The 144,179-nt window shown below is 40.4% G+C and overlaps 2 protein-coding genes and 1 long non-coding RNA gene across 8 annotated transcripts; 2 read left to right on the top strand and 1 right to left on the bottom strand.

Annotated features, from left to right (window-relative positions):
• The first annotated feature begins 25,188 nt into the window (after positions 1-25,188).
• On the top strand, positions 25,189-76,554 carry Gfpt2 (glutamine--fructose-6-phosphate transaminase 2). Of its 2 annotated transcripts, none has more exons than XM_078050125.1 (19): positions 25,189-25,334; positions 41,788-41,895; positions 44,302-44,400; positions 45,132-45,257; positions 50,416-50,474; positions 51,225-51,359; positions 53,900-53,961; positions 58,343-58,422; positions 58,896-59,013; positions 61,550-61,713; positions 63,218-63,313; positions 63,421-63,518; positions 63,826-63,946; positions 66,373-66,530; positions 66,826-66,940; positions 68,623-68,750; positions 71,309-71,476; positions 73,430-73,591; positions 75,219-76,554. In XM_078050125.1, exons 2-19 carry the CDS (start codon positions 41,802-41,804, stop codon positions 75,261-75,263), a joined length of 2,028 nt encoding a protein of 675 aa, XP_077906251.1. In that variant the 5' UTR covers positions 25,189-25,334; positions 41,788-41,801; the 3' UTR covers positions 75,264-76,554. The 2 variants fall into 2 exon arrangements, with proteins under 2 accessions (XP_077906251.1, XP_005339392.1); XM_005339335.5 differs by lacking the exon at positions 25,189-25,334 and adding an exon at positions 25,882-26,072.
• Positions 76,555-80,431: 3,877 nt separating this feature from the next.
• On the bottom strand, positions 80,432-84,555 carry LOC144377825 (uncharacterized). The gene is made up of 2 exons (XR_013439000.1): positions 82,234-84,555; positions 80,432-81,433 (listed from the first exon to the last, which is right to left on the bottom strand). It is a non-coding gene; the product is annotated as an uncharacterized LOC144377825 (long non-coding RNA).
• Mapk9 (mitogen-activated protein kinase 9) lies at positions 84,020-134,892 on the top strand. Of its 5 annotated transcripts, none has more exons than XM_021735979.3 (12): positions 84,021-84,756; positions 94,930-95,100; positions 104,943-105,072; positions 107,782-107,840; positions 110,985-111,123; positions 120,013-120,178; positions 121,231-121,302; positions 125,610-125,792; positions 127,239-127,363; positions 128,405-128,468; positions 130,363-130,434; positions 131,808-134,892. In XM_021735979.3, exons 2-12 carry the CDS (start codon positions 94,979-94,981, stop codon positions 131,948-131,950), a joined length of 1,275 nt encoding a protein of 424 aa, XP_021591654.1. In that variant the 5' UTR covers positions 84,021-84,756; positions 94,930-94,978; the 3' UTR covers positions 131,951-134,892. The 5 variants fall into 5 exon arrangements, with proteins under 5 accessions (XP_040129676.1, XP_021591654.1, XP_013220241.1 ...); XM_013364787.4 differs by lacking the exon at positions 121,231-121,302 and adding an exon at positions 121,657-121,728 and having other exon boundaries at positions 84,023-84,756; positions 131,803-134,892; XM_005339336.4 differs by lacking the exon at positions 121,231-121,302 and adding an exon at positions 121,657-121,728 and having other exon boundaries at positions 84,490-84,756.
• Positions 134,893-144,179: the final 9,287 nt, after the last annotated feature.

The following is a 144,179-nucleotide window of genomic DNA, read 5'->3' as shown; positions in this document are numbered from 1 at the left end:
TTTCCCAGTCTGCAGAACTATGAGACTGAGAAACCTTTAGTGTTTATACTGCTCAGTGTGCAGTGTTCTGTTATAGCAACAGAAAATGGCCTTTAAGAAAGGAATTCTTGGGCTGGGGATGTGGCTCAAGCGGTACCGCGCTCGCCTGGCATGCACGGGGCTCCGGGTTCAATCCTCAACACCACATAAAAATAAAATAAAGATGTTGTGTCCACCGAAAACTAAAAAATAAATATTAAAAAATTCTCTCTCTCAAAAAAAAAAAGAAAGAAAGAAAAAGAAAAGAAAAGAAAGGAATTCTTGCAGATGTAATTGATTTAAGGATCTTAAGATGAGAGCATCTTGGATTTTCCAAGTGGCCTCCAAAATCCAACAATATATGCCTGTAAGAGACACACAGAGGGGAGACACAGGGAGAAGCACGATGTAAAGACGGAAGCAAAGGGGCTGGGGATGTGGCTCAAGCGGTAGCGCGCTCGCCTGGCATGCATGCGCCCGGGTTCGATCCTCAGCACCACATACCAACAAAGATGTTGTGTCTGTCATAACCATAAATAAATAAATTAACAATAAAAAAATAAAAATAAAAATAAAAAATAAAAATAAAAAAAAAGATAGAGGCAAAGATGAAAGTTAAGCACCCAGAAGCTGAGGGCCACCTGGAGTCACCAGAAACTAGAAGAGGAAGGGAAGGCTTCTTCCCTGAGCTTTCAAAGGAATCATGGCCCTGCTGCACCTTGATTTCGGATTTCTGGCCTCCAGAACTACGTGAAAATAAATCTTTGTTGTTCTAAGCCACATATTTTGTTGTGATTTGTAAAGCAGCAACAGGAAAGTAATGCACCACTGCAAGAGGCTGGAGTGAAGGTGGGAGACCAGCCTGGGAGCCTCTCTAAGACAGCCACCCAGGGACTCCTGGGTCCATTAGAATTGCCCATATTCAGCATTTGCCACATTTCCTCAACACCTAGACTTTTATTTTTAAACAGTCTCTGTTTTCAGTTAAATAACCTTCTTTAAATATGCAATGTCGCATCACTAAGTTAAATATAAAACTAGATTCGTTTTCCATAAATAGAAGGCAACTGGGAAAATAAGTTCAATGAAAAAAAAAAAAACCCCTGTTATTACATTCTAGTGACATGTCCTGCTGCCTGCCAAGGTTTCAGGTCCGTGGCCTCCACTTTGTATCTAAAAATAAAGTAGGCCTACTGTCAGTGAGGTGTCAAAGGCGAATTGGCATCAGAAGGAGCTTCGGTCCCCATGTGATTCGGTGTCCCTTTATCCCCTACAATCAGCATTGTTCCCACTTTACACAGCCCACATCTGGACAAGGATGGCATTTACAGCTATGTCCCCAAGCTTTAGTTAGCCCAGACAGAGCAACTGCACGCAAAGCCAGCATGGAGTTGTGTTGGCACCCAGTGGGTAGGGAAGAGAGTTTTCTTTTTTTTTTTTATTGGTTGTTTACAACATTACAAAGCTCTTGACATATCATATTTCATACATTAGATTGAAGTGGGTTATGAACTCCCAATTTTACCCCAAATGCAGATTGCAGAATCACGTCGGTTACACATCCACAATTTTACATAATGCCCAATTAGCAATTGTTGTATTCTGCTACCTTTCCTATCCCCTACTATCCCTCCTCCCCTTCCCTCACATCCTCTCTCTCTACCCCATCTACTGTAATTCATTTCTCTCCTTGTTTATTTTTCCATTCCCCTCACAACCTCTTATATGTAATTTTGTATAGCAATGAGGGTCTCCCTTCATTTCCATGCAATTTCCCTTTTCTCTCCCTTTCCCTCCCATCTCATGTCTCTGTTTAATGTTAATCTTTTCTTCCTGCTCTTCCTCCCTGCTCTGTTCATAGTTGCTCTCATTATATCAAAGAAGATATTTGGTATTTGTTTTTTAGGGATTGGCTAGCTTCACTAAGCATAATCTGCTCTAGTGCCATCCATTTCCCTGCAAATTCCATGATTTTGTCATTTTTAAGTGCTGCATAATATTCCATGGTGTATAAATGCCACATTTTTTTTATCCATTCATCTATTGAAGGGCATCTGGGTTGGTTCCACAGTCTAGCTATTGTGAATTGTGCTGCTATGAACATCGATGTGGCAGTATCCCTGTAGCATGCTCTTTTAAGGTCTTCAGGGAATAGTCCGAGAAGGGCAATAGCGGGGTCAAATGGTGGTTCCATTCCCAGCTTTCCCAGGAATCTCCATACTGCTTTCCAAATTGGCTGCACCAATTTGCAGTCCCACCAGCAATGTACAAGTGTACCCTTTTCTCCACATCCTCGCCAGCACTTGTTGTTGTTTGACTTCATAATGGCTGCCAATCTTACTGGAGTGAGATGGTATCTTAGGGTGGTTTTGATTTGCATTTAAGAGAGTTTTCTTGATGGGATGGTGGAAGGGGCATGAACTTGCTGTCCTAGGGAGACTGGAAGAAAAAGACCATCTCTTAGGGCAAACATGAGGGAGAGGGCACACAGGAGCCAGGCTAGGTCCCAGGCCTGCCCACAGAAGGGACCTCTGTGATTGAATGGTTTAAATTGGTGTGAACATATCCCTTGGGCGATGGAGACTGTCCTGTGATGAGCCCAGGTTTTTTTGAGTGTTGAAAGGTAGAGTACAGTACACAAATATTTAGTTACAGATTGGTTTTTGCTAGGCATGATTTTAAGACTAAGTGCAGGTTTGATTCTGACTGAATTTTTCAACATAGAGTCATAAAAGTATAATCAGCCCTCTGTATCCAGAGTTTCTGCATCCACGGATTCAAGCAAACTTTGAGGAAAAATTTTTTTTAAAAAAATTGTGTCTGCTGAAACACATATAGACTTTTTTCCTTATCATTATTCCCTAAACAAAGAAACAACTATTTTCATAGCATTTTCATTGTATTAGATATTACAGGCAATCTGCAGGTGACTTATAGTATAGGGAAGATGGCAAATTATATGCAAATATAACACCATAGTACATAAGGAACTTGAGCATCCTTGAGTTTTGGTATTCATGGGTGTCCTGGAACCAATACCCCCAGATATGGAAAGATGTGCCTCAGAATCCATGCGGTCAGACTCCAGGGAACATGCAAAAATGACACAATGGCACTATTTAAATACTTTCTTGGTTTGGAAACAAGTTTCCTTAGAGCAAAACAGCATGAAGTTGTAGGAGACCCAAATTTCAAGTCAGGAACTCAAAACAACTTCAGTTTGCCTTGCAGAAACATTCTGCACACTGCCCCAGAAGCCAGGCCTTGTGAGTAAACCAAAAGGCCTTCCTGAGACAGGAGTGAGAAACTGGATCCCCTCCAAAAAGTCAACTGTGTTCCTCTGCCAAAGGTCACTGCATCCTTTCTGACAACCCCTCCACACAGCCCCCTCTTCCTCTGTTTCTGATGATGCTCACTGCTCCTGTCCCCTCAGACAGCAGGTGCTCAGAGCACCTTGATGTTATGAGCCCTTGAGCTCTGCTTTCTCTCTTAGGGCTTTCCTACATCTTGGTAGAACTTCTACCAAGATGTAGGCTTTCCCTACATCTTGGTAGAACTTCTCAATAAATTCACCTCCAAAGAAGGAAATCCTACCATTTGCAACTGTGGATGAAGCTACAGGACAGTGCACTAAGTGAAGTAAACCAGTCACAGAACAAATACTGCTTGATTCCACTTACCTAATATATCTAACTAGTCAGTCTCACAGAAGCAGAAAGGTGGCCAGGGACTTCAGGCAAGCAGGGAAAGGGGAATTCTTTCTGGGTGGGTTGTAAAATTTCTGTTATACAATAAACATATGGCTTATAGTTAACAGTATAGTGTGGTACATTTTAAAATATATTGGGAGAATAGCTCCCATGTTAAGTGTTCTTTCACTCAAACATACACACACAAATATAAGAAAATTTAAGAGATGAAGGATATGTTCAATACCTTGGCTTTGATGGTATCATAGGTATATGCATATGTCCAAACTTAACAAAATATATATATCGTGTGTGCGATTTTAGCATACCACTTATACCTCAATAAAGCTTTAAAACCCCTCATACAAAAATTACCCTCATTTTTTCATATTTGAATACACCCAGAAAATGGATTCTCAAAATGGTCTCTGAGATCTGGCTGTTCACATATTTGAGGAACACACAAATCTCAGCTTCTTGCCCAGAGGAAATGGGACATGGGACATCTAGCATGCAATGGTATTGTAATTATTCAAGGATGGCTGGTATTAGCTTGAGATAAGTAAGGCAGAGAGCAAGGCAATGGAGCATCAAGTGATGGAGATATCCAGTTACCATAGCAACCAAGACCCAGGGAACAGTGAAGGCCCTAGAACATTATTTTTCAAGATGGGTTCCCATCCACAGACCAGTGCCATCTCCTAAATTCTTGTTGCTGGTCAGACTTCAGAAACTGAGCATGTTCAATAATCTTTGTAGCTTTTTGGTACAGCTGCAATATCCAGATGCATCCATGAGTATGATCAATGTCCTCATCTTACGGTATGAACCTTTCAGACACTGCCAAATTCAAACAGTGAGTCTCACAATGGAGCCAACTTGCTTTGTCACATGCAGCAGTACTGTGGTATTACTCTGTGTGAGATTTTAAGGTTAGTTCTCACTGTAATGCAAAAGTGGTTAAAATATGGAAACCATTTCTTTGTTTGAAAGTTAATTTAGCTATAACTTATAGAATGGGCTGTTAGATCTGGCTACCAATGAATAACTAAAGATGAATCTTTTAAATGCATCACTTGATCTTGGGTATATATTATTATCCTGAGAGTAGCATGTGTCAATTCAACCTAGATTAGATAAGTTAACCAGCAAGAAACAAGTCCAAAAGAAACAAGAATAGAACAACTCCATTATAATCATCAGAATGGGAATACATAATCTGCGGATCTACAAGTTGGCTAATGGGAGCTTATGAAAATGTTGGTTGGGCAAGGAGTTTGGAGGCTTAAGATAGGTACCTGTGGTGATTTCTCCACCATAGATGCTATTGGTTTAGCAGATATCATCACATTTTATAACCCTTTCAAGTGATCCATCCATGTGACTTTCACTCTCATGACCTGGTCTCTAAATATTCAATCTTACTCTTTCCAAGTGCTGCCCAAACAATTAATCTGTTAGCCATTGTCCAAGAATCTGAGTATTTGTTCTAAGATTATTGTCTTAGTCCATTTCCTATTACTATAACAAAATACCTGAAAGTGGGAAATTTATAAAGAAAAGAGGTTTATTTAGGCTCATGGTTCTGAGATCCAAGAATATGGCACTGGCATCTGCTTGGCTTCTGGTGAGAGCCTCATGGTGGAAAGCAGGAGGGTTAGAGGAAAAGACAAGGGGGCAGATGCTTTATCATAACCGCTCTCTTGGAAACTAATCCATTCTTATGGGAATGAATCCTATGTCACTAGAAAGACCTTAATTTCTAGTGGGACCAAACTGAGGAACTAAACCCCCTCCACAATGATACAGTAGTCACAGTGTAGTTAACTACAGCCCATAAGCCAAATCTGTTCTGTCACCTGTTTTCATAAATAAGGTTTTATTGGGACATAGCCATATCCATCCATTTATGAATTGTCTATGGTTATAGCAGCCAGAATTGAGTTGCAATAAAGCTAATAAGGCTCATAACACTTAAGTAAAGGCTGGGGATATGGCCCAGTGGTAGAGTGTTTGCCTAGCAAGGCCCTGGGTTTGATCCCCAGCACCACAAAAATAAATAAATAAATACAAACAAATAAAATTTAAATTTTTACTATCTGGTCCCCTATGGAAAAAGTTGATCAAGTCTTGCTATAACTGTTGGAAATTATTGTGCTCCACTATGCAGACACAAAGTTTTATCTGAATTAAATGTACTTCGAGGGCAAAAGGTATGGGATGTTTTTCCACCTTTCAATCTCCCAGGATGCTGATCTATACAGACCATAGCAGAGTGTTCTCTTTGCCTTCCAGTTGAGATTAGCCAATGGGGAGAAGAAGGTTAGAGAGGGAGGGAGGAAGGGGAAGAGAGAGAGGAAGGAGATAAGAGCCTTCCTGTGGGGTCCGTAGTAGCCTACAACCAAAGGCTACAGCTTCTAACAGACAATATCCACATAGCACTTTCAGTCTCAGGGTTACAAAAACTGCTCCATTCCTTTGTCCCTTCCCATAGAGGAGCAGTAATTATTTCCTGCTGTTTTACAGTCCATTGTTTCCCTATAACTTATCTATACCTTCACAAAGGGTCCTTTTATGAAAATCTCCAACTACCCCATTTGAGAGTGTCATTTATATCCTACAGGACCCTGACTGATACAAAGAATAACTTCACTTTTTTTATAACTAAATTGAATTTAAATTTGAAGCTTCTTTTCACCAAGATTTGGTTCCATTTTAGTTGATTTCAGGTAATCACTGTTAATTCAGGATTTTACACACATATATCACACATACCTACTCCTGCCTTCCTGTGGGGTTTTATGTGAAGAAAGCAATACTAGGACTAACTTGTGGGGAATAATCCCAATTTACACCCTTTTCCTTGACATAGTTATAAGAAATGCAATACTTCATTCTCAAAGATTCCATGTTTAAAAAATAAATTATGTGATGACCCTGCATAGAAGGTGCTGGGTCAATCTGGGAGGGAACTAACCTGTTTTCTGCCAATACTTTCCAATTGCCATTAGCCACATTGCCACTTATCTAGTGAGTCCCTGAGTTTCAGTTCTCAAAATTTCCAGCATCTTTCTTGTCCACATTTTTTCCCCTTGGAAGCTCTACTTCCAAGGATTTTTCTTCTTCCATATTTAAAAAAAATGTTTTTAATTGTAGATGGACATAATACCTTTATTTATTTATATGTAATGTTAAGGATCTAATCCAGTGCCTCACACGTGCAAGGCAAGCACTCTACCACTGAGCTACAACCCCAGCCCCTCTTCTTCCATATTTTAATGAAGATTTTTTTAAGGCTATGAATTTTCTTCTGAATACCACTTCATATGCATCTGTTAGGTTTTAATGTATGTGTTCTTGTATAGTTTCCTATTATCCTCTTCTACTGTTGGGTTATTGGGTTTTTTTATTTTTCAGCAGGGGATGGGTGCTGGGAATTGAACTCAGAGACACTCAACCACTGAGCCACATCCCCAGCCCTATTTTGTATTTTATTTAGATACAGGGTCTCACTGAGTTGTTAAGTGCCTCACTGTTGCTGAGGCTGGCTTTGAACTAGAGATCCTCCTGACTCAGCCTCCAGAGCCACTGAGATTACGGGTGTGTGCCACCACACGGGGCTGGGTTATTGTTTTTTATTTCCAAGAAAATTTGTCAACTCATTAGAATCAGAAATATACTTTTAATAATTGAATAATAAATGTATTTTAGAATAAGAAATGTATTTTTCTTAATTTCTGCTTTTTGAAATGTTTAAATTTATCATACAATTTCATAAGTTCCTCTTACTTTTTTTCTACTTAATTCTCCCAACTAATTGAGCTAGAAAGTATCACTACTATTTCACAGATGAGAAAATTGAGGTTCAGAGATGACTAATGCAATAGAGAGTTTTAAACATCAATTTGACTGAATTAAGGAATGCCTAGAGAAGTGGTAAAGCATCATTTCTGGATGTGTCTGTCAGGGTATTTCTGGAGGAGACTGGCATGTAAATCAGTCAGCTGTGCAGGGATGATTGGCCTTAAATGTAAGCAGACACCATCCAATCCACTGGAGGCCCAAATAAAACAAAACAAAGCAAAAACCACAGAGGAAAAGCAATTTCCTCCTCCTACACCTCTCTCTCCTGGAGTTGGGACACTCTTGTCCTATTCAGGGACACCAAAAATTCAGGCTTTCCAATCTTTGAACTCCAAGGTTCATACCAGCAGCCCACAAGATTCTCAGGCTTTTGGTCATGGACTGAGTTACACCATTGTCGCGACCCCTCGCCGGCAAAGGAAACACGACGCAGGATTCTTCTTTCAGCAGTTTACTCAGGACCTTTGAATCATGATGAGAAAACAGGAACAAGCAAGGAAAGGGCGCCCAGCGGCCGGTCTGCCCTAGCTTAAGTACCCAGCCTCACCAATGAACTAGCACCACGTGGAGAAGTCCAATAGGTACAGCGCAGCGGAAGCAGGCCAGAGCCCAGCCCCACAGCCTTACAAGGAGTTGTTTACTTCTAACAACTCCAACTAAGTCATCAGAAGCAGGAGGCCAGCGCCATTTTCAGGGTGCGGTCACCGGCTCCCAACACACCATCAGCTTTATTGATACTGATATCTTTGAACTTAGACTGAACCAGCATTGAGGGTCGCTAACTTGCAGATGGTCTGTCATGGAACTTTTCAACCTCCATAATTGTGTGGGCCAATTCCCCTAATAAATCTCCTCTTCTATAGACAGATACAGATATAGGTATAGATATAGATATGTCTCTTATTTGTTCTATCCTTCTAAAGAAACCTTACTACAGCTGGCAATTAAGGGTCTTGGGGGCAGAGATTCATACCCTAACCCAGCAGACTCAAAGTGGTACTGCATGCTTGCCATGAGAACATTCCAGGCATAAAGACCACGTCTAGGAGTCCATCAGCAGAGGAAATGGAGCTCTCTAGAGGAAGTGCCTGCTGGACAGTTGCTTCATAGCCCTGACCTTTGCTTTGCTCCTTCTCAGCGTATGATAACAGAGGAATGAGGTTGTCCGGTCAGGGATGTGCAGACACCCTCTCAAGTCTGAGAAGTCACTTGATTGCCTCCATTGCAGCTCACCCCTCAGGTCCAGTGTCAGGCCACCTTCTACCTCTTGTCCCTCCCTCCAGTATAACAGAGTGAGCAGGTTGCCCATCAGGGAGCTGCTAAGGCCTTGCTCACTCAGCCTGGGTCCTAACAGAGGAAGCTGAAAACAGTGGAAGCTTTGGCAGAAGCCTACTGACCCAAGCCTGGGGCTTGATCCATAAGAAGGGGCCATCAACATTAGTGGGCAGGATGGTGGATCAGGCATATAGTCAGGACCCCTTTCAATAGGAGAAGCCAGGGCTGGAGTTGTGGCTCAGTGGTAGAGCTCTTGCCTAGCATATTTGAGGCATTGGGTTCAATTCTCTCCACCACATATAAATAAAATAAAGGTCCATTGACAACTTAAAAAAAAAAAAACCATAGGAGAAGACTTCTCTAAAGAAGTGACAAAAGCCATCTGAGTTAGGAGGAAGCTTTTCAGACTAAAGGAACAGCAAGGGCCAAAGTCTTGAAGAGTGATTTTATGAGCCATTCTCTCCGGTTGTCATTTGAGAATCGAGCTCACACACTAAAAGGTGTATTCCCTGCCTGTCCTCTGATCTTCTGGTTCACACACACACACACACACACACACACCACAAACAACATTAAAAAGAACATGCCAAGCCCCTCTGAAAATATGCAGACTAAGTGGTCCATGGGTAAGTTCAGTTGGGGAGGGATCATAGAGCTTGTTCCAAACCCAAAAGAGCCCCCACAGCTGAAGGCTCCTCCTGGTGCCTACACCAGCCATTGTTCACCTCAAGAATCCCCCATCTGCCAGATGACTCTGGACAAGGCATAAGCTTCTTAGGTCAGTCTCCCATCTGTCCAGTGGGTTGATTGACCCGGAAGGTCTTAGAGTCCCTGCAGCCCCATCAGGGTCTGACTCACAGGCGCTCCACAAACAAGCAACACGTGGCTTGTTTTCTTCCTCTGTCTTTGACAAGACGATCTCCAAAAAAATCCCTTTCAGCTGGGAGGGGTGACAGAAAGGCCATCTGGCTAACACACATCCTTGTGGCCAATAATCATTTATTTCCCAGCTGTGTTTTTAGAAGAAAATAATTAAGGCTCTAAATGCTGCCAACAGGGTGGCTCTGTGGCTGTCCTTGGCAGTAACCCCTGCAGCAGAGCCCCCACTGTGAAGCTCCCTTCCTCTGGCTCCGGCCCCACCTATCAATGTCTTCTGGGGCCAATTGAGTTTCCCTCACTCTGGGGAATCAGAAGCAGCTGTCCCCTCTTCATCGATGGCCCAACCCCTCCCCGAGCTGCAACTCTTGGACCCTCCTTGGATTTATCCCCATTCCACCTGCCTGCTTCCCTGCTGTCCTCAAAGGACCTAGCCTGTGCTCATGGTTTGCAGAACCCATTCTCATCTGTCCTCACAAGGGCCTGGGAGTTAGGCTTTCTCAGCCCCATTGCACAGATGATGAAACTGAGGCCTGCCCAGGGTCCAAGGCCAGCAAGACTGACCCCAGAACTCAGATCAAGTCTCTTGATGTGGATTCCTCAGCATTCTCCCTTCCTTCCTCCAACTCTCCATTCTTCAGATACAAGTTCCCTGTCTCAGATCTGTCTCCAACACAGTTCCCTCTCTCAGCTTCAGACTTATAAATCCAATGGCCTGCAGATACCTCTTCTGGTGGGTAGGACATCCATTAGCACCTCAGATTCAACAGGGCCCAAACAGACATTCCTAACCCCTCAACCTGCTGCCATCCTGTATTCTGAAGGCCAGCAAATGGCTTTCCTATTGGCACCCAGAGCCAGATATCGGGGGCAGGCTAGGCTTCTCTTCCCCTCCATACCCACTATCCCCAGTCACCTCTCCTTCCACCCCATACCTACACTGAAGCCTTTCACCCCACCTCCTATTGCCTTAGAGATCTTTCTAAAATGCAAGTCTAACCAGATCAATTCTGCTTTAAAGACTTCCACTGAGCTTCGAACAGTGAAGCAGATGGGGAGACCTGTTCAGCCTGCCCTGTCCCTGGGGCCCACAAACCCAGGTTTCTGTGTTCTAGTTCCTAGGCCAACTCAAGCTTCCAAATTCTGTGGGGATGGTTCCCCATATCTCTCTTTCACCTGCCCAGATGTCTCTCCCTCTCCCCAGAAAACTCCTCCCCATTTGTAATGATCAAAAATGCTTTTTAATCCCCTCAACGATGCCCTTGGTCTGGTAATAGCACCTTGGACTTTACTTAAGAGATATCCAGGCCCACCCACACAGCAGGTCTATAACCCAGACCTATCATGTCTTGTACAGTGATTAACTCAGGGATGCATGATTCCCTAGACCATCAGAGGAAATCCCAGGACTTCTGGAATGTTTGGGGGAAATGTTCCCTGATCACTGGGCTTGCTAAATCAGTAGCATATAAGCTTGGAGCTGCCAGGGTCCACCAGATAAAGAAAGCTGACCTGAAGCCAATAAGAAAAAAGACTGAGAGACTGAAAGAGAAGGAATTTTACCTGAATATTTTTCAGTTATGTGAACCAATAAATCCCTTTTTGATTTGCACTAGTTTGAGGCTTTTTTTCTTCCAGTGGCAAGCCATCAAGATAAGCTCAAATGACTCTACTTCTAGGCACAGTGGGTGGCATCTTCCACTGGCTCCTTATCGTAGTACTTTGCATGACAGTATTTACACGTGTCTTCCAGCTTGACCTTGAGCTGTCAAAGGCAAGGATGGAGGTTGATTCATCATTGTCCTTCAGCACAAGTCTGGGTGCACGTTCAGCTGAGGAAGTGCTTGAATGAATTTTTTTCCCTCTGGGTGGGAAAGGAAGCCACGTGAGAAGTTTCCTAAACAAACCCTTATCCTTGCCATTGGTGTTGCATACTGCCCCGTTGACTCCCCCCACCCAACCCCACACACACACCCTCAGTACTGTTTGAAAGGAAGAATGTGGAAGGAAGCTTCTGTCTGCCTCTACAGCCTCTCCCAGTCTGAGCCCACCTCAGACATTCAGACATTTAGTGACTGGTGAACACTGTGAATAAGACCAGCCTCTTCCCCCTTTCTCCTCTGGAGACCCTTTCACCTCTCATTCCAGGCCATTCTAGGTTGAATTTCAGTCCCTGGCTTCAGAATAGACCCATAACTGGGTAATGAGTTTACTCCTCACTCTTCACCCAGGTGGATTACTGTATAGATCCTCTCCACCTATAAGAGACACCTGCTTAAGCCCCAAGACCACTCAGAGGTAGTCTAAGAAGGAGATAGAAGGAAACAGTAGAGACAAAGGGAAGACATTGTTTGAGCCCCTAGATTTACTTAGAGTAATAGAAAAATTTTTTCTTTTTTTTTTTTTGCTTAAGCCATTTTGAGGTGAGTTCCTGTCCCAGGAGCTAAGCAGAAACCTGAGGTCAGTGCCTCATGAGACTCCAGGTTGAATTCAGAGTATGGGGGACAGGAGGAGCTTGGGGGCAAGGGTCCATCTTCATGAGCCTTTGAGATCTCCTGGTCACGCAGATTTGCTAGTTAACAAATTAGGAATAGTGTCACATCCCAAATTACCTTCAGACAGTCAGAGGTTGAAGGCAGCTGGTGTAAAGTCACATAATAGCCAGGAAGGATCTAGGGTCCCCAGAATGGGCAATCACTTTGTATTAGGATCAGTGGGAGCTAAGACAGTGTTAGTGTGTCCCTTTCAGGAAATCAGGGTCTCTGCTCTGAGTCTATCTGAGGCACTTGGATGTATCAGGCTAGAGAGCTGCGAAACTGGATGATGGCTTGTTGTCAATTATTTTTGTACACAAATGTCTGTAGACCTATGAGAAAGTCCAAAGCATTTTACTCCACAGACTGAAATCATGACCTGCGGTAATTTCGCACCTTTGGAGGATATAGAGTCCCTTGTTCTCCCTGCCTTGGCTTCTCCACCAAGGATAGACCAGTCAATCTGACTGGTGCCAAGAAGCCCATGGATCTTGATTAGCAGGTTGGGGTGGGCTGGGGAGGAGCAGGGATCATGGAGAACATCTGGTAGTGGGAGACGACACCTGGGCCCATTATACCTAACTGGGTGCTGTCACTTCACTAAGCCTGTAAGGGCTCCAGGACTCAGAGATCTAAATCTACTTGAATCTCTAGGTCTACCTGAGACTCTGCTCATGCCTCCCCAGCTCTTCAGAGGGCCTGAGTCTGAGGACTGCCACAGACCACTCAGCAGGCAAAACAGGAGGACCATGCTACTCCTCCCAAGCATAGGACCAGCCTTTTTGCTTCCAAGTGTACCATGGACAAGAAACCTTCCCTTTCGATTTCTTTTTCTGGGAGAGGAATAATGAAAATGTTACAAAGTGATTGGAGTGTTGGTTGCACAATTCTATTAACACATTGAATTAACGATTAAATTGCATACTTCATTTTCTAGCTTTGTTGTGTACATTTGTAGCATACCACATAATGTTTTGGTAGATGTATACATTGTGAAATGATTATCACAATCAATCTAATTAACATGTTCACTCACCTCCCATAGTTATTGGTGCATTTTTTTTTTGTAGTGAGAATATTTAAGATGTACTCTCTTGGCAAATTTCAAGCATGTGATATGGTATTATTAACTATAATCATCATGCAGTATGTTAGATTTCCAGAACTTATTCCTCCTATATAACTGAAACTTTGTGCCCTTTGACTACCATCTCCCCATTTGGTACACTTTAACTGAATGAATTGTATGATAAGTGAATGATATCTCAGTAAACCTACTAAAAAGAAAACAAAAGCACATTGTGGATGATGCAACACAATGACTCTAGTGGCCTGTTTTAGTCAGTTTTTTTTTTTTTTTTTCTGCTATGACCAAAAGAACTGACAGGAACCATTTTAGAAGAAAAAAATGTTATTTGGGGGCTCATGGTTTCAGAGGTCTTAGTCCATAGATGGCTAACTCTATTGCTCTGGGCGTAAGGTGAGGCAAAAAATTATGGCACAAGGGTATGGCAGAGGAAAACAGCTCAGAGAGAAAGAGAGCTTCCCTTACCAGGGACAAAATATAAATTCCAAAGGCATGCCCCTCCCCCAATGACTCACCTCCTCCAGCCACACCCTATCTGCTTACAGTTATCACCCAGTTAATCTCTAGGGTAATAACCCCTATCAGTGGATTAATGCACTGTTTAGGTTAAAACTGCAATGACTCAATCATTTTTTTTTTTATTTAATTTTTTTGACTCAATCATTTATTTCATCTCTGAACTTTCTTGCTTTGTCTTACACATGAACTTTGGAGGGACACCTTACATCTAAACTGTACTTAACAATATAGTCTGTGCAGTCATTCCAGTCTCAGGGCTGTATGACATTTCCCTGTGGGTAAGTTCCATTCTTCATGTAACCAATCCCCTACTGATGGACACTGACTATTTTCAATATTTGTTAAGTATAAATAGCATTAGGTGAACCTAGAATACTTGCTCAGTTGTTCCTTCACTCATTGGAATAATGTAGAATCAGAAGGTATACATCTAAAGTCTTTGATATACATGACCAAATTTCTCTTCAGAAAGTTGTATCCATTGAAAAAAAATTTTTCCATTTTCTTGGGCAATGTGGGAAAGGACCTGACATCTCTGTTTTATGGAAGAGGAGAGTGCCTACCTGAGGCTGCAGAGGGTACAAGGCTCCACCCTGACCAGTCCAACTCCAGGGTCAGCTCTCTCTGTGCCCTTGTACTGGCTTCCTTGCCTTGTACTGGCATTTTCATCCGTCCCTTGTCTTTAATCTGTTGGCTTCTGGCCCAGGGCATGCTGCTTTCCAGTAGGACATGGTGCCCACACAGTCTCAGTGCCTGCTCCTGAGCCAGGCAGGAAACAGGCATCATTGGGAGGCCAGTTATGTAGGCCTTGCAGGGTGGAAAAACACTTGTCACAATCAGACCATCCCAAGTGGGAAGAAAACAAATGACATAGGGGAAGTTGTAAAATGTTTTTTTATGAATAATATGCTTTAAAAGTCTCAGAGACATGCCTGCCATGTCTTGTATTCTGATCATATTCTTGTATTCTGCCATGTTTTGTATTCTGATTTGAGCCTGAAAAGTTTTCTGCAATTTCTATTTATTTATTTACTTACTTACTGATTTATTTATTGCAGTACTAGGGATCAAACCTAGGGCCTCATATAGAATAAGCAAGTGCTTTACCACTGAGCTACACTGCTAGCCTAGTCTTTGAGGACTAGGGTTACAGCTCAGTGGCAGAGTACTTGCCTAACATGCCCAAAGCCCTCCCTGGTTTTGATCTCTAGGAGTGCAAAAAAGAAAAAAGATAAAAAAGATATTTTTGAGATGATTAAGGAATATGAAGTAAATGTTAGATTATATTAACATATTTTTGTTAGTTCTGTTTGGTGTGATGCTGGTATTGTGGTCGCTAGAGTCTTTATTTTAAAGCAAATTATATCAGGATTTGTTCAAGCAAAACCAAACAAAACAAAAGTTGAAGGGATAGATGAAGTAAGATTGGTTAAATATTGGTGATTGGCTTTGGGGGATAAGAAGGAGGATGTTCTTCAGACTATTTTTGAGCATGTTTGAAATTTTTCATAATAAACCATTGATATGTATGTTCATGTGTACGTATGTGTGTGTGTATCTATCAGCTAATGAAAAAGATTTTCTAAAGATAATATTGTTAAGGAAAGGAAGTTGAAACATGCACACTCCCGTTTCAGTTTATGAGAAGGGGAAGATGGTTTTTGTAGACAGGTCAAGTTATTTCAGAATATAATCAAAATATTATCACGTCAGCAGAAGGTGGAAGCCCGGCTTTATTGTCATCTTTGTCTTGTCTACAAAGATGTTTTCCCTTCAAAAGCATCAAGCTATTTAGAAAAAAACAATTCTCCATCCCTAGCAGCAGGCCCCTTACTGGTGCAAAATGGACAGAATGAACATCCAAAGCAAGTGCTCATGCATTCTCTGGCAACTGGTTTCCCAGGACACTGTGAGCCATGAGATCCTCTCTGTCAGCATTTTGTGGGAGATTGAAGTTAACAGTCACCTCACAGGTTAAATAAGCAAGTGACTGTGCTTCCAGCAACCCATGAGAGACCTCAAGGGATTTCACAGAGATCTGTACTTGGAGGGCCACATCATGGGCCCTGCACAGGGTGGTGAACATCAAGGTGATGGATGCCTAAGTGACTGGATAGGCCACCTGGAAGACACCCCTCCCTCAACACTTCCAAGCCCAGAGAAGCAAAGGGCAAACAGTGTGATAATCCCTAGGATCAACAATCAACCTCACCAGCTAAACCAAGGCCCCCATTCAAGAAAGGAACAAAAAACTTGAGACATCCAGGCATGTATGTATGGTTACAGGCAGATTGGACTGAGGCACTCAGGTCTGCTTTCCTTTGTTTTATCCTTTCTTTCAGATTCTCTCCACTTGAGGTCAAAGAGAAACCCCACAAGCTTAAAAGCCTAATCTTATATTCTGACTCCTTAGCAACTTCATGGGAAAGACAGCCCCTCTTTTCTGGGGTCCAGCAAAACTTCTCCGAGATGGCACTTACTGCTTCCTCTTGACCTGATGTAGATTCTTTGTCCAACCCAGAGCATATCTCTGCATTCAAATGTGGTGCCCTGGCATCTAGGTCTGGGTCTTGTGTCCATCCCAGCAGCTAGTGGACCCAACCAAGCCCATGTGATCCAACAGCCTTTGAGCAGAAAAAGGGGTGATTCCACAGAGAAAATCCAGGGTGCTACCCCCAGAAGGGAGGGAACAGGTTTCGATGTTTCCTCTGTCTATTGGTCACTAGAAGGCACCATTGCCTCTATGCCTAGTAAACCCCAGGCCGTCCTACCTCATCAGTAAGGCTGGAAAGGTCTCACATCCAGTTGCCTCAATAAACATGGTAACAAATTGATAAAACAGGCAGGTTTAGCTCTAGTCATTCTCAGTGCCTAGTCCATGAACTTAGGCTGGATGACCCTTGTTCAGGATGCCCATCATTGTCTTGTCTTTGTGGCTTCCTAGAATCAACCCTTCTCTACTGTCTGATGGAGGAAACCAAAATGGTCCTAGTCCCAAGATTCACATCTATATCCCAGCCCCGGACTCTATGAATTACCGTCACATGATTCTGCTAGACTGAACAACTTGGAGGGGACAAAGGTATTGTTTAGATGTGATTTGTCCCCTAAGGATTTTTATACTGGAAGCCTGATTCCCAGTGTGGTGACATTAATAAGTGTTAGGATCTTAAATGGTAGGGACTAGTAGGTCATTGAGGGCACTGCCCTTGGAAGGGATTAAGGTAGTTCTCAAGAGAAGGTTGTTATTTAAAAAAGAGAGAGAGACTGAGAGACTGGCCTCTCCCCACCCCATGGCTTCCATATTGCAAGATGATCTCTTCCTCTTGCACACATTCTGGTCATTGTGATGGCATCCACCATGAAGGGACGAATCTGGAGGTGGTTATCAACAAAGGTAGTACAATGCTGCTCAGAGTTTCATTGTCAAAACTATAAGCTAAAGAAACCTCTATTCTTTACATGTCAATCAGCACCAGATACCTCTTTTTTTAATATTTATTTTTTAGTTGTAGTTGGACACAATAACTTTATTTCACTTATTTATTTTTATGTGGTGCTGAGGATCGAACCCAGGGTCTCTCACATGCAAGGTGAGCACTCTACCACTGAGCCACAACACCAACACCCGCCCCCCAAGATACTTTTTATAGCAATAGAAAACGAATAAATGCAGGCATTCACCTCCAAACTCAGAAACAAAAACTTCTTCCTCCATCCCCAGGAATCTGTAAGACATCAGCAATATATGGAATAGTTGATCCAGCCACTTCTGAGGCCAGGTAGGAAACCCAGATGAGTAAGACATCCAGTACCTAGTCTAAGAGTGAGGATAGGGTGACCATAGGGGCAGGCCCCTTTAAGACACAGCCACACTCACTACTAGACAACTATTTCCCAGGATTGCCAGTTCTTCTCAATGGTCATGAGAAACTAGGAGTCAGGAGACAGCTTGGGACTCTTCTTAATCTTGTTTTGCAGATAAAAATGCAAGGAAGTAAAAATGCATGATCAGGGTCTGTGCAAAAATCAAGTGACAGCTAGGGTGATCAATTATAATTGCTTGCTCAGGACTAGGGAGTTCCCTGGAACATGGGAATTTCAGTACTAAACCAGGACAGCCCTGGACAAAGTTAGACAGCTGGGCCCTCTCAGTTACACCCGAGACAGGGTGTAATTGAGAAACATTTCTTGAATAGAGTGTTCAAGGTTAAGGGGATACTCAGCATGACCTCTTCTAGATCCAAAGAGGCCAGATCTGGGGAGAGCAGCTGTGGGACAGGCCACTAGACAGATAGTAATGGTGATCAGGGAGGAGTGAGGGCTAGTGGCTAAGGCAGGCAGAGTTCTTTGGGCGAAACTCAGTCCCCACTTGGGGTAGGTAAATACTCTGATCTTACCCCCTTTTCTCTCCAGACCTCCTGCAGGGTGTTCTCACTAGCCAAAGTCAATCAAAAGCAAGAGTGTCTGAGATCTCCTTGTGAAGCCAGCTGTGGTGAGTGGGTAAAGAATGTTATCTGCAAGGGTACAGGGTAAACACTTAGCACAAAGGCAAAATCAAGGTCAAGAGATCCAAAAGCAGACCCTTTCAGAAAAATGCTAACTCATGAAGGCAGGGTCTACTTAACCACTAGTCCTCACTCCTCCCTGATCAGCATGGTGGCTTGAGTGAGTGACACAGATTCCTCTCGCCTACATCATAGCATCCTTCATAGAGGATGTGGTCTGGGAAGCCTTGAGTCTCTCATACTGAGGCCCCTGGACAGGGTCATTCTCATCTCCAGAGCACATATGCATCATTCTATTAAAAGCATACAGACCTGTTTTTTTGTTTGTTTGTTTTGTTTTGTTTTGTTTGATGATCACAGTACCCCTTGTGCAATTAGTCCATCCCATTTCTCTGGAATGCTTCTAGAGTATTCTGGAGGGCTCTGGAGGCCAGGCCTCCTGTGGACATTGCTGGTTTCCAGAGACTATTTCTCTAGGTTTCCCATTGAGTGAGTGAGCCCTTTATTTACTGCCAATAGCCTCTAGTCTATGCCAGCCTTATACAGCCAAGAAGCAGACTACGGAAGCCTTTTTCTATTAAATTCCTTGGCTATCCCAGGGCTGAGCATTTCCATTAAAGCAAAGGTCAGCAAACCAGGGCCCACCACACCAAATATTGCCCCATGGCCTTGTCTTTGATTGCCCAGACAACTAGTGGTTTTCATATTTTAAAGGGATTGTGAAAAAGAAATCAAACAACAATAATAAGCTACTTACCTAATGGATTCTCTTTCTTGTCTTGCTTTGCTGGGTCAAGCCCTGGGCCAAGCTCCTCACCATATCCCTCTCTGTCAGGGTTCCTTCCCCTCTGATTTTACCAGGGAAATGCCCTAAAAAGAGGCCATGATGGGGCAGGCCAGACCAGTGTGCACTGTTATTGCTTCCTTCCAGCACTTCAGAGCACCCTGTCATAGCCTTTTAGGAAATGCCTGTTTATACAATGGGCAGATCAATTAACATGAAATATCTACCTTTGAATTATTACAAAAGATGCTTTTGAGTTCTTTTCCCTGTCTCTGCTCATTGGCTAGAACCATCCCCCACACTTTTTGGGGGTACAAATAAGACCTTTAAATGGGGCACATGATCCCTGTCTCCACATTCCCCACTGCTCCCTGTTGTCTTCTTTCTACCCTTTGGCTTCCTTGTTTCAATCACCTGTTTGCACCCTGTGGGCATCTGGTCCTCACAAAGTATAGAGGTTCAGCAGTCAACGAATGCTTACTTCCTGTGCCTGACATGCTTCTTCCCACCCCTGGGCCTTTGCATATGTCTTTTCTGCCTGAAATGCTCTTCTGACCTCATTTGCTAGTTGGATTCTTTCACAACTTACAAAATTCAGTTAGATTTGGAACCCCACCGTGTGTGTGTGTGTGTGTGTGTGTGTGTGTGTGTGTGTGTGTTTGTGTAAGCCTGCAAGACTATGAGTTCCTCTAGGATGGAAACTGAGTTGGTTTCCTCTAGCACAGGACAGGGAAATGGGAGTATCAAGGACATTTCTCAGATATATGAACCACCATGCTTTACTTCGCCTAATGGTTCATGAATGTGAGGCTTCTCTCTGCTCCTGCAGAGTCCCAAATATGTAATTTTTATTGTCCCTGAGGAGATTCTTTAACTGAAATAATCTAGGAGCTTGTTGAGGAGTGAGCTTAGGTTGTGCCGTGTAGGAGTGGAAAGACCAATCAGCTGTCTTAATCCATAAGACAAAATAACACAGACTGGGTGGCTTATAAACAACAGAATTTCTGTTCTGGAGACTGTGAAGTTTATGATCAAGGCACTGGCAGATTCAGTGTCTGGCAAAGACCATTCTCTGTCTCACAGATGGCACCTTCTCACTGTGTCCTCACATGGTAGAAGGGCAAGACAACACTCTAGGGCCTCTTTTATGAGGGCACCAATCCCTTACAATCTTCCTTCATGACCTGATCACTTCACATATCACCACCCCACCTCTTATTCCTATAACCTTGGGGGTTAGGATTTCAATATATGAATTTTGGGAGAACCTAGGCATTCAGACCCTAGCACCAGCCCACTTGTCTTAGCTGGGAGCTGACAAGGTGTACCTGTCTCTGATCACCTCTACCTTAGCAGACTGTGGTGTACCTGTCTCTGATCATCTCTGATTCACAGATTTCTACTCATCCTACACAGTCACCTGTCCTCTTCCCACCAAGCAGAGTGAAGGCCCAGCTTTTCCAGGAAGCAATGGTACCAGAGGTGCATTGGGTACACTGGTGTTGCTGGGCTTTTCAGCAGGATTTGAAGTTCTTTCTAGATGGAGATCAAACTCCAGCCACAAAACAGTGTTACAGTATGACCAAATCATTTAAATAATGACTGTACATGCAGAGAATAACATTTGAAGGGGTGTACAAAGTTAACAGTGGCTAACTCTCTACTATTTCTGAAAATCAACACCTATTTCTCCTGTAAGAAAAAAGGTTCTAAAAATGTAGAATAGTCCCATTTTTTAAAAAATTAATCTTGTCATAAAAGGATGTATGGATTCAACTTTGTGGCAGATCTTCTAAGTTTCCCAGGAATAAAAAAGGTAAAACCAGCTGCTTTCTCCCAAGAGCTCTACAGAAGAGTCACCACTGTGCAGGCACAGACTGAGTTGAATGAGGCTGGGAAGCTTCTCTCTCGCCTCAGTGTTGGGGTGAGGATTGGGGGGGGGAGGAGCCATTTGTCGGCCAAAGTCTGAGCTACATGACCCTCCCTTTGCCTATTGCCCAGTGAAGCTTCTAATTAGCCCTAGGTGAATCTTCTCACACACCCCACCATTGTTCTTAGGAAGGATTCCTGACTCAGTTTCCCATCCAATTCTCCATTTCTGGCTGTCCTTAAACAAGGGCCCCAGACCAGTCCCTCAGAACACTCCCTAACTTTTTTTAGCCCTACTCATCTGGCCATCCATCTCATTTCAGCCCCACAGGTGGAGTGGAGGATTGAGGAAGCCTTCCTGCTCCACTCCCAGATCTGGCTTTAAGCCCTTCTGCACCTTGTTCCTTCCACTTTGAATCTAGCTGAGGGTCAGCCATCCTGAACCCACATATTCCACCCAAGTCTTCACACCTGAAACAACTCACTTGGAAAAGTCCAGGGGCAGATTCTGCCCTGGGCACCAAGAATCCTGCCCACTGCCACCCTGGGCACCACTCACAGGTCCTCCTAGAATCTTCCAAATATCCAGTGACCCAATGCAGGACTCCCAGCTGCAAGCCTCAGCACCTTGCATTCCCACCTCCCTGAACCCTCTATGGAAAGCCAAGGAGCCCTGTGCTCCATGGCCCTGGGCTGAAGGATCTCTGGGCAACACCAACAGTTACCTGGCATTTCTGCATGGGGATGGGTAGAGGGAGATCTGGAAGACAAAGTGACCATCCTTAGGTTGCCTTGTGGCCACATCCCAGACAGATGCAGGCAGAGCTGGGGCAGGTGGAGATAACAAGACCCCTGATGACAACATAAGAGTTGGCAAAAGTTCAGCCATGACCCCCAGCAAATGTTAGAGGTCAACCCTCACAATACCTTGGCCTCTGTAACTCTTCTCAGACCCTAGAGGAAATGTCAGAGGGACAATCAGCTTAATAGGGCCTATGCCTGGGGGGATAGCAGGCATATACCAAGTCCCCCAGCACAGCCATGAAACTTGGTTGGGCTGTTTGCTTTGGGAGCAGTAGGAAGAGAAGGAGGGTAGAACAGGTCTCTGTTTGGGAAAAGCCAAACCAATGAGCAAATCTCCCAACCATAAAGAGATTTGAAAGACTTGTGTAGTGAAAAGGGCAGGCTGATGGCTGCCAACCCGGGAGGTTGGCATGGGAAAGGTGCTCCTAAAAAAAAACTAAACCAACTATGGAGCTCTTTCTGGGTACTGCACATCTGGGATCCACTGGGGATATGCTCTGTGCCCTGCTCCAGCTAGACCCCTTGGAACTCTGGCTCCAGTTTTACAAACTCACCCTCCTCCAAGCACAGATATGGGGCCAGGCTGGGAGACGCATCTATGATCTGCGTCACACCCCTCCTCCAAAAAGAGACCTCTTCCTGGTGTTTTAGTCAGCTTTTTTTTTCCCCCCACTGTGGTGATCAAAAATACCTGAAAATACAATTAAAGGAGGAAAAGTTTATTTAGGGGCTCACAGTTTCAGAGATCTCAGTCCACAGATGGCTGACTCCATTCCTCAGAGTATGAAATGAGGCAGAACATCATGGCAGAAATGTGTGATAGAGGAAAGAAACCCCCTGGAGACCTGGCACCAGGTAGCAGAGAGAGAGTTCTCCTCTCTGTGATAAAATACAAACCCCAAAGGCACACCCACAATGACCCACTTCCTCCATTCACAGCTTACCTGCCTACAGTTACCACCCAGTTACTATCAGAGAAGTAATGCACTGATTAGGTTATAGCTCTCATAGCCCAATAATTTTACCTCTAAACTTTCTTGAATTTTTTCACACAGGAGCTTTTGGGTGACACTCAATATCTAAACCGTAACAACTGGGCTCCCTGATCCAGATCAGTCCCCTCTTCCTGGGAAGAGTGCTTAATCTCACTAAGGAGCCCTGAGCTGCCTCAGGACAGGTTTCTGATACAGATGAGGTCAGGAAAGAGAGCTGCCTCCAGCCAGCAGGATTTCACAGGCTAGGGCCATCCGCTGCCTGCCTAACTACTGCCTTGTACTTCAGGCACTAGTTCCAACAGATTGAAAGAATCAGATCTCTACCTGATTGCAAGTGACAGAAGTCACTTTCGAATGCCTTGAGCAAAGATTAGAATTTGTTGAGCCTGTCTTTGTCCATTGTGTGTGGCTATAACAGAATGCCACATACTGGATAATTTATTAGCAATAGAAGCTTATTTGTCTCACAGTTCTGCAGGCTTGGAAGTGCAAGATCAAAAGGCTGCATCTAGGGAGGGCCTTCTTACTGTGTCATAGTGGAAAGCATCAGGTAGCAAAAAGCATAAAATAACAAACTGGCAGCCTCAAGCTAATTTGTAATTAGCTTTAATTCATTTTTGAGGGTGGAGACCTCATGGCTAATCACTTCTCAAAGATCCTAACTATGTTTCTGTGTGTGTGTGTGTGTGTGTGTGTGTGTGTGTGTGTGTGTGTGGCTAAGAATAAAACCTAGGCCCTTACACATGCTAGGAAAGCGCTCTACCACTTAGCCATATATCTTGCCCAAGATCCCACCTCTAACACTGTTGGGAATGTTTTCCAACACATGCTTTTGGGGGAATGTGTTTAAACCATGAAATTCTTCCTCCTCCTCTCCTCTTCCTCCTCCTCCTCCTCCTCCTCCTCCTCCTCCTCCTCCTCCTCTTCTTCTTCTTCTTCTTCTTTTTCTTTTTAGTTGTTGGTAGATCTTTATTTTATTTATTTTATGCAGTGCTGAGAATCAAACCCAGTGCTTCACAAATGCTAGACAAGCACTTTATCATTGAGCTACAATCCTAGCCCTAAACCATGAAATTTTAATACTGAAAAGTCCCAGAGTATATTCTGGCTTCAGCCCTGACTGAATCCAGGGTCCCCCCAAATGTGTATCTTTCTCTATTCTACAGGATCTGCTCTGCTCTGGATTGCTCAGAAAGCTTTCCACCCCAAGGTGACAAGAAGACCCCTAACCTCATCAGGCTATCCTATCTCCAGCTGCATATCCAGAAGAGGATCAACTCATCTTTTCTGATGGTTTCTCCCATGTCTCTGAGCTTGGTGTCCAGAGATCAGCATAGGCCACATGCTGATCCCTGAACCAACACTTAGGCCAGGAGCATCTAGTGGTTTCTTATTCAGGCCCAGGCCCCACCCTCCCAAAGGATTGTTAGGGGGGCTGGTCCCCAAAGAAGAAGGGAGGTTAGGTGGGCAGCTGCTACAGATGCCTCCATAGGGGCCACAGCTGTCATTCATGCCACTTCTCACTATAAAGATGGGAATCCCCAAGAAGGATGGAGAACAGATCTTAACTCTGCTGGGACCCAGGGGTCCTGGTGCCTTCGTGCAAGCAAAGGGGCCTGATGACATCATCCTGTTTCCACCTCAGTTACAGACAGTGGAGGGCAATATGGTGTAGAGCATCCTGACCACCATATCTTAGTTCTGGCCCTCAGACATGGGACTTTTGCACATGCCTTTTTCCTCCCTTCTCTAGTCTGTTAACTTCCTTTGGTAACCTACCTTGACTCTCAACTGACCTGCACTAGCCTTAGCCCCAGTCCAGTCCCAGGCAGAGCCTGGCAACCCTCCCCAACCCTTGCCCAGCCCTCTCCCACCTGGAATTGTCCATCTGTGTGACAATTAGTGAAGGGTCTCCTTCTCTGTCATTTTGTAAGTGCTAAAAGGGCATAGGCTGGATCTGTTCCATTAGTCAAGTCCCTAGCACAAGGACAGGCATGAGGTGGGTGCTTGGGAATGAATGAATGAATGAACAAATGAACAAACAAACGGGAACCTGGCATGGTAATGGGAAAGGGATAAATGCTACGGTCATCAAATCAACTCTGCTATTTCCCACAAGCCATAAACACTTCATTCTTCCCTTTCTCCTTTTTTCCTAACACTTCTGCAGGAGGATCTGTTTAGAATTTCAGGATTTTTTTTCTAAGTTAAAAAAAAATGCACACACAGATGGCTTCAAAGTACGCAAATATTGAGCCAGTTCTCGTGACCTTCCTCAGGAGACTAGGGGCCTGGAGTTCATTGGGGAGGGAAGGGGAGGCCGGAACCAAGACTAGGGAACGCCAGCCCGGTGACTCACAGAAGGGTCATATTCAGGCTCCACGCCATTCTGGGACTGAGGAGGCCTATGACTCTCTGGCCGGCCAGCTGCAAGCAAGACAGCTCCTTTCTGGGTCGTCCACAGTTTTGCTTCCAACCTGAGGAATCCCTGCCTCCAAATTCTGGCGTCATGGTAAATCTCCGGTTAGGATTCTGCCACCGCTGTGGCCATCCAGTTTTAGTAAAGTCCTTTTCCATCTTCAAGTAGCACTGATTTTCTCCTCTTTCCCCTAAGGACAGTAATTCTTTCTTCTAGGGTGGGGGAGCAGATTTATGTGTCTATCGTGAGCCCCTTTTTTCATACTCAGAAAAAATGTCTGGCTCATACAAGGGTGTATATCAATAATAAGGGCCTAACGTAGGGGTTTTCTTGTGCACATTTTTTATGTCTGACCTTGTGCTGTGCCTTACACAGACTGTTGGTATCCTCACCACGACCTGGGAGGTAGGTTCTATTGTTGTCCCCATTTTACAGATGAGGAAACTGAGGCATGGAGTGATAATTTCCTTGCCCAAAGTCCCACGCCTAGGCAGTGGCTGACTTGAGGTCAGAACTCAGGCAGTTGGTGTACTCTAGCCCGACGCCTTTGCATTACATTCGGGACTTGCGCCTGGGAACCGCCCTTCACCCGCTTCTCAGACTCTGGGGGGCCCTGTCCCCGCAGTTGTCAAGACAACCAGGGACCAATGGGGAACTGGCAGGCGGGCAGAGGCCCCGCCCCGGCCCTACCCCTCTTAGAGGGCTAGCTGTTATAAGCGCCAGAGGCCCAGCGGCGCGAGCTTGAGCCCGCGGAGCGCAAAGCGCACGGAGTGCACGGAGTATCCGACCGCGCAGACAAGCAGATACCCAGAGGAGCAGTCACCATGTGCGGTGAGTGCAGCGTCCATTCCGCGGACCCCTCCTCCAAGGCTCCTCAGCGCTTCCGCCAGAGAGCCAAGAGCAGGGACCTGGTGAGGGGAGCCTATCTGCCCTAGTGCCAGACCGTGGGGCTTTCATTGATCAGGCCTGCCTCATCCCACCCCCGGACCCACAAGAGGTGTCCCAGGGAGGTGTTAGGGGGATGCCCATCCTCGGTCTCCGACACCGTGAGAGGACCCAGGCCTGACCCATCCTCAGAGGGGAGGAAATCCGTCCGGTCCTGGGCCTGGAGCCCCCTCAACACAGAGGTGTCCCCACCCCATGTCCAGCGAGGGCGCTTTTCTCCACTTCTCCAGAGTCGCCCACAAAGGCGGCCACGCGCAAGCTCGAGCATACTGGGAGCAGGGTGTCCAACTCGTGTCTTAGCCCACCGCGCCCACCGAGGCCAGGAAACCCCACTGCCCGCTCCCAGTAGGCTCACCCCGGGGCATCCAGAGCAGCTTGGTGAGCTGGGGAGGGGCCTGCGCGTCTTTCTCGCAACCCGAAATGAACCTCTTGCCCCTAGAAGGGTGGATTCCGTGTTGACGTTTCTTTGCTGAAAAGAGCTCTCGGCAAGGCGGGGGAATGGCAGTAAAGACCCGCGAGCCTGTGCCCTAAACTAGGAGGAGTTCAGGGCAGGCATCTGGGCAGGGCTCCGGCTCCGGTGTCCAGATTTCCGCGGAGTCCAGAGCTGTCCCGCTGGGCATCCGGGCAGTGGGGAGGGCGGCCATGGCCCTGGGCTCACATCTGTAATTCCTTACTCTCCTGGCTGGGCCGCCTCCGCTGGCTGGCCGGGAGAGACGGGAACTTCTGCTGGGACAAAAGGTCACTGTACTTTTTTCCCCTCCCCTCCTTGAGTAGGATTCAGTTACCCATTCCAGCCTCCTGTGGCTGGAGAACCTGGTGGAACTTTTGAAGCTATGAAAGGCGTCTCTCTGACTTTGCTGAAGGATGCAGGGTGGGGAGTGCCAGCGGTGAGCACTGGGCCAAGGTCTGTTCAGGCCTTGTATCCCAGGCCAGACGATGGGGGGGGGGGGGGACGGACAAACGACAGATCAAGGTGTAGGCAGCTGACTTTGAGAGAGAGCCTCACCTAGGTGGAGTAGGCATCAGTTTAGATTCCTGAAACTTCAGCCAAAATCTCAGCACTTCCATACATTATTTGCAATGTGTAGGGCTGCCCTGGAGCGTTTTGCAGGGTAGAGATGAGGCAAAGGTGGCAGTTTTGCCAGATCCCCAAGCTCTTCAGGTTCCCAGCCCTCAGAGTAGTATTCAAGATACTGACTCATTGGTGATCTAAGAGCCAGACTTCCATAGGAGACTCTGACACTAGATAGGCTTCCCTTTCCTCTTCAGATGTCCCTTTATCAACACACCCACCCACCCACTACCACCACTACCCTGCTTCCTACTTGTATCCCACTTTCTCCTATGTCTTTCTGTGCTTTGGGGGACTCTACCTCCTTCAAATCTAAAAAATCATAGTTTTTAATGCTTTCTTAGAGAGAGAGAGAGAGAGAGAGAGAGAGAAGTAGAGCAAGAGAAAGTCTCATCTTGGTGTTAATGTGTCTTAACATCTCTCTGACACTTGACAAACACCCTTTGACCAGAGGCAGCCATTCCATATTCACAGCAGGCAGCAACAACTGGCTGGAATTAAACATGTTGGTCTGTGTTTTTTCAAATTATAGTCCATGTATGTATGGCAAAGAATACTAGTTTTCCTTTCATGGTTTTCTTTTATAATGAATTCATTAAGTTTTTGAAAAACTAGTCAACTTTACAGGAAAATAGTATAGAAATTATTGTTCCATTGGCACAAGAATATCTTTCCATTGGCAAAGATTGTGAAAATGCTTCTGGAAAGAAACAAAAATCTCTTCCCTTTACATTGGGGGAAACTGAGGCCTGGAGAGGTCCGTGCACATCTGTGTCTGAAGAGGAATTGTTTTAGGTCCTTTCTCTTGGCTCTGCCTGTTACTGTCATTCAAAGCAGCCTCAGGTCTCAGATCTCCTGGACTGTTCCCTCAGGGATCAAGATCAAAGGCCCTTCCTTATCAATAATCTGATCATGTTCAGATTATGTCTTTGTTGCTTTACCCACAGAAGACCAGGACCCAAAAGTACTGATCCTCCACAAACTGGACAGATGGCACTGCAAGTTTAGCTGAAATGACACTAGATACTCATGCCTGTTTTGTTGACATGTGAGAGTTGCTAGCATTTTGCTAACTTTTTTTTTCTTTGCCAATAGGAAGGTTACTATATTTTCTGACCTCCCTTTTTTCCCTTCTCTCTTCATGAAGCCACTTGTAAATGACTGCTCATGGAGAGGGCCTGTATTTTCCAGGCCCTTGGGTTTTGAAGATCATGTTGGTGTGATTCCCCTTTCAAAGAAGGGGCAGATGAGTTGGAAGGATAGTCTGGAGGCCTGTCACTGACCAGGGACTATATAACCCTGCCGGTAAATGCTGCCAGAGTGGGAATCTCTGGCACAGGCTACAGTCTGATAGTCCAAGGCCAAACCAGCCAGCTAGAAATCTTTTAGTTCCATTAAACATTTTTTTTAAATAGTTACCAATTTACAAAATTGGGAGAGTTCATTTAAGTAGGTGTGTTTTTTTTTTAACTTCTCTTGTAAAAATCTAAGATGTGAAGATTTGAAGACAACCTGAGTCCTGAGTCCATATTTCAAAATAGTTCATAGGTGGACCCTTGAACTGGGCTCCAGCTTCCCAATTCTCCAACCCCCTCCCAGCTGCCTTAGTCACCCATGTGACCTGATGGTTCCTAGCAGTCTGAGTTTAGGATGCTGGCACAGAAGACACAAGAAACTGACTTTCCTAGAAGGAAAGGGAGGACCTGGGGCAGTGCTCCAAGGATCCAGGCTCAGGTATGATCTCTGCAGAGAGAAGAAGATAACAGGCATGGCAGGCTAGGGGCACAGAATCACTCGAGTCTCTGCCTTCATGGTCACATCACTTTCTCTTCTACATCAAATCTCCTACCTCCCTCTTAAAAGGACACTTTTTATTGCTTTTAGGGCACTCAGATTATCCAGGATAATCTCCCATCTTAAGATCCTAACTTCCTCTCATCTATAAAGACCTTCTCCCATATAAGGCAGCCTTTACAGATTCTAGAGATTATGGCCTGGTATTTTGAGGGACGCTATTTATCTTGCTATAGTTGGATTGTCCTTTTAGGTGTCTTCCCCCCACCCCCACCCCAAGACAGTCTGTTATTGCAAATCCCAGATGCTTGAGTCTTGGCCATGAGAACTTAGCCAAAAGTCCACCAGCATCCTCCTCCCATAAGTCCCACTGTTCCATCACTCTCAGACTGGACCCATAATGTTCAGAAGGTGAGTGTGGATATCAGTTAAATACCCTGTTCTTTACTGGCATGATGCCACATACCCCCATTGAACCAAACAGATTTAATAGTTTCTTTAAACATCAGTTATCACTTCATATAACTGTGGCATTCAATGCATCTTGCCATTTGTGGACATATTCTCTCTGTTTACCTCTTCCTTACAAGAAGTAGGCATAGTTTTTATTCCCCAGAATCAAGAGGGACCAGGGACACTCATACACACAATTCATTTGCCTATACAGCAGTCCTTGCACTCATAAAGGGGACTTACCTCTTGTCTCAGCTGGAGTAGGGATCATTTACTGTGATAACTTGGGAAATGGAAATCCAAGGAGATTAAATGACTCAGGGAAGAGATTACCTTTTTTTTTTCACCTACTTTTAACTCTTAAAAATCACATCATCAAATATGACACTCCTTTCCTCCTTGTAATGTTTCACTTCGTAGATGGCTTCCTCAAAAGGAAGTGTCCTCTTCATGAGCTTTGAAATTGCTGAGGACACAGACTCTGGGGTCAGGTTGCTAGGCTTTATTCCTCTCTAAGCCTCAGTAACCTCACTGGCAGAAGAGAGTAAAACAGAGACCTCTACCCAGCAATGTGCTGATAGATGTTGAACAATACCCTTTCTGGTTTGCTAGTTTCTGGAGTCCAAATACTTCCCACTCCAACCATGGCTAGTGTCAGGCCATCAATGTGAGGCCCTTAAATTGAAGTTGGGAAATGATAATCCACAGTGAGCTCTTGGAAACCAATGCTAGCAGCTCCAGCACATGGCAGCCCCCACCCATAGGACTGACATTGGCACTCTTGGATAAAGAATTTAGATTTAGCAGAGTCTGCACACAGCAGCAACTCCCTCACACTGGCTGTCTCCCCCTTCTCCCTACTCCTCTTCCTTCCTAACATTGTGTGCTTCCTCCATTGGTCAGTCAGATCTATCAGGGGTTTCCCAACTTCAGAGAAACCTCTGGAAATTTTGTGATATAACATTAGTAAACAGTGTTTTTGTATTTTTGGGAATTGAACCCAGGGATTCATGCATGCTTAGTCGGGTGCTCTACCAAGAGGCTACATCCTCTGCTTCATTTTGAGACAGGGTCTTGCTAAATTGTTCAGCCTGTCTTCAAACTTTCTATCCTCCTGCCCCAGCCTCCCGAGTAGCTGGGATTACAGTCACACACCATTTTGCCCAACAGTAAGCAGTGCTTCCAAATGAAGGGATTAGCTAGGTGCAGTGGCATACACCTATAACCCCAGTGGCTCAGGAGCCTGAGACAGGAGGATCACAACTTCAAAGCTAGCCTTAGCAATATAGCAAGGTCCTAAGCAACTCAGTGAGACCCTGACCCTAGATAAAATATTTTTTAAAAGACTTGGAATGTGGCTCAATTAAGCCACATTCTGGGTTAAGCTCCTCTGGGTTTAATTCGTGGTTCCAAAAAAAAAAAAGGGATTATTTTTGTGTTTAATAAAATTAATTTATAAAGAGAGATTAACTGGAGTTTCTAATCAATACGGGAGAATTCTGAAGATGAATTCAGCGCAGGAGCAACTGGGCAATTTAATCTGATCACTTGCTTCTTTTTTTAGTTTTCAAAGGAAATATTTCTCACTGGGGAAAAAAACAGTTTGGCTTCTTTTATAGCTGAATTTTGGCAATTTAAATAAAACTTCTATTTTTTTCTTAAAACTTATTTCTTTTAATAAAATTTAGAGTATAAGGCATTTCCTGATTTTTTTTTTCTTGGTGAAATCTTTAAATGACATGGACATCAGGAACTTTTCAAATAAAAATAGAAATGCCTTGTCTGTGTTCACTACAGGAAGCAGAGTCTACTGTTATCTGGTGAATTTATCTGGAGATAATTTTAACCCAGGGAGTCCCAAGGAGGCCTGGTGCTGGTTAAGATTAGAGGAGCCAAGTCCCCCTTCCTAGAGGAGTCAAGTCCCCCTGCTAACCCTGAGCCAGACATGGATGCTGATGTGGCCATTAGGCCCTTGTCCTTCTCTTTAAGAACTTTGACTGTGGGACCACGTTTCCACGAGACATTATACCTTTTCTCTCGTATCTTTAAGGAAGCAATAGGAATTATCATCCCCATCTCACTGATAAAGTGCCCTGTCCAGTCTGCAAGAACAAGGACTGGATAGTAAGAGAGGACACAGCCTCCTCTGTAGCCCTCACCCTTGGCTTCCCCCACACCTGTGTGCCTTGCACAAGAGAATAAACCAACAATAGCACTTTTCTCTTTCTCCAGAATCATATGAGCATTCCTTAAGACAGAAACCCATTTGGCCAACTTTTATTCAGGAGTAATACAGTTTGGGACTTAGACTAACATCTAATCTGCACTAGTTTCATGGTTTAAAAAGGTCATTCACTTCAATTCTGAGAAATAATGGATGATGGGAGAAAAGAGAGCTCAGTATGGGGAAGGTTCCAGCCTGGGTGGGTGGTGATATAGCTCCTATAGAACAAGTCCCTCCTTTGAGTGGGGTATAAGTTAGACCTCTGTCAATGTGGGATTGCTCACTCTCACCCACAGGGTGGTTACTGTTTTTTATTGGGAAACTCATGCACAAAGAGATGTTGATATTTTCCAAACAACATCAAATCGGGTTGTGAACCCCAACCTGTCCAATTGTGAAGTTGACTACCTTCCTTCATCATCCAGGCCCCAAACTACCCCTCCCCTTCACCCAAAACATTCAGAGGATTGTAGAGAATATTCCAGGAGTTTAGAGCTCCTAGTTCTACTTAACAGCTGGGAATCCAGGGAGGATCACTTCCATAAGTTGGTCATTGTCATTACCTATCTCTTGGGGACTGAGACCTGGACCTGAGAGGTCCTTGCCTGTCCAGCCCTCCATAAGACCTTTGAACTCAAGTTCCTGACTGATTTCTCAAGCCTTGTACAGACAGTGCTAGAAGCCCCAGACTTCCAAGGTGCGTTAGAACCACTGGGCCATGGTCCCCTTTCAAAAAGCATATCAGGAGACCCTCTGTATTTATCTCTGTGTCTCTCTTTCTGGAATCTTTCCTCATTCACTTTCCTCATTAGTTCTAAAAGTAGATCCTTGAAAAGCTATTTGAGACCTCTGGGTTCCAGGGCAGGAGTGTGGGCATAGAGTGTGGCTGAGCTGGGGTGGTTGGGCCAGTGCAGCCTCCCGCCTTTGCCAACCCCTCTCTCCCCAGCAGGCTTTTCTGCAAATCACCTTGGCTCTCTTACCTGTGGAGGAGTGCATGGCTCAAGGCTGTTTTTGCAGAGATTGCAGAGTGTTCTCTTTCTTCAAAAGGTCTCATGGACTCTGGATCTCAAGCTTTTCACTAAGCCTTCCATTTCCAGACCCTCCTCCCAGTCCAGCCCTTCTGAGTGCCCAGCTTCCACCATCTGGCTGCCTCTCCTACCACTCCTCCTGCCTTGGCATTTCACTTGATAAGACTGCTTCCAAATTCTTAGCCTGGTGCCTGTTCCCTACTGATTCTACAAGGAAATTTTCAAGTGTAAGAAGAGGCACCTTGTGGATATTTCCTCCTTGATTTCTTTGGAAAGACTGAGAGAATTAGAAAGGGAAGGACTCTCCCTCAAAGTGGTTTACTGCCCTGACCTCTTGGCTTATTTATAATCCAGTCATCTGTTGATGACACCTCTCTTAAGTTATGGGCAACCTTGGGGTAGAGTCCAGTCAGGGGCAAGAAGTGAAAGTAGAAAATCACAGATGTCTTAAAAAACAGGATGGACAAACAAAAAGGGGAGTTCAGAGGAGAAAACTGTTTTCATTTAGGGTGAGGGGGATAAAGAAGACATCTTGTGAGAATTGGCATGGAGGATCCAGGGGCAATTGCCACCTGCTCAGACACACCACAGAAATGGAACCTGTAGGTTGGGTACTGAAGAGGGGTGAGGGACTAAGAATGGGTCAGACTCAATGGAAGGAGAGGTGGATGCCAGGCTGAGGATAGCAGCTATGGGCCATGGCGGGAAGAGAAGGGGAAGGAGGAATGTAGTTGGAGCCTGGGTTGCTGTAGTTACTGAGGCCCTGCTGGGAAGGTGGCTGAACAGGAAAAGAAATGTGGAATGAGAGGCAGGAGTGTTCCAGGGTGGGCTGGAGTTGGCAGGGAGCAAAGGAAGGGCATGTCTATCCAGTAGCACCTGGCCTGGACCCAGCCAGGGGAGTTCTGAGCTCTTCCAGGTGGACATTTCCTGCAAGCCAGTGACCCTTTATTGGAGCTATTTTTCACCTCTTGGGATAAGATTCTGTGCTAATTTGGGGGTGGGAACGCAATGGTGATGAGCCCAGGGTTGCAATCAGGTAGACCAAGCTGTGAACTACTCAAGGGTTTGGCCTTGGAACCTCAGATTGTCCATTAATGTGAATCACAATCTCTCAGCACAGGATGTTGTGAGGATTCATCAGGATAAGATTTGGAAAAGACTGGCACACAGAAGTCTTTTTAAATGGTGGTGATGGTGGTTTATTCTCTACCTACTCAGCAGAATTCTGGAACCCTCTCTCAGGACCGGTTCTCATTCCAGTCCTAGGATCATCACTATGTGTGGAGGATAGGTGTAGAAATAATGCAGAGGGACATAAGCCTAATGTTTGAGGGTCTTGGGGTTAACCCTGAACACTGGCACTCAGGGACCTCAGCTCAGCCTACCCACCTCCCTAGGCTTTTTGTCCCATATAAGTTCCAGGAAACACATCTTCTCATGTATGACTGAGTGTGGCTGCATCTCAGCCCCAACTCCAAGGCCACTGACTTTGGTCATCCCTACCCATTAATTTATTCATGCATTCATTTATTCAACAACTATGTACTGAGCACTTAACCTATGCTAGGGCTAGATACTGGGGATGCAGTGGTGGATAAGACGGATGTGTTCCCACCATGAAGGTTGCAATACAGTGGAAAATCAAAAGGACAAGAAAGCAAGTGCTGTATAAGAAATAAAAAGGGAAGGGGGAAAAGGCATGCATTAGGTCTCAGGGATAACCTATCAGCTGAAATCTGCAGAATGAGCCAAAGCAACCTTTGTAAAGAGCCAACCCAACAGGAAGTCCCTTTCTACCGCTCAGCCCCTGGCCCCTCTGTCTGTAAGTTCCCTGACAACTTAAGAGGCCCCTGTACATCTGTGTCCTCTCTTGACCCACTCTGTCAAGACCATCAGCACTTTGTTGCACCCAGCACAATGACAAGGCCCTCATGGGCCAGAAAACTGTTTATGGAATGAAGTAAATCTTGCTCAAGCCACAGCTAAATCATGCATTTGACTTAACCATTGTTTGTCCAGGCAAAATTCCCAGGAAAAAATAATGACAAAATAGTACTACTTTCCCTTGTTTTTTCTTAATGATAATTTCTCGTGGGATGACCACACACTGCAGGCACACCTGCATTTACAACAACAGCACTTTAAAAATAGGAAGCTCCTTGCTCCATTTTATCTGAATGTCTGCTTGCTATGCAGCAGGCACTTTTCGAAGTGGTTTATAAAAACACTTTAAATTGTCGTATCAACATGGTGAGTAGATATGCTGCCGTCACCCATTTTACCAATAAGAAAATTGAATGACAGGGATTCAATGGCTTGCTCAAGGCCACACAGAAATCAAGGAACCCAGTTGGATTAGAGATCAGTAACTAGCTCTGGCCATGGTCTTCAGCCACCACCATCTCTGTGTCTTATTATAACTAGAGAATGGCAGGGAAAAGAAGGAGGCCAACCCAGGTGGCATGACCATGAATCTTTTTTTTTATGGATGGAAGGGTGTGTTCAGGTGGCCCTTTCTATCCTCTTTTGGCTGTTCACCTCCAGGTGAACAAGGCTGGGGAGCCACAGTGAAGTCCAGTTGGTTTGAGCCAGCTCAGAAGGTGGAGAGGCAGGAGGGCCTGGTCAGGACATTTGAGGCCCTGTGGCACTGCTCCCCGAGAAAGCCGAGCAAGGCAGAGTTTTGACCAGAAGTCAGGTGCCTCACCATCACTGTTCTTGTCTTTGCAAACTCTCAGCCCCCCTTACTGGGATGACTGTCCCCATCAGGAGATCAGGGTGAATCAGGGCTATATCTCATTCACACAATTCTTCTTGATGATCCTTGAACCTTAGCTGGGACATCCCTCTTATGATAGAATGGAATATTTTCTTATTTAGATCTTTTCTAACTATTTAGATAACAATCATGTACTTAACACTTATTCATATACTAGCACTGAGTTAAAAAGTATATTCTGGCATATGGCAAACCGTACAGAGAGGACACATGCAGTGGTAAAAGAAAGTTTCTGCCCCATATCCAGGGGCTTTTTCAAAGTTGAACACTGCCCCCTGGGTCTTGGGTCCCTTCCAGAGATGCAGTTATCTCTTGGTATCAGCAGGAAATTGGTTTAAGGACCACTGAAAATACCACAATTCACAGATGCACAAGTTTCTTATAAAATGGCACCATATTTGCATAGAACCTGTACACATCTTTCCATATACTTTGAATCATTTCTAGAGCCCTTATAAGACCTAATACCATGTAAATGCTATGTAAATTGTTACATTGTCTTGTTTAGAAATAATGACAAGGAAAAAAGTTTGTGCATGTTTAGTACAGATGCAAGTTTTCTTCCAAATATTTTTGATCCGTAGATGTAATCAACCTTGGATAGAAGATATTTGGGGTAAAAAAAAAATCCAGGAAATTCCAAAAAGCAAAATTTGGACTTTCAATGCACTGAGTACCATTTAGAGACCCTGAGAATGAAGTGGTGTGTAAGCATTGTATTAGGTATTATCAGTTATCTAGATAACTGAAAGATATTCTCTAGGTGACTGAAAGTATACAGGAGGAGACTGGAGATATAATTCAGTGACAGAACACTTGCCTAGCACATAGAAAGCCCTAGATTTGATTACCAGCACCACAATAAAATAAAATAAAATTTGACTGGGGATGCATGCACAAGACCCTGGGTGTCAATTCTCAGCACAGGTAAAAATGAAGAAAGGAAGGAAGGAGGGAAGGAGGGGAAGAGGAGGATATGTGTAGGTTACATTAATGAAAGAACTTCAACATCTTCAGATTTTGGTATCCTCAAGGAAACCTAGAATCAATCCCCTGTGGAAACCAAGGGAAGACTGTACTCTATGAAGCTTCTTGCCCAACCCTGCATAATTTTACTTATATTCTGCAAGTTGCTTTTTTCACTTCATAACTTGGAGATTTCTATTGCTTCCAATAGAGTGCACAGTTTTACCTCGTTCTCTGGGGGGAACTGCCTGCTGAAGTGTGCTCTGTGCATCTGCACTGGCCCTGAACAGGTTCCTGTTAAGTATCAGACTGACTCTAGTCTTTAGTGACCACAAACAACACTGCTGCTATTCTTTCACACACACGTGTGTGTCTCTGCAAATATGTCTGTTGAATACATTTCTAGAAGTGCAACAGCTTTGGTCAGCATGTGGGTACATTTTTAATTTTGAGAGATTGCCAAATTGCTTTCCAAAGAGGATACCCAAATTTAAATTCTCACTATTGTCTAACTTTTCTCATTGTAACTTTTATTTATGTATGGAAGGGATTCCAAAAGAGAATTGTTATTTTATTATCTTTTTTTGAATAATAAGAGCTGTTGATAATAAATATCATTATAAATGTTGTTTTAGTCACTTCAGTAGGAGTGCATAGAGAATCCAGCCAAGAAGATGAGCTGCACAAGGAAAGAGAAGGTGCTTAATTAATTAAAGAAATTACTGAATAGAGATTTCACATTGAAAATTAGGTTTATTCCTTCTTGCATGAAGACCTTAAAAATCACTCCTTGGCAGCCTCCCTCACTGTAGTCAATTTCCAAACTGTGCCCTAAGTGGCCACTGAGCCTCCTAGCTGTGTTTGAATAAAACTGGTTCCAGAAGACAAAGACCCTTTCATGGTCCCAGCCTACTAGGGACCTCTGGCACCCCCTGCACTCAGCTTGGAGGCCATTGTGGATCTGAGGTGCCAAATAGAATGTACATTCCAGATATGTGGTCAGAAGTGACATGTGGCTTATAAGAGGGGGATTGCAGAGGAAAAATGACAAGCTGAATCCAAGAGGCTTCATGTGAAAATAATCCAGATTTTAAATCTTTTCCTTTCTGGGCCTTTATGTCATCTGCAATGCACATCACTTCCTCTTAGTAAACTTAGGTATAACTCTGGAACATTCCCAGGATTGCTAGGAAAGTTTATTTTAAAAAGCCTCTAATGATAAAAAAAAAAAAAAAAAAAGACTCTAATAATGATCTACAGTAGTTTCCCCTTATCTGTGGGGGATGTGTTCTGAGACTCCCAGTAGATACCTGAAACTGTGGAGAGTACCAAACTCTATAATTTTAATGTCTTTTCCACTTCAAATAAGCAATTATACTGTATGGTTGCAGTTTGAGGTGTGACAGCAAAACTAGCATGAATTTCTTTTTCCTTCTTTGCAATTTCAGATTGTTACTATAGATCTTAGCAACCTCGGTGTATGATCTTTTTTCTTTTCTGATTCAGTCAAGAACTTCTACCTTTTCAGTTAAAGGAAGTACTTTATAGCTCCTCTCTGGCGTATCGAGTGGCCAGCAATACTCTCATACTTTGAGGCCATTAGTAAGTAAAATAAGAGTCACTTGAACACAAGCACTGCAGTACTGTAGCCGTCTGTCCAATAATGCAGATAGCCACTAAGTGACTAATGGGTGGGGAATATTTACAGTGTGGCCATACTGAACAAAGGGAAGGTTCACCTCCTGGGCAGGAGTGGTAAACCATCCTTAGAATGTCATACAATTTAAAACTTGTGAATTGTTCATTTCTGGAATTTTCCATTTAATATGTTCAGAATGAGGTCATTGAAACCTCAGAAATCAAAATTCCAAATAAGGAATTCCAAATACTGCATTGAATTGCTTCACCCTTCACCTAACTGTCTCCCATAGTTTTGTGCCCTTTTTTTGACTAGAATTTGACCATACCATCCAGGGAACTTTCTCATTGTTGCAGAAAAATGAATGTTGGGAAGAATTTCACCTAAATATACATTGTGGAAATAGTTGCACAACTTTGTGAATACATTAAAAACCGTTGCATTGTATGCTTTAAAGAGATAATATTGTAAGATAATATTACATATTTATAATATATAAGTATATTTATATCTCAAGAAAGCTGTCAAAATTTGAATGTTGGGGCTGGGGTTGTAGCTCAGTGGTACAGTGCTTGCCTAGTATGTGTGCAGCACTGGGTTCAATTCTCAGCACCATATATAAATAAATAAAATAAAGGTCCATCAACAATTTTTTAAAAATGAATGTTGATATTAAAAGATAACTGTCTTTTTTATAAAAATAAGGTGACAAAATTTATACAAGGGCTAGATGTCTTTTTGGTTTGAAGTATAAGGTAAAAAATGTGAGCTCCTGGCATCATAAATGGTCAACAGCAGCCCTGCAGTAGCAGGATCTTCTTTGGAGGGACATCTCAGCCCCACAGGGAGGGAGGAGGGGCCCAAATTGCACACACAGCCCTTACATTCAGCACCTCTCACCTGACCTGAGGTCAGCAGGGAAGATGAAAATAGCTCACCATCAAAATTGCCCTTGGCCACGTTAAAATTAAAAAAAAAATTCTGTAACTGCTTAGAAAGTACATTGTGCATTATTTTTATATCCAAACCTCACACCTTAATACGTGGGTGCAAATATATCTCATATACAATAATGTACAGTTTTTAAGAATGCTAAATATAATTTAAGTACTGTTAATTTTATGGCCTATTTTTTGACCAAGTATATGCAGATGAATTTTAGTAAGTTAAATGTTGGTATGAGGGGATCCAACCTTCAGATACACTATAAGGACTTGAATCTAATCTTAAAAGTTGGAGGTATTGTAGGTGATTTAGTATATACTTGTGATTGGTCCTGGGTAATCTGTAGGTAAAGAGTCTTCTGTTGAGGTTCATTGCTGGAAAAATTTTAATCCTGCCATCCCAGCAAAATGCAATGGGAACATAAACCTTCTTTAACCCTCATCAATTAATTCTAGAGGAAGCACTCTATAGTGTTAGGAGCATTTAAGTCCTAAAGTCAGTTCTCCTTGGTTCCACTCTCAACTCTAAATGAATGACAGCCTCTCCAGGCTTAAGTTGAGAAGAAAATAGTGGCAGGATCAGCATTGAAGACTGTCGAGAGTTTTGATTGACATTTCTGTGGAAACACTTGGCCTGGCACATAGTGAGATTAGCTTCTGCTGTGATCTTAATGTTGATGTTCCCCAAAATGAATATGTTGAAATTCTCACTCGTAAGGCAATGGAATGAGGAGGTGGAACCTTTGGGAAATGATTAGGTCATGGAGGCAAAACCCTCATAAATGGAATTAGTACCCTTATAAAAGACCCAAGAGAGGGCCCTTCATCCTTCCACCAAGGAGGTTAGAGTGAGAATACCATTATTCCTGAGAAAGCGATTCTTCACTAGACAGGGCATCTATTGGCACTCTGACTTTAGACTTTCCAGCCTTCAGAACTGTGCAGAATATACTTCCATTGTTCACAAATTACCTAGTCAATGGTATTTTATTATAATAGCTTGAATGGACTTGACAGTTACTATGAATATCCTTGAACACCAATAACTTCATGTTTCATATTATTGCTTTTTTCCCATTAATACAGACTTATGGTCATTCCATTCTACATATATTTATTGAACAAGAATTATGTGCCAAAACACAGAAAAATGTATGGACATGTCAGCCTGTGTGCTTGTCAAAGTCTATTTTGTGTTGTTATTACAAAATAGCACAGGCTACTAACTTTTTTGTAATAGTTTTTTTTTAATATCTTTATTTTATTTATTTGTTTTTTATGTGGTGCTGAGGATCAAACCCAGGGCCTTGCACATGCTAGGCAAGCACTCTACCGCTGATCCAAAATCCCAGCTCCCAGGCTGCTAACTTTATAAGTAAACAAATTTATTTGGTTCATGATTCTTGTAGCTGAAAGAGCCAAACAGCATAGCACCAGGGCCCAGGTGAGGGCTCCTATGTGTGCATAACAAGAGAAGCAGAAAGGGAAAAAGTTGCAAAAGAGACCAAACATGTGGAGTGGCCTGACTTTATCACAACCTGTTCTCATGAGAACTAATTCACCCCTACAAGACCCAACCACATTGCAGCGCCAACACCAGTCCATTCCCAGGGTGGAGCCCCCATGACCAAATTACCTTTCACTAGCTCCACCTCTTAAAGGTTCCACCCTCTCAACACCACCACACTGGAGACAAGTTTCCAGCACATGAACCTTTGGGGGGACAAACAACATCCAAACCATAGCAGCTCTTTTCAGGGAATACAGATGCCCATGACGCAAGACTTGCATCAGTATTGCCCAGAGATGGGAGCACTCATGTCAAGAGCCAGAAGAAGCCTCCTCTGGAAGGTGGGGTGGGAACTGAGCTCTGAATTGGGCAGTTTTTTTCCCAAGTGGGGACAAAGAGGTTGAAAGGACAGAGGGAATAATGGAATGGGACACTTACAGAGCAGGAGAGAAGCAGATGCAAATGAAGGGCGTAGTTGCAAATAGGGGAGTAGAAGAATGTGGAGAAGCAGATTATTACTTTCTATTTGGAAAAAAAATATTACTTTGAAATACAAATACAGAAAATAAAGTCAAGTAAAATCTTGGCTCACCAGCCTGGCTTGAAAATAAGGATTGTCCAGGGCATGAGGGGACATAAGATGGATTTTCTTGCAGTAATAAAAGTAGTGCTTATTTATAGTCCAATTCCAAGCCATACAGACAAGTGGAAAGTGGAAGCAAAGGCTCCAACTTCTGTCCCCACCTGCCACAGGTGGCTGCTGTGACTCTTTTATGATTCATCTCAGGCATTTTCTGTGAAAATCAAAGAACACGTGGAGTTGGGGGCTTTTAGATGTCCCAAGATGACTGGATTGCTTTGCTAACTTCTACAAATGCCACACAATGAAAGCTTTCTTGCAAGTACATCCAGAGAATAAATTCTCTGCAGTGGAATTGCATGGCCAAGGAGCATGGCACAGGATTCATGAGCATTTTTGTCATAAGAGGGAAGGATTAAGTACAACACCCTTCTAGAAGCAGGAGGGAAGCGCCATTCTTCAGTTATGCCAGGGAGAGCCACATTTTCCTCTGCAAGCAGTCTAAGAGCCTTCCTGAGATGCAATCTGTGTCTGCATTCCCAGGAGTACTTCTTTTAATGATGATAAGAGATTTATTTTTTTTTTTAATGTGACTTTTTTTTTCTCTTTGAACAGGAATCTTCGCCTACATGAACTACAGAGTCCCTCGGACAAGGAAGGAGATTTTCGAAACCCTCATCAAGGGCCTGCAGAGGCTTGAGTACAGAGGCTACGACTCGGCAGGTAGGGGCTGCAGGTCACCTCATGGTCTTGGGACACTTGAGCAGCTTCTTCTCTCACCCATTTCCTTTTTGGTGGGGCTTTATACAACCTGGGCATTTTTCTGATACTTCTACTTAATGTTTCTTTTCAATATAAAAATAACACTTGTTCATTAAAGAAACTTGAAAACTATAAAAGAGTAGAGAAAACTATCTTTTTTTTTTAATGGACCTTTATTTTATTTATTTATATGTGGTGCTGAGAATTGAACTCAGTGCTTCACACATGCTAGGCAGGTGCTCTATCACTGAGCTACAACCCTAGCCCTGAGAAAACTATCTTTAAAAACCTTAGAAAGGAAGAAACAAGGGTTAAAAATAAAAACAAAAACAAAAATATATATTATTGATGGTGCAATAATATATCACCTATGGTCAATGATACTATACTGTTTACTTAAAAAGTTTGCACTGGGCAGAGTGGCACATGCCAGTAATCTCAGTGTTTTGGGATACTGAGGCAGGAGGATTATAAGTTGAAAGCCACTCTCAGCAACTGTCTCAAAAAATAAAAAGGGTATGTGGGATTGGGGCTGAGGCTCAGCAGTAGTGCACTTACCTGGCATGTGAGAGGCACTGGGTTTGATTCTCAGCACCACATATAAATACATAAATAAAATAAAGGTCTATCAACAGCTAAAACAATATTTTTTTAAAAGTGTGGGGGCAATGGAGATATGGCCCAGTGGTTAAGCACCCCTGGATTCAATCCCTGGTATTAAAAAAAGTTTTTTGCTAGATCTTATATTAAGTGCTCTTAACACACATAACACAATAATAATTTTAGTAATAAGAATAAGAGGAAAGTTTTGGAGATGGGTAAGTTTATGGCATAAATTGTGGAGATCAATACTTACTTCCAAACTCATCAAGTTGTACACATTAAGTATATACAACTTTCCGAATGTCAACCATACCTCAATAAAGTATCTTCCATCAATATCTTGGTGCCCTTCATGTGGTCATTGTTGTATATTGATCTAGTCTGAACTGGGGAAGGGTCTCTACCCTTCCCCAGTTATACATAGGTGTTATACATAGATTTTGTTTGTTTTCCCTATCATATTTATACAATTTTGTAATCAATGTGTATATGGGTCTGGGTATATATATATATATATATATATATTTTTTTTTTTTTTTGGTATTGAGGATTGAACTCAGGGCCTCTCTTATGCTAAGCACATGTTCTATGATTGAGCTACATTCCCAGTTCCTATAATTTTATATTCTTCTTTTTTCATTTAGCATTTCCATTATTCTAAACTCTTCCTAAATATCTTTCTGATTATTGACAATCATCCCCTGAATGGCTATCTCAGGGTTTCCTCCTCTACCTGCCAAATAGATGAATATTTAGTCTTTCCCCATTGTTAATTAAGCAACCTGAAAAGTGGAGTAAAACCAGGTAATTTTATATCCCTATCAGTTCTTAAGAGAAAGCGAGTCAGATAAAAGGTCACAGGCACACTAATGTGTGAGTGAATGGAAAGTGCAGATAAAATATAATGCAAAGAGCACAAAGGATCAATGCCCTTGGATAAGCCCATTGCCATTAGTAGCAGGTGTGGTAGTGCCTGCTGGGCAGCCAAGACCAGGATCCAAGCATATATTTCTCTGCTTACTGGGAAGTATGGCCACAGTTGTGGCTCCTTCTTTCAAAATAGATTCCTGAAAACTATTTAGTTGTATTTTGGTAGGCAGTACTGGGGAACAAAAATGATAATAAACAGCACCTATGACCCTAATGCTGGAGAGTACAGTTGTCCTCCAGGAACCTCTGCAGACACCAGAATTCATAGATGATCAAGTTCCTCCTATAAAATAACATTGTATTTGCATATAACTTTCCCACATCCTCCTGCATACTTTAAATCATTTCTAGATTCCTTATAATACCTAATACAATGTAAATACTATGTAAATTTTTTTTTTCATGTTTAGGGCAGGAAAAAAGTCTGTAAGTATTCAGTGTAGATGTGATTTATTTATTCATTTCAAATATTTTCTGTCAATAGTGAGCTGGTCCCATGGATGCAGAAGCTTCAGATAGGGAGGTGCATCTTGATAAGGTGTGAGACAAAACTTAACTCTCCATCATAAAAAGTAATGTTTATGTGCACAGTTCTGTTAAGTTCTAGAACAGGCAAAACTAGTTTATTGTGGCAGAAACTGAATGGCCGTTGCCTCTTTGGGGGTGGGGAAAGTGAATGGAAATGACCTAAGGGATATTTCTGGGTAATAGAATTGTTCTGTAGCTTGTAGGTGTGTAGGTCACACTAGTATATGCACTTATCAAAGCTCATTGATTTTTGCATTTTACAATTTCAATAAAAATCAAAAATGTAAAAAAAAAATTTAATTACAGGTGTGGCCATTGATGGGAATAATCATGAAGTCAAAGAGAGACATATTCAGCTAGTCAAGAAAAAGGGAAAAGTCAAGGCTCTGGATGAAGAACTTTACAGTAAGTAGGAAATGTTCTGCATTAGAGTAATGGATGCGGCTTGGGTCACTTGAAAATACTGTATTCCAACAGAACTCTAGACTAAAAATATGAATTTATCTAAGCTTGGATAAATAGCAGGAAGGTTAAGTCCATGTTGCAATAATTCACATTTTGTAAGATCGTTAATTTGAGTCGGTGGCACATGGAGACTTTTAAAAAAAATTTTAATAGTTATGTATTTATTTTAATTTTTCTGGCCAATGATATTGCTTTTCTACTTATAGTAGTGATATATCATTTTCTTTTTTTTCCCTTCAGTACTGGGGATTAAACTGAGGACCTCACATTTACTAAGCAAGCACTCTATCACTGAACTACATTCCCAATCGTTTTTATTTTGAGACAAGTTCTCACTAAGTTGTTCACATTGGTTTCAACTTGGTGAGCCTGCTGCCTCAGCCTGCAAAGTAGCTGAGATTGCAGGTGTGCACCACCATGCCTGGCTATCATTTTCTTTTTAAAGGCAGTTTATTTTGGTTAAGAAATGAGTTAAGTTATTAAAGTACTAAATAATCTTCATCCTGGGTGGAACATGGGTCTGGCTGAAATTCCTGTGGTGGGGCATATGGGACTGATGGTGAGGATGGCTTGGACGATATGTCTTGGTGTGATGGCACCACCTCTGCTTAGCAGCCCTGTGTCAATGATTACTTTTTAAAGTGTATCAAATTGCTTTTCCTTTCATTTAGAACAAGACAGCATGGACTTAAAGATGGAGTTTGAGACACACTTTGGTATTGCCCACACACGCTGGGCCACCCACGGGGTCCCCAATGCTGTTAACAGCCACCCGCAGCGCTCAGACAAAGGCAATGGTATGTTAAGTGGCCTTGCTTCCTTTTTCTAATGGTTCTGCTTCACTCACCCTGAACTATATTTCAGGTATAATCCTTGCCAGAGTGGGTTCCATGCCTACCTTGAACTGAATTTTTCACCTGTCCTGTCTTCCCAATATAATCCAAATGTCTCCTCTCCTATAAGCAGGTAAACCTAGATCTTGGTCAGGAGGCTGACTCAACTTGGCCCCTGAGTAATACTAACCTCCCAGGTGCCCATTGGAAAATAGTGGCATTTTACTACAAGAGAAACTGGCTCTTTGGAACCCCACCCCAAGAGTGGAATATGGCAGTGTAATAGTGCATTTTCTAGTGCTGTAATAAAATATCCCAAGATAGATATTTTACAAAGAAAATGGTTCATTTAGCTCATAATTTTAGAAGCCCAAAGTTCATGTTCAGGTAGCCCAACCTATTTGACCTCTAGTGAGGACCACCTTGACTTCATCACAACATAGTGGAAAAGCAGAAAGGGAAATTGGCTGCATGTGGAAAGGGCCATGTGGGGTGGACTTGCCATGTAACAACCCAGTCTTTCCAGAGTCCCATGAGACCTATATCAATTTCTTCTGAGAACATGCCCTAATAACTTTCCACTAAGCCACACTTTTTTTTTTTTTTTTTTAGTACTGGAGATTGAGCCCAGAGGCACTCAACCACTGAGCCACATCCCCACATCCCTGGCCCTTTTCATTTTTTATTTTGAGACAGGGTGTCTCTAAGTTGCTGAGGGCCTTGCTAAGTTTCTGAGGCTGGCTTTGAATTTACCATCCTCCTGTCTCAGCCTTCTGAGTTGCTGGGATTACACACTGGCATGCACCACTGCGCCTGGCTAAGCCCCACCTCTTGAAGGTTCCCCCACCTCTGACACCACCACACTGAGGATCTATCATCTAGACCTGAACCTGTGAGAGACAGGGAAGGGTGGGGTTCCTCCCCCATCCAGCTAAACCCACCTCCCTTCTTTGTGGAGGGTGGTCCTAAGGGAAGGCAAATAACACTGCTGATCATGGTTATTATCTGAGGTGCCTCCTCCAACCTCTGAGCCCCAGCAGTGAGGTCTCAGCAGCCAAAAATTGAGATTCAGGGCTCTTAATATTTGGAGAAGCAGGGGCTTTAACTAGCAGCCTGAGAGCTCTTTTTCAGAAGTTCCTTTGATTTGGCTTTCTTCATGTTTTTAAAAATTGGGAGACATTGGGTAGAAAATTGTTGAGGTCCCTCAGAAAACCTGGATGATACGGGACACTTGGGCTCACAATACCTCAGAGTACTGCTGACTGGCAGTGGGTCAAGGTCACTGAACAGGGACATGAGAACCTTTAGTGGGTTTTGGGTTCTTCAGCTCTCCCAAGTGCCCCTCATGCCAGCCCCAGATTGTATGTCCCCCCAGGATGATTCTCTATGCTATGCTTCTCTTAAATCATATCCTAGCCTCCTATTATGGGGAATAAATTGGCAGGTTTGAAGCTCCCAGTGGCAGCTCTCAGGGGCTCTGTGATCAGCCTCCTGCAATATATGTAGAGGGGTATGAGATAGAGAGAAGGTTTAATCCCTAACTCCTTCCAGGCCTCCAATAACAGGCAAGAATCTAAAACATAATCTAGGCCTTCCAGAGGATGCTCACTTGGAGTTATTCAGATCAGAAGCTCTCTAAGATTTACACCTGAGCATGATGGGGGAGCATGTTCATCAGAGAAAATGAGTCAGCCAGGGGCCCCACCCTGAGCTATCCCCTGGTATAGTACAGGATCTTGCCAAGCCTTATATGAGAGTAAGGATCAAATACATCAGAACAGTTGTTGGAGGCTTCTTAGCAGGCGCTAAGTTACACACTTGACAAGCCTCACTTGTAAAGTCAGGCCAAGGAGAGAGCAAAAGCTTTCTGATCACTGTCCTTCACCCAGGGCAGATCAGAGGCACCCCAGGGCAGTGTGCAGCACAGATGGGAAGGGCAAATACCCCAACCCTCAACACAAGGTGCAGGATGCTGAATCTTCTCCCCAAAGCACTTTGAAAAGGTTTGCCAGCCTGATTTGAAAACAAAGGCTTTTTCTAGAAAATGGAAGGAGAGCAGAGCTTCTGGGGATATACCTGTGCCCTCATGTCTTCCCACAGTGAGGTTTTTTGGTGGGGATTTTCCCCTGGGTTCAGTTCATACCCTGAACAACAGGGCATCCCACAACCGGGACAGGCACCCTATACCCAGGATGAGGACAGCAAGCCTCATAATGCTATGGATCTGGCCAAACCCCAAGTTAGATACTGAAGCTGGTTCCTAGAGCAGCAGTGTGGACTGAGAAAACACTACCAAGACCAAAACACTATTAAGACCATGTGCCCTGGAATATTGCAATTTCAGTCGTGTCCTCCTGCCCACCCTAAGGTGATGAGGTGAACCTCATCAGAAAACCCCCACTTCAGTACACACAATGATTCTTATTGTGTCCCCAAAGCAGAGAAGCTTCAAGGAAACCCACCCACACCCAAACTTGGAAACTCCTGCTCTGACTCAGGATGAGTAATCGAAAAGAGAACAACAAGAGCAATATTTAAAGATTTAATAATGTGTAAAGTTTAATAATTTGTCAGTGGGATTCTTATACCCAGCCACTACAACTCATGAGGAAATTACCCAAATAAGTTTTTGAAGGGCTGGGTGCATAACTCAGTGGTAGAGTGCTTGCCTAGCATGCATGAAGCCCTGAGTTCAAACCCCAGTACTGCAAAAAATAAAATAAAAAAGTTTTTGGAAGAAAACATGGGCTTTAGAGTGCAAATAAGCTAAGATAATAGACTGAAATGAAAAAAAGTGACACTTATGAAAACAATGTAAAAAATACCACAATTTTTATAAAAATAAAAATAAAAAATAAACTAGAGAATGGGATATGGTCAGTTAATAGAGATCCAATATAGGGATAACTTGTGTTCACAAGAAAAGATCAGAGCAAGTTAAATTGTAAAAAACTACATCTGTGGCCATCACACCTGCTTAAACTGGTGTTTTCTTTTTTTCCTTTAATTTTAAAACTTATTTTAAAACTGATACATAAAAACATTAAAATTATACTTATGGGGTACCATGTGATATTTCGACACATATACACACTGTATAATGTTTGAATCATAGGCTTTTCTCATTTAAGTTCTCTCATTTTGTGTGTGTGACCTCACAAAAATAAGCAATAGTTTTTCTTTAAAAAGGGTAAGTTATGGTGAACCTAAAGAATAATTTAAAAAGTTTCAAAAGAGGAAATAAAAGAAATCTCTCCTGAGCAGAAGAAAAACTTGAATAGGAAATACAAAGAGTCCCTGAATAACAGTTAATACATGTAAGGGGCATCCAACACATCCCAGGGTAATTATTGGATTATAGGCAATAAAGTGACTATCATCTAGGACTTGTCCCCCAAAACTCTCAGGCTGGCCTTAGACTTTCCCTCCAAATTACTCATTCACTGGTTATTTATTAAAACAACACAATGGTGACTGAGGCAGACATGTCCCTAGCCCTCCCAGGGCTTTTCAGGTGGTCTCATCTGTACAGGGAGCTGCCCAAAGGCAGTAGGGTACGCAGGTGGTCTATATCCTATAATATGGTTGTCAGACTCTGTGGGTTAAAGGGTAGTTACTTGCTATGTTAGAAACATCTTCCCTCTGAGAAGGGCTTATCTATCTATATATATTTTTTGGAAGCCCCATAAACACAAAAGAGAAGCATTTATGGTCACAAACAAAGGAATGCCAGAAGCCATTAGATATGAGAAAATACAAAAAAATAAAATCTTCTCTTAGAGCTTTTAGAAGTAAAAAGTTTATTTCTGTTTTGTGTAAGAAAACTAAAATTTCTCTTTTTCCTGACAATATTTTGATGTTTTAAACTTGCTTGTAATTTCTACCTGTGTTTTGAATTCACCTATGCCTGGCTATCCCTTACCAGATAACAACCCTCTCTAAAACCTTACTGATGCCTCATAAATTCTGGCTCCCGATGACCAAATAACAATTTTCTCTAAATCTCAGTGGAAGCTCATAAATTCTAATGTCTGGAGCTGAATTTATTTTTTACCTTGAAATGTTAGCCATGTAGATCCTTAACCTGCTATTTGCCTTTGTATTATGATTGTCAAAATCTTGTTAGCTGTAAGTACCTTAGACACCCACCTCCATTGTAACTTTTTGTGCTGTAAAAACTTTTTCCTGAAGATCAGGGGGATGATCTCTAGCATGGAATCTTGTAAGAGACAGTCCTGGCCAGCTTTTGTGTACACAATACAATCTTGATTTAATTTGATTTTTAAAAAAAAAAAAAGAAAAAATGTGCAAACTTGTTTTGCATCTTATTTTTTGAGGTGGGAAAATATGCAGTGAATAATGTTAATGTGAAATGAAGTCTGGAAAAACAGTACACAGGAGACATCTAACCTGGCTCTATTTAGGACACATATGGCACAGTTCATATAGGACTGTGTTTCTTTTTAGATGATGTTTGAACACAATCTCATTTATGTACTCATATTTAGAACTCCAATAATTTGTAAAAATAATTAAAGGGCCAATCAAAAAAAAAAATAAAGAGAGGTAGAAGAAGGTGCAAACCTGCTAAAGAGATAAGCCTTTGACCACACAGGAATGTGGGGGAGCCCAGGGTGTTAGAACCTCCAGGTTTTTCTCCCTAAGAAATTTTAAAGCAAAAACTAAAAAAAAAATTTTTAAACTCAAATATTTTTGCAATACAATGTGAGTCAAACAAAGCACACCTGCCAACTGTTAGTTTGTGACCCCTTTGAGCCTAAATCCTGTTGGGAATGCCTGTAATCATTTCTGGGTAATGAAGGGTTAATCAGTGATGTCCCAAAGGATAATATTGTAGACCACAAGGAAGAGCTCTGTGCGTGCGTGTGGGCAGATTGGTGGATGCTTGCTACTGAAAGATAAATGTGCATTTCCTCAGGTTTGAATTGTAGTTATCATAGACATCAATTCTAATTACAATAAAAAGAAGTATACTTAACACAGATCTTTGTAGGAACACAGTTTGCAGAGAGTTTTTTAAGTCATCAAATCCCTTTCATTTGCATCTTACTTGAACTTCACTTCTTATTAACACTTCTGCCTTCATTAAACTTTCTTTCAGAATTTGTTGTCATCCATAATGGGATCATCACAAATTACAAAGATCTGAGAAAATTTCTGGTAAGATACATTCCCCATGTAACATCTTCCCCTCAGAAAATTTTGAACCAGTATGTTTTCCTCCAAAAACATAGTTAGGGGCTGAGAATGTAGCTGTTTGATCTCTAGAACCACCACAAAAATTAATTAATTAAATGCTGTAGATTTATTAAACATTGTGGCTGAGCTCTAAAACTTATATGGATTGTGTGAAACCCACTCTCAGCCACCTTACAACATTAAGTATGAACCTCAGCCTCAGCTGAGCCACCATGCCAAGAATCTTGTTTGGGGACATACCAGGGCTTTAGGGTTTATCTCAAGGACCACTGTCGATTCACAGAATCAAAAAAAAAAAAAAAAAAAAACAAGGTTAGGGGTTTTATTAAAATAGTTGTGCCATGTAACACATTGACTCATACACCAAATGGAATGCAGGGTGGGGAGTAAGACAGTGAGGATCCCCAGTGTGAAAAGGTTGTGGTGGTGGCTGGGATGTGGGTGGATTTGACTCAACATATTTTATCATTTCAACTGCCGTTATTTTGCAATGTCTAGATTAACAGCAAGGACAAGCTCCTAAGGAGGGATGATCTCAGGGAATACTAGGATGACTCAGAGGTGTTTGACTGTGCAATTCTGGCAAACGTTTTTTGTCTCTTTCCAGTTTTCCTTGTTCTCAAGTCAAATCATAAGGGGCTAGAGGGAGTTGTCCAGGCCAGTTGTGCAATGACCATTATCTATCACTCCATGTCCAACCTCCTATTCCAGGAAAGCAAAGGCTATGAGTTTGAGTCAGAAACAGATACCGAGACCATCGCCAAACTGATTAAGTATGTATTTGACAACAGAGAAACTGAGGACATCACATTTTCAACACTGGTTGAGAGAGTCATTCAACAGTTGGTGAGTTAATTTCATCTGTCAAAATTATACCTTCATTTTTGTAAGCACTTACTAGGCAAATTTGCACAAAGTACTCAGGATGAAGGATGGGTCATCTAGAGTGTCTGAACGTAAGAGGTTACATCCTTGTAGAATTGGGAATTCTATCATTTGGGTGGTAAACACCAAGTAGAAAGTGCCTGGCTTCATGTTAACACCTCTGAGTTGCTGACTGGTTTTAGAGTCCATGGCTATGTACAGTCTCAATCGCACATGTGATCCTGGCAGCTCCACGCTGTCATCTTTTCAGTTGAGTTTGTGCACTGTTAGTTACATACATGAGATGGATTTAACAATGGTGGAGACTTAGAATTGTAGTCTGGGCCTCCTGATTGGTAAAGCAATTTTTGGTCACAGGGGAGACATGCCCACATTTACTTATTAAATGGAGAAGGAAGGAAGGGAAGGAGAAAGGAAGAAATAGGGCCTACAGATGCAGATTTCTGATGTTTGATTATAGATGGGTGCAAACAAATGACTCAGGGACAGGAGAGGGTGGCAGTTGTGGGAGAAGATTGTGTTTTTATGATAGATATCAGAACACATCTACATCTACATGCTGAAGAGAATGGCCCAGGGGAGGGAGCAAGAGAAATCAGTGATGTCCCAAAGGACTATACTGAGAGAGCAAAGTCCCCCACAAAAAGATCAAACTCTGGGGGATTGGGCAAGGGGAAGTCCCTCCTTGGAGGATGAGGTAGAGTAGATGCAAGCCCGTGTGGGATGGTAGGAGGAGAAGAAGAAGAGGATCAGATATTCCAGAGCCCATCCTCCAAGGTGTCACTGCCATCTAATAGCTCCTCCAATGTAGTGGCAGCCTGGAGATAATGTGCAGGACATCCTGGATTGGAGGCTGTCCCAGGACCTACCCCCCAGATACCAAAATCCACACATGCCCAAGTCCCTTATAACCTATACACATCCTCCTATATATTTTAAATCATCTTTAGATGACATGTAATACCTAATACAATGTAATTACTGTGTAAATAGTTGTTATATTGTATAGTTTAGGAAATAATGACAAGACAAAAAAAAAAAGTCTGTGCATGTTCAGTACAGATGCAACCATCATAGGCCTAAGTATATAGTAATACACCTGATGACAAATTACCATTTTTTCAGCAGTTAGTTGGATCTGCAAATGCAAAATCCACAGAAATGGAGGATGTACAGCAACCAATTTGTTATTGTAGCACAGTATTCCTTCTTTTATATTTGTAATTTTAAATTTTAGAAATGCATTCCCCGTAATGGCACTATTAAACCTATAGCTTTTCTTTCCTGAAGTAACAAAAGGCTTTTTTTGGTTAAAAAAAAAAAAAGTGGATTTCTGTTTAGTACTTTACTGTTGACAAAAGCAGCAGGAAAATGTGAGGCCACTTTGGGTCTGCCTGAAACCCCTTCATTTTGGGCAGTTTTAAAGACCTTTGAGGCCTGGGGACATGGACCTTGGGTCCCCTGGAAAACTAGACAGAGCATGCTGGCTGCACAGGGCCATGGGTCTTCCCAGGGTTCCAAAGTTTGGGGGATTTCACATGGAAATTTGGATTTATAGCTGGTTATACATAACTGAGGTCTACCAGGGTCATGTTAAACTGCCCCAGGAAGGTCAGAATGCAGGGGAGAATTTTGCATCAGAAATTTAAGAAAGAGCTTTCAGAATAATGAGTTAGAAGAGCTAGATTCTAGTTCTGACTTTGCACAAACTCATTAAGTTGAAGTGCAGAGGGCAAATGACAGTCATAGCCTAGAAATAATACCAACAGTCATCTCTTGGATTCTCTAGAGCCCAGGCACTGTTCTAAGCACTTACAATGCATTAGTTTATACTCACAAAGGTATAAAAGATAGGACTACTCTTTTCTTGGTTCCAGATCACGAAAAATGAGGGGCACAATGGATGATGTCCTTGCCCAATTAAGAGATGGAGCTAAAATTTGAATTAATAAAAAACTATAAGATATGGGAACTATAATGCAAATAATGATTGTATAAATATGTACAATAAATTCTATAGTAATATGTAAAAAAATAAACAAATAAAATTTTAAAAAATTGAACCAGGCTCTAAATGCAGTCCTGGAATAGCCTCTTTAATATCACAGCTTCTCCCTCCATAGATCCCATCCTGAGGCTCTGTGCAGGGCACCCTGGCCCCGGTTCTTATTTCCTGTGGTTCTAACTACACCAGTCCCCGCAGCTTATCCCAAAGGGGCAGCCCTGATGGGGGTTCTTTATTGGCCTTGGCAGGAAGGTGTGGTTTATGTTACTCACATGAAATTCACAAGTTTCAGTCTTTGGTACTTCAGCCTAGTACTCTCCTTTTGACTTTTTCTCATGACCTTATCCTGCACAAGCTGTCTCTGCATTTAGCTTCCAAATGACCCCAGGTCTACATACTAAGAGGGACCAAGGGAGGACTTGCCTGGGGCAATGGGCTGCAACAGCTTGACTAGCAAGAGTGATTTGCCCTTCATCCTTTTTTGATGTGTTTTCAGGAAGGTGCATTTGCTTTGGTTTTCAAGAGTATCCACTACCCAGGAGAAGCTGTTGCTACAAGGTGAGGCAAAACGCATTGACATTTCCAATAACAAATAAATAAATTAGATAAAATTACTTAGCTTGAGGTATAATGGAGGGGTAGGGCCTCTGGAAAACTGGAAGGGCTTAATGGACAGCTAACTGTGTCTTAGCCTCAGCGTCTGCATCCCGCTATCTCTGTGGCATGTGGCACCAGGGCTCCAAAGGTTTTAGAAAGGGTAATCAGATAATTGGATTGTTAGATGGAATCTCCAGATTTTTAGAAGTTGACAACAAATTCAAATAAAAATAAAACTGTATGGAGGGGACAGAACCTGGTTTTATGGTACTTGAGGTCTATACATTTGGGGGACCCCATGTAAATAAAAGCATGCAAAATTATGAACATGAAACTAGGAATCACAGTAAACATTGATTTGTATCCAGTACTGAAAAGTCCTTGTAGGTCCAGAGTTTATGCCTCAACACCTTCATGGCAGGGCATCCCAGGAATCAGCCCAGAGGACCTGGTTCAGCCCACATGTACACATGAACCTCTTTTAAAGTCACCATTCCCCATAGTTCCCAGTGCTGCTTGGATTCAAAGAAGCAGATGATGTATATTTTTTTATTGGTTGTTCAAAACATTACAAAGCTCTTGACGTATCATATTTCATACATTAGATTCAAGTGGGTTATGATGTGTATTTTTTTTATATATATTCAGATAGATTGATCATCCATCCAACCATTCAGCTATATTTGTTGAGCACTTACTATGTGCTGGTTTGTGGGGACTTGGTGACTTTCAACCTGGTCTCTGCCCTTAAGGATTAGACAGTTGCGCAGGAAAAGAAAAACAGAAGGTAGTGATGCTCTGTTATTAGGATTAGAAGTACCTGTGCACCAGGGACCTGAGGTGAGCAGATGTCATCCTGGGGAAGGCAGGCAGCAGGAGCATCTTCCCCCTTCCCCAGCAGAGGCACCAGCATGGAAAAAGACAAGAGGCCCAGAGACAGTGTAGCACTTGAGTATCCCATTTTGGCCAGGATACTGGTAGGGTAGAGGGGGTCACTGAGACTTCCAGTTTCGATGTGTGCTTACTGACACCTGCTATGGGCCACACATGGAACATCAGGGAACAAGGTGACACAGACTCAACCCTTACATTTCAGTGGAGATCTAAGCTATGGACAGAGGACTTGACTTTAAAGGGCCTCAATGCCATACAGGCTGTGGACTTTGTTCTGATGTCATGGGGGAGTCATTGAGAGTGTACTTGTGTCCCTGAGAGACCATGGCAGAGAGGGTGAGGCTGTCATTCAAAGACTGTCCGAGTATCCAGGAAGAAAATGATAAGAATTTATCATCATTTTATTTTTTTCTAGGACCGGCACTTGTTTACCATTTGGAATACAATTCCTTCAAATCATAGAATCATAAAATACTAGTTGCTTCTTATTAAATTTAGAAGCCTCTATTTAAAATTTGATAATATCTGATATTACTATCTCAAATAAATGTAGAAGAAGGCAGTGTGAGGAAACAATAAAGTTTTATTTTTCTAAATTGCCTATGACTGATGGCTCTGTAACCTCCAGGACAATTTTTGGAAAATCCTGGGAGAATTCTATGTCTTGAAGTCTTGAGAAATCATAGAGCTCAATCTACAACAATAAGATTTTGGGGAGCCATTTGCCAAGAAAATTAGATAACCACATATTTTCTCACTGGCAATATTAGAAAGACAATCTAAGTTAGGTCCCCACTGGACCCAGAACTTTGGCTCTGATTTGCTTTAGACATAGTAAAAGATTGTCTGAAGTATTCAAGGTGCTCACAGTATCTTTTTTCCAAGCTGTGAACTCTGTGCCCCACCTTGAGAAGTTAGAAGAGAGGTCCAAACAGATCAATACTATCAGAAAATAAGATCTATTATTGCTGAAGAAATAGTAATATTAGATCAGGTTAACAGATCAGATGACATATGTGGACTGGATTCAGGCTAATGAACAAGTAGATCATTGATATACATTAGCAAGAATTGGTTGAGATAAAATTTTATAACATTATTGAATTAATATGTTTGAGACAGCTCTCAAATGGGCTTACTAAAACATTGTTTTCTTCTTCTTAATGTATTAGTTAACATGTAGGGGAAGAAAGGCACACATCCCTTAGTAACTATAGCCGTTCCCCCTTACCTGAGGTTTTGTTTTCTGAAGTTTGAATTACCTGTAAATACCCAATGTTCAAAATATCCAGTAGAGAATTCCAGATATAAATCAAATAAATTTTAAATTGTTATAATTGTTCTGTTTTATTATTAGTTGTTTTTAGTCTCTTACTGTGCCTAACTTACAAATTAAACGTTATCATAAGTATGTATGTATAGGGAAAATATTATATATATAAGATTCAAAACTATCTACAGTCTCAGGTATTCTCTTGGAGGTCTTAGAATGTACCCCCCATGGAAAAGGGGGATCACTAAATTGGAATTTTATCTGCCTGGGTTCTGACAGAATTAAAGGTCTAGAATGTGTGAGTTACAAATGTGTTCTGCTTATTTCTCTGTATATCCAATGTATATTTGATTTGCATGCTGCAATTTATAAGAATTGGGCAAAGAATTAGGTTTTGAAGGCAAGATGCCATTAAAATCATGGAATACCTTAAATGCATTCCCCAATACAAGTTCTGATCCAGAAAGAAATATTATAAAGTGCTTCACTGAAAATTCCTTTCTGAGTTATTCAGAGAGCCAGGTACTGGTGGCTTAGACAGGGTCCCTGGGAAAGGAGACCTGAGTTAGGGGACCTTCATCCTGGTCACCTATAGGAATTACCCCAAGATTCTACCTTGTGAAAATCACTGTCCTCCTTTATAATGAAGTACACTTTTTATAAGTTGATTATTCTAAACTTCATCTAGGAGGTATCACTCAGACAGAGCCAAAACCACCCTGAAAATTGCCTTAATAGCCCACAAAGTAAAGTAAAATCTTCCCTTGGTATCTACTGGGTCCCTAGAACCAATCCCCCTACAGATAAAAAAATTCTCAGGAAGTCAAGTTCCTTCTATTGTAAGGGACCAGCAAACGACGGAGGAAGAGACCACCAAGAGACCCACTCATGCAATAGCAAAAGGGGGTTTATTGCAGATCCAGCGCGCTGGGGCTCCGTGCTCACTCAAGAAGGGAGAGCGGCCCAGAGCCCCGAGCAGGGGTTAAGCTGTGCTTAAGTACACTTTTTGAGGAGGGCGGGGCTTTGCATACATCAGAGCAAATCATCATGAGGCACAGGAGAATCGAACAACAACTCTCAAACATGATTAGTACATTCATTGGCGGGAACATGTCGGGCGGGGGTGATAGGTCAGTCCTAAAGCGGGGTGTACATTCAAACTGATTGGTTTAGGCCCTGAGGTGCCTACGTGCTGAGCTGCACTGGGTCCAAGTTGTAAAGCAACTAGGGGGGATTCCTACACATATCTAATGGGCAGTCCTGGGAATTGTCTTAACAGCTACAGGAATTTCGGGCTTTGAGTGTAGCTTAGAAACTTAACAATACCTGGTCCTTTACATTTTAATTCTGGCTTTGCAGCTTAGAAACTTTACAATACCTGGTTCTTTACATTTTAACTTCAGTTTCTTTTACCCTTTCACTATGAAATGACATAGTATTTGTGTAGAATCTACCCACATCCTCCCATATACTTTAAATCATCTCTAGTTTACTTATAACATTGAGCATAATGTAAATACTCTGTAAATAGTGGTGATGATGTTTTGTTTGGGTGATAATGACCAAAAAAAAAGTCTGTATAGGTTCAAAACAAAGGCAGGTTTGTTTGTTTTTTCTGAATATTTTCAATCTGCAGTTGGATGAACCCATAGAAGGCAACTCTGTACACAAAAGTCACTACTTGGGTGTCCATGAAAGCCAGAGAACAATTGAGCTTGGAGAAAGGGAGAAGCAAACTGGAAGATCCTGGTCACCCAGGGTTCTACTCTAAGGGTTTGCAGCAAATGAAGCCTGCTTAGAGGACCAAAGTGCTCCTGCATGCCACAAGTGTTCACTCTGATATGACCTAACCCACCCAGGCCTAGCACATGTGGAGATGCAGTGAATTGGAGGAGTCCAGGTTCTGTGAGGATGGGGGTAGGATGTGTTACCAAGCTATTGGGCAAGTAGGTAATGCTGTGTTAGTAAGCTGGGACCCACTTGCTAACCTGTTCATCCCTGCTCCAAATCTTGAGAACGTGTTCTTGTGGTCAAGGCATCCATTCTAAGGGACCTAACACAATTTCTGCTCCAGAGAAAGGGTTAAATTTGGGAATCCTACTTCGGATGTAAAGAAGACATCTAGCCTGAGGTGTCCAGGGTGATGGGTAACTTGATGCTTTCTTCTCCCTACAGGAGAGGCAGCCCACTGATCATTGGAGTGCGGAGCAAATATAAACTCTCCACAGAACAGATCCCCATCTTATATAGGACATGTAAGTTTCCTGAAGAAGACTTGAACCATGTAGCTACTGAACAGTGTCTTGGGGCTCAGCAGCTATTCTAGTGGGGTCAGCTGTCTTCCAAAATCTAACTGGGACTGCTCTAGATCTAAAGGATTTTCATGCCATGGAGACTTAGCTCCATCTTTTTAAAAGCTTTTCATTGTGGATATTTTCAAACATATGCAGAAGTAGAGAGAACAGCATGCAGCTTGGTATAATGGCAACCATTTGATTTGAGAGTTTCTTTGTTTTTGTTTGCCTTACTCTCCCACTATAGCCCTTTAAATGCTCTTGAAATGGTACTGTGCTATTTGGGGAGCTTTTAAAGGATTTAGCTGATGCAGTCAAAGCTAAAAATTGCAAATTTCTCCCACACATATTCAAAAGGGAAATGGGCTCCTAGCCGACTGTTATGCAAATGACATGGTCTACTGGGATTTGCAATCCATTCCTTTATTTACTAGGCAATATTGAGAATGTGAAGAATATCTGTAAAACAAGGATGAAGAGACTGGACAGCTCCACCTGCCTTCATGCTGTGGGTGATAAAGCAGTGGAATTCTTTTTTGCTTCTGATGCAAGGTAACTAAACCTTTCTACCTTTCTTTCATGGAATTACATAACCAAGGACTGACTGTCTAAACACAACCTTTTTTTTTTTTTTGAGGTGCTGGGCATCAAACCCCGAGCTAGGCAAGCCCTCTACCACCAGCTATACCCCAGCTCTATCATTTCTTACTTACCCCCCATTTTATCTGTTTTCTCAGCAAGGGCCTAGACCAGGTCAGATCTCAGCCCCTGTGGCCTGGAGTCCTTATATAGTGAGCATACAGTGAGCAACTGGGGGACTGTCTTGGTTAGCACTAGTGGCCAAAGTGTGGAATCACTGATCATTATTTGCAGCCTGCATGGAATAACTGAACTAGTTCCTGACACTTTGAAAAACAAAGCTTGTAAACTTGGATTTCTAGCTTTTCTGGGAAAACTAGCAGATCTGAACTTGCTAGACTATGTTCCCTCAGCCCCTGTTGTTTGGGAATACTCCAAGCCTGCTTTCTTCAGCTGGGCCAAGTGTCTCTAGATCCCAACCCCACCTTTGCCTAAGGTCTGACCATTCTTAAAAGCCAGAGCCACAATTTAGTAGGTTTGTCCAATCAGGCCCTTTATACTTGTTCTCTTGATACTCTATTTTCCACTTTTTATACAGTGGTGCATATGGTTACTTTTGTGCAGTGTAACGGCTTTTGATCCTTCTTTTTTTTTTTTTTCAGATGCATTACTCTTAGAGTCATAGAATTTGATAGTTTTCCTCTTTTCATCAGAAATTTTTAGTGTTTGGGGTTTTGTTGTTGTTGTTTGATACTGGGGATTGAACCCAGGGGTGCTCAACCACTGAGCCATATCCCCAGCCTGTTTTATATTTTTATAAAGAGACAGGGTCTCCCTAAGTTGCTCCCTAAGTTGCTCCCTAAGTTGCTAAGTTGCTTGTGATCCTCCTGCCTCAGCTACTTGGGCTGCTAGGATTACAAGTGAGCACCAATGTGCCCGGCTAAGTGTTCAGTTTTTGCAGGTACATTTGTATATGTGGCCCTTGGAGAATGAGGGGTTTCCCTCTAGTGGTCCTTCAAATACCACCTTCATGGTTTTTAACCATATCTATGTACCATTTATGCTATTGATTACCCATGTTGTTTTTTTCATTTACTCACTTTTCTAACTTAAACTTATTTTTAAAAATGTTTTTTAGTTGTAGATAGACACAATACCTTTATTTTATTTATTTATTTTTATGTGGTGCTAAGGATCAAACCCAGTGTCTCACATGGGCTAGGCAAGCCCTCTATCACTGAGCTACAACCCCAGCCCTTTAAACTTATTTCTAAAAGAAGCTCTCTAGTGTCAAGGGAAAAATCATATCACTTTTCAAACAGATTAACTTATTATAAAACAGTGATCCCACATTTTATGGGTAAGTACATCTTGTAGGTTGCTTATAGATTCCCCCTCTTTATCTTGCTCTGCATATGTACACATGTATGTGTATTAAGAAACTGGGTCATTTATCAGATGAGTTTCCTACTATCAGGTTTTGTTGAATGCATCCCCCATGGCATTGTTTAACATGTTCCTTTGTCTACCATATTTCCTGAAAATTACAGTTTACAAGCTTCTAGAAGTTTGACCTTATTCAGGTATGATTTTTGGCAAGAAAAACCAAGGTGGTGGTGTGTCTTTCCATGAGGAAACATATAAATAAAAGCATAAAAATGCCTCATTGTTTCTCCTTTTGTGCTAGGATCAGTCAGGGATTCAAGCATTGACAGCTTTGTCCATCCATTATAAGACTTCTTGGCTTTTCACTTCTTGGTTGCAACACTCATGGGCTGTCCTCGATTAGAACTATATTAATAATTAGCTAATAATTAGGAGTTCACAAACTGATTATTCTATCATTCCTTCTTTGCCAGGTGTATTACTTCTATAAAGAGAAACATGTTTTCATAAGCTACAGGGTTATTTTAAAGTCATATTGTTTTAAAAAGCAGCAAATGCTTCCTTCTTTCCCTTTCCAATTCAGAATAGTATGTTATTTCCTGAGTGTTCTCCAATGTTGATATAGTTTGGATCCTGACTTGAAGAAGCCAAGTATAACAGGATATCCATGAGATTAATGGGGAGATTTGAACAAAGTTGATATTTGATGATATGAAGGAATAACTAATAATTTTAGATATGATATTGGTATTGTAGTAAGTTAAAATAGTTATTATCTTTTAGAGATATAAGCTAAAGTGTTTACAGAAGAAATGATAAAATGTTTCTATACACTATAATGGATTAGGGTTAGAGTTAGGTTAGGTTAGGTTAAGTTAGGTTAAGTCAGATCAAGCTTAGGGAGGGCTTCACGAGCTTCAAAATAATTCTGGGAGGAGGGGAGAGAGTGTGGAGAAGAGGGAGAAGATTCACCTGCATATTGAAGTGCCTAGTAATGGTGTCACTGTCACTCCTAAAACACCACTGATATGGACCCCACATTTAGGAAATAGTGAGTGACTGCTGCTTTGTGATTGTTAAGAGCAGGGTGCTAATTTTTATGCCTCTGTTTCCCTCACACTAGTGCCATCATAGAACACACCAACCGGGTCATCTTCCTCGAGGATGACGACATTGCCGCAGTGGCTGATGGGAAACTCTCCATTCATCGAGTCAAGCGCTCAGCTAGTGATGACCCATCTCGAGCCATCCAGACCCTGCAGATGGAATTACAGCAAATCATGAAAGGCAGGTATCCTCTGAGAGTCCGTGTGCAACAGCTTCAGGGAGCAGATGCCCTGTGAGGGAAGTGCCTAACATGGTCTGCCCTGCCCTGGGCAGGGGTCATAGCCCTCTTTGTCCACAGTAGCCACCAGGGCAGGAGGCCTGTGGCTGGCATAGCTGAGAAACTGTGGAAAGCCTGGCCTGGAATCTACAAATAGGGAGTTCTATCTATATCTAGAATCTGTTTGTGCCATCATCTGACTCCCCCATACATTCCTACACCCAGTCATCATTTTTTTCTCTGAGCAGGAGGTTCACAGTAATGAGAGCTATGGACCAATTCTCTATAACTAGAGCCTGCCTCACTGTATCTACTTTTGTCCCCCTCAATTTCTACTCCACAGAGCAGCCTAAATAAAGCTTTAAGAACATAAATCAGACCCTGTCATCCTGCCACTTAAAGCCCTTCTATTCTCAAAATCCAAACTTCCTTTTGCAGCCTATAAGCCTCACCACCACCGCCAAAACCTGGCTCTACCACACTCAATCCTTTGCCTTCTATGCCCTACCTACTCTGTCCCTGCTGTCTCACTGTTACTCAAGCAGGCCAACTTGCTTGCTACTTGGGGGTTGTTGCATTTACTTTTCTAATCGTAGGACTAATTCCTTTTGTTTTTTTGAGTTCCCCTCAACTGTCACCCCTCTGAGTATTCTTCTTTTATCTTTTATCTGCCATGATCCCTCTCTGGTTCCCTCATCTACGAGGCCCACATCTTCACTTGCTTTATTTTCATTCTGTGTAATATGCCAGGTATGCAGCAGACAGAGAGAACATTGCTACCAAGTCTTTGGATACCTCTAAAGCATCCAGTGAAGCTCCATAGGGGCTTAATCACCCTGTACCCAGATGGTCTCTTTAATAATCATCCAGATCCACTCAAATCAGAGCCCCAGAAATGCAAGTGAGGCTAGAAAAGGTTTTTATTTATTACAGAAGCTAGGGGTTATTAGCTAAGAGGAAAATTGCTGGGGCTGGGGATCCAACTCAGTGGTACAGTGCTTATCTAGCATGCTCAAGGCTCTGGGTTTGGTCCCCAGCACCACAAAAGGAAAATGAAAATAAAATTGCCTATTTCTTTGGAATTGCTTAATATGTAGTTCCCTATGGGTGGCTTTTTGGAAATAAAGCATTTTATCTTCTTCTGGCCTTGCTAAGGGGAATATGGTCCCAGAGAACAAGCCCTGCTGTTTGTTCCTTACATGCTTTCAACAAATGCCCCCTAACCTTAAGTTGAAGGATCTAATATGTAAGCTGGAGGTAGTCATCACACCTGCCTCACTTCCTTCTGACTTTTCACCATGAGCATCAGGCAGGATAATACATGAGGATGACCTTTGGAATCTGCATTGGGCTTTACAGTTGTCACTATCATTATTGCTAAATGACTTTTCTTCCTGGTTAAAAGTTAAGCCATAGAAATACAAACAGATTAACACTGACCCACCTCATTGATGTTTATTTAACTAGGTAATTTCAGTGCATTTATGCAGAAGGAGATCTTCGAACAGCCAGAATCAGTTTTCAATACCATGAGAGGTCGTGTGAATTTTGAGACCAACACAGGTACAGTAATCCCAGTACTGAGCGGGGAGCCTCTGTCTGTGCTCTGTACTAGTGAATGCAGTCTCTTTGTAAAGTCAATGTTTACACCCTGCCATTTGGTCCTGCAGTGCTGCTCGGTGGCTTGAAAGACCATTTGAAGGAGATTCGACGGTGTCGAAGGCTCATTGTAATTGGCTGTGGAACCAGCTATCATGCAGCTGTGGCTGTAAGTGCAATACTCTGAACCCTTGATAATGTGGGAGATTGACAGTAGCCGAGGTTGAGACACTGGTATGAAATTTTATCATACATTGGCTTTTCGAATTTAGCAAAATGCTTGCACTCATTCCCATCAGCCCACCAGAAGAATTGGCACCATGCCCTTTCTTCTGCAAGGTGGCCTGTGGGTGATTGAAATCCTCTCGACATGTGGACAGTGAGGCACTGTGTCATAAACTGCCCTAGAAGCCCAGCTGCCATATGTCCCTGTGGTGCCCATGACTGACTTTAGTCTTCATTCTTATTGGCTTCAGACACGACAAGTTTTGGAGGAACTGACTGAGCTCCCGGTGATGGTTGAACTTGCTAGTGATTTTCTGGACAGGAATACACCTGTGTTCAGGGATGATGTTTGCTTTTTCATAAGTCAATCAGGTAAGGGATTCAGGCAATGTGACCAAATTTATATTAATTCACCTCTAGGATCTCTTCTCTGCACTATACCATATGCCACCTTCCCTCCTTCAGTTAATCCTCTGTGCACCAACAATGTACCACACAATCTCTCATGCACCTGGGTTATTTAACCCTTAAAGAAAGTGGGATCAGTGGCACATGCCTATAATACCAGAAACTCGGGAGGCTGAGACAGGAGGATCACAAGCTCAAAGCCAGCCTCAGCAACTTAGGGAGGCCCTGTCTCAAAATAGAAAGGGCTGGGGTTAAGCACCCCTGAGTTAAAGCCCCAGTTTTAAAAAGAAAGGAAGAAAGAGAAGAAGAGAAAAAACTTAATCCTTAAAGGCATAAGCTACTGTAGCCATTGTATGGGGAGGGCAAGTGATGTGTAATGCCATGCAACCAGGATGTGACAAAGCTGCAATTGGGTTTAGAATCTAGATACACTGTTTTTTCCCATGCCCTATGGCTTCTTCCCACTTCTGCCATTCCAAGTCCAGCTTTTCAAGGACAACTCATCATGGTGCTCATAAATATTTGCTGTGTCTACTGTAGTGAAGAAAGAATACCTCTTTGAAAATTCTGATGGGTTGAATATAGTGTGGGCTCTACACCCAAGCTTGAACTTCCAGCTGTGTGCAGTACCCACACTGATCAGCAGGGGGAGGCATGGAGAGACACTGCTCTGGTTTAGTGCAAAGAGCAATCCCCTACTGAATAAACTCTGCCTGAGCACTAGGAAAGAACAATTTGTTCTACCTGGCCGGGGCAGTGGGTCAGGGAGGTGATACTTGGCCGAATGTTTGGAGTCCCCTTGAGCATTAGGAGGACTTTTGAAATGTTTTAGTTATGAAGAATTCCAAGTTTTTATAAAAGAGAAATTCATATAATGCACCATCTAACCTTGACAGTGATCCACAATCTAGGGTCACCCAAACCCACGTTAACCTCTACCCTCCCCTGGATTATTTTGAAGTCAATTCCAGACTTAATATCAGTTCCTCCCATAAATACTTCAGAATGTATGATTAAAATGATAAAAGAAAAAACAATCACAATGTCATTATCACAACTGAAAAACATTAGTTGCTAATATTCTAATATCTATAGAGACTTTTAATACTGCTTTCCAAGTCCAAATTTAGAATTTTAAATACTGTTTCCATTAAGTAAAACCAACACAAACACACTCACCTTCTGTCTGACCAGCTTGCTACCCAGGGGCTACCATGGTTGCCTTTAAGTTGACCATCTCATTAGAGAATAAAATATTTCATGAATTGGTGGGAGCCATTAATAAAAGAATGGAGATGGATTTCGTGTGAAATAATGCAGTATCAGTTCCTAAGTTCTACATATCAGTCAGTGTCTAGCCCATTAATGCAAAAAAAAAAACCCAAAACTATCATAACTAGTGAGTGAGACTGATGAAAATAGTGCTCCCTTCCCCATTCACCTACCATTAGTGCTGAGGAAAGGCCATGTTCCAGTGCCCTATATCTGGAAGTCTAAAGAGAAAAAAGGAGAGTAGAGCTGACCATGACAGCACATGGTAATGCCAACTGGCTCTTCAGAAAAGCTGGGATAAGCTCAGCCAAGAGCAGTGGCCATGTGGACAGAACAACTTCAGCCTCATGTGAACTTGAATGGTTTTAATGAGATGGTCTGGTTTATATTTAATTATTTGTTGTTGTTTTATTTTTTTTTACTGGGAATTAAACCCAGGGGTGCTTTACCACTAAACTATATCCCCAGTCCTTCTTATTTAATTAAATTTATTTATTTATTTTGAGATAAGATCCTGCTAAATTGGTGAGGCTGACCTGGAACTTTCCATCCTCCTGCCTCAACCTCCCATGTTCATTTAAGTCCACAATGCAAGATTACAAGCAAGAAGTGTTTCCTTTCAAACAAGGTCTATTTGAGAAACAATGTATTGGGGCATTCTTGCTTTTTAAATGTTGACTCTGTTAAACCTGAGAACTTTCTGACTAAGGCAACTTAGAATCCTTAGAAAGGGTACTGGGAGCCAGACCCACCTGTCACCTGTAGCTGCGTGGCCTTGTTAGGCATTGATTTCATCCTGCCTCTGAGCCCTTCATCCTCATGGAAAAAATTGGGATGGCAGCCCCTACTGGGTTGTCAAGAGAATTCAAAGAAACAGTGGATGAGAAAGCACTTGCCACATAAATAGTAACTAAGTCTTGTATCTAAGAATAAACAGGAAAAAATGTTGAGCATGTGTTTTCTTTCTTAAACTCTGGCTGCCTGAATGTTGGGTACCGATTTCCAAGTAAGAGGGGTGGGCAAATGAATAGAGAGGGCGGGGGAGGAAGGGGGAAGGGTTTAGGCTGGCAAAGAACTCACACTTGCAGACACACACTGAAAGGGCCCCTCTGTGGCAGGCGAGACTGCAGACACACTCCTGGCTCTGCGCTACTGTAAGGACCGCCGAGCCCTAACCGTGGGTGTCACCAACACTGTGGGCAGTTCCATCTCCCGTGAGACTGACTGCGGTGTCCACATCAATGCAGGGCCAGAGATTGGTGTGGCCAGCACCAAGGTAAATGGGGAGATCCTGGGCCAGGTGGATGGACTGAGGCCTAGAGGGTTTTCCAGTCCACTGTCCTCCTTCCCTTGCTAGGACACTGGGATGTGGTTTGTGCAATTGCCTCTGCTCAGCTGGCATGCCTCTCTTCTCCCCACCCCAGCCCCTTTGGTGATTTCCTTCCCTTTATTGACAGTCTCGTTTTATTTACTTATACCCCATTTTCTTGTCTTTGTCTATGTGGTCCTTTAGCTCTTCAAACATCTTTGTGACAATTGTTTGAAAGTCTTTGCCACTTCCTTCTTTGTAGGCTTACACCAGCCAGTTCATTTCTCTGGTGATGTTCGGTTTGATGATGTCTGAAGACCGAATCTCACTACAAAGCAGGAGGCAAGAGATCATCCGTGGCCTGAGATCTTTACCTGGTATGTTCTAGTACTCTACTTTGCCTTCCTTGACTCTCTTCTGTAAATGGTGCTGTTAATCATGCCCTCCTCCTAGAACTTTCTACCCACTGCTAAATCCTTCCAGCAGTTCCCAGTGGGCCACTTCTCACCAGGCCCTGGAACCCTGCACACAGGGCCCTCATTACCTCTGACCTCATTCCACTCCCTCCTCTTCCCTGGGCTGCTTCATCCACTGAGTAATAAGCTGCTTTGAGCACTGGGCAGACATTTATTTTAAAATGAACATAATTAGCCTGACACTTCAAGAAAAAAAAAATACAATAGTGCTTGTTGCCCCTAATAAACTTCAAGCTTGCAAACAGAGTTTAGAATTTTGGAAAACATATCTGCCTCCATGAGCTTGACCACTTTCCAGCATTTAAAGACTTTTCCATTGAGACAATGGTGATTTTAACAAGTTGATTTTCTAAAACATATTTTATTTAAAAAATTTCCATTTTAAGGAGACTTGCTTAATTTCGTAGCCAATGCATGATGCTACAAAATTGTGCAGAGATTAAAAGAGCAATTTAAAGTTTTTTGATAACATGAGCATGGTGGCCTATGCCTATAATCCCAGCAGCTCAGGAGACTGAAGCAGGAGGATCAAAGCCAGCCTCAGCAACTTAGCAAGGCCCTAAGCAACTAAGAGCCTATCTCTAAATAAAATATAAAAAAAGAACTAGGGATGTGGCTCATTCGGTAAGCACCCCTGAGTTTGAAGTGCTTGATAAACCAATTAATTTTAATGTAACTAAATAGAAACTTTATTTATATGATTTCAAATCTGCATTTGCAATTTCCATTTTAAGAAACAACCACTTTTCAGAGGGTAATATAGTATCTATCAAAGAAGAACATTCATAATTATTTGAAAAAATTATTTATTCCTCCCTTTTCCAATTATGAATCTCTGTAAGGCCAGATTATATTCCTGTATTTCAACCAAAATAAAGTCACAAATTGAATGTAGAAGCAGATCTGAGTCAACAGTCTTTTATTTAAAAATCAGACATTAAAAAAGATATGCAATAATTTTAAATAATGCCTCTCTTATTGTATTTTTTCCTGCAAAATACAGCAACATAATGGATTTATTGTTATTTTCAATGAACTAATAGATATTTTTAAATTTCTGTGCTATTTTCGAATCTGGTAAGAGCTATAACCCACAAAAACTAAGCCTCTTAAGTACTCAAAATAGTTTTAAAAAGTGTAAAGGATTCTTAGGACCCCCCAAATTGAGCACCTCTTGTCTAATTTATGTTGGCTTTTCCTTGAGTATACACAGCACACAGTGGGAAAGAGGGACGTTAATTTGGAGTGTTCTGTGTCTTGCCAACTGGTGATTTCTTATATATGAGCTTCAGATGCTGTACTATAAAATGAACTAGAAATTATAATTCCCTACCTACCTTACAGGTACTCAAAAAAGTGTTCGCTGAGATATAAATTATCATCTCAACAAATTTCTGGCTGATCAACTCAAGTTATTTCTCATAATCTGAGTTTAAAACCCTTCTAAACTAATACAAGAAAGCAAAATATCTTGGGCGATTGCAGTTCCAAAGCCCTATGTTATTCCCCATACTTTTCCTTATGAATATTATTTTGAAATTGAAATGACTGTCTCCTTCTATCCTGTGTATGCATGGCTTAAGAACTGATCAAGGAAGTGCTGTCTCTGGATGAGAAGATTCATGACCTGGCTCTGGAGCTGTACACACAGAGGTCACTCCTGGTGATGGGTCGGGGCTATAACTATGCCACTTGCCTGGAAGGAGCTTTGGTGAGTCCCCACCTCCATCCCCACCCCTTGCCAAGTCCCTATATCCAACAGACTACTGTGAATCCCGTTAGAGCAAAAAGAGATAGCCTTTGGAGTCCCAAGCAATCAATTGGAGGGAGAGCAGGAAAGGAGCTTGGGGAGAGAAGGTTTTGAAGCCCCACTGGTTGCCCCTTGAGTTTGCACTGAGCACAAGCTCTCAACCAAGTTGTCCTAGTTCTAGGGACACAGAGATGAACAAGATAGATGCTTGTCCCGATCTACAGGTGAGAAAGAGACAGTTTACTATTGGGGGAGCCCCTCCCAGTGTCTGACCCAAACCAGGCTCCATCTTGAAAAGCTTATTCACATCTCATGAGCAGCTTCTGAGAGATTGGCAATCACTGTCCACATGATTTCCAGGAGGAAACTAAGCCTCCAAAAGATTAAGTATTTTGCTAAAAAAAATTACATAGAGGAACTAAATGGAACTCAGGTCTATGTGGCCTTTGCCTGGGAAGATTTTAACAAACCAGAATTACAGCATGGGGTCTCTGCAGAGTTCTTTGTTATCCCTCAATCTTCCAAGAGAAACCTGAGATTCTGCAGGAATGAGCTTCAAAGACCCTGCATTTTTAAAATTGGTGACTAGCTTTTTTACCCCTGTGTGAATTATGATCCATGCCATGTATAAGACAGAGTTGATGGAGTAGAGGCAAGATGCCAGGACCAGATGGCTACCAAGATGAGGGCATAGAGCTATTCAGGGGCCTGAGTCTAGTGCTTGCCCTTTATCCACTATTCACTTGGTATTTATGGATCAGAATGTTCAAACAATATCAGTGGGATACAATATTTCAAGTAAAGTAGCATTGGAAACCAAGACAAGGATACCACCATTACTGTGCTGGGCTTCCCTCCTTTCTGATGGGAAGAAGTGACTGTTTCTTTCCCATCACCCCCCAATGGAGAGGCAGTACCATGCTGGTTGCAAGTGGTTCACAAGAAACATTCAGAGAGTACTGTCGGTGGTCTTAGATGGTAATGCAAACTTAATCTCAGTGAGCTCCAATTTCTACCACATCCATCTCATGGAGATTCTTCTATTTATTTTTTCTTACATTTAATGTTTCGTTATAAAGGATGTCACAAGGATATTGATGAACACCAGATGAAGAGAGAGTTGCATAGGGCAAGGAACACAGAGTTTCATGACCCCTGGGCACTCTACCCTCCAACAACCTCCAAGTGTTGAGCCATCCAAAAGCTCTCCAACACTGTCCTTTTGTGTTTTTATTGAGGCTTCATTACATAGGCATGATTGATCCAATTGTTGGCCTTTGATAATCAACTTGACCTTCAGCATCCCCTTCCCCACCCCAGAGATTGAGGCTGAAAGCTCCAACCCTCCAAACCTGCCTTGGTCTTTCTGGTGACCAGTCCCCATCCTGAGGCTTCCTAGGAGTGGCCAGGCATCAGGTAATCATTAGCATTTAAAGACATCTGTCACATTGAAGATTCCAAGGATTTTAGGAGTTTTTTGTCAGGTAAAGGGGACAAAGACCAAATATGTATTTCACAATATCATATTCAATTCCCAGTCTTTAAATTCAGATCAATTATAAGATTTTGACCCCTGCCAAAGGAAGCTAGGGGCTGGCACATAGCACTTCTCAGGGGGCATAGTGGAAGCAAGGCCTGGTGGGGTGCACTTTTAGCCTCCTGCCTGGCTTGGGGATAGGGCTCAGCTGTAGTGGCAAAGTGTGCTGGTGAAAGATGCATATTCAACTGTGTCTCCAAGTTTCTCTTTGGGGAAAGAAAGAAGTGTTTAGGCTACCGCTGGCACAAGTCAATGGCTCCTCTGTGGTCACTTGGAGGCTGGTGCTCCAGCTGTCTGCGACTTCCAGGGAGGAGCCTCACTCCTTACAGTGTTTCCATGACCCAAATAAATAGCTCTAGGGAAGTAGAGAGATGTTTTCTTTGCTGTCTCATCAGTGCAGTGACATGAATTTAATGATAGCTGAATAGAAATATATCTACCTGGACATAGGAAAAATTCAAATAAGAGCCCAAGGTACATGATTTTACTTAATAGGTCAGTTAAGGCAACCCTTTGGAAGTTGTTAAGGGTGTAAAATTGGGCAATGATGCATCAACTAATTGAATAAGGGCAAATCTAAGGAAGAATAAAATGCTGTCATTATAAATGATGACTGTGGGGAGGCCATGTGGCTGGCTAAGAAGGGGGCAGAAGACACGCTAGACTGATGCTGACTTTCAGTCAAAAGTGGGTGGCCGTGCATGGAGCTGAAGAAAGATGGAGCTCTGTAGTCTGGAGGCTGGCCTAAGGACACATAGGCTGTGAGCCGAGCTTTGTGCATGCCCAAGCAGCAGCCAGATCTCTCCTGGTCCTGGCTTGCCCTCGCTGTTGTTGACCAGTCCATGTATCCATCTGCCTTGCAACCCTCAGCTCTAACCTTCCAAAGTCATCCCTCTCCCAGTACCCCTTTTCCCCTCTGGTTGACATGCTCCAGTTTCCTATCTACCCAGTGTAACACTAATCCCAACTTGTGTTTCCACAGAAAATTAAAGAGATAACTTACATGCACTCAGAAGGCATCCTGGCTGGAGAGTTGAAGCACGGGCCCCTGGCACTGGTTGATAAACAGATGCCTGTCATTATGGTCATCATGAAGGATCCTTGCTTTGCCAAATGCCAGAATGCCCTGCAACAGGTCACAGCCCGCCAGGTGAGATCTCTCTGCAGGGCTGGGCCACCTCTCCTCTGTTCTCTTCCATACATGGCAACCTCTCTCACTGCCTACCAGCAGTAGCATCCATACCCCAGCATGACCGCATACTCACTTTTAGGCCCCCTAGTGTGTGGTGCACATATTTACAAAGGAACTGAAAGCCAGCCTGCAGCTCTCTAATACAACAGCTATTCAGTGAGGTCAGACTATCCCTAGCTACCCTGGATCCTAGGCCTGGAGACCAGAGGAAGTGCTTACAGTACATAGGAGCTTTTCCCCCAGGGTTGCTGAAGGGCAATTCTGGTAGGCAGAGTTAGGTGAAATTTCACAGAGTAAGGGCACATTCCTCCACAAGACTGCCTTCATTTCAGACACCAAACTTGGGGTTTATGGGCCATCTACAACTTGCTACAAATTTTGGAGTTCTCACAGTCCCCTCAGATTCAATAGTTCTCTAGAACAACTCATAGAATTAGAAAAGCCTTATACTTACTTTTAAAATCTTATTACAAAAGATATAAATTAGGACTTGCCCCAAAGAAGAGACCTACAGTGTAAGGGTTCCAAACATGAAGGTTCTGTATCCTCAGGTTAAGTCACCCTCCTGGTACATCAGTATTTACCACCAGGGAGCCCTTCTGGAATTCAAGAGTTTTTATTAAGCAGGCACGATGGATTTGATCATTGACTATGTGATTCAACTTGCTCTCCAGTCTGCCCTTCTGTCTTCTGGGCTTGAAGTCCCAATCCTCTAATCACATGTTGGTTTTTCTGGCATGGTCAGTTCTCATCCTGAAATGATCTGTGGGCCCATCATGAGTCATCTCATTAGATGGACTCAGGTACAGTCCAAGGCCCACTGTGAATAATGACATTTCTATAACTCAGAAAAGGTTTTTCATCTCCCTCCCTAGGAACCAGGGATAAAGGCCAGATTCTTTTTGTTTTTTAAATATATTTTTTAGATGTTGATAGACCTTTATTTTACTCATTTATTTGTATTCAGTGCCAAGAATCAAACCCAGTGCCTCACACATGCTAGGCAAGTGCTCTACCACTGAGCCACAACCCCAGCAGATTCTTTATTATACAATAGTTTTTCCTGAGGTAGGAGGACAGAACCCCCACAGATCCATTCTGTGAGGGCTCATGAAGTCACAGGGAGATGAAATCCAATAGGGTGCTCAAGCCAGCTGCTGCCACATTTATCTCAGCACAGTGATGTGCGGAGAGACAAACATCACATCATTTCCCTACTGCAAACCCTTTTGCAGCTTCCCTTCAAACTACGGTGACTCAAAAGCCTGCGTTTTCTGGACCCTTCCTCCTATCTCACTGGATTCCAGCCACTCCAGCCTTCTTTCTGTTTCCCACTCATGCCAGATTCATTCCTGCCTCTGAGCCTTTGCAGTGCCTATTCTCCATCTGGAATGCTCTTCCCACAGATCAGAGAGTTGCCCCTTTATCATGGAACTCTCAATCTGAATATCTCCTTTTTTGAGACAGCTTCAAAAACCTCATTAATGTCTCTGAATCACATTGCCCTGTTTTAATGCCCTTGTGGTATTTATCTAAAATTCGTCTTTAGTTTTTTAGTTTGCTTGTTTGTGATTTTGTTTTCCATCACTAGATTATGAGCCCATTAAAGTTAGGAGTAGGGCTGTCTGACCCTTTGCAAGGCATTCTAAAACCACTCAGTAATGGGGCGCTAAAGGACACAGCATGGTGGCAGTCACCTTGTCAAGAAAAGGGAAGAAACACACCAAGAAGTGTCACACGTTTTTTTGCTTAAGTGGATCGTGCACATCACCTTACGGGTGCATAATTCCAGCAAAAACAATAGACGAGTGTTATCACTGTAGTAATACTGATTCCTAAAAACTCGGCTGTGTGTGAAGTATTGCCTCTTTCAGAGACAGTCTGTTTTATGGTCCTATTTCTCTGCTTTAGGGTCGCCCAATTATACTGTGCTCCAAGGATGACACTGAAAGTTCCAAGTTTGCATATAAAACCATAGAGCTGCCCCACACTGTCGACTGCCTCCAGGGAATCCTGAGCGTTATTCCACTTCAGCTTCTTTCCTTCCACCTGGCTGTTCTCCGAGGATATGACGTAAGTCTAAAAATTGGACTTGACAAAGGAGGAATATAACTCCAGAGTTCCTTTTTAAAAATATATTTCTTATTTTTAATTGACATGTAATTGTACATATCTGCAGACTATAGTGTGGCATTGCACATTATACAATGTGTCATGCCAAAATTCAAAGTTCTTTAAATACTTATTTGGAGTTGTTATAAGAGAAATAATTCCTTTATGCTAACTTCCTTTTAAGATAGCTCATATCCCCTGAAAACAAGCTGAGAACTGCAAAAACAGAAAGATTGTCATTAAGCCATAACCCCATTACCAGAAGCAATATTAATTAGCAAATTTAATATTTTATTCCAGACATTCCTATGCATGTGAATTTTATAAAAATACTTTTCAATATTATATCAAGAATAAAATTTTGCTTCTTACTTTTTTTATTATATTACAAGCATTTGTCACATTTTTATAAACATGTCACAATATTTAATCATTGCATAATATTCCACCACAATTTTATAACATGATTTTTGTAACAATTAGTCAGTTTTCTATTATATAAACTGTTTCCAATTTTTTATCTTCATATATAGTACAGCAGTGAATGTTTTTGTACATCATCTTTGTCCCACATTTAGGATTTGTTCTTAGTCTAGCAAATGATTCAAAATTTTGAGTCTTCTAACACATGTCAACAAATTATTTTCCAGAAAAAAAAAAAAACAATTTATGATATCACTAGTAAGAACACATATTTCATTGTGCAAAGAAATAGATGTTTTATTACTATTTTATTTTGAGAAATTAATTTTTAAAATACGTAACATTACAAATAACAATGTAACAAACTCATGAACCTGTACATATCACTCAGGGTTGACATTTGCTAACATTTTGTCATATTTGTTTCTTTTCTGAACATATAAATAAAATAAAACGTTGCAAATAAAGTTTAAGCACACTTTATCAACCATTTCCAATTATATTTTCTTCCCAGCCTCCTCCCTAAAATAACAGGTCTTTAAAATGTGTGTGTATCTACAGCAGAAAAGTGCATTTTAAAAATTGTGTGTGTGTGTGTGTGTGGAGAGAGAGAGAGAGAGAGAGAGAGAGATACTGGGGATTGAACCCATGGCCTTGTGTATGCTAAACAAGCAAGCTACCACTGAACTACATCCTCAGTCCTGAAAAGTGAAATTTTAACAGTACACTTTGAGCTAGCTGTTTTTAAATGCATGAATCATATTCCTTTAATAACACTAACACAGCATGACATGTGTCATGTGCACAACAAATGTTTATTGAATGAACTAAACATTTAACACAGTTAATGAAGCTTCTAGAGTAAAGGATTTTCTTTTAAGATACAGGCGTCAGGGTAGCTCATGGTTGGAGGTGACCAGGAACACCTGTCACTGATAATAGTTGTTAAGATGTAGTGTACTGGGCTGGGGATGTGGCTCAAGCGGTAGCGCACTCGCCTGGCATGCATGCGGCCCGGGTTCAATCCTCAGCACCACATATATGTTGTGTCCGCCGAAAACTAAAAAATAAATATTAAAATTCTCTCTCTCTCTTTAAAAAAAAAAAGATGTAGTGTATTGATAAGATCTATGGGGTCCTGAGAAGTTTCTTTTTTTCCTTATAGGTTGACTTTCCAAGAAATCTGGCCAAGTCTGTCACCGTGGAATGAAAACAAGACCATAAGGAGACCATCACCACCTTTGGTCTGCTTCAAGACCCATCCCAACTACAGGGATGCCACGTGGGGAAAGAGGGCATTCTGCGTGTTCCCAGTAGAGCTGACAGCTTCAATGTGCCTTGTACCCAAGTGCTTTTGCTTATAGCAAATACTGTTTCTCTGTGTCCTGAAGTTGCCAAGGAGAAGGGGATCATTGTTTACACATGGGGATCAGAGCAGACTTTTCCACTACTGTGCAATAGAGATACAGCTCTCTTCAGAGTAACTGTGAACCTTTTTTTTTAAACCAACACTAGTTAGTTTTAAAAGACAAAATATTTATAATGATGATTGTATAGCTTTTAAGTTATTTTTCTAGTATTTGGCTTTCTATAGCCATGGTAATGCCCAGACGTGCATCTCAGCTACCCAGTGTGCTGTTTCTGGACTCACTCCTGGCGAGTGGCATTCATCTCAGATTTGAGCACAAAGCATTGACCCTCTGGACTCCTTTCTATTTTCTCTTCCTTTCTAGGCTGCTCCTGATTCCTGACCCCTGACATCAGTGAAGCCTTTCCAGCCATCTTCCTATAAATTCCTATAAATCCAATCGAAACATCAGTTTCCTTCAACATTTTCTTCCTGTCTGTGGCCCAAACCCTTTCTACTCTCTGACTTCCATTTAATGAGATCATGGTTCTTTTTAAAGCCCAGGCAGCATTTTGGTCCCTGCTCCCCTCCCATAGTAAAACAGCTTGAAATGCCCTGTGCAAGAGGATAGTTTTGAGTGGGCTGCCCTGCTCTCTATTTAAAAGCGTGCACAATCAAAGTACTATGCAATTTTAAGACAATAAAGATAGTACAGTTTGTTTGTTTTTTTGTCTTGTGTGTTTGAATTTGATTAGCTTCATTCTTTTTGTGTGCTTTGGAATTTGAGAACTCCTAAGGAGCTCAACAGTATAGATATGATTTGAGTATGTCCCTCAAAAGTTCACATATGACATTTAATCCTCACTTGGAGGTATTTGGAGGATGAAAACTTAATCCAACTATGATGTTTGGAGGGGTCTTTGGGAGCTGATTAAAATTAGGTAAAGTTATTGGAGTGGAGACTCCATGATTGAATTACTAGTGGCTTTATGAGAAAAGGGACAGAGAACAGTATGCACATTCTCCCTGTTTCTCTCCATGTGATCCCCTGTACCACCTCAGGCCTGTGCCAGCAAGAGGGCCATTGCCAGATGCTACCCTCAATCTAGCGCCTCCAAAATTGTGAACTAAATAAATCTCTTCTCTTTATAAACTTTTTCAGCCTCAAGTATTTTGTTATAGTAATGCAAAACAGACTAATACAATCAGTAACTGTGAGCATTGTCCACTCACCTATGACCTGTGTGCTTCTAGTACAAAAGTAAGGACTGTTTTACATGAGACAAGAAAACGCAGACTGGGGACTCTTGGCTAAGGGTCTGATAAATCTGGGTTGGGTTGGGTCACATAATATTGCTTAATAATCCAGCACCTAGAAGCAGCATGGAGGGGTGAAACTCTCAAATTTGTATTTTTCCCCCAATAAGCTTATTGTAGTCAAAGATCTTATTACAATCAGGTAGAAAGAAAGCCAGATAGAGTTCTGAAGGTTTATCAGGTTGGAATTTAGGGTCCTTCTCACACACAGCTTAATAAAATCTTCATGACAGCTAGTTGGTGGGTATAGCGCTTGTATCTCATTAAACCTTTGGTCTGGATTACCTCTTGGCTCTGTAACAACTTTACCATCCTGTACTATAGTCTCTGCTTTCTCTACATTTTTAGGTTAACAGTTAGAAGCACTCATGGGAAGTTTGGAAGATAGTAGAAGGGCAGAAATCATACAGATGGTCCCCAACGGATGATGATTCAACTTAGGATTTTTTTTTTTTTTTACTTTACAATGATGCAAAACCAATATGCATTCACTGAAACCATGTAGTATTCATGGGGCCATTCTTTTTTTTTTTCATTTCAGTACAGTATTCAAGAAATTACATGACATATTCAATTTATTATAAAATAAGCTTTATATTAGATGATTTTGTCCAACTCTGGACTAATGTGTGTTTGCATTCTGAGCATGTTTAAAGTAGATTCAAAAAGCTGTGATAGGTAGGTTAGGTTAGGTGTATTAAATGCATTTTCAATTTAATCATGTTTTCAACTTATGATGGGTTTCTAGACATAACCCTACATAAGTTGAGAAGCATCTGTATTCATATTTGTTCTGGCAGAGGCAGATAGAAATGTGGCTTCAGAAGACAGGGAGTTCTGATATGGCTCTTTGGTACTTCCCTAAACTCACCCACCTCAGGGCTCCTGGCAGTGATGGCCACAAACAGAGGTTTACTGAATCTCCTCCAAAACTCAAGAGCTATGGTGGTTTTCCTTAACCTGTCTTCCAGTACTCACAAATTAATGAGGTGGTAACTCCTGAAAAAAATAACTAGACTGGTTTTCTTCTTCCTGACCAAACTATGGTCAATACAACTCTTAAGATTAGGAACTTACTGCTAGGGACAGTGGCTTATGACTATAATCCCACAGACTCGGGAGACTGAGGCAGGAAGATCACAAGTTCAAGGCCAGCCTGGACAAATTAACAAGACCCTGTCTCAAAGTAAAAAAATATAAAGACTAGAGGTGTAGCTCAGTAATAAAGTGCCCCCTGGTTCAAGCCCAGTACAAAAAAAAAAAAAAAGAAAGAAAAAAAAAAAAGAAAGAAACAAAGATTAGGAATCCATTTATAAACTAGTCACAACATTTATATCCAATTAAGGCCTAAGACATAAAAAAGTATTTCATCTTTATCCCAAGAAGCAATGACCATCCTGACTTTTGTGCTAATTGCTCTCTTGATGTACCTTCTGGTTCCATCTGTGTATCTATCCTCATACAATGTACAGTTGACCCTCTGTACCCATAGGTTCCACGTCCTTGACAGTCAACCATAGATCAAAAATACTTGGAAAAAAATCCCCAGAAAGTTCCATATGTAAAACTTGAATTTGTTGCATACCAAATACTATGCTGAATTCATATAAAGTGATGTGTAGTCACTGTATCAGGTATCATAAGTAATCTAGAGATGACTTAAAATATATGGAAAGACATCTGTAGTTTATATGCAAATACTATACTATTTTCATAAAGGACTTTGAAATCCTTGAATTTTGATATCTGTGGGAGGGAGGGTTCTGGAAACAATCTCTTATGGATATTCTGGATAACTGTACTGCCTAGTTTTGAAAATGAGGACAAACATACACTGCCCTCGCTGGAAGGAGGCTCCAGGAGGAGGGGAGCTGATCAGTTTCCAAGTGGTGGTCTGATGTCCACATCTCTGGCAGTTGACAAAGCTCCTTCTGGGGAAGTCATGAGTAACATCATCAGAGGGTCTTCAGAGACACAGGGCTAATACAGCTGGGAATTTGGCAGGGTGAGGTGGGGACATGCAGCTGAAATATGGTCAGAGGGAGGAGCTGCTCTGTACTCTGCTTTTAACCTCACCATGGCCTACTTCCAGCTCTTGGTGCAAAGTGGAAAACTTTTGTGAATAATATGCATATCCTCAGCAGAGCAGGAGGGGAGAGATCCTCATCAGCACCTGGTCAAGATAAGCCAAGTACTGTTGAAAACCTGAGCCAAGCTCTCCTGGGCATTCTGTCCTCAAGTTAAAAGATGGCTCTGTGTACATGAGGCTCTTAGCAGTGACAGTCTGCCTCTTGGGTCTCATTGCTGCATTATGGTTCAATTGCCTTTCACATCTGTGCAGAGCTGTTATGTCAGCTTCACTTTTCCCCATCCTCCCAGGGATTCTTTCTCATCTTATGAGTTGGTTCCTGTTTCCTCTCTCTTCTTTCTTCTGAGTTTCCTTCTTTTGTTTTGGTGGAGCACATCATTCTTGAGAAAAGGCACTCAGGAGGTGCTACAGTTAGAATGTCTCCACCAAAACTCATGTTTAAATTTGATTCCCATTGTCAGTTACTTAGAGGGTAGAAACTCAATCAAACAATGGCATTTGGTGGTAGAGAGTGTTTGGGAGGTAATTAAGGCTGAATGAGGCTATGAAGGTGAGGCTATAATCTAATGAAATAGTGGTTTTATAAGGACAGGAAGAAAGACCTGAGCTAGGACACTCTGCCCCTCTCAGCACATGATGTCCTGTATAGCCTCAGGACTCTAGAGAGTCCATACCAGCAAGGACCTCACCAGATACAGCTGCCCAATCTTGAACTTTCAGGCTTTAGAACTGTGAGCCAAATAAAACCTCTTTTCCTTATAAATTCCCAGTATGTGGTTATTTAGTTATAACAACAGAACATGAGTTAGTCCATTCAGGTTGCTATGACAAAATGTAATATCACTAACTAGGTAACATAAATATTAAAAATTTATTTTTCACTGTTCTGGAGGATAGGAAGTCCAAGATCAAGGCACCTTCAGATTTGGTGTCTAGTGCGGGGGGGGGGGGGTTCATACATGGAAGTCTTCTCTTTGTGTTCTCATATGGCAGGAGGGATAAGGAAGCAATATGGTTTGTATGTGAAAATGTTGCCCCCAAAAACACCATGTTAGAAAATTCAGGAATGTTCAGAGGTAAAATGATATGAGAGCTGTAATCATTTGATGGATGAATAATTTGAATGGATTACTGGATGGAAATCCATGAAATCATGGGCAGGGTTGGGGGTTGGAGGAAATAAGTAACTGGGGATCATATATCTTATCTCTGGCTCCTTGTGTTCTCTCCCTGCTTGCTGGTTGTTGTAAGCAGAGCAGCTCTCCTCTGCCACACCCTTCTGCCATGGTGTTCTGCCTAGTCTAAGGCCAAGAACAATGAAGTTATCCAACCATGAACTGAACCTCTGAAACCATGGGTCCCAAATAAAATTTTTCTCCTCTAGGTTGTTCTTGCCAGATATTTTAGTAAGAGTGATGAAAAAAACTAACATGGGGATATCCCTGGGGCTTCTATTTAAGAGTACTAATCCAGTTCATGAGGGCTCCACCTTCATGACCTAATCATTCCCTAAAGACCCCACTTCTGATACCATCACACTGGAGGTTAGGATTTCGACATATGAATTTGGAAGTAAAGGAGACACAAACATTCACCCATAACAAGAGGTAAATTTTCTGAGCACTTACAGGTCTGGAACTAACTTTATTATTCATATTCAATTGAGGGTTTACCCAAGTGCAGAATTCTAGGTTAGAAAAAAATTTTGTGTTCAGAATTTTAAAGGTAATGCTCTACCATCTAGGTCTCACTGTTGCTATTGAGTCCAAAGTTTCTCTGATGTGACATGACACACCCTAGAACTTTCCCAGATTTCCAAGCAGTGCATCTTGGTATCAACAGGCCTATTATATACTCAGAACTTCTGATTTGCCCACCTCAAATCTGAGCAGACACCAAGCACAGTAGCACACGTCTGGAATCCCAGGGGCTCAGGAGGCTGAAACAGGAGGATCTTGAGTTCAATGCCAGCCTCAGCAAAAGCAAGGTGCTAAACAACTCAGTAAGACCCTGTCTCTAAATAAAATACAAAATAGGGCTGGGGCTGGGGCTCAGTGATCGAGTGCCCCTGAGTTCAATCCTACTTGGGAGGTTGAGGCAGGAGGATTGCAAATTTGAGGCCAGTCTGGGGTTCATTTTTCCATTGCTGTAAATAAATAAATAAAGAAGTAGAGACTATATGGAGAAGGAAATTTTGGGAAAAAAAATAAAACCTGTGCTGTTCAGGAAAAAAAAATCACATCCTTAAGACAAGATCTATTCATTTAAAAAGGATTCAATACACGAGTATGTCCTTGCTCTCTCAGCTGAGGTGGCCTAGAAGCAATGACATCCGAGTAGCAGCAAGCATACCCAAAGTTTGGATCTTGGTTTCTAATGCCACTCTCCCATAAAAGCCACCATGGATTCCTGGATAAATAGCATGGGACAGTGAATACGCAAGATAAGTCTTTGTAGGTGACATTCTTATTGTCTTCTTTTATTCCTGTGTTCTGAGATATTATAATGTGGTATCTTGGGTCTCTTCATTTGGTGTTGACTTCAGCCTGGTAACTCATGCCCATAGATTCTGGAAAATCTTCAATTATTTTGGTTTCTGTCTACTGTCTCTGTTTCTCTGGTCTTTCTGGAATGCATATTATTCAGAGATTAATATGGATTGGCCTCTATATTTCTAACCTTTTCTATTTGTCCATCTTGTTGTCTTTTTGCTCTACTGATTGTGAAATTTCAGCTGTGGCACTGAGGAGTGGCCAGAGCTGAGAGTCAGGACAAGGGAGGGAGAGACTGAAAGGAAGCCAAAGGACGCTAAGGATTTCGGAAGGAGAGAACAGGAGGTGACTTTCATCAGAGAAGGAACCTAGCCAAGGACCACAGAGCTGAAGATAAGTACAGGGAAAAAGGGGTAGAGACAGTCAGATAGCTGGGAAGCAGACTAGAAAGGGTTTTGCTCTAGGTAGGGAGGAAATTAATACAAATTAATTTGCAATGAGCTATCACTATATGCCCACTATGATGTCTATACTTAAGAATAGTGTCAAGTGTTGAAACACTGAGCAATAGGAACTCTCATGCGCTTTTGGTGAGAAAGCAAAATGGTGTATCTACTTTGCAAAAACATTTTGGCCCAAGGCAAAGAGCTCCACTCTGAAAATCTCAAGTCAGGAACTGAAGTTTCCTCTGGCTTCTTGCCCCCATGTCCCACCTTTCACTAAGACTTGAGAATCTCAACTTTCATTCTTTTTCCTTTATGTCAAGTTCATTTAAGTGCAATTTACATTATTAAAAGTCACCCTTTTGTAGGTGCATAATTCTGAGTTTTGACAAATATAGTCATATGACCACTACAATTACATAATATCCATCACCCCAAAATTTCAAGGTGGCCTGCTGTAGTCATTATACCAGGCAATAAAAGGGACTGACCTGCTGATAAATGTGCAACTTGTGCAAGTATCAAAAACATGATGCTAAGTGAAAGAAGCCAAGCATAAGACTACATCCTTCATGATTCCATTCATATGGCATTCTGGAAAAATAAAAATTGATCAATGTGTTGCCAGAAATCAAGTTGGGAAGAGGTTGTGTGTGTTCCAACCCATTAGGAAAAAGCATATCAGTGAGCTGACACCAGCCCTCGTGCCACAAGGCAACAGTGCCAGGACATCTCAAAGGCTCTTATCTCCTCAGTCCCCTCTCATTTCTCTCCAGCAAATCCAATGACTTTTGTTTCTTTGAACACAGCATACAGTCCTCCTTGCCTAAGCCACTGGCCCAGCACTTTCCTACTGGTTTTCCAGGCTCAGCTGGGGCTTCCTCCTCCTCAGGAGTACTCCCTCAGCTGCTTTTTCCCATCTGGCAGGCACGATCAGATGTCATTTGTGTACATGTATCCCATTTAGTTCACATCACACTTTTGGCAGAATATTCTCACTTATAAGCCTTGACCAGGATTCTTTGTGCTTTTCCAAGACATTGTCAACTCCTCTCTCTGCCATGTCACTTCAGGCTCTGCATTCATAAATGTTCATCATATTTCATAAACAGAAAAAAAGCAGCATCTCTGAAATAAAAGAATGCTTATAGAAAACCCAGCATGACATATGTCTAGGTATGAATGTATATATAGTGATTTGGGGTTATTTACCTTGCATAGGGTGTTATAAAATCAGCTTTGTCTGAGAACTGATGGCCCCTTCCTAATCTGAGTGGAATAATTCATGATGCTCCTTGGTGAAACCACAGCCAGGCTTTTTACTAGTTTCCCATAATGGTAATTGTTGGTAGTGTTTTCTCTTGTGCACCCAAGGTGGCAGGTAAGGCTGAAGTGAGAACAGGTATAGGCACCAGTCCACCATACACCTTTTTCAACACGGCCTACACTTAGGAGCTATAATAATTTTAAGCAGGGATGAGCCATACTCAATTTTAGAAAACTCCCTCTGGTGGCCAAGGTGGAGTGACTAAATGGGGAGATCCTGGCAGAGTCCCTTCCTCTACCCCACTCTTCCTCTGAGGCCTTGGTGCTTCCACCAGTCTGGCTCAGAAACCTGGGGTCAGGAGCTTGCAGCCCTCCCTAAATTCTGCGCCACTTTTCATATCCCCAGCTCCTTGACCTCCCCATCTGCCCTGGTTACTTGGTGGCGTCCTGTGCCCGCTACTCTACCTCCAGAGTTACCTTATCAAACACTGCTTCCTGGTCCTCCAGTCCCCAAAGCCCAACTCCCATAGTTTCTCCCCATTCATAATCTCTAAGCTTCCTTGCCTCACTTCTAACTTTACTATCCAAATTCAGATCTGTCAACACCTCAAACTTTGCGTGTTCCCCCAACCTTTTATACGAACCTGGGTCTGCTGGAACCCAATGTGAGGGCCAAGGGCTGCGGAAGCTGCCTCAAAAGCACTGTCAAAGGACCCCAGTCCCTAGCAGTTCCTCAGCACTGCTCAAACCCCTTCTCTACCTACAGAGGCCTGACTCCTGTCACCAAGAGTTCTCTCCCTTCCCCGTCACCGACTCATCAGGATCATGGTCATCTCTCCTCACTCCTCCCTCCCTGCAGTAGCCAGACTTCTGGCCGCACCCCTACAAACCGATTCGGTGTGGCAAGCGCAGCGTCCCCAGCCGCAGCCAGCAAGAGTCCAGAGACCCTACGCTCCTCCTCCCTCCTCCCTCGCCGCCTTTGCCTCCTCCTCCCGGGTCCATTACACCGCGGGTTCCTAGCAGCCGAGGCCCCAGCCTCCCTTCCCTTCGCTTTGGGCTGTTTCTGAAACTGGAGGGCCCGGGTCCTTTTCCAAGCCGCCTCGCCGCTAAGAGCCTGCACTTGCAGCCCCGAGGCCCTACTTCCCCCTCGGACCCCACAGCTGTAAGGTGCCCACCCTCGCCGGTCCGGCCTTCGCAGGCTCTGGGTCCCCTCGGTCCACCCACTCCGCGTCCCGCCACCTCCCCCCTTTTCGAGGGCGGGCTAGGCAGGCGGGCCAAGCCGTGCAGAGGTCTCCATCCCGCTGCGCTCACAGCGCCGACCCGAGCGCAGCAGCCAGTCGGACCGCTGGGCTGAGCCACCTAGGGGGCGCCGCTCCCACCCGACCAGCAACCAGGCCTGGGGGGGCGGCCTATACAGCTCCTGGCCCCTCCCTTATCTCCCACAGCGACCCGCCCCCTTTACACGATTGGTCGCGCCTGTCCGACACTCCACGTGCTGATTGGTGGGCCCGCGGGTCAGTCAGGCAGAGCGCCGCGGCCGCGGCGGCAGCAGCGGAGGAGAAGGGAGCCGGACCGGAAGGGTCGAAGCGCCCCGGCGCCCCTCACAGCCACTGCGGCGGCGACGGGGCGGAGCAGAGCGGGGCGGGGCGGCGGGCCGAGCCCCCGGGCAGCAGAGCCGGGAGCGGCTAGTGCGCTGCGCCGACAGTCTGCCGGCTTGCCCTCTCTCCTGGCGGCGGCGGGGAGGCGAGGTGAGCCAGGCGGGCGGTCTAGGCCTGGCGGGGGCTGCTTGGGCCGGGCCCCTCTGGGGAGGGGCGGCGGGAAAACCGCGCGGCCCGGGTCTGCGGGGTGGGCGCGAGGCTGCCGGGCAGGGGTGGGCAGGGGTCTGCCGGGCGCTGTCGGCCACAGCCGCCGCCCCTGTCCTCCGGGATGCCGCAGTCGCCCCCTCCCGTCCGGCTGTCAGCAGTCCGGGGCTTTGGGTCCGCTTTCCGGCCTGACCCCAGCAGACCTGCCCGAGGGGTTTCTGTGGGCACCAGCCCTCCGGGTTGTGGGGCACATAGCTGCGCACCCATGCCGGATGTTAGGAGCTCTGAGTCTGGTGCCTGCGACCTTGGCCAAGGGACTAACACTCGCTGTCCTCGGTTTTGCCCTCAGGAAAGTGGGGGCAATGTCTACTTTTGGGGGCACAGTTGTCGGTCTGTATGACTGTATGAAAGCGTCTGGGGCAGGAGTCGGTGCACATTTGTAGAAAACTGGGCAGAGTATTTTTGCCCCTTGGGGGTGTGAGTGTGGTAGGAACCCTCTCCCAGTCAGCCCAGAGGCCTCCCCCAATCCCACTTCCTGCACACCTCCAATGCCTTGTCATTGCACAGTTCCCAGCAAAGCCAAAGTGAGCCCTGACCACCTCCTCTACCACTTCCCCACACCCCCTCCCCACCACCAGAACACTGGTCTTCTACCTCACCCATCTCACCTGCCTTGGACATGCCAAATCCATTTACCTCAGGACCTTTGCACCTGCTGTTTCCCTTTTTTTGTAGTTGTCACTGGCATTTTTACACAGATGGCTCTTACTGCTCCTTCCTCTGGTCAGATGTCTCATTTTTGGTAAGGCCTGCCTTGGACCATTCTCTTTCTTCCCTTAGTCATTCTATTCCATTGTTTTATTTTATTTCATTTTGTTTCTGGCACTTAACTCTGGTTTGACACTTCTTTGTTTATTTGGCTGTTTATTTTCTGTAGCTTTATGAAAACAGGTAGTTGCCTGATTTATGCAGTGCTTAGGAAACACACAGTAAGTATTTAGTAGTATCAGTTCAATGAATGATGTAAGGAATGTCCCTGCCTGCCTGTTGTTTCTGCTTTATCTGTACATTTAGTGACTTCTATGTTGAAACTTGTAAGCAGATGGAAACTTGTTCTCATTTGTGAAATGTTTTAATATCCTTGACCCCTTTATTTGGTGGCTGTCAGAACAAGCTGTGATATAAATCTTACATTTTTGTAAGAGTTCAGCTCTGGTTTCTTTCTACACATTGGAGAGACATCTACTGAATTCTGCATTATCTAGGTCATGGTTTTTGCTAGGCCCTAGGGACACAAAGGAGATAGCAACAGGGTCCCTTCCCCCTGGAGGGCCCAGGAACCCAGAGAGAAGACTGTTTCCAGGACAGGGTATTATGCCTGCTGTAGAGGAGTTTCTGTGCCATGGAAATGTGGAGGAGGTGACAGGTGTTGCTGGTGGGCCTTTAATGGTGACCAGAATTTTTCTAGACAGGGAGAGGCACAGAAGTGTGAAAGGTTAAAACTAAGGAAGGACTTTAGTCCTCTGTGGAGAATCAGCCCTCAGGGACAAGTGTAAGATCATAGAGTAGTGGGGATCTTGGAGAACTAGCAATTTTCTTGTAGCAATTTTTTACAAGTCAGAACTCCAAATTTGTTTATGTACTTTTCTGGGTTTTAAATGTTGGCAATATCTAATTAAAAATTGTCATAAAAATTCTGTGAGCCAAGCTAAATGCAGACCTCATTCAACCTTAGTTGCAAGATTGTCAACCTTCAGGACAGATTGTGTGGGAGGGAGGAGCTGTGAAGATCTGGAAAAGTAGCCTAAGGCCAGGGGAACTAGGCCCTGTTTGCCCAGGTACCAGCTTAGGTACTCATTTGATTGTTACTGGAACCCTGTGAGTAGCGGCTGTGAAACTCATTTTTACAGATGAGGAAGTAGAGGCTCACAGCATTTTGCAGTCTGCTTCATAGCAAGTGGCTGGTAAGTGGAATTTGAACCCAGATCTTCCCCCAGTTCAACATTCTTTCCTGGGTCCTTAGTTCCTCTGAATATTTTTGTTTGGCTTTTAATTTGTTCTGGAAAAATAAAGTCCAGTCTATTTAAATGTTTTCCTCCTTTTAACCTTTTTTTCCTCTTCCAGAAGAATTCTGTGAGGTTAGAAATAATCCTTTTTTGGCATAGTCTCTGGAAAGCTTTGATTTTTCTCAGAGAATTTAAATCTGAGGTGGGCAGTACTTTATAATAATTTATTGATAGATTAAAATGTGTCTATTTGCTCCCCTAAATAAAGGTTTGAAAATACACTTGAATTTGTCTATTTAAAATAAAATTTTCCAAGTAAAATGTTATACAAAGTGATTAATATTGAGCTAATTGTTTTCATGATATACAAGATAAAACATTAATCTTGTTTCATTTCAAACCTTATTCACTTACATATTTATTCCACTCATTATTTTCAAGCAAATCCTAAATGTTGCCTAACTTCATCCGTGAATTTTTCAGTATATGTCTCCAAAAGATAAGGACCTTTTAAACTTGAACATGCAGTAATTCATTCATATAATCAAATAACCAGTTAGTATTCAAATTTTTTATTGAATCATGAATTTTATAGTTTAATCATTTGAAGGCAGATCCAGGTAAGATCCATATGCTGTGATTGGTTGATATGTCCTTACTTTTTTTTTTTTTAACATATAGATTTCCCCCTCTATTTTCTTTCTAGTTTCCCTTGGAGTTTACTTGTTGATGTACATGGGTTTTTCTGTAGCATTTCCACAGTTGGGGTTTTACTGACTACATCTCTGCAATGTAACTTAATGCTTTTCTCTATTTCCTGAAAATTATAGTTGGTTTAGTAAGATTCAGGGTGCACTTGTCAATGACACCATCTTGGGTGGCCTGCACTTTCCCATCTAGAAGCACCCCGAGATTCTGTGTTCATCTCTGTTTTGCAGATGACTACTGTCATTTGCCCCAGGTCACCCAGCTAAGTGGCTGACCCACTGGGAGCCTGACTCCAGACTCCAGATCCTAACCACTGCTCCACACTACCCTACCATATTTATTCTCCCAATTAGTTTCACCTTAATAAACATTGACTGGGCACCCACTATGTAATTAGTAGGAGATTGAGAAGTAAGTCAGACATATTTTCTAACATTAAAAAGCTCAGAGTAGAGCTGGAGGTAGATTTACAAGGTAAAATATTTTTAAATAAAGACAAGTTGTGATGGCAAAAATGGGGCAGGCCCAGCACAGTTTGAAAGGAAAGGCTGTAGAGGAAAGCTGAGGAAGAAGAAGATGCTCTAACTACATTTTGAAGGAGAAGAACAGAAGCAGAAGGGAAGTCATTTCAAGCAGATGAAGTTGCTGGGGCATAGGCCTGCAGGTGTGCAATAGGTGTGTATGCTTATCCTAGTTAGTTTGCCCAAAAGTGGATCAGAGTGCTTTCTATCTCCTACTAAGGTTTTGAATCTTACTCTCAAAAGTTACTATTAAAGAAATTCAAACAGGAAATGCTGTGATTACTGCGTATTTTCAAGAAATCAGCGCTCAGGGACAAGTTTAAGATCACTTGTCACTTTTATAAATTTCTTATTGTGCAATAATCGTAGACCCATAAGAAGTTGCAAAGACCCGAGTACCTGTCACCCAGTCTTCTCCAGTGATTGTATATTTACATAATAATAGTACATTATCAAGGAACAAGGAAATTGGCATTAGTACGGTTGTATGTACAGTTCGCTATTATTTTATCACATATGGAGATTTGTAGAACTACTACCACTACCACAATAAAGATACAGAACTATTTTATCATTGCAAAGATCTCTTTGTGCTACCCCTTATTACCTACCTTGCCCCCACCATATAAAACCCTGACAATCACTAATATTTTCTACATCTCTATAATTTTGTCATTTCAAGAATATATATGAAATTATATAGAATGTGACCTTTTGCAATTTTATTTAACTAAGTACCCTTGGGGAATTGGTTCTAGTTCTCTCCTATGGATACCAAAATCCATGGATGCTCAAGACCCTTATAAAATGGTATAGTATTTGCATATAACCTATGCAAACTCTCTCATATACTTTAAGTCATCTCTAAATGATTTATATTACCTAATACAATGTCAATACTGTATGAATAGTTGTTGTGTAATTTAGGGAATAATGACAAGAAGAAAATGTCAGTACTTTACATGCTCAGTATAGATGCAATTTTCCCCAGATGTCTTCTTTTTAAATTTAAAATTATTTTTAACTGATATATTAAACATAAAATTGTACATATTAGTAGGAGTACCATGTAATGTTTTGATACATTTATACATCATATAATATTGAAATCAGGTTAGACATTCTATCACTTCAAACATTTATCATTCTTTATAGTAAAAAATTTAAAAATCTTTTCAGCTTTTTGAAATGTGTAGCACATTATTGTTATCTATAGTCACCCTGCTATATATAACAATAGCACACCAGAACTTTTTCCCCCTTTTTAATTGTATCTTAGTACCCATGAATCATCTGAAATCCTTTCTAAATCGATGATTGGTTTAATTCTCAGATGTAGAGGTTATGGAGGGCCAACTGTATAATGTCTTTATGGTTCACCTGAATTATGTTAGTAGTTTGGTTCTTTTCCATGCTGAGGAGTATTCCGTGATACAGATACACAATCATTTAACCATTCACCAGTTGAAGGACATTTGGATTATTTCACTTTGAATCTGTTACAAATAGTACATGAGTATTTATGTACAGGTTCTCAGGTGGACAGATCTCTCTAAAATTTCTTGTGTGCAGTGGTTTGAAAATAGCCCAAATGGAGGCTTACATAGTGCTTCTGATATTTCTGGATTCAGAGAGTGATAAGAAGGCCTACCCCACAGCTGCCAGTGGAGGCTGAAGAGGAGGAGAATGAATGGGCCCAGGTGCCTGAAAGCAGGGCTGGCAGAAGCCTTCTGTATTCTTAGGACCGAAAAGTTTAGTGAAGTGATAACCAAATACTAGTTGTTATTCTACATCGTAGTATGTATTGTCACTTAAGAACTGATGTTCAGAGGATGGCTCTGCAAAGCTATAAGGTTATTGATTATCAAAGTGAGTTTGGGCTGGGAGTGTAGTTCAGTGGTACAGTACTTGGTTAGCACATGTGAATCCCTGAGTTTGATCCTTAGCACTAAGAAGAAAAAAGTTTATTTTACAAAGCTATTTTTTTCATAAGAATTAAAATAGGACACCAAAAAACAGTTTGATAATAAAAAATTCAGGAGGAAGTATTGAAACAAAAGAGGATGATTATGAGAATCTGTTAACCGTAGCAAGTCGGTTCATTTATATGGTGCATGTCTTGAGTGTTCTGAAGCTGTAGTGTGATTAAAAGGTTTGAGTGTGGATCACTGAGTCATCTTTATCATCTTATTTAAAATTTCTTCTTTAATCAGGTTTTTAAAATGTGAAATATGTGAATGATTCCAAAAATAAAAAAGACCAGAAAGGGAAATTTTCTCATTTCTTACAGTTTCTCTGTACTTGTTTACATCGTGTGTCTGTGTGTGTAGGTGTGTAGGTGTGTACGTGTACATAGATTGGTATTTGCTATGTATACTCTTCAATTCGCTTTATTTCTTTTCTATATCTTAGACATCTTTCCATATCAATACATATTAAGTCCTGCTTCTATTTAATAGCTTTAATAGCACTTTATGCTGTAATTTTAATAATTCAATCCTCTGTGTACATTAAGGTATTTGTAGTTTTTTTGCCTATCACAAGAAATGCTACAAACACCGTGCACATATATCTTTGAATACTCTGTTACACATATATTTGTTAGATACATTATAGAATTGTAGTTATGATACTTGTTTTCTCTCAAAAAAAAAAAACAAAGTATTTACCAATTTATAGCTCTCAATAGCATGTATTGAAAGTATCCACATTCTCATGTTCTGGTTGATACTTTGAACAGGTCAGGTCTTGCCTCCTCCATGAAGCTTTCTTTTATTTTTATCTCTATACCCTTGTTTACTCCTTTCCCTCCTGCTCTTTTTTTTTTTTTTTTTTGATGGGGGTGGTACTGGGGATAGAATCCAGGGTCTTGTACTTGATAGGCAAGTACCTTACTGCTGTACTATACCACTAGCCCCTTCTTCCCTACTATTGAGGAGCTCACAGCCTAGGGGAAGAAGCAGATCTACAAAAGTTGTTATAATCCAGGCTGGTGGGTGCTACCAAATACAGAAGTAGTATGGATGCAGGACTGTGTTGGACTGATGATAGTGGCCATAGCAACACAGCATGGGAACCCAGGTGAAGAACCAGGACCCACTAGTGTGGGAAGTAAGGTAGTGAATATAGATTTTGGTGTGATACTAATGTAGTTGCAGGAAGAATTCTTGTACTTCCCAACTTGTAAAACTTTTTCTGAGCCCCAGTTGATAACTTCAGTTTATTGAAGTACAATCTCAATAGTAGAGATTCATTAATAGCTAAATTGTGTGCCTTTCTCAGGTTGTCTTGAGTTTCTTTTTCTTGCTCTCATGAAGCCCAAAAGTGACAGAGAAAGGAGCTTTGACAATTTCTCTCTTACGTGACTTTTTTTTTTTTTTTTTTTTTGCTTATTAAGGGCACTTATTAAAAGTGAAGGGCACTTTAATTTTTGATTTATTTTAAATCTTGAGATGAAATCATATTAATAATTATAGATCCTAGTATGATTGGATATTCTCCACAAATTCAAAGAAACTAACCTAGTACAATATAGGTACTAGTAAGAATATGAGTAGCAAGTAACTATAGAAGAAAGTTCAAAAGTTGTTCAACAATGTTGAGATTGATTTGTCCCAGCCTCAGCATAAACAGGTGGTCCAGAATGGAAGGTGGCTCTGTGCTCAAGGTCATTCAGGAATACAACTCTTCCATCTTTTGTGTGTAACTTCCTTGTAGGCCTGTGACAGAAAAGATTGGAGAGTGAGCAGCTTTCTATAAAACAAAATAAAATAAAAGCCAAACAACAAAAAAACATGATCTGGAAGTTGCACACATCACTTCTGTTCACACTTCAAAGGCCAAAAGTTGTTCATCTGGCCATTCCTGGCTTCCAGGAAAGCTGCCAGCTGTTGTTTCTACTTGAGCAGCTCAGTAGGGACAGGATGGATTCTAGCGTATATCAGTGGCCTGTGCCCCAGTTGTGCTGCTTGTGCCTTAGAATTTCACACTTTCCCAAAATTGAACTCACCAGTTCTGCATGTCTTTTGTGCTTTACCTTCAGCTTTTCTTCTTCTTACCCTCATTTTTTCTCATCTCCAGGTCAGCAACGTAAACTTTCTCAAAATCATACATTTTCTCCTCATCCTATGTGCTGCTGTCCTGTCATTTTTATCTGGTTTTTCTCTCTGGTCCTACCTATTCTAATCCATCCCCTTCTCATCTTCCCATATAACCTATCTGAAAAACCAGGTTGATCATGTCTGGTGCTTTGACACACCCCTCAGGACCAAGCTTATATGACCTTTGTTGATCTGACCTCATTTTTTCTTTGTCATCATTTCCCCACTATACAGCAAACTAGATCTCAAATGACTTATCTCACTCTCTCTGTAGGTGCTACTTCTCCCTATACTCCAAAATCTTCCCTATCATTCTGGGTTTAGGACCCTTCTTGTATTAGGTCTCTTTCTGAGTGTACTTACAGCACATGCTTTATAAGTTCACTGAGGGCAGGCATTGTTATGGCATGGGATCTCATTTGCATGGGTAAATGTTTTGTGAATAACCAGTATCACTGGTGTATTTACAATATGACAAAGGAATGGCTGCCCCCAACAAAGCAGGTTGCAGTGGGTATCTGTTCTTTTGCTGAGTCTCTTTAATCCTTTGCACTTGTACCTTGCTAGCCAAGCTGAAAATTTTGCCATATTTAGACAATTTGAGTTCTGTGCCTCTACTGTCTACCCCTACCAAAACAGTCTAAGGTGGATTCTGCCTCCTCCACGAAACTTCCTTGTCTTCAGCAGCCCTGCCATTATGTAGGATCTCGTCTGCTTTTTGCCTTTGTTTACGTCTTTCTTATGGCCATTACCTCATAGTAACTTGTGTTAGAATATAGATAATGGACTTGATCCTCATACTTCTCCCATCAATAGTGAATTATATGCTACTTCAAGACTGGTTCAAAACTACTCATGGTGTATTTTCTATGATACTTACCACTTTATGTACAAAGACACCCCCTAAATATTGAGTTAAATTCTTCCAGCCTCTTGTTAATCTGTAGAAAAGGATATTCATTCAGATGTCAATAATATGAAACAGAATTATAGGGAATCATTAAATGTTGTAATGTGGGTCAGATCGGTGAAGGTTTGTTGAACACTCAGTGTCCCATTGGCAGGCCTTCCCTGACCTGTCCTTGGAGTATGAGATGCCATGGTGAGCAGATAGACCTATGCCTACCCTCTTGGAGCTTGAGGTACGGTGACCTTTTGGCCTGGGACTGTTCCTGAGTCCCCTCCACACAGAAGTGTGGCCTTGGCAGTTGTTCTAGATCATGAAGCTTTAGGTTGCTCCAGTATAAGTTGGAATGATGATCTTGCTAGAGGCAGGGGAGGGTCCATGTGAGCCAGCATGTTTGTCTAACATCTAGTGCAAATGGCCCTTGGAGGCCCATCTAGCCAGCTGTACTAGTGACTCTTAGCAGGAATGGCTGGTCAGAGTAATTGAGGCTGGGGTTGTGGCTCAGTGGTAGAGTGCTTGTCCAGCACATGCGAGGCCCTGGGTTTGATCCTCATAAAAATAAATGAATAAAGATATTGTGTCCAACTAAAAAAAATAAGTATTAAAAAAAAGAATAATGAGGAAAAACATGGGACAATGGTCAATTGGAAAAACTGTTGATTTCACTTCTCATCTTTGTTGAGGTTGTTATTAATCAATTTATTTCTATGTTTCATGGCAATCCTAGATATCATTGTATTGAAATACAAATCATCCCTCAAAAAACTGATTGAGTAGATGTTAAATGTTAAATGATAGAACAAAAGGCAGGGATTTGATGAAGCTGTAGGAAAAAAAAATCTGTTTTTAAGCAGTATGGGATGGTTATCTATATGATTTTTTTTAAAGAGAGAGAATTTTTTTAATATTTATTTTTTAGTTTTCAGTGGACACAACATCTTTATTTTATTTTTATGTGGTGCTGAGGATCGAACCCAGAGCCCTACGAGTGCCAGGCGAGCACACTACTGCTTGAGCCACATCCCCAGCCCGTCTATATGATTTTATTGTTGGCTTTTTAATTAAAAAGACAAATAACTTACTGACTTTTTAGTAAGTGTCATCAGACAAGAACTAGGAAACCAAGTAAATGTTTGCTTGTTTTCTGTATAAAATCAGCTAGATTCCTACAGAGTAGAAATCTCATCACTGCCTAAAGCACAAAAAAACTACTTTCTGAAGTTGCCAATTTATATTCATACATATGTGAATAAACTTTGTAGTGTTGATATTTTCTACTGTAGGGTAAGGCAGAGTTTGTAGGTACAGGGGTTGCAGGCCAGCATCATAAAACAGAGGCTCATCCATGATTACCCATGTTACTAGGCCTCCAACAACCCGTCATTTAACATGAATCTTGCTTTCTGGTTTATCACTTTGTCTTGGATCTGTAGTGGAAGACTGGGCCATTTGCTTTTCTTTAGGAATTCTAGAAGCTATCATTTTGAAATAATGCCCTCATTTGTGGTTGAGACTGCTAAGCATAAACTTGTCCCGCAAAAAGCAAACTGATGAGAAGCATTTAGTAGTGTAGTAGTTTTACCATTGCTGGTGATAATACATAAATCTTCTCAAAAGTGGTTATTTTTTAAAGCAAACCCTTAAGATTTTGTCTCATTGGGCCTCAAAATTCCTTTCATAATGATCTTGTTCCACTGAAATATCTATGCATTTATATCTGCATTTTTGTGTCTTACTTAGGTTTAAAACTTGGTCAACTCAGTTTATCAACTTAACAGCCACATTGTCTTATATCCAAGTATATTTGAAATACTATTAAGTGAGCTATGTAAGTATAATTCAGTAAGAATGCATATTCATTCTGTTTCTCTTTTAAGGAATTTGACAACAGTACCAGCTCTTCAGAATATTATATGACACTACATCATGAGTGACAGTAAATGTGATAGTCAGTTTTACAGTGTGCAAGTGGCAGACTCAACTTTCACTGTCCTAAAACGTTATCAGCAGTTGAAACCAATTGGCTCTGGAGCCCAAGGAATTGTTTGGTAAGTCTGATCTGTTTTAATAGTGTGGATTGAGTTTTTGCTCTAATAAAAAGTAAAAATAAATCATCAGAATTTAGAAACACTAAATGATAAAAGAAATACTCTGTTATAGGTTTATGAGCTAAATTGACTCAACCTCTTGCAGTAAGTTATTATTTAGTCAGGTTGTAGGAACAAACCCAAATTCTTAGAATGCTGCATTAATAGGTAGCAATTTTTCTTTTGCTTTGTTTGTTTATTTCTTTTTTTTCTTTTGGTTTTGTTTTGTTTTTCATTTTCCTTGTCATTATGATATCAGAGTAATAGGTATGACAGTGTAACAGAAATTTGGAGTTTTATTCATTTCTTCATCATGGCCACCTTTTCCCCCCCTCCCCCTTTTATTCCCAATCACTCCTATTCATTTCTAGGCGCCATCATTGCAGTGCCTTGCCATTCATTGGCAGGATGAGGCCAGTCAGTGTCATTATCACACCATGGATTAACCAGGAAGGGATGCTGTGTGAGGGGTTGGGCTGGCCGTCTCTTCCTTGGTGTCTCTCTTCAACTATGTGTCCAGCCCAGGACGTCAGAACCGTTAGTCTGACCCTGAACCTTAGTCTCTTGCATGGTAAGACAGTCAGCTGCTGCGACATCACTGGCCAGCTAAAGGTAAAGTTTTTCACGTGTTTTCTAGACTATAGTTATCAGCACCTCCCAAACATTTTATCCCTTATTTTTCTGGGCAAAACTTTTTACCCCCTCTTTCTGGTCAATAAAAACAAGATTATTTTTGTCTCTAAAAGAAACTGTATTGTTTATAGCTAGTAGGCAAAGGGTATTAAAGATAAAAGAATTTCTTTGGGTGTTAGAGGAGTTTATCTTTTCATGTAGAGATGCAGAGCTTAGAGAAACTTCCTTACCAATTTTTAACTGATCCTCTGTTAGAGAGTATGTGATCAGGGAAATCAGTTGTTCTTTTATGCCTAGGTGGATGAAGGCCCTTAGAGCTAAGAGGGTTGCAGTCCAGAATTTGAAAGAGAAACTAATGAGGGAGAGGGGTTTGGAGGGAATGCCCAATTTATATATAATATAGTGGTGATCTTGACTTCTTACTGACAATGTGCTTTATTGGTATGGGGTGAGTATCCTTTATCTGAAATTCTTGGGAGCAGAAGTATTTTGATTTCAGATTTTTTCCCAGATTTTGGAATATTTGGATAGACTTAACCAATTTAGCATCCCTAATTTTAAAAAAAATCTGAATCTGAAATACTCCAAATTCTAAAATTGTTTGAGCATCATTTGGAGCTTGTCACATTAGAGATGCTTAATCCATACCTAAATTCTTTGTGCCAGGAGAAGATTTAAAATCAGTGGGTTTTTCAAATTAGAAAAAAATTGATGTTAATAAAAAGTTATGAACAATAAAACATTCTTTTGATTTATAGTTATTTCTTATTGAGAATTAAATGGTAGTTTGACACAGTTAATTTGGCAATAGAGAGAGGAGGGAAGGAAGGATATAGAAGCAGGACATATCAAAGATCTTCAGGGAGTTCACTTTGTGACTTTTAGACAGACAGTTATTTTAAATATGGGCTTCATTTATCCCTATAGACTTGTCATTTACTTAGTTTTGAAAGTTTAGTAGTAATGTGAATAGTATATTTTATCTAATCACTGTGAGTGCTTCCATAACCCTCACTAAACAAATGGTATAGGACTAGGAAGACTCAGTGACTTCTTCCTGTCTAACAGGGTATTAGTGATAGGCCTGGGACCAAAACCCAGTTGTTGGTAATTTGGGACCTTGTTGCTTACAGCTAGATAAGAATTATTGTTAAATTTGAACCACTGATCTTAGCAATAATGAGTAAATACATATTTATTAAATACCTACATGAAAATTCTCAGATAATTATATTTATCTCTATAGGACAGCTATTACATTTAAAGACAGTTTTAATTTTATAGCTATAACTGATATTCAGTTTTATGGTATCTTCTCATGTTCTAATTTGGGAAAATAAAAACTTTAGAAGTGATTTTAGCTTTCTTTGTCCCCCTTTTCCCTTGTACCAATCTATAGACACCACATAAGAGAGGGGAAATAATCTGGTAATGGCATATTACTGTTTAAGCAAACAAACAACAAACTTGATTTTGCTCAAATAAGCTAATAAAACAATAGGTTCCATACCAGGAAATGAATTCTATCTTATTGCTTATTAAAATATTGTCAGTTTACTATTAATTGATGATCTGAAACTTTCTTTTGTCAGTAATGCCCTCCACCCAATGTTCACATCCTAATCCCTGGACCCTATCAATATATTACTTCATACAACAGAAGGAACTCTGCAGATTTGATTAAATTAATGATCTTGAAGTTGGAGGATTAGCCTCAGTTATTCTGGTAAACACAATATAATTAAAAGGGTCTTTACAAAAAGGAAACCAGAGGTCTTAGTCAAAGAAGGAGATGTGATAACAAAAGCAGAGTTTGTAATAGTGTAAAACCAGGAAGCAAAGAATATTGGAAGCCTCTAAAAGATAGAAAAAAAGTAAAGTTCTACTGATTCCTTTATTTTGGTCCCATAAGATCCATTTTGGACTTCTGACCTCCAGAACTATAAGACAATAAATGTCTATTGTTTTAAACCAATACTTGGTGGTAATTCATTACAATAGCAATAGGAAACTAATACAGAGGACTGTGCATTTGCAGTTTTGAAAAATAAATGTAACAGGAGTGTATAGTTTATAAAACTTGTTAGTCTTTATTAAATTAGAGCATTGTAAAGACATAGGGACAGGTATACACATAAAAAAGGACAGATTGTTGGCTTGCGTACAATTAAATGGGAGGATTGGAACAAGAATAAAATATTCTGATGCCTAAATTTGTTTTGTTTTGTTTTACAGTGCTGGGGAAAGAACTCAGGGCCTTGTGCGTGCTAGGCAAGCACTCTACCATTTATATATTCCCCTAGTCCTCAACCCCTAGTTTTGAATTGTTTTTAAAGTTTTTGTTGATTTGTTTCTATGTTTTATTCATTAGATGATGTTGGTAAAATTTATTAGGAAATACATTTTTAAATGTTTATCATTTTAAAATACTTATTTCAACTAAGTTATATAGTAATATTAATTGGAAGAGTGCAGAAAACAAACATACACCTTTTCTTTCTCCTTTTAAAATATTAAATTGTTCAACTAGAATAGGAAAAGTTTTTTATATTTTGAAAGTTCTATGAAGTATTTAGCCTTTTTTAAGTGTTTATTATTAGGTCTGGCAGTACAAAGGTCATTAACAGTTACAACCATAGTGTGAAATAATTGGTATATCTTTTACTCCCTTCTTCCTCCAATTTTGTATAATAATGAACATTGGCCTGCTCTTAAATTGTTTTATTTTTCTCTACTAGTGTGTATGTGTATATATGTATAGTCTGTGTACTTATAAACAAATATTCACAACAAAATTTCCATGATAAGAGAGACATTTGGTATGAGGCACAAAATAGCTATGACTTAGAAGGCATAGGTTCTAAATCCACTTCCGATCTTCACTGCTATAGTGCTCTGTGACCTTGGGTCTTAATATGTTCACCTTTCAAATGACAGTTTGGAATTTCTAGTTTAAGATGGTAAATGAAACACAAAAAAGGACAATGGCAATATGAGTGAATTAAGGTTTTAAAAAATTTCTCAAATATTTAAAGTTGTTGGAATCTTGATAAGACAAAACAGCAGAGGAAGTGAGAATAAATAAATTAGTCATTTGTAATAAGAAAGACAATCTTTAATAGATCCTAAGAGGCTGTGAATATAGAGATGACAAGTATAGAAAATGAAACAAGTGGCTAAAATTAGGGATATTAATAAAAAATATGTCTGTGAAATAGTTGTGCTCACAATATTCCCACCACTTTCCCCATGCTCAGCATTTGTCCCTAGAGAGCTTATAAATTAGTGAAGAATTATTAAATTGGGATCCAGAGAAAGACAGAAGCCCAGTGTGGGGAACCCAACATTTGAGGTTGTCTTTCCCTTGGGGACATTTAAATTCTAAAAGAGGCAGATGAAGTATTTGACTAGTGCTTTGGACTGTCTTATGGCTAAGAGATAGGGATTAGAGTTCAGGGCTTTCTAACAGAACCTAGCAAATTTCCTTTGCTTTGTATTGGGACCAAGAGTTACATCCTAAAAGTAAAGAAACCAGAGAGAGAGAGATAAGTCCATGGAGGCACATCTCATTTGCTGAACTTCTACAGAAGTGAACCTAAATTGTTAGTGTCCCCATATGCTTAGCAGAAGTAAATATAAATTCTTTCTGGAGGAAGATAGCATTGTGCTAGGTATCAATATTTCTAGGTAATAGTTTTTACAAAGCAAGATCTAGCACACAATAAAAAAATAACTAAACATACAAGGCAATAAGACAAGATCCAACAGAAACAGATTCACAAGAGGTATTGGTATTATTATAGTCACATTTTAAAGTAATTATGATGATATGAATGTTCAAGGTAATAAAAGGCAAGATTAAAATTTTAGGTATAGAAATGAGAACTTTTTAAAAAGAGAACTAAATGGAAATTCTAGAACTCAGAACTATAATAACTGAATTAAGAATTTAATGAGTAAATTTAACAACATATTAGATATAACTGAAGGAAGAATTAGTTACCTAGAAGATATATCAGCAAAAATTTTTTAGAATAAAGCCTGGAGAGACAAAAAAGAGTAGGAAAACTATAAAAGAGAGAATATATTAATTTTTTGTTACTGAATAATAAATTACCACAAGATTAATGACTTAAAACAGCCCACATTTATTATCTCATGGTTCTTTAGGTCAGAAATCTGAGCCAGCTTGCCTGTAGTCTTGGCTCAGCATCTTACTTGAAGGCTGAAACCAAGATGTTGCCTGGGCTGAGCTCTTACATAGAGACTCTAGGGAAAAGTCTTTTTCCAAGTTTATTTCAGTTGTGGAAAGACTCTAGTTCCTTACTACTCTAGGTCTGAGGTCCCCAATCCTCTGTTCTTTCAAACAGAGGTCATTCATTGCTCCTAGAGGCTGCCTATTTTCCTTCTCAATTGACCCCCACTTTATCTTCAAGGCAGCAATGGCATGACTAGTACTTCCTATGAAGCATATCTCTTACTTCCCTGCTTTCCACCAGCCAGTGTAAACTCTGTTTTTAAAGGGCTCTTTTAAGAAGCCTAGGCAATCAATGTAATGAGATCCCATCTTAAAAAAACAAGACAAAAAACAGAAGGAAAAAAAGAAAATGAAAGTTCGAAAAGGATACACCATTTAAAATAGGATAACATTTTTTCTTATTACATTTGTAGGTGAAAAATCATAAAAAAATGGGAACGACCTCTACCAAAAGCTAAAATATATTAGAAGAAATAAACAATGGTGGATATATCATGTTTATAAATTATATAATGAATAAATTAAGGTATCAGTTTTCAAACTTGTCTATAGACTGATTATAACCTACATCAAAATAGCCTTTTCTTAAAAAATGAAATTAATAAGATGATTCTAACAATTACATGTAAAATTAAAGTTTCAAGAATGATCAAAATACCCTTTAAGAAAAAGGGGGAAAGAATCTTACAGATACAAAGACTAACTAGGAAACTGTGGTGATTTGATGGTGTGATGTGGATACAAGGTGAAACAACAGAGCAGTGGAATACCATAAAGAACCTAGAAACAGAATAATACACAGATGGGCTTATGATTTATTATAGTAGTGGTCTTACCAAGCATTGGGGAAAGGATAGTCTTTTCAGTAAATGGGCATATTAATATTTACATGGAAAAAAGTGAAATTTAACCCCAACCTCACATTATATACAAAATTCAATCTCAGTTGAATTGCTCTGAATGTGAAAGAAAAAGTATTAAAGCTATTTAAATTTAATATAGGAGGAATTTTTTCATGATCTTTGGGGTAAAAGACATCTTTAAACAAGACATAAAAAGCATTCATCATAAAAGATTCATAAATTTATATTAAAATTAAAAATTTTAATTTATTAAAATTAAGAAACTAGAAAGATAAGCATAAGCATAAGAAGATACAGTCTGAGTAGGCATGGTGGCTCATGCCTGTAATCCCAGCGGCTCAGGAGGCTTAGGCAGGAGGATCACAAGTTCAAAGCCAGGCTCAGCAACGGGAAGGTTCTAAGCAACTCAGTAAGACCTTGTCTCAAAATAAAATACAAAATACGGCTGGGGATGTGGCTCAGTGGTCAAGTGCCTCTGAATTCAATCCCTGGTACCTGCCCCTCCAAAAAAGAAGATACAGTCTACCTTTCATATCCCTAGGTTCTGCAGATTGAAAATATTCTGAAAAAATATTCCATCTGTACTAAACATGTACAGACTTCTTACCCTGTTATTTTTCCCTAAACAAAACAGTATAACAACTATTTATACAGAATATACATTATATTAGGTATTATAATTAATATAGAGATAAAGTATATGGAAGAATGTACATAGGATATATGCAAATACCATATCATTTTATGTAAGGGACTTGAGTATCTGTGGAGGGTTCTAGGTCCAATCTTTCATGGATACTGAGGGATGAGTATAGACTGACCAAAGTCTCTTATTCTGAATATATAAAGAGCTCTAATCAATAAAATAATCAGAGACAATCAAATAAAAAATATATTGTTATAAAAGAGGAAATTCAAATAACTGAAAAACAGAAAAAATATGCTTAGTGTCATTATTCATCAGGGCAATGCAAATTAAAGTTGTATTCTCATTTATACAATGAATACCACTGTACAGTCAGCACAATGGTTAAGAAAGTAAAATATAGATAATACCAAGTATTGGTGAGAATATAGAACAGCTCACATACAGCTCCCACAGGTAAACTTTTTGTTTAGTGCAGGTGGACCTAGAAATTAATAGAATAACTTTGGGAATGTATACCAAAATAGAATATATTCATTCCCACTCTTAGCTATTAACTTATCAGAAATACATGCATAGGGAACCTGGACCTATATAAAGAATATTTATGACAATATTTATTACAGTTAATTGAAGGCTAAAAGCAACTAAAATATCTGTCAATGTTAGGTGATATAGTCATGAAATGAATATTATAACAATGACAGAATGAATTATAACTATACAGAATAATGGGTGAAACTCATAAATACAATGTTGAACAAAAGAAATCATATATAGATTTCAAAAAACCAAACAAAAATAAACTATGGGGCCTTAAGGAGGTGTGTTTAGCAAGTGAAAGCAAAGAAGTGATTACCATAAAAGCCAGAAGTAGTTCTTGTCTTTGGTGGACAGGAAGGATAACAGTTGGAAGGGTTGTGTGAGGAGAACTTTGAGCAGCTGATTGAACATGGCTCTTTATGATAAATCATCGATCTGAAGAACAAAACACAAAATTCAGGAATAAACATCAGATAGACTGCCTCCTTGCCAACAATACTCAAAGATGGAAATCAGTGGAGCAATGGCCTTCAAGTTCTGAGAGAAAATTGATTTTTAACTTAGAAGGAAAATTATCAATGCAAGAAGAGGGCAAAGTAAGGCTCTTTCTCTTCTACGTACTTTTTCTGGGGAAATTCCTTGAGGATGGACTCTAATAAGAAAGACAATGTCATAACTTGTAACATGAGAAACAAAACAGGCAGTGAACAGAAATCCCAGGTTAATAGCTATGTAGTAGGCTTTAAAAGAAGCTCCAAGATGCATGTATGTGAGTGGCAGCAAAGGTCATGTGATATTTAGAAAATGAAATGTGATCCCAGCTCTATAACTAGTAATATTTACATGTTCACATTCAGTGTATTGGTTTTCATTTAAACACATCCTAAGGAGGAAACACAGAATACTTAGCTATAAATATAAAATAAATATGTTAGTAAGCTTAACCATTTATGACTGAATTTTGGAAGAAAAAGGAGGATGGTTGAGAGTAAAAGAAAGGAGATAGGGGATGCAATAAAATTGTCTCATTTCACATACTTGGAAGTCCAGAAGTACCTTTGAAAACTGATGGAACAAGAAGTTTAGGCATATTATTTAAAGATATAAAGGCAACCAAAAAAAAAAAACAACCCTAAAATTAACATAAGATCAAAACTGGGAGGTGTTAGGAATTTCAAGTACATGGCTAAATCCTTAGTTTTTATAATAGGTAGCAAATAGTTACTTTCTAAAGTTGGTAAATGAATAAATAGTGATTAAAAATATTTTTTCTGAAGCTAAAAAGTGATCACAAGAACCCAAACCAGAAATACTTGAAAGTCATAGCTTCTGGAGTCAGAGCCAGGAATGAAGAAGCATGTGTCTACTCAGATGCTTAAAATAGGCCCATTTGGCTCATTTTGGACAAAATGTTTTTAACTGACAAAAAGTATATGTTTATCATGTAGAGCATGTAGTTTTGAAATGTGCATACATTATGGAATAGCTAAATTGAGCTAATTTACATATGTATTACTTCACATACTTCAATTTTTTGTAGTGAGAATGCTTTAAATCTATTCTCAGCAATTTTCAAGACTACACCATGTTATTAACTGTAGTCACCATGTTATACAGAAGAAGGCAAATTTAACTCATAACTCCTGTCTAACTGAAATTTTGGACAAAACTTTTAAAACCAAGATGTGTCTGTTTTCAAATTGTTGAATCTGATAAATATTTTGATATAAATGAACACAAATAGATTAATCTTTAATATTTTATGATTCATGTGATTGGCAAGTGATTCATGTGATTGGCAAGTGGGTATGTAGATTTATGTATGTGTATACACATACATGTACTATGAAATAAATTAAAGAAAAAGTAGTTAAGAATGACATTTCTAGTAATTCTTAACCAAATGCTATGGTGACAGCCTTCAACTTAAAAATAGATTGAATTAAATTAGAGTTGTTTGGCCAAAAAGCATCATTAAGAGAAAATAATAAATAAAACAATGTTATAGACTTAATAAAATAAATAAATAATTAGGAGCAATATTTTAAATGATGCTTAGGTTCTCTGATGTTCTTAAGCTATTTTTACCCTTAATGATTAATCAAAAGGTAATAACCGTAATAATGGTATTTAGTGCTAGAGTGAAACCTGAAAATATGCCATTAGGCTACTCAATTTTCATGTCTCTTTCCTGAAGGAAAATGAACACCAAATTTCATCATAGAACTTGAAATGCTAGAAACAGAGACTCTGGATTTTATTCTTACTATAATAGGAGGAAGTATTTCTAGCAAAATTTATATATAGCAATTGATTACATTAGAGATTTTGTATCTTGGGGATTTACCATGAACTGAGATTTTGGCTTCTATTTCTTTTTAAGATTCTTTTGTCTGTGAAAAATATCATCAGAATTTAGATTGATTAAATTCTCTTCATGAGCATAACCATTTCCTCTGCTTTGATGCTCCTTAATATATTTTACTTACTGATAAAAATAGTGAATATTTTCAATTTCTTTACCTGAAGATTTCATTTCTTCACCAGTCTTAGATGCTCTGCATTAAGTTACCTATAATAATCTCAACTAACATGATGAAAGTTTAATGTGCAAAGGATCACTGTATCCCATCCTAATTGCAGCTGAAATTTCCATGATTCCATGTAAGAGTTAGTTCATCCTGCCATCTTGACCAATTCACTTTTCTCTTCTGGTGTACAAGTCCCTTTACAGCAAACAAGTAGAAAGATGTTTCCACATTATTCATTTTAAAAGATAATTTATTGGATACATATATTTCCATTGTTATTTTTTCTAAAATCATCCTAATGGATTGTTTATTATATTTCCTAATTATAGTGCTGCTTTTGATACAGTTCTTGGGATAAATGTTGCAGTCAAGAAACTAAGTCGTCCTTTTCAAAATCAAACTCATGCAAAGAGAGCTTATCGTGAACTTGTCCTCCTAAAATGTGTCAATCATAAAAATGTAAGTTATGTATTTGTTTCCTCTGTGTGTATGCTTTGGTGTTGTCAGTGATATGATAATCTTTTGGAGATTCATTAAATTTAGACCTAGGATAAATGAGAAAAAAAGCCTATTAAAATGATTATATTTTATTGATAAAATTCTTAATCATCACTGGGAAGATTGAAGTTAGAAAGAGGATTCATCATCCATAGGAATTTAGGTCACTCAACTAAGGAATGCCAATTAATCCTGTGACACTTCTTTCTCTATAAACACTACTTCTGTCACTATAAAATAGTAACATATATTGACCTAATAAATTTAAAAACAGCTAAATATTTTTTGGAAAAAATTTTTTTGAAAGATGTACTTTTTACTTTGTATACAGAGATCTCTGTTTTAAATACATGTTTTTAGATGATGTGACATTCAGGATAGCTGTACTTGTCATCTCCACAGAAATCAAAACACTAAGTTTTGAGAAGAAATACTATATCTCTAGAAAAATGAGGTTTGGTCAAGTGTACTCTATGTCCTACTTATGTTTTCTGAGCATTTTTGATTTTTGATAACCTGGCCATGTGGTGAAATAATAAAATGGGAAATCTAAGAGATTTTAGAAATCAATTCATGAGGACCACCCCGCTGCCTTTTTGTTTTAAAGAGGGAAGAATAGTTAAGATTACACTAAACTTTATATGGTTCCCTTTGTTTTAACATTTATGCTAGATCTTTCTGGTGTAGGGACATTAAATACAAACCTAAAATGGATTCATTTTTTTGAATCAGTAGTTTAAGTTGGTCGTAATTTCTTAAATAGATGCTTTATTTTATTTGAAAAATTTTCTATGTTATATAATATATGGTTTTATTTATTTTTAAATTCAAACAATATATATATATATATACACACACATATATACATATATATATATACACACACATATATACATATATATACATATATATGAAAGCAAAAATTCCCGAGTTCCTCCATCAACAGATCACTAGCATTAACATTTTTTGATGAGCATTCTTTCACATATGTGTGCACATTTATATAAACAAGATTATATTATTCTTCATCCTGGTTTATAATGTCAGTAGATCCCATATACTTTAATGAACATAGATATAAGTCATTTTTAAAATTGGTTCCATAATACAGATGTACAATGATTTATTTAACAAATCACACATCATTGGATATTATTTCTAGTTTTTTGTGGTTATAAGTAATGCTACAATGAGCACTTATACATGAATCTTTGCACATTTATCCAGGTGAATTTCTTGGCCAAGATTGCTGACCAAAGAATATTCACACTTCTGGTTTTAATATATGCTGACAAACTGACATCAGGGGAGGCTGTCAGTTTTATACTTTCATTAAAATATCTAAGAATGTCTTCTGCTTCAGAATTCCCTAACATTACATATTGTTGGTTTTTTGTTTGTGGTTTTTCTTTTTTGCTAGTAGATAACAAATGCTATTTTTTTTTTTTTTTTTAGTACCAGAGATTGAACCCAGGGGTAGTTAACTATGAGCTACATCCCTAGTCCATTTGTGTATTTTATTTAGAGACAGGGTCTCACTGAGTTGCTAAGTGCTTCACTAATCTGCTGAGACTGGCTTTGAACTCAATCCTCCTGCCTCAGCTTCCTGAGTTGCTGAGATTACAGGCATATGCCACTGTACCCGGCTGACATATACTATCTTATTTTTGAAGTTGAATTCCTTTTTGTATGTTTATGAGTCAGTTTTTATTTAATTAAAAACTTGCTTTTCAGGGTCTTTGTCCATTTTCATTTTCATCTCTTTTTTGTGCATTTTTAGGATTTTGTATATTCAAACAATGAACTTCTTTTCACATTTATCATTATGCTTTTGCCATACTGATTTTTTAATCCATTTTTTTTGTTTTATTTTAATTTAACCAGATATACAAAGTTTGCTGCCATGCTTATAAAAGATTTTTTTGTACCAGGATTAAATAAATGTTTATTCATATTCTAATGTTTTATAATTTCTGGTTCTAGATTTAAAACTTTGTTCCATTTTGAGTTGATTTTGACATAAGGATATATAGATACAATTTTATTTTTTCTGTAATTAACTAGTCATCCAATCCTAGACAGTGAAAAGTTTATCTTTCCCTTGGTCATTTGAAATGACTGAGGAGGTATGTTTGGTGTGCAGAGAGCAATGAGACATTGTTTACAACTATGCAGGCCAAGGAAGAGGTCTGCAGTGCAGGCAACTCTTTAACCCTCTTTAAGTAAACACTTACTGCTATGAGGCATTTCATCTTTATCACACCAAAAACTATAAGCTAAGCCTTCATATTTCAAAACTTTTTAATTTTGTACATAGTATTTAAGTTTTCAGAGTTAATATATTACTTTAATTAGTGTTTTCCTACCCATAATTTTACCTCTTTTACTTTCAGAGCCAAAATGACATTCTTTGTTTAAATTCTGTAATAGTAGTTTAGGTTACTAGAGATATATAAAAGTGATTTGATTAAAAGTTTGTCTTATCTTCAATTGATGTTTAACTTTTTAAAAATGCCATGTAATAGAAAATTTTGGTAAAAACAATAATAATAATAATAATAAAATATTGAGTTCTCTGTGATTTTTTTCTAATTCTAATACATTTTAATGTACAACTTTTATAATCAAGAAGAGTCATCTGAGATACTGATATATAATTTTTCTTTTCAGATAATTAGTTTGTTAAATGTGTTTACACCACAAAAAACTTTAGAAGAATTTCAAGATGTGTAAGTATCATTTTTATTTGGTAACATACAATAAAAATCACTGAACATTTTAAAGTAACTGCTTTTTATGTTTAGAAAATGTAGGTGACCATGTAGTTTTGTTGATACCATAGATACTTTTGTCTGTGGTTGACAAATACTAGGAAAAATGGATCATAATATTTAGATATTTGTGCCCAGAATGTTGTCATCTCCATAGCAGGCAAAAGATAATGAAAAGAATTTCTGTAAGCACAAAGTGCCCATTAATACTGCTACCCTTGTAGTTGTACTGAACTATAAAATGTTTTCTTCAGGCCCTGATATCCAGAATTGCAGGGTTTGGGTATTTAGAACTGTTATTTGAAATGATATGTCATTAAATATCATGTGTTTCCAGACCTCTAAACAGAGCCATCTTACTAACAGTGAAATAGAATACTAATTTATATTTTGAGACATAATGCCCAACTTCATCCTAAATTTATTGATGTATTTGGTCAATTCAATTTGATTGCCCACCATATGTTATACATTTTCTTGGATTTGCTATACATTTATGATCAATACAAGCAAAAATTCCTTTTATTACTTATGAATTATATATGATAAACTCCCTCCTAGAGCCTTGCTGGGAAAGCTAGGAAAGACAGACAATAAATATAATATATCAGGAAAAAGTGTAGTTCATCAGAATGTGTTCAGTGCTTTGGACAAAAAGTAAGGCTGGGTCAGAGAATCAGAAATACTGGGGTCTGGGAATCAGGCTGCAATTTTAAATAGGGTGATATATTGGTCAAGGTTCTTTGGAGAGACAGAACCAATAGGAGATGTGAGAGGGAATTTATTAGGAAAAAATGGCTCACATGATTATGGTGGCCAAGAAGTCTCTTGACAGGTCATTTTCAAGCTGGAGATTCTGGATGCTGCTAGCATGGCTCAGTCCCAGTCAAAAGGCTGCAGATCAGGAAGCCAATGGTGTAACTTTTAGAATGAGGCCAAAGGCCTGAGTACTAAGGAGACTGCTAATGTACAAGTCCCAGAATTAAAAAAAAAAACAAAAAAAACAGGGAGCCTAGAGTTCTGATATCCAAGGCAGTAGAAAAGTCTCTCAGCTCTTGGAGAAAAGTCCAACTTACTTTCTGTGTTTGATCTCTTTGGGCCCTGAGCCAATTAGATGGTGCTTGCTCACACTGATGACAGATCTTCCCTACTTAGTACACTCAGTCTCAACATGCTATTCTCCTTCAGAAACATGCTCCTAAACACACCTTGAATAATGCTTTACCAGATTTCCTTAGTGTAGCCAAATTGACACCTAAAATGAACTATCACAGGGTAATTAAGGAAATACCTCAGTGAGTTGATGACATTTGAAGAAAGCCTTGAAGGAAGTGAGAGATTTGGTCCTATAGATATTTGGAGTAAGGTGCAATTGAGATAGAATAAACAGACAAAGTAAAGGAATAGCAGTGAGACCTCTCCCCATGGTTGTGAAGTCCTCCAAAAGGCCAGTGTAGCTAGAGTTGGGGCTGGGAGGAAAGTGGTTTCAGAGAAGTGGTATGCCTAGATACTGCAGTAAGAAGGTCCCTTCACTCTGAACCTGTAAGATTTCGAGCAGAGCAGAGAGCTCCCCTGGCTTTTGTTTTCAAAGAATAACTGTTTAGGGATAGAGAACCCTCTGTAAAGGGTAGGATCCCAGTTAGTAAGAGAAGTAATTATAGCTATTCATGTAACATATTATGGTGGGTAATAGGGTGAAGAGAGGAGACTGGAACCCAAAACTGTTTTGAAGGTAAAGTTGCAGTATTTGCCGTTAGGTAGGATGTGTGGTATGAGAGAGAGGATTTGAGAACCACACCTGGATGTTTGAGCACCTTCATGAGGAAGGAGCTCAGAACTGAGATGAGGAAAGTTATGAGACGAGCAGATTAAGGGTGGGGAGCAGGTGGAACCAGGTGTTCAGTTTTTGACATGGACATTCACTTATTGGACATCCAAGTGGAACTTTGAAGTACACAGGTAGATAAGTGAGCCTGGGATTCAGGAGAGAAGTATGTGTCAAAGTTTGGAATTTGGGAAACTGTAAATGGTACTTAAAGCTGTGAGTCTGGAATTCACCAGGGTAGTGTGTGTAGTTAGAGAAAAGGGCCAAAACTGATTTCTGGACACTCCAATAGGAAGCTGACCTTTCAGGGTATGAAAGGTCAGGACAATCAGCCAGGACCAGGCCATTGGATTTAGCAACATGAAGGTTATAGATGGTCTTGAGGACAGTTTCAGCAGAATGATAGAGGCACAAGTCTGATCAGAATGTCATTAAGAAAAAAAAAATAGATGAAGAATTATAGTTAGCAAGTATAACTACCTCTTTGGGGAGTTAAGCCTGAAGAGGGAGCCAAAAGATGGAGCAGTAGGTGGTGGGGAAAGTGGAATTTAAAGTTTTATTTTTGTTGTTGTGTGATCGCTTTAAAAAAATATGCTTTTTTTAAAAAAGTAAATTTAGATTCATAGCAAAATTGAGCAGAAGGTTCAGAGTCTCCATATATCCTCTCCCCCTTTACAGAGCCTCTCTATTATTAGCATCCCCCACCAGGATAGTTCATTTGTTAAAGATTGATGAACCTATAACAGCATGGTCTATATCTTGGTAAGAATAATCAAATAGAAAAAAGTAGAAGAATTTGTATGAGATTCTATTTGCTGTGATATAAAAATTGTTTTGTTTTTAACTTGAAATCAAGACATTGAGTAAGTTAGTTTTTTTATGTCCTTTGGAAACTTTTTACAAAGTTCTATTATACATTTGATTCTTTTTAAGATACCTTATATATATTTAGAGAAAATAAGTTATCTTTTTACATTAGACAATGAGATGATTAGATAAGTTATTGCTATTTCATAAAAATTCTGGTTTAATAAACAAAGAAATGTTAGATAATTTTCATGTATATAGCTGATGTTTTTTGTTGTTGTTTTTTTTAAAGAGAGAGAGAGAGAGAGAGAATGAATTTTTGGTATTTATTTTTCGGTGGACACAGCATCTTTGTTTGTATGTGGTACTGAGTACCGAACCTGGGCCGCACACATGCCAGGGGAGCGAGATACCGCTTGAGCCACATCCCCAGCCCCATAGCTGACGTTTTTTGTTTGTTTTTATCCCAGGTATTTGGTTATGGAACTAATGGATGCTAACTTATGTCAGGTTATTCATATGGAGTTGGATCATGAAAGAATGTCCTACCTTCTTTACCAGATGCTTTGTGGTATTAAACATCTACATTCAGCTGGTATAATTCACAGAGTAAGTAGTGATAACATGATAATTTTATTTTTAAAATAACCATCATTTGGTTGTCACAATCTTCTAAATTTAAAAAAAAAACTTAATTTTTTAAAGAAATTCAACAGTGTTAAAAATTCAGATATACTATAGTATATTTTGTTATATTTCAAAACATTGTTCAGATCAGAAAACATTTTTGGTACTCTGGCACAGGGATGAGGGAGCTATAGGGATATAGCTCCTGTAGCTCAGTCTGGTACTTCAGAGGAATCCATTTTTGTTGTTTTTTTGTTTTTTGTTTATTTTAACTTAGAGAAAAATTGCAAGAATATGACAAGAGAATTCCCAAATAACATATTCAAAATTTCTCTAAGTGTTAACATTTTTGCCATATTTGAAATATCCTTTTTTTGAGCAAGGAATTTAGGTTTGGGAAGAGGGAAAATTAGAGCCCAAATAGTATGATGGAGTTACCTGTACTGTCAGGAAATAATACTTAAAAACAAAAGAGATAAATGTAAATTCTCCAAGTTGGTTGTATACGATTTTATCATTTTGACTTGTACTGCTATATAAGTAGAACATCATGATAGAATTTTTTTAAGTACCTAAAATGTTGAGTGAAACTAGCAGCAGAGATAATACATTTTTATTGGAATTAGATAGTCTTAGCATCCCCTAAATCATTTTTAAAATTTTTTATTTGTTCTTTTTAGTTATACATGATAGTAGAATGTATTTTGACATATCATACATACATGGGATATAACTACCCATTCTTGTGCTTGTACATGATGTGGAGTTACACTGATCATGTGTTCATACATGAACACAGGAAAGTTACATCTGATTCATTCTACAGTCTTTCCCATTTCCATCTTCTCCTTTCCCCCATTCACCCTGTTCAGTCCAGTGAACCTCCACTCCCTGACTCTGCTGCCTGTTCTGTAATTAGCATCTGCATATCAGAGAGAAAATTTGGCCTTTGGTTTTTGGGGATTATCTTATTTCACTTAGTGTGATAGTCTCCAGTTCCATCAATTTACTTGCAAATGCCATAATTTTATTCTTCATTAAGACTGAGTGATATTCCTTTGTGTGTATATACCACATTTTCTTTATCCATTCATCTGTTGGAGGGCACCTAGGTTGGTTCCATAGCTTAGCTATTATGAATTGAGTTGCTGTAAACATTAATGTGTCTGCATCACTGCAGAAGGCTGATTTTAAGTCTTTTGGATATATGCTAAGGAGTGGGTCAAGTGATAGTTCCATTCCAAATTTTCTGGGAATCTCCGCACTGCTTTCCAGAGTAGATGCACCAATTTGCAGTCCCACCAGGAATGTATGAGTGTATCTTTTAGGTGACAGGGAAGGTTCGGTCTATCATGTCACTGAACAGAAGCTTCCCACAGTGGCACCCACCCAGAGTGGGCATAGACCTGGCACATCATTCTCCTAGAGGCTAGCACTCTGATAAGCATCTGGTTTGCCCACCAGAGTGCTATTGTTTAAAGTGTAGTCTTTGCTGCCACCAAGTGGTCAATTAAAATAATATAAGTGATTATGGCAAATTTACTTTAAAAACTGTAACACTAGACTCCTGGATTAAAAAATAAAGATTCCTAATGAACCATTCTATTTATACTCCTAAAATTTTCACAGGCCTTTTAATATAAAGTTACTTTGTATTAAAGTAACTTTAAGAGTTATTTTAATATAAGTAACTCTTACTATCTCATAAATACATTTATTTTCTGTTAAATTCATGCTTTAGAATAATTTCTTAGATTCTTAGGCCCTAGTAATTTTGGAAGGGGAAACAATTTGCCTTACTTTCTCCTCCCTTCTTTGGCCCAGTGGTAAGTGGGAAACAAATATCACCCAGTGAGAATTACAGCACATACTTGCCTTTATGAAATATCCTGTCTTACAGCCCAGGGTCCATTCTTACCAACCAGCAAGCAGGTCAGAAAGGACCCAAAGTGTATATGGATTGCCTGCCAGAGTGTTTAGAAACCTATGAAGACCTGAGAGAACGATTTCATGACCCACCTCTGCACCATCTTCACCCTTTAATAACTGGCTTCCTGTGTTCCTCCCCTTGGAAATGGGTTTTCAGTTATATTTACTTCCCTGTCAATATTTTGAACATGGACTTCATAGCACTGATCTTTTATTTGCATGAGGTGTTTGTTTTAAGGGGGAGTAGTATGTTCTTATTGCAGAACCCTGTTTTCTTCCCGGCCATCTAAATCTCTCAGTACCTCAGATGTTTCAGAACCTCAGGTCTTTCATCAGTTTCACCTTGTCAGCAAGCCTCTCTTGGAACCTCAGTTCCACCCCTATTTGTTTTGGCTGCCATCATATCTGATACAGAAGACTACCCTGAATTTCCCCCAACATTTTCCTGGGGAGTTCATTCACCTCCCTCCAGTGTGGATTTGCTGCTTCCTGACCCTCCTTATCACTCTCTCTGATTACTCTCTAATTGTGGATGGGATATATCTTCCAATAGCTTCCTAAAAAATGGTACATGGATGGAAAGCCTGTGAGGAGAAAAAGTGGAAGTCAGTCAGAAGAGCTCGGAAAGCAGTCAGAGGGCAGTACAGCAGTCAGAGGTCTCAAATGTCTGGAATTCTCTACTCTATCCTTTACACCCTAATAGTTTGGTTGGATGTAGAATTCTTGGTTATAAATCAGCTGCCTTCAGATTGGTGAATGCAGTATTCTTTCTTTCAGAATTCGTTTCATAGAATTCCAAGATGTTTGTATTATTTCTTTCAAAACGCCTTCTTCAGAGCTGGGAATATAGCTCAGTTGGTAGAGTGCTTGCCTCTCCTGCACAAGGCCCTGGGTTCAATCCCCAGCACCAGGGAAAAATAATAATAAAAGTTATTTTTTATTTATTTTTTAAATCAAAAAGTCAGGTTTATGAGAAATTAAAAAAAAAAAAACTCTTCACTCTGTTTTTTATTCTCTCTTCCTCCAAAGCATAATTTAGTTAGAATTTTAAAGTTCCTTTTTTCTAGCATTTTGTTCTTGTTGAAAGGAGTACTACCACATCTCTGAGGGTAAATTTTTTTATATATATTTTATTACTCTGTGCATTGTTTATCTCTTCCCTTTCTTTTTCAGTGTGGTTGGTCCCTCCCTGTAATGTGGAAGGTTTTCATCAAATAGCCACTCTTTGTGGCCTAATCACATTTAAGACTAAAACATTAGAAGGCTGACTGGAAGTGCTAAATATATGAGCAGGAATTATTGGCTGACAGTTTTCTTTAGGGCAATAGGTATCATTGTCTATAGACTTTTCTCTGGGGGCCATTTAGTTTCTCTAGAAAAGCCTCCTCCAGTCTCTTATGGAAGCATATAAGTTTCGCTGCTGGCATTTTAGGACTGTGTGGGGTGGAGCTAGGATTCTTACGTGGCAGAAGAGGCTTCCCCTGAAGAGCACGGTCCCCAAGCTGGATCCTTTTCCCACATACTTCCCTGTACTTAATACCAATATATTTACTAGTATAATGCCTTCAGCCCTTGAGTCAGGCTTCAGTTTCATGGCCTTCATGTAATAGGCCAGCAGTAGTGTGGAAGAAGTAGATGCTTAACTTCTAGGATGGAGATGAGGATCTGGGAGATCTACCTGCTCCTTACCTGGAATTGAAAATATAAATCCCTCAGTGTTCCACTCTTTGCCTTCCCCTGCCTTCCATAGTACCAGTGGTTCACTTCCTGGGTCTTTCCTGAATCTAATAGTCCAAATTATCTTACTTTGGATCTCATCTCAGTGGTTAGAATCTCCTTAATCCAGGAATCTATTGCTTTTCTCCCGCTTCCCATCTTCACAGGTCATGTTTCCATTGAAAGCATCAGCAGTCCACAGTGGGATTAGACATGCAGGAGATTTACTAGGAGAAAGCCTATGAGGGGGGAGAGTGGGAGTAAGTCAGCTGGGAAAGTAATCAGAGGATAGTACAGACTTGACCCCTAGAAAAATGAAACAAGGTTAGTGAGACAATTGCAGGTGACAGTATGGCTCTAAAAAGCTTTGGCTTGGACATAGAACTCTTCAAATCAACCATGAGTGGACTCTGGTGTTCACAGAAATGGGCCCACCTCCATTTTCCTGCCTACTAGTCACTTGCTGAGAGCCATCTTGCGGGGCAAGGCCATGGAGTAAACAGAGTAGTAGGTTCAGGAAGCAGTAACTGAGGCCATCATCACTTGTACTTCTGCAACAGGAGATCGTCTAGTACATTCCCATGGCCCCCATCCTCCAGCCTTCTCATCTCTACTTCTCTACATGGATTGGGGAGCATCTTCCCTCTGGTTTCCATGATTGCTTCTTCCCCAGGGAAAGTTTGGAAGATGGAGGTTAGTGGGACAAGATCCTCTCAGTGCAAATGATCTCTGAACTATGTGAGAGTTCATTCTCTTCCTTCTCCATTATTCATTCTCAGAGCTATCACTTTGGCAGGTGTCTGTGGTGTACCTAGTACACAACCCAAACCTTCACTTCCAAGGGGTCTGAGTCCTGTGGCTCACAGTAGGCCACTAGGTCCTTGAACCCACCCATTGGACATCCCCCCAGTCCCTAATTGTGTGGCTGTAATTGATATAATTTGCAGTATGAGTAATTCCTACATTAGTTCCTTGGCCTGTGAGGTAAGAGTTATGAAGACAGGGAAGGCCAAATGGACACCTGAAACTGCCTCCCTCAAGATAATAAAATCATTCTTGTACCCTGCAGGGCTGAAGGGATAGATAGAGATTAGCTTAATCATTAAAACTTCAAGGATACAAGGATGATGGTCCCTCTTACATCTCAGTTTAATTCATTTGTCCAGCCCTTGAAGACACTAGATGGATCCTGAAGAACAGCCATAGATTATCATAGCCTTAACTATATAGTAGTCCCATTTGCAAATGTCTGGAAAGTATAGTTGATAGAGCAGATTACTAAGGCTTTAGGTTCAGCATATTGATTGGGTAAATGCATTCTTCTATACTGATTATAAAAGAAGGTCACTAGCAGCTCAGGAGGTGAAGGCAGGAGGATTGCAAGTTCAAAGCCAGCCTCAACAACAGTGAAGTACTAAAGCAACTCACTGAGACCTGCCTCTAAATAAAATACAAAATAGGGCTGGGGATGTGGCTCAGTGGTAGCGTGCCCCTGAGTTCAATCCCTGGTACCTCCCCCCCCCAAAAAAAGAAGGTCAAAACCCATTCATACCCATGCGGAGTGGGCAGCCATATTCTCTTACACTTTTTCCTCAGATCTGTGTTAGCTCTCCCAGATTCCATTTACTGCCTGGCCTCCACCCAATTCTCCATCAAGTGCATTATGCTTGGGATTTTCAGGTTTCAGCATCTATCCAGTTAGAACTATGTTCAAACATCCTCAAAATGTCTGGTTGTTCTTTTCTCTCATTGTTTGGCCACCTGAATAAATGACCATAGGTACCTTTGGGAAAGACCCAGAGAAATTCAAACAGTAGACATTTGTCATTTCCAAGGATACCTCTTCAGTCAGTGAGTCTGGACCTGGGAATTGAGCAAGCAGTGGTGCCACTCAATCATGGTGACCCTGCTTGGATCCCTGCCCCTCTGTTTTTGCCTTTTTTTTTTCCTGGTTTTTTGTTTTGTTTTGTTTTGGGGTTTTTTGTAGATTATTTGCAACTATTGGCTGCCCCTATGGATGTCATGCTCTAGTAGACATCTTTACTACCCTGTGTGGGTCAAACCTGACCTACTAGGCAAGTGTCATTTGTATCTTCATTTGTGTTTCTTGTTTTCCTTGTTTCTGATGGTTCTCAAGATTTGAAAAGGCAGAACTCTCTTGACTCTGCTGTCTTGAAATTGAAAATTCAGTTAAGTTTTGGAATGCCGGCTTTGTAGAGAGTCTGTGGGTAGGTAAAAACTCTCAGGAACCTATACAACCTCTTTAACCACTTCCTCATGAGCAGACATCGGCCACTTCTCAATGCCCGTGATGCCTCATGAAGAGCACCACATGTGAAGACAGCCATTCACATTACAGATGCTCCAGAACTGGATTTTATTATCCTAGTTTTCCAGCAGATGGCAGTAAAGTATGTTGTTTCCACAAAATCAAGTATGTACTGACAGTTGTTTGGTAAATGGCAGGGTCTTGAGGTAGGCATTTTCTGATTCACTCAGGGATTCATCAAGCTGGCAGATAAAGATAGTTTCCACTGTCGAAATGGTTTCCACCATTGCCATATGTCCTTGTTAGAACCAGTGCTCCTCTAACCATCTTGTTCTTGAGTCTGTTCATCTAGCCTTGATTTCAGAGACTGCTGGGTAGTACAGTCAGCTCTCCATATCCTTGGGTTCCATAGCCACGAATTCAACTGGGTACAGACCAAAAATGCTTGAAAAAAAATTGCATCTGTACCAAACATGACCAAACTTTTTTGCTTGTCCTTATTTCTTAAATAATATAATAACTATTTCTATAGTATTTCCATTTTATTAAGTATTATAAATTATCTAGAAATTATTTTAAAATATGCTGGAGGAGTATATACAAATACCAGCCATTTAAAATAAGGGATTTGAGCATCCACAGATTTTAGTCACCGTGGTGGAGGGGTCTTGGAACCAGTCCCCCTCTGATACTAAGGGATGATTATGTTTGTACAATCTGAAGTGGACTAGAGGAGCATGGGGACTTCTATGTAGGGCTGATTGAGATTTTAATTGCATTTTTAAACATATATTTACCATTTAAATTTCACAGAATAGTTACAGGTTCATATAATCCCAAATTAAACTGTCACTTTTATAAGTTTTTAAATGGTTTTCTGCTTATCCTGATAATTTCATAGTATGACTATCTCAAGGTACCCCTACAACCCATTTGTGGCCAATCAGCTAGGAAGTTTGTAGGGGTGTGTGTGTGTGTGTGTGTGTGTGTGTTGTTTTGTGTTTTTGGTACCAGAGATTGAATTCAGGGGTGCTTAATTACTGAGCACATGAGCACATCCCCGACCCTTTTTTTGTTTGTTTGTTTATTTTATTTAAGACAGGGTCTTGCTAACTTATTAGGGTCTCACTAAGTTGCTGAGGCTGGCCTCCAACTTGCAATCTTTCTGCCTTAGCATCCTGAGAAACTGGGATTACAGGCAGGCACCCAATGCCTGGCTTGGTTGGGAAGTTTTGAAGTCAGGTGCTGAGTTTGATGGGACCTGAAATTCATACTCAAGTACCTCCATGTTTACTGTGTGATAGTTACTTGATGGTTTGACATTACAGCTACACAATTAAATTCTCCTGTATAAGAAAATTTGTCAATTATTTAGAAGTCACAGTTTCTAGGGTGAGTTTGTAGATCGGCCTCCCCAGGCATAAGTCAAATTCCTGTAGTCTGAGGAAGAGTCTGCGATGTGGGGTATCAGCGTGAAGAAAGGCCCTTATATTATGAAGGAAAAAAAAGTCGTTGTGTTAAGACCTTGGAAGTGTGGGGGAGGATGATATATGCATTTACTCAACAAACATTTTCTCAGTGTCTCCTTATACCAGGCAAGCCTTTGAATCCTGAGAGCATAGGGCCCTGCTCTCCCAGATTCAATGGTGGGGATAGGAAGAGAGATGGGAACCAGAAATTAAGCAAGTGATTTCATTTGTACTATATCCAGGCCATGGATTGATAACCCAGGTGGTATGGTAGGGAGTGGTGAGTCCTTGTGGGGGAGGAAAGAGTTGAGATTAGCAATCATAAAATCCCTCTTCCAAGAAGAGAGAGCACCATGTTAAGATTCCCAGATCAGATTGGGTGCCATGGTTCATGCCTGTAATCCTAGCAACTCTTTAAGGCTGATGCCGAAGGATTGCAAGTTCAAATCCAGCCTCAACAACTTAGCAAGGCCCTAAGCAACTTAGTGAGACCCTGTCTCAAAATATATATGTATGTATGTATGTGTATATAATATATATATAAATGGACTGGCAATGTGGCTCAGTGGTTAAGCACCCTTGAGTTTAATCCCTGGTAACTCCTTCCCCACCAAAAAGAAGAGATTCCCAGATCAGAAAATTCTGGGGCTGGGGATGTGGCTCAAGCGGTAGCGCGCTCGCCTGGCACGCGTGCGGCCCGGGTTCGATCCTCAGCACCACATACCAACAAAGATGTTATGTCCGCCGAGAACTAAAAAATAAATATTAAAAAAAATTATCTCTCTCTCTCTCCTCTCTCACTCTCTTTAAAAAAAAAAAAGAAAAAAGAAAATTCTGGACCTCTGATATCCAGGGTAGTAGCCACTAGCCACATGAAGCCATTGATTACTGAGGATGTGGCCATTATAGAAAGAATGTCAAATATTGCATTAATAATTTTTATGTTGGTGACATTCTAAAATGGTAATACTATAAACAGATTAGATAAAATATATTAGTAAAATTAATTTCACCTGTTTCTGTTTACACTTCTTTAGCATGCCTACTAGAAAATGTAAATTACATACATGGTTTCCATTATATTTCTTTTGAACAATATGGCTCTAGACTGATGAGTGTGAGGACCTTTGGGCTATGTGGTTGGGGTGGACTGTTAGAGGAACTGAAGGAAGAATATGTATGGAGGGAGAAGTGGGTAGTGGGAATGAGGAAGGAAGGTGGGCAAGGCAGCCTGCAGAGTCTGAGAGGTTGCAGCTAGGGGTGTGTGGGCTCTCTGGTTTTAAACAAAGGAACAAATGAGGGTGATGGAGACAGTTTGACTCTTTAGGCAGATTTATATTAATTTCAGTTTGGCGGATTTTCCAAAATTGTTCCCAAATCCCATACTTCAGTTTTACCTGTCCTTCCTACATATACACTTACCAGTGTGAAATTGTGTCTTGAGCATGCTTTGGTTCATTTTATTAATTTGAACCATTTCTTTCCTAGGATTTGAAGCCTAGCAACATTGTAGTAAAATCAGATTGCACCCTTAAGATCCTTGACTTTGGCTTGGCCCGTACAGCATGCACCAACTTTATGATGACCCCCTACGTGGTAACTCGGTATTATCGGGCCCCTGAAGTTATCCTGGGCATGGGCTACAAAGAGAATGGTGAGTACAGACAGAACTGGAAGAGCCTGTGATATTTTAAAATAGCACTAGTGGTCATCACTAGCTCTGTTTCCTTTAATGTATGAAATATAATGTAGAGAGACTGTGTTACAAATAGATTTTCATAATCCAAAGATAAGAAATTATTAATCTTTTATTTCCATTGGTTAAAATCATTGACTTTTAAAAATTCACCTTTGAAATTAGTATTTTTGAATTATTTTTAATCAACATGTAACACACTTATAGAAAAGTATACACATCCTGAGTGTGCAACTTACTATGAGCACACCAACATAATAGCAGGGGCCTTTCAGTGTTCCCTCTCTGGGTTTCAATCCATAGCATGGTCATTATCCTGATTATAAGCACCATAGATTATTTTTTTTTAAACTCGATATAAATGTAATAATGCAACATGTACATCTAATTTGCATAAATTGATATTTTTTGACATTAAAACTTTACTTATTCTAGTAATATTAAAGTTATTTGAAACAGCTTTTAACAAATTTATTGAAAAGAACTATATCACTTTTACTTGTAAAAAAGAAAAAAGAGTAACATTTGCTCTTCTGAAATGAGTTTGTGAGTTTACTTCAATGCTTTGATGTTTTCAATGCTTTTATTTCCTGCTGTGAACACAGTTTCATATGCTTCCTGGGGAATGGAGAGAAAATCAGATTCCCTTTTCACTTCTCCCCATGTGTACCCACCAGCAGGGACATTTAGATAGTTTGCCTATAGTGTCTAAGGCATGGGATTCAACTAGGTCCCACATGAGGGTGAATGCCATAGAAGTTGGGGCACTTAGCAGGCCCTGTCCAGAGCCCAGTCCAGCAAGCCCAACCTTGTGCAGTCCATTCCCCACAGAATACTACTGCCTTTCTGATATGTCAGTTTAGTTTCAGAAGGTATGGTTTCAGTATTTTACCAAAGGTTCCACTGATGAGCTGGTAAAGTTTACTGGGTCTTTTCTTGTTTGGGAGGGGGTTTAGAGAATAGAGATATGGGGCTCTCTAGCTGGTTTTTAATCACCTGGTGTTTGGTAGTGGACATCTGGTCTGTCGGGTGCATCATGGCAGAAATGGTCCTCCATAAAGTCCTGTTCCCAGGAAGAGACTGTATCCTTCTCAAGGAGAGACCCAGCATTTGGCCATGGAGGCTAGAGGTGGGGTGGGTATGTGACCCTGAAAAACCTTTGTGTTCATAGGCACTTCTTGTTTCTGGTTTTTTCTTTTTTTTTGTTTTGTTTTTTAAACTGTAAAGTACTGGAATCTTTGGCACTAAAATCCCAGATTGCTGCAAACTGAAGGCTAAAATAGATGTCAGCAATCATTCATATTGTGTAAAAAGTTCACCCTGAGCTAGCAATTTATTTTTCCATATTTGTGTGTTTAGTACTGCTAGAATTCCTTTTCTTCACCTTTGTTTTGTTCATGGCACTTCATAATTTTATCATTTCATTTTATTTTCAGTTGATATCTGGTCAGTGGGTTGCATCATGGGAGAGCTGGTGAAAGGTTGTGTGATATTCCAAGGCACTGACCGTATCCTTCCCCAGGACCTTGACCCTGGCCATGCTTTCCATATCAAGGGCAGCATGATTGCACCTATTATATGAACGCTCAGAAGGAAAATGCCGTAATTTCACATTGTATTCTAAGGGGGTCTTTGTTTTGTTTGTTAAATTAGTGTCACACCAAGTGGTTCACATTAACATTTTCTTTTTTACTTAACTACCTGTGATGATTTTGTTGAGACTCAGAGTTAAATTAAACCAATTAAATTAGCTCTTAATTTTATCAAAAATAGCTAGACATGTAAATTATTTACTATTTAATAAGTGTATTTTGATATTTAAATGCAAATATTTTATAATTTAGTTTATTCCATTAATTTAAGTAGGAAAGGTGCCATCTAAATTTAATAGGCTAATATGCTTGTGTGATTTAATTAATATACTATTTTGTTAGTTATTGGTATACATTAAAATATTTTCTCCCCAAAATTAGAATGGAAGCATATTATGTGAGGCCTAAGTGGAAAACTTTAAAATAAAAATTTTATGAAGAACAATATTATTAAATTTCCTTGTTAATTACTCTGATGATATTTTATAGAAGTTTTTTTTTAATCTATCTAGAGGGCTATTTTGTGTACTGGGGAAGGTAAATATAAAAGTACAAAAGATTAACCTATACTATGGTCAACAATTCATATTAATGATATAGTATAAAGGAGACTAGATAATAGTTATAATAGCTTTCTTTCTTCATACATTCTTCATCTTTAATATTTTTACCCTAACATAGTTGTTCACATGTACCCTCTTTCATTTGTGTTCTAACCTTTCAATATTTTCATTAGTCTTTGATTTTTGTCTTTTGTTATGAAAGCTTAAAAGTTGTCTCTTTCTAGTAGCAGATGAATGGTTGCTTTTAAAGGAAATCAAGCTCTCTAGTCAGGGTTTTGTATGTATTTCACAAAAATAATTTTAGTTTTTTATAATTTAATGGAATCAGTTTTCTTATAAAATACAACACAACTTAAAATGAAACAAACTTTATTCCTATGATTTCTTTCCTTTATATTTTCCCCATCATAGATTACATAATATGTGAAGTTAAATATAGCATTGTATTTTGTTCTAATACATTTTCTTGAGTTTTCCATTACCTCAGATTCACTTGTTTCAAACTACAAATAAGGAAGCCTCTTTATTTTTGCAAATAAACACAATTAAAAAGAGAAAAGTTGAGGCATACTAAAGATAAATAATTTGGAAGTATCTACTTAACATTCAGCGTGTCCCAATTTTTATTCATTTTGTGTCTTTTCTCATTTTATTAAGAAATATGTTCCCCAAAAGATTCAAAAGTGAAAAATGTTGTTACTTTTTAGTTCATCTTAATAATTTAAAATTTCTACTTTATACATTAATATGTCACAACATCAGTAATTAATGGATTTATTATTATGGAGATTGTCTAATGTTATTTAAACTCACATAGAGACTAACATCATTTTCTAAAGTTTCACCAGTTTTTTCAAATATTAGATTGAAATTTTGTGAGATAGAAGAAGGTTCCAATAGCCAGACTGAGGTTTTTCATAGATTTCCTTTAGATTTGTGAACTGAAGTTGAAAAGGAGCTTCTGTCCTCACTGTAGCCTATAAGAAAGAAAAAGATTTACCCGGGCCATAAGGTTCAAGTTGAGACTCCTCCACATGGTATCTGTGCATCTTTGAGAAATTCGGGGCCCCTCTGGACCTTGGTTTCCCCTTATGTTAAATGAGAGACTGTGTTCTGCCCCTCAGAATCACAAGAGTTCAATGACAAGAGTCTGCACATGCCCAAAAGGTCCTCTAGGTTTGCCAGGGTTCTTTCCCCTTTCTTCCTTCCTAGTATATAGAGTCTATAAAAACTACTCTGTATCATTGACCCAGCAGATATTTATTGAGTGCCCACCCATTTCTAGATTCTTAATCTAACTTTGGTTTTAAAATGCTCACTCCAGCAGCTGAGTTGAGGGTAGAATGCTACAGAGGCAGTTAGTTTTCCAGTGGGAGATGGCAGATGCTCATGCCAGGCTGGTAGAAATGCAGGCAGGGAGAAAGTCTACTCCTCTTGTGGGCAATTGGAGGTATTTAGTAGTAGAAATACAGAGTGTGGAATTCAGGGGGATAGATCTGGTATAGAGAAATAAATGTGAGAGTTTTCATTGTATCAATAGCATTGAAGTCTTGAGACAGGTAGTGAGTGCTTGAAGAAAGAGAAAAGGACAAAGGACTAAGATAAGGACTGAGAGTTGACCCTTTGATTTAGTGATAGCCACTGGCAACCTTGATGGGCACAATTTTCACAGATATGTGGGAGAAACTCTGAAGAGAATATGTTCAAGAGATAATGAAAGTCTGAGAATTAGACAAACAAGTATAGTATATAACTCTTTAAAGGAGTTTTGCTACAAATAGAAGTAAATAAATGCAGTAATAGCTAGAAAATGGTTATTGTGATAACACTGGAGAAAAAAGCCTCATGTTTGTTGATGGAATTCTCCATTTGAGAACAAAATGTTGATATAGGAGTAAGAAATAAGAATTGATAGGTGCTCGTACTGAATAGACAACAGAGTATAGCCAGCTGAAGTGGGTTGGGGTGGCTTTAGCCAGGAGCTCAGACAGTTCTCAGTGGTGAATGGTAAGCAGATGCTAGGATAGGGACATCATAGGAAGGGCCATCTTGTGATTGGTTCCATTTTCACAGCAAGAAGTGAGCATGGGGAAGAGCTGTTGAAAGTATAAGGGAGAGGTGTTTTCACAGTATAGATTAATAAAATGTACCATAATTCTGATTTGGCAAATAAGAGAAGTGAAGGAAAAGGTACTAGTGGTTTGAATCTCCAAAACCTATTTCCCAAGCAGTCTTCTGAAGCATAAAATTTGGGAAGGGCTGAGTTCATGTGTCTGGTACCTAGGTGATTTCTAAGACATGCTTCAGTGAGTCACTTTTTTGAGCTGCTATTTGCATGGCTTTTTTTTTTTTTTTTCTGGCTTGCGTTGTCTTGTGTGACTGTTTACTGTTTCAGTATCACTTTCCACACACATTATCACAATTATCCCAAGCCTAACAAGCACCCTATGTACTAGGCAAAGCTGGTATTGCCTGCATTATGCATGTAAGGAAGTTGCTGCAAGGAATATGGACTTCCTGACACTTTATGAGTGGTTAACGCACATCTGAGTCTGAAACCTAGGTCATGCACTCTGAAAGGAAATAAAATTCATTTCCAGATATTGCAGGGAAGGTGGGAATGAGTCAATGCTAAGTAAAACAGGATGATATCTGAAAGTAGTCATTGTTCAGTCTAAGGTCAGTTTCAGGAAGGAATTTGGTCCCATAGGAAAGGACCAGGCCAAAGGTACACAAAGGCCATAGCCCTGGTTTCTGCCCCTCCCTCACCATGCCACCCCAGGCCAGGCTGTCCCACAGGGCTTTGGTTGCCCAGCTATAAACTAAGGAGGTTAGATAGATCTATGAAGCCTTCCTTTTGAAGGCTGTAAATCTAAGGTAGGTTTAGTATGAAAATTGATTTCAATTTCCTTATGTATCTAATTTCATGTTAATAATTTCTATCAGAATTTTATTTTGAACTATAATGGGGATGCATGTAAATTTTATTGTGTTGATTTAATAAACTGATTATAGTTTATAAGAATACAAAGTATAAGAGTTTTAAAAAATAGTCTAATTTGGAAAACCAAACCTTATTTGAATGTTATTTCAAAATGTTTCCACTGACCCAGTGGGGTAGCCTAATTACTTACCTGTCCAAAGGTGTAAATATAGTTTTCTTTCAAATGATGCTACTACATTGCAATATAAATATAAGGCATTTCAGTTGTATTTTCCTCAAGAGATCCTTAGATATTGATCAATGGAATAAAGTTATCGAGCAGCTAGGAACACCATCAGCAGAGTTCATGAAGAAACTTCAGCCAACTGTGAGGAATTATGTAGAAAACAGACCAAAGTATCCTGGAATCAAATTTGAGGAACTTTTTCCAGATTGGATATTCCCATCAGAATCTGAACGAGACAAAATTAAAAGTAAGATATCCTTTTATTCTTATACTTGTTTTCATAATCCAGGTGGCACTTTCACTTTTTCATGTTCGTATTCTAAAACCTGAGAACATGAGGAGATAAAATAGTTGAAGCCCTGAAATAAAGATACTTAACAGGCTGGAAGTCTAATGTATAAAGGCATTGCAGAGAAAAATTTTAAAAGTTTTGTCCTCAATAAAACCACTTAACTGAAACCTTCAGCCAAAATTAAAATATTCAAACCAGTCTAAAAGACTCTTATAATTTTAGTAATTATAATTCAAGAAGTTTTCAGTTATAAAAAAACACTTGAAGGGCTGGGGTTGTGGCTCAGCAGTAGAGCGCTCACCTAGCATGTACGAGGTGCTGGGTTCGATCCTCAGCACCACATAAAAATAAATAAATAAAATTAAGGTATTGTGTCCAACTACAACTTTAAAAATTTTTTTAATTAAAAAAAACTCTTGAATAAAAATTCTGAATCAGGAACCATATGATAGTAGTTCAGTAAAAGAGATTCTCTTCACCCTTCTTCTAAGCCCTTTATTAAAATGTGATTGATGGAAAAAATTCATTTTCTTCCATAGCAAGATAAGCTGTGACTTAACTGAAAAGCCCCAGTCTTTCCTTTGCCTAGGCAAGTCTTATATTTAACTAAGTTGTTAAACCTGTTGTTTTTTCCCTAACTACTAATCTCTAAATTAAAAAAAAAAAATGTGGCTGCGCATGGTGGCACACATCTATAATTCCAACAGCTCAGGAGGCTGAGATAGGAGGATTGTGAGTGCAAAGCCAGCTTCAGCAAAATCAAGGCACTAAGTGACTCAGTGGGATCCTGTCTCTAAATAAAATACAAAATAGGACTGGGGATGTAATTCAGTGGTCAAATGCCTCTGACTTCAATCCCCATTACCTGCCCCCCCCCAAAAAATTATGTTGCCAACATTGTATACAGCTAGGTAGAGGCATCTGTGAAGTGTGTCATCCTGTGGTAACGTGAGATTATTGTGTGGTTTTAAAAGTTTGTTCTGATTTCATTTTAATGTGACTTGAAGAAAAAATACTCCCCTCATTTCATGCCCCCACTCTTGGTGCCACCGGGAGCTCAGCCCTTGCCACCTCCCTATCTGTAGTTTCTCAGATTGAGGTCCTGTGTGGATACTGGATTAAGTAAGGCTGGCTAGAACCTTTACCCCACACACCAGTGCCCATGTTTTTCTTCCTCCTCTCTCAGATCCAGAGACAAAAAAAAATTTTTGAAAACCTTTGCTTGAAAGTTTGATCTTTTCTAAAAGTTTTGGGCTCTATTGATCTTGATCCTATCAAACATTTCTCCAAGTTAATATATCTTTGTTCTAATTGTGCTATCACATTTAGTTTTTATCATGTGATTTTCTGTTTCACATTAACAACATCAGGGTGTTAATCTAGTGTTTGTTTTCATCCTAGCGAGTCAAGCCAGAGATCTGTTATCAAAAATGTTAGTGATCGATCCTGACAAGCGGATCTCTGTAGATGAAGCCCTACGTCATCCATATATTACCGTTTGGTATGATCCCACTGAAGCAGAAGCAGTAAGTATCTATTTGAAAAAGGATACATATGTAAAGGCAGGGGTTGCTTTCCATGTGTCTTCTGTTAGTGCAGAAGGGCTACACAAGGATAGCAAGTTCCAGATTTTAGGAATCCTAATTACAAAGAAGACCAAGGTGCTGGGTTCACTATGCACTGGTGGCACTTGCTTTTGGGGCAGTACTTCAGGAATGAACATGCTTGTGTTGTGATGATACAGTTGTCATCATTTATGTAACTGCTGATGTGTAATAATAATTTATTAAGCATCTCTTATGTTACTGACACTGTGCTTTGGCTAATCTTTTAATTTAGGCCTCTCAGAGAGGCCAACCAACTTGCTGGAAGTCATACATTTGTTTATCCTTCTTCAAAGACATGAGACCTCTCCTATTCCCCTACTAAGGGAGTTCCCCTCTGAATTTGGTGCTCACGTGCATTTTCCCATAGCAATTCTGGTATGAATGATCTTTAGTTGTGAGTGAAATAACGACACAGTGACATGTTTACTTTATAACATCGGTGGAACACATTTTTATGACTTGGCTATGGATTTAACTACCATTTTAAGCATTGTTTTATAACAAAAGAAATTAGATTTATAAGCAGCCTTTTGGAACTGTCCATTTATGTGTTGGGAATTAGACTGTGGAGTCCTTACATGAAGAAATCTAAATGTGAAGTATATTCTAAGAAAGAACTGCAAATTGCATAGCTCTCAGCTCAGCACTTGTCCATGGAGGAGTCTCAAGGAAGTAGCCTGTGACTACTAATTTTGTAATTACATTTGGACAGATGTTTTTATAGTATCTTGAGGTCATGAATAAGAAGATTATTATTAATAGCTCTCTTTTTGGTTAATTTTTCCTTAATTATTTTGATTGTGCAAATTACATAATATCACACAGCAAAAATTTTTAATAAAATATGTTAATGAACTAAATCCACATGATAAGACTAGAATAGTCTAAGTAGTGTTACCTTTTTTTCATGTCTCATTATTCTTTGAACTCTGTTGACTTTACATGTTTTTTAATTTTCAGCCACCACCTCAAATTTATGATGCACAGTTGGAAGAAAGAGAACATGCGATTGAAGAGTGGAAAGGTAAAGGCAGCTTATTTTGATTGTTATTTAGACATTTCTTATGATGTTATTATTTATAACAAAGTAGAGGCTTTTTACATTTTGTAATAGTCCTTCAGAAAGGGGCAAGAGAACCTGCAGCTCCCTTATCCTTTTTCCTCTAACTTTCTGTAGAAAAGAAACAGCATTAGAGAGAAACATGTATGAATCCATACTATTTGCTTCCAGAATAAAATATGTGGGCTTTTCCACATGATTTTACATTATGAAATATTGATTTGAAAACTGAATTAGTAATTGTATCACATTTATCTGGAACATATTGCAAATTGTCATGTTACCCCTATTCACAGGCCATGTACTACCTACAATGTTCCTTTGCTAAGCAGACATGGGGAAAGCCAGGGCTGAGAGTTATTCGAACTTCTGCATTTTTCTTTTTGAGTACCAGGGATTGAACTCAGGGGCACTTGACCCCTGAGCCACATCCCCAACCCTATTTTGTATTTTATTTAGAGACAAGGTTCACTGAATCACTTTAGCGCCTGGCTGTTGCTGAGGCTGGCTTTGAACTCACAATCCTCCTGCTTCATCCTCCTGAGCCTCTGGGATTACAGGCACGTTCCAATGTGCCTGGCCTGCATATATTTTTTTTTAATATTTATTTTTCAGTTTTTGGTGGACACAACATCTTTATTTTATTTTTATGTGGTGCTGAGGATCAAACCCAGCTCCCCGCGCATGCCAGGCAAGCGCGTTACCGCTTGAGCCACATCCCCAGCCCCTCTGCATATATTTTTAAGCCATGCAGTTTTATATGTTTTAAAATCTAGTTTGGGTAAAATTGCTAATCAAAAATAAGCAAGTTGGGTATTTTTACAACCATAAGATTAACCAAATGACCCACAAAAAACTAAACCTGTGGGGCTGTGGTTGAGGCTCAGTGGTAGAGCACTTGCCTAGCATGTGTAAGACACTGGGTTCCATCTTCAGCATCACATAAAAATAAACAAATTAATTAAAGAGGTATTGTATCCATCTACAACCAAAAAAATCAGGGAAAAAACTCATAATGAAAAGGCTGAATTAGCAATACTTCATTCTAAAGCAAGATCAGTGGTAACTGAGGGCCAAGGTCAGTACGAGTCAATACTGGTGATGTGTTAGGTGGAACCATCATGGGATGTGGTGTGCCAGTTAATAGCATGTGTGGCAGTGCACACAGCCATAATCCTCAGTGTATGCCTGCAGTGTATTAATGTTACTTGATGAATACTAAAATTTTAGAAATATAATAATAATTTGCTTGTTAGCCAATTAGTTGTTCTTAACAATAAAAGTTGAAGACAAGACAGGACTTAGGTGTATGAATTAATTTTGGGAGCCCACATATGGATACTCTTTACATTTGGAGAACCACAAGTAACAGTGGATAGAAATACATTCAAATGGTTTTGAGATCATACATGTCTTTAAAATGTCTCTTTGAGCTATTCTTCATGCTTGCTCACTCACTCTCACCCTCTCACTCTTTCTGTAAAACTCCCAAATAGATTCAGAATAACCCTATGTTTTTGGCTGCCTTAATAGTTTCATTGAAAAGATAAGATAGAACAGGGGTTCGAGCAACAGCTCAGTAGTAGAGTGATTGCCTAGCATGTGCAATTGGATCTTATCCTGGATCTTATCCCTGGATCTTATCCTCAGCACTACAAAAAATTTCAGAAGGAAAAAGATGTTATAATATATCAAAACAAAAATGGATCCAGGTAGGCAATATTAATGAATTGACTATATATCACAATTTAAAATAACATAATACAGTGCTCTTAGAGTTATTCCAGTTGATTTGGAAGCAATGTTCAGAGATGCTAATAAACTGATGAAGCATTTTAACTTGCATTTCTGTTTGAAGAGCTAATTTACAAAGAAGTAATGGATTGGGAAGAAAGAAGCAAGAATGGTGTTGTAAAAGATCAGCCTTCAGGTTAGTGATCGCTTCAATCATGTGATCATATAATATTTCCATTGCCTATTCAACTTTTGCCAGTGGCAGCAGTGTGTTAAGTGACTGCTTGGCTATCATTAGATTTGAAAACCCCTTGTATAAAATGGTCCGGTCTCCCATTTTGGCTTGTCATGACAGTAGTGATGGTGACTGCAGCTATTTACTGATAAGCCAGGCACTAAGTTAAGTACATTTTAAACATTTTTATTTAATCCTCGCAACAACTGCTGTCAGCTTCATTTCATCAATGAGGAAATTGAATGTAAAGCCTTTTCACTCTGTATGACCTTCTTTGTACTGGTCTCATTTAGTTTAAAATACAACAACAACAAATTAATGCAATTTAGGTAAAATTAAATTTGGTTTTAAGAGAATTCTTCATAGTATTCTCCCATTTTTATATACTTGACCTACCTAGTACTAGTGACCTAATGACTAGATAATTATGTGACTATGAGAGACTCTGATATTAGTGTTATTAACTATGTCTTTAGGTTTCTACCTGCTTACTAATGAAATTCTTAAGCTATATTTTTTCTCACTCCCACTTGAAATCACACACGTACATACAGAGTGTAAATGCACAGCTTACTTCTTTTTCTTGAATTTTATATTCAATATTTCGGATGTGTTAAACACATAGAGATTATATAACTTTAGCAAGAATTTTGGTGCTTTTGTTGTTAACCAAGTACAAATTTAAGACTGTAAACACTGATCTCTGAATAATCCGGATGTTTTATTTTTTGCTCAAACCATACTAAAATGTGGATAGTGAGAAATATGATAGCTTCCTTGCCTTCATAGATTAAAATGTCAGTTTTCTGGATCCACAAGTATATTCTAAGAGGTCACTAAATAATTTCCTCTTTTTACGTACTGTCTATTTCAGAAGGTATTTTTATAGAAAAAGATTTCTTTGAATGTTAATGATTTTCCCCAATAGACTTAGATGTATATTATGATTGAAATGTCTGATGACTTGAATCCTATTCAAGCTTAAGGTTCTTGGGATACTTTTATGATAAACTTAACAATTTCTTTTTAAGGTTTATTTGAAATCATCAAATATTTTTTAAGTAGTTAATGTGATTATACATGACCACATACATGTTTAGCCAGAGGAAGTAAAGGAGAATGTCACAGGAACAGACACAGGAATATTTGGGATCCTGGGCCAAAAGAAAAACTCAAAGAGAAATTTAAAATATACAGTTGATTAACTTCTTGTTTATACTGATAGTTAGGATTGGAAAACTGCAAAAGAACAGAAGAAATGACATGGTCTCATTGCCTAAATATGCAGCAATGTCGTGCCTCAGATTTTATTCTATTTGGTTTTCTTAGCACAGATGCAGCAGTAAGTAGCAACGCCACTCCTTCTCAGTCGTCATCTATCAATGACATTTCATCCATGTCCACTGAGCAGACACTGGCCTCAGACACAGACAGCAGTCTGGATGCCTCGACGGGACCCCTTGAAGGTTGTCGATGATAAGTTGGAAACAGCAAACTTGTCATTGGCAAAGGAACTCTTGCTTCCATGGTCCCGAAGTGCGTGGGAGTTGATGGAACCAAATAGAAAAACTCCATGTTCTGCATGTAAGAAACATGACGCCTTGCCCCTACTCAGTTCTAATAGGATTGCCTGCTTAGATTATAAAATGAAGCAGATTATGTCTGAAGAAAAAAAAGTACAGGCCACATTTTAGAGATTTTGTTCAAGATCATTTCAGGTGAGCAATTAGAATAGATGAATTTTTACAAGTTGTATGGTAATAGTGGTGACAATTCCTCATCATGTAACTGTTGGGACTTTATGCATGTGACCACAAATGCTTGCTTGGACTTGCCCATCTGGCACTTTGGAAATCAATATTTAAATGCCAAATAATCTTCCAGGTAGTGCTGCTTCTTAGAATTATCCATTAATTCTCCTAAGTAATTTGGTGTTTGTCCAGAAAAAATAGATTTATGTGTGTTAATTGGCCACCATCACATCTTACCCTCTTTTATGGTATGATTTATTCTATCTTTTGTATTTCAGAAGGAATATAATTAAATCTATTTAATAAATAAAAATATAGCTTTTCTTAAATTTGTGATGTTTTGGGCTGAGAATTATCATTGCTAAAACAAGACACTTATATGGACACTGTGTTTTCTCTAAATTGTCTGGTGTGGGATGATTGTCCATTCAGCTCTACTGCATGATAAAACTTTTGAGTTTTGCTTTGTGCTGCTTAAGACATGTATACCTTTGAAATCCTGTGTACCTTACTACTTTTTCCTTGGTCTGCTGGACTTCTTATTAATTTAAAGTGTTACCTAGAACTTCACTTTTTCATCAAACACATCACACTCCATTCCCATAACATGCTGGCAAATAGATTCCTGAACACGTTGTCTAACATCAGAGTAGAGCTTTTACAAATGGTCTCTCGGATCATTGCAGTAAATACCAAATGCTTCCTTTGCCAGAGCCTAACCTGGGTCCTTTATTCAACTGTCATGCAAGGTGAAATACAAGATGAAATACAAAGTCAGCATTTCCTTTGCCAACACCTCATTCTAACTCAGGTTTCTTTCTTCACTGAAAGAAACCAGGTAAATCCCTGTTGGTCTGTTTAGAAGGTCCAGCTGACTCAGATGCCTGTTTGTTGCTGTTTTCCATTTTGAAGAGGCATTTCCTTTTCATAAGGGAAATCCATGATTGTTCTGGGAAAACTCTTCAGAGGGATATGGAGGAAATACCCTAGAAAGTAGTGATTCACTATTGAGTATTTTCTGATTTAAAACTGCTCACCTGAAATTGATACTTTCAGACTTCCTGATATGTAATAAATCAAAATTTATTAAGATACTGAGTACTTACGTGTCACTGCAGAAATGGAGTTATAATGATCACATTTTGGCTATTTGTGCTCAGAATGTTTTGTTCCTTGAGCTTACTTTGTTACTGATCCATATCTTGTGTTTGGTTACTTTGGAAACTATTTGGTCAACATTCTATAGAATGTGTTCTGAGGAAGAACTTTGATAAGAAAGTTTATCATAAATATTATCTGAAAGATATGATTCTGTCTGCACCAGTTGTATCTTAATGGTCAGTCTTATCACTGGAAACTAGATCCCTTGATGAACAAAATTAATCTTGAAATATATAGTTTTATATTGTGTCATTTAGACACTTTCAAGTAAAAAATGGAAAGGCTAACTTGGATTGAGGCAGAAATATCTATTCTAAGGCTTGGGATTATTTAGCCCTGGAGGCCTGATGATCCAAGTAAAAAAGTTTTCACTGTTCACATATAAACATCTTACAATGGCCTTCTCTCTGATACATACTCTTTTAAAAAACTTCAATAAATCTATCTTTTAACAAACAAAGAAAAGGGAGTTTTAGAACTGCATTATCTGCCCTATACTGTGTAAAGGCAGCACACCAATGACAATGGCTCATCCAGGTCCCACTTACAAGGAGATATATATATGTAAGTGGAGTGAGGTACTCCACAGAATGGCTTTCTGTTTACCCATCTATTCCTCTACCCGTCCTGTGAGCCTATTGTCACAGATGGAACATGCTGGTATGGACAGGGTCTCCTACCAAGATCCTTTTCCATCAGGCACAGAACAGGTAACAGAGCTCCATAGTAATACCTCACCCCAGTTTCAGGGTCCTCCCTCCTGAGCCTAGATTTGCCAGGGTCCTGGTGCAATGCAAATTGTTTCAAACTGATCTCTGGATAAATGCTAATGTTGGATAAAGAACTGAAAATTGTGCTCAACTTTTTCATCTTTTCTATTTTATTTTTGTAATTTATATTGTACACAACCCCGGAAGTAACTATTTTGGACATGTATTTTTATAACCAGGTAATTTATGATTATCCTGGAATGTTTGGACTAGATTTGTTTCTTTTGTTGGCTTAGTTTTCAGTCAAAACAGAAGTGACTGCCTCCCCTATGTCTGGGTCTCAATTTCAAGCGCAGGTTCGGGAAGGCAGGCAGAGTCCTGTCAGGATAGGAGAGAGGTCTGGAAACACTGGCTGCACAGCATCCAACAGCTTTGGCCCTGCAGATGGAACCAGGCTCTGCTCTTATCTTTGGGATGTGAAACTCAAAATCTCAGTGCTAAAAGAGGAAAGCCCACTGCAGGGTCTCTTGATGACATCCAGGGTCCATATTTGAAACACTGAATGTGACACTGGTTTAATCCAGACTGAATGCTGTGTAAGTCATGATAACAGTATAAGAATTTGTCTGGTTGATTTCTGATGTAACTCCTCTGGTATTTCATACTGGTAGTAAATACAGGTGTGACCTTTCAGATTGCATATCTCAAAAGTAACATTGCCTAATGTTTTATAATAAAATATATTATGTGTGTTATGATTGGTGAAAAATAATACAGACTACATTTTAAAAGAGAAATTTATAGCATGTTTAATTCTTGTGTGTTTTTAAGTGACAGTTATTTTTCTATATCACCATCTCTTATTACAGACTTAACATGAACATGGGTAGTGGTTAGAGTGTCATGATTTTAGTCAATATTCACAAATGTTTTCAAATTGAAAGGCAAAAACATTTCTCTGTTATCTTACCAAGCTAGTCTCATCTGGATTCCAAAATTAGATAAAGATGGATCAAGAAGATTATAGGTCCTTTCATAGATGCAAATTGACACAGCATTTTTTGCTGTAAACCAGAATGCAGGAGTGACTCAATAGTTCCGATAGACTATTTTTATTTTTAAAAAACTATCAAAACTCTACACAGGAAAGAGTTTTCTTTAGGGAGTTGCAGGACTTGCTAAAGAAAGAGCAAGAGAAGGCAGCAAATGTCAGACATTCCCCCTGGGTAGTAGAGTGGGTAAGAACACTCTCCATCCCTTCTTTGTTTAACATGACAGGTCATCCTGAAAAAGGGCAAAACTTAATAGTAAGCAGACAGGACTTCATGATTTCTCTGTATATACACATATACATGTGTATGTATAAACTAATGAGACTTAACTATGAAAAAGAAAAAAGAGGGCAAAGGATTTGACCAGGTCACTTACCTAAAGGAAAGGCCCTTCAGCCTACCAATCCCCCAAGTCTAGAAATAGCCAACAGCCCAGCTGGAGGCAGAGAACACTGATTCCCTAGGGAAACCTCTGCCTTCTTTACCCAACTCAAAATGGACTCTTGCAGGACCATGTCCATAACACCTCAACAGAACAGTGATGTTTTCCTGAGCTCCCAACTTCTAAGGCCCATGCCCACCCCTTCACCCCATTGCATACCATTATTTCTTAATTTTCAGTAAACAACCAGTGAGCATTTCCTCTTCTAGATCATGGGCTGAAGACAAGAGCTGTACAAAAGACACTCAAGTCTCTGCCTTTGGGGACCTTATTACTCCATGGCTACAATTAAATAGTTACATAAATCCATCTGCAGTTTCATCTGGGGATGTGTGCTAAATAGGATGGCACAGAGAATCTTTATAACACGAGGGTCACACCTAGTTGGCAACGTGAGAGAAGCTTCCCTGAGGAAGCAGTGACTAAACTCACAATGAAGGACAAGGAGAAGTTCCATGGTAAATCCTGTTGACTTCATCTCTAAAAGATAGCTCAGCCGGGCTCCTCCTATCTCCATCATCACTATTGTCCAGTCCTCATACACAGGGACAGTTGCTATTCCAGTCTAAAGAGGCTCCTGGTTTCCATTCTAGTCTGGCTGCCCCTCATCTTTTACCCTATTCTGGAACAAGACTCCTCATTGTTGTCCCACTGACCATGTTGTCCTACTTAAAGTCACTATGGATTCCAGTTGCCCACATGGGTGTCTCTCAAATTTAGACTCCCCTCCCCCGTCACATTGCCACACATACCTTTACTTCTGCGCTACTGAGATTGCCAACTGTCATAGGACACAGAAATGTCCTAAAACCATCTTCTACACTTTTTCTACTAGTGGATTCTAAAAAATGGAAGGTCAGTAAACCCTGTTGACCTAATAAATGTACCACTCTCAAGGCAAGTGGAGTCCTGGAATTCCACTTCCCATCTTGTACACACCTTTTTGCTTTTCTTAAGAGTTTCTCTTAACAGACTTTCATTTTATTTTTTACTTTCATTTTCATAAGTTTATTTGCAGTTTTATGTTCATGAGTAGAACCAAGCCATTGTACACATGGTGAGATTGATCAGTCTCTTTCATGGACAAAGATCCCTTTCCAAGTCAAAGAAACATTTAGAGGACTGGGGGCATAATTCAAAAGTAGATAGCTTGCCTAGCATGTACAAGGCCATGGATATGATCCCCAGCATCTCAAAAAGAAAAAAATATTTAGAGATGCACTTGGTAAGAATTACACACTAGTTTCAACTGATTACAAACTACATGTGTCAAATGCCTGCTATGAATGGAGGGAAGCTATTTTAAACTTTTCTCTGAAGTAATATGCATACAAAAAAACTAGACTGACTTCAAATAGATGGTTCAATGAATTTTTACAAACCATTCAGGTCCAAAAATTAAGCATTACATTCACCCCCAAACCTCTTTATGCCCTTTCCAGTAACAAATCCCCAAGGATAACCATTCTCTGAGCTCCAATTACATTGATTAATTTCACCTGTTTTATGCTTCAGTTATTGGGATGAAGAAGTATATATTCTTATGTCTGCAAATCCTTGCAGTTATTAAACAGAGTTGTTAATTCATTTCCTCTCATTGCTGTATAGGATACCATAATTTACTTATCCTTTCTACTACTGATAGGTATTTGGGTAGTTTCCAGTAAAATTGTGCTACTATAAGCATTTTCATGCATGTCTGGGTACTTTTCTGGTGGGAGTAGAATTGCTGAGCCAAGGGATATATTCAGCTTTAGTAGTGTATTACTTTTCTGTGGCTACTCTAACAAATTTCAACAAATGTAGTGGCTAAAATAACAGGGATTTATCATCTCACAGTTCTATGGCCCAAAAGTTCAGGTTGGCTCAAACAGTTTCTGTGCTCCAGTTCTCATGAGACAAGGTTCAACTACCTGGGATCTTATGGGGAGGCTCAAAAGTCCAGGTTGACTCAAATAGTTTCTGTGTTCCAGTTCTCATGAGACAAAGGTTCAACTAGCTGTTAAGCACTTTTTCATGTTTTACTGACACAAATATCTTCTTTTGTGAAGTTCTTGCCCAAGTCCTTTACTCATTCTTTTTCACAGATTCCAATTCTGTTGAACTTCCCTAACCTTTTACCAATTTTGTCTCTTTTCCTCTATTTTCTTTTTTTTTATTATTTTTTAGTTTTAAGGGAGAACAATCTTTATTTTATTTTTATGTGGTGCTGAAGATTGAACCCAGTGTCTCATGCACTCTACCACTGAGCCACAATCCCAGTCCTCCTCTATTTTCTTAAACAATAGTTTTATTTTCTTGGTTATTTTGAAGGCCTTTTTGATCATTCCAATACCTGGATCACTTGTGGGTCTATGTTTATTGTTACATGACCTTTTATCTTTATATATTTTTAACCACAATTATTGATATATTTTAATATATAAGTATTTTTTATCATTGGTTCTAATTAGTTATACATGACAGCAGAATGCATTTTGACTCATTGTACACAAATGGAGCACAATTTTTCATTTCTCTGGTTGTACAGGATGCAGAGACACACCATTCATGCAATCATACACGTACATAGGGTAATAATGTTCATCTCATTCTACCATCTTTTCCTCTACCATCTTTTCCACTCCCATATCCTCTCCCCTCCCCTCATTCCCTCTGCCCAATCCAAAGTTCCTCCATTCTCCCCTTGTCCTGCCTCCAGTATGGATCAGCATCCACATATCAGAGAAAACATTTGGCCTTTGATTCCTCAGTCTGTACCCAAAGGACTTTTATATATTTTTGTAGTATGTTGAACATTGTGATTTTTTTTTTAAAAGTAGAGGCTTCAAGAGGCTCTCACCAGAAGGGTCCCTCTTTTCTCTCTTTGACATATTCAGGGAGCTTACTACCTCAAACCAATGGGCACTGAGCTGGGTTCAGGCTGGATGCCAAACTGGAAAAGTCTCAGCCTCCCCTTTCCATAAACTTCTGGATTCCTGGGATTGAAGGAAATAAAGCTTTGCCCCTCAGAGCTGTTCACCTTTCACCCACACACCTTCAAAATTTGGTAAAATGTCTTTTGGGGGTGACAGGTCTTATGTGGACATCTGCCTACCTGTAGCCTTCATCTTTGTCACTCTAGCCCCAAAAAAACACCAAATTCAATGTTGATCTCCTGTCTGTGTGGTATTGGCTTCCTGAGGACATGACATTGATGTTCTGATTCTTGTTTAGGTGAAAACACTTGGCCCTCAGGATCAATTCACTGCCTTTCTATGATTTCACCTGCTGCCTATTTTGTTTTCAGATCCCCTTCTCCAGTGTGTTTTGTCTCAGCACTGTGAAATTAGAGGATTTAACTCTGGTCTCAGAATATCCAAGAAGTTCAGCCCCATCAAGCCCCACCCACAGCCTCAAAATTCAGGAAGTGCTCCAGAGAGAAATAAGTTAGTCTCTTATTTCCAATCTTGTGTAATTACTAACAGCTTTGCTCACTCACTTTCCCTCAGCAGTAGCCCTCTACCTTCTCTAAACCCTGTATCCCCAGGACATACCCAGAAATAGCCAGTGTGCAGGCAAAATAAAACTGTCCTTCAGTGGGCTCAGTTCAGAAGAGTTCTCTCCCGTCTGAAATTGTGCTTTCACAACTCTCTGGTGCCCTTGAAAATATGATTTTTTAAAGGTATATCTAACTTCTTCTGGTTGTCAGAAGAAAAACATTGCTCTGCCACAACCTACTAACCAGAAGCAAAAGCCCCTTTAGTCTTTTTATCATGCCAATGTTCCCTCATACAAAAGGAAGTAATAAACATTCTGCACCCTGATTTCCTTGATTTAACTGTGTGTGTGTGAGTGTGTGTGTGTATGTGTGTGTGTGTACCCTTCCTGATATGAGACACTGAATTATACCTTCTCAAAATTCATAAGTTGAAATCCTAACCCCCAGTGCGTCAGTATTTGGAGACAAGGCTTTTAGGAGGTAAGATTAAATGAGGTCATAAGGTTAGTGTCCCTAACCAATAGGGTGGGTAACGTTCTAAGAAATGGAAGAGAAAGAGATGGGTCTCTCCATGTGCATACAAGCCAGGGAGAGGGCCCAGACAGAGCTGGAGCATGCCAGTACCCTCATCTCATGTTTCCAGCCTCCAGAACTGGAGGAAAATTAATTTCTGTTGTTTAAACCATCAAACCTGTTATTTTGATATGGTAGCTTGGATTGACATAATTAATTTATTAATTAAGTAATGTATTGACATCATAAAACTTCACCCCTAAATTTTCCAGTATGCATTTTCTTAAAACTAAAGTTAAAATTCCATATTTAAATTTCCTAACCTATAGAACCCTTATGTGGACATCTGCCTACCTGTAAAGAAAGTTGCACTGAATCCCAGTGTTGCCTTCAACTACAATATTATACTCTTATCTAGATTTGTTTGGACATAAAATCAAATATAGCCAGTATGCTAAAAAGCAGGGCTTATGTGACATAATTAGTATGCAGCTTTATTTTTGTCCTCTGGCCCATCATAGTTTATGTAGAGAGCACAGATTGAAAACATTGACAAATTTCATAACTTCTCTGGTCACTAATAAGGAAAAAAACCACTCAGTTCATTAAAAAAAAAAATAGCCAGTGCCAGGTCATTCAAACTTGCCAAATTCAGTTAAACTTTACCATACCTTCCTGGGGTATTCCGGAGATTGGAAGGCAGAGAAGGGAGCATAAGATATTCCTCTCCTTCCTGATATTTTGCATCTATCCCTCCTTTTCTTTTGATGTGGTAGCTTGGATTGACATAATTAATGTATGTCAATAAATTAGCTCAAGTTTGTTTGTTTGTTTGTCATTGGTGGTGGCTGTAAGTAGCTTTGTTTGTTTGGGTTTTTTTTTTTTTTTAATCCCACCGGGGTCAAAGTGGGGAGCTAGGGGATAAGGGTGAACAGGGAAGTTCTACATTTGACTAATCCATCATGAGATGGATTTGAGCTCTCACTTCTTTGAGGATCTGTTTCCAGGGAACACACTCTGGTACCAGGTTGAACCTCATCCACCTGAATCCACAGCAGGTGCCTGATTGACCCATATGGATTGGGCATCCCAGTCTTTTCACAATAGAATGTGGGTGATATTACTCCTATACAGTCCTCACTATATTTTGGTTATCTCTAGGCTCTCTGGAAGGAGGGATATGTGTGGCTGTAATGAATAGGAAAGAAATGCCTGAGGCACTGGATCCCAAACTTGACTGACTCAGAACTGTTCAAAATATGTGCCAAAAGATTTGATTTCCTGGTCTCCAAACCCTCTGATTCAAAGGTCTCTCAGGGGTCTTGGGTATCTGTTTTGTAAATAAACTCCCAGAAAAAGTCAGGATTACTTCATCCATTCTGCCCAGCCAATGAGAAGCACGGAGGGTTTGGACATTAGTGAGGCAGACTGTGGGCTCTATCTCTGCTGGGTCATGTACCCAAGTCAGGTGTCCTCTCTGAGTCCCTCTTGTGAAATGCATACTAGTTCCCTTTTGCTGCTGTGCATGTTACCACAGACATGGTGGCTCAAAACAACACAATTGTATCAACCTATAGCTCTGCAGGTCAGAAGTCCAACATGGGTTTCACTGGGCTTAAAACAAGGTGTCAGACAGGGTGGCTCTTTCTGAAGGCTGTAGGGGAGATCAGATTTTCTTGACTTTTTCCATTTCTAGAGGCCACCCACACTTCTCAATACATGGCCTCTTCCTCCATTTTCAAAGCTAGAAGCTCAGCATTTCTCTAACCGCCGGGTTATATCTTTTTTTATATTCCATTGTTATATCTTTCTCTGGTTCTCTTCTTCTGCCTCCCCCTTCTGATTTTTTTTCTTCCTGGTACTGGAAGGGCCTCATGTACACTAATGAGTTACATGTGCAGCCCTTTTTTATATTTTATTTTGAGACAGGGTCTCCCTAAGTTTCAGAGGTTGGCTTTGAACTTGTCATCCTCTTTCCTCAACCTCCATTTTTAAGGACCCATGTGATTACCCTGGATTTGCCTGGATAATCTAAAATAATCTTCTCATACATGGAAAGCCATGGAAGGTAACTTAGTCACAGGTTCTGGGAACTAGGAGGTGGACAACTCTAGGGGTCATTATTCTGCTTACCACAGACAGAGATGACAACTCGATATTGCTTTAAATCAGCATTTCTCAAAATTTGCTCCATCTTCCTGTGGCATCAGCATCACCTGAATCACCTGCTACAAATACACAGTGCAGGGCCATCCCTACCCCCCAGCCTTGGTCTCAAGGGGGATCTTAGGGTGCTTTCTTTTCTTTATATGTTCCAGTTGATTCCTATGTGCACTGACATTTGACTCTCTTGGATAAATGACACCTTGAGTGTGGCAGATGCCTGGGAGGACTCAGGAGGGGAAAAGAGGTTTACATTTTCTGTTTCCCACCAGAACCCGATACTTGATCATGTGGCAACTTTCCCCCAAGCTTTGGAGACCGAGGACCCTGAGGAGGTGTTTCCCATGCCTACAGAATTAGACTGTGCTGCATGATGCCTCCCAGAATCGGGTAAAACTTCCTCTGAGCCTTAATCTAATGCTTCAGGACACTTGGGGCATTATTCTGCCTGTCACAGACAGAGATGACAACTCAATATTGCTTTAATGCCAGGAAACCAATAATGAAAGGAGCCAATTTACTGGCAGAAGTGATTGACCCTGCCCACTGGGATAGACAGGGCTGCTGCCATCTGATAGGGCAGGGGGATCATGTCTGAAACTCAGAGAGGGCATGGGCCCCTCTGTATTTCCATGTCCCATAAATAAGCTATAGATGGGCAAGTTCAATAGCCATAGCCTGATAAGGACATAGTAACTGGGTACTCCAACACTGCAGGTCAATCCCAGGTATGCCACAGATTGGCAGAAGTGCTGCCTGGGGCTCTAGGGGCTCAAGGAGGGATCATGACCTTGGGAACTTAATCAAAGTCCCGAGGAAATATGAGTCTTTAAGGGGTGGATTTTAGCAGGTAAGTTTTTCACCCTGCCTTGTAGTCTCACCTGCCTTCAAGTTCAGCACAGCCAGGAGCATGGTTTGTGCATACTCACCCCACACACATGCTCACTGCACACACCACACATCCACCACACACACACACACACACACACACACACACACACACACACACACCACTATTTGTTCTCATATATCACACACATATGTACTGTATGAACATGTACCATGCACATGCCTGAAATGCCATCACACGTGCCCACTCACACACACATGCACGCTCTGCATACACATACCATGTGCACACATATGCGCATGCATACACACATACTCTCTCACTCCTCCCTGATACCCACACAGACTCTTTGGATAGTCAGGGCCCTGGTCTATAAGTAATAGTAGAATGTGACACCCATACACCCCAGTAGCTGACTATACAATAACTTCCTCCTGGAGTTTTGCCCTTGTAGTAACTTTGGAGAGCTTTAGCTTTCACCAGACCCAAGAATGGACACTGGCTTATGGGTTACACTAATAAAATGCACTGGCCAGAACCCAAAATTCTGTCCTCATTGTTCTCAGATTTTATTGGTAATCCTGCTCGGCAGTCTTGCTTGCTGTCAGATTCCTTCCTGAGTCACCTGCTGTGGCTGTGCCAAGAGTTGAGGGCAGACGTGATGTGGAGGCCATGCAGGCTCCAGGCACTGGGCGTCTGCAGCTATTGAAACCTCAAGGGTTTCTTCCTTCACTCCCAAGGTCTCACCCCCCTACTGCACCCACAAGTCCAGTTACCTCCAGATGTGTCCCAAATTCCTTGTGGCAGGTATCTCAGCAGATTCCTGTCTTCTGAGAAGGGGCTCCTCCCCATCCTTGGGAAAAATGTCTCCATTCCCCCTGGTCATACCCTAACAGCTTTTCCCACTCCTCACACATTCTCCTTGTCTTCCCATTACCCAGCCCTGAAGCTTCTTCCCCAGAAATAGCCCTCACTTGGGTCTGACCCCATCTCTTGCCCCTGCCTGGTATAGATCACTCAGCTGTTCCCTGCTGCTGCCACCTCTACAGGCTTCTGCCTGCTGCTTCTCCCTCACATCCACTCTTAGTGGATAAAGACTCAAGCCCCACCAACCCATTGCGCCGGTGGTGGAGCAAACCTGGGTGGCCCAGAGTCGCATCCATGTGGAGATGTCATCTGGGCAACCAAGGCAGGGGTTCCAAGAGGGATGCTAGGAAAGCCTTCAGGTGAACCAGGACCAGTATAGCTGGAGACAGTATCAGCACCTCCCTGGCAGAATTGGGGCTAAACCTGCCCTTATTGCGATACCCAAGGGACAGAATCCATCTCTTCCTCCTATCCTGGAGGAATTACCTGGTCCTGACCCCTTCCTCCTTAGTTCCCAGAACTTTTCAGCCTCCTTCATCACTCACTCGCCCTCATCGATGTCTACTGCTCATAGGGCCTTTGCCCTTGATCTCCGCTCTGCCCAGAACACACCTCCCCAGGCTCCTCATCTTTCAAGTCTCAGTCTAATGCCACATCCCAGAAAGGCCTGTCTACAGTAGCCCCATCCACACTCTATCACCTCCCTATATTGGTTA

This window comes from Ictidomys tridecemlineatus, chromosome 1 (assembly GCF_052094955.1).
Source record: "Ictidomys tridecemlineatus isolate mIctTri1 chromosome 1, mIctTri1.hap1, whole genome shotgun sequence".
NCBI classification, from domain to species: domain Eukaryota; kingdom Metazoa; phylum Chordata; class Mammalia; order Rodentia; family Sciuridae; genus Ictidomys; species Ictidomys tridecemlineatus.
Note: the sequence above shows the minus strand (reverse complement) of the source record. Positions and strands in the feature narration are given on the sequence as shown.

Coding starts and splice junctions, on each gene's coding strand:
- Gfpt2 (XM_005339335.5), top strand. Junction 44,401..45,131: donor TCTGGATGAAGAACTTTACA/GTAAGTAGGAAA, acceptor CCTTTCATTTAG/AACAAGACAGCATGGACTTA. Junction 53,962..58,342: donor GGAGAAGCTGTTGCTACAAG/GTGAGGCAAAAC, acceptor TTCTCCCTACAG/GAGAGGCAGCCCACTGATCA.
- Mapk9 (XM_021735979.3), top strand. CDS start 94,979: ATGAGTGACAGTAAATGTGATAGTCAGTTTTACAGTGTGCAAGTGGCA. Junction 125,793..127,238: donor TGAACGAGACAAAATTAAAA/GTAAGATATCCT, acceptor TTTTCATCCTAG/CGAGTCAAGCCAGAGATCTG. Junction 128,469..130,362: donor TGCGATTGAAGAGTGGAAAG/GTAAAGGCAGCT, acceptor TTCTGTTTGAAG/AGCTAATTTACAAAGAAGTA.